At 40.0% G+C, this 144,179-nt stretch overlaps 1 long non-coding RNA gene across 3 annotated transcripts; it reads right to left on the bottom strand.

The window, feature by feature from the left end:
* Positions 1 to 45,072: 45,072 nt before the first annotated feature.
* On the bottom strand, positions 45,073 to 117,584 carry LOC114044191. 3 transcript variants are annotated; one of them, XR_003569186.1, is made up of 5 exons: positions 117,152 to 117,584; positions 111,126 to 111,242; positions 82,630 to 82,708; positions 68,669 to 68,821; positions 45,073 to 45,572 (listed from the first exon to the last, which is right to left on the bottom strand). It is a non-coding gene; the product is annotated as an uncharacterized LOC114044191 (long non-coding RNA). The 3 variants fall into 3 exon arrangements; XR_003569187.1 differs by lacking the exon at positions 82,630 to 82,708; XR_003569188.1 differs by lacking the exons at positions 82,630 to 82,708; positions 111,126 to 111,242 and having other exon boundaries at positions 45,074 to 45,572.
* Between the last annotated feature and the right edge of the window lie 26,595 nt (positions 117,585 to 144,179).

The following is a 144,179-nucleotide window of genomic DNA, read 5'->3' as shown; positions in this document are numbered from 1 at the left end:
GACCAGTGCAGACAAAGTGAAAGGGCTGTAAGTGTGAGTAGTGGTGTGGTAAGGTTGGAAAGATAGGAGGGGCCTGACTGTGCACAGCGCTGGAATCCAATTAACATTTGCTAAAATTTTTAAATGTTTCTTGCCTCCCTACTTTCATTCACGTTTCGCCTTCACCCTGAATCTCTCCCTCCACATCTGTCTGCTCATCCTAACCCTGCTCCTGCCCATGCTTTACGATCCAGCTTGAATCCTCCTTCAGCCATAAGCTTTTGCCAGTAACTCCAGCCTACTTTCTCTCTGGCTTATGTCACTGAATGTCTGTGCCACTTACTACTTTTTTCTAAATTAAAAAACATTCTTTTTTTGTCAACTTAACAATCATCAACAAACACAAACATTTCACTATACAAAGAAGAATAATTGGGGCAGCTAGGTGGCACAGTGGATAGAGCACCAGCCCTGGAGTCAGGAGTTCAAATCTGGCCTCAGACACATAACACTCACTAGCTGTGTGACTCAGGGCAAGTCACTTAACTCCAATTGCCACACACACACAAAAGAATAAGAAAGTGACTTGCATAAAAGTAGTGAACCTCTCTTTTGTAGTTTGTTTTTAAAGGCAAACACACATATGTGTGTATGTATATTATATATATTTATATAATATATGAAATTTAACAAAGTAGTAGCAACAAAACTGCTCCATGTGCCCTTCTGCATTTTTTTGGTTTCCTTCTGCACATTTAAAAAGTATGTTCTCTTGATTTTTGTGTTTGTGTGTCTATCATTACCCACAACCTACCATCCCATCCCATCTAGGAAAAGCTTTCCCATGTAATAAATACATAGTCCAGCAAAACAGAGTCCAGCAAAACATCTCAGTCCATTGGCCGTGCCTAAGAATGCATCTCATTCTGCATGTCATGTCCACTTTCCCTCTCTCAGGAAGTAGAAGCTGTGTTTCACCATTAGTCTTTTGAAATCCCTATTGTTCAATGTTTTGATCTAAATTGTAAGGTCTTCTGAAGTTGTTTCCCTTCTCGTTGTTGCCAGTGTTATTTGTAAATTGTCCTCCTGGTCCTGTTCATTTTGCTCTTCATCACTTTGTGCAAGTCTTACCATGATGTGCTTTAACAAAAAACCAACGTATTTGTCATTTATTTTAGGGTAATAATATTTCATTGCATTCATATGCAATGTTGTCTTGGCATCACCTCTCTCATCAGACTTACAGAATTAGTGGGCTGAGAAAAACGGTCACTAGGATCCTTTTTAAAGCAAGACATCCTATTCTTCTACCAACCCAGAGAACACCCTAGAAAGCCCTAAGCTGTGGAGGCAACACTTAAAAACCCACCCATCAGGAAATGTTTTTCCATCAGGGAGAGAGTCTGCCTTTGATTTCACTTTAGCTCCTGCCTCATCGTCATCTTGGATTCTTCAGTCTTAACCCAGCCTGTCTCCAACAATAAACTTACCCTGTTTTTGTTAAAAAAAAAAGGGGGACAGCTACCCTGTTTTTGTTAAAAAAAAAAAGGGGGGGACAGCTAGGTGGTACAGTGGATAGAGCACCAGTCCTGGAGTCAGGAGGACCTGAGTTCAAATCCGGCCTCAGACACATAACACTCACTAGCTGTGTGACTCTGGGGAAAGTCACTTAACCCCAATTGCCTCACAAAAAAAAAAAAAAAGAAAAAAGTCTGCTCCATCATCCACCCAGCTTTAGTCCCTACCTACCATGTTCCCTGAACCTGACCACTTTGCCTATGGTGGTGGTCTGGGCTTCTGACTGCACTCATCCCACTCACCTTTGTTTTAGACTTTTTTAAATTAAATTTTATTTTTAATTAACAAAATATATTTTCTTTTCTTCCCACTGTTCCCCTCCCACTAAAAATAAAAAAAGAAAATTCTTGTAATAAATATGCATAGTCAAAACAAATTCTATTAGTTATGTTCAAATGCACATGCATATGCAAATGCATATTGTATTCAAATGCATATATGCATACTAATATGCATCTACAAACACATATATGCATGCATGCATACACACATATATATGGACAGAGAAAGAGATAGAGATATCGTGCTGAACCCTAAGTCCATAACCTTTCCTGCAGGAGGCAGATAGCATGCTTCGTTACTGGTCTCCTGAAATGGCCATTGCACTGATCAGAGTTTTTAAGTTTTTCAAAGTTGTCTTCACGAAGTTGTTTTTGTATATATTGTTCTCCTGGCTCTGCTTGCTTCACTCTTCATTAGTTCATATGAAATTTCCAAGGTTTCTCTGAAGTGCTCTATCCACTGAGCCGCCTAGATGCTTCTACATTGTCATTCAGTCATTTCCAGTCACGTCCACTTCTTCATGACTCCATTTGGGATTTCGTTGGCAAAAACGCTGAAGCAGTTTGTCATTTCTTTCTCCAGCTCATTTTACAGATGAGGAAACTGAGGCAAACAGGGTTCAATGACTTGCCCAGGGTCACACAGCTAGTAAGAGTCAGGCCAGATTTGAACTCATAAAGGGGAGTTTTCCTGAACCCAGGCTCTGCACTCTGTCTACTGAGTTGATCTTGGACAAGTACAAAAAGTGCAGATACCCTTGGAGGCCCCCTGGAAGGTGACTATGAGCTGCTTGCAGTTTATCACACTTTACAGATTTTATAACTTACCAATACTTTGTGTTAGAACTATATTTTTCTTGATTATCTAAACCCTGAAAAATAACATTTAATAGTGTTTGGAAGTCATCCACTCAGATGTTTCTAATTAATTAGGCATTTTGTTAAAAAAAAAATTTACACTTTCCAAAATCACATGGAGTCCAAAAAAATTTTGTTAATTAAATATGGTTCTTTTTAGATATTTCAAGGGGACGAGAGTTGTATCATTTGGGCAGTTCATTTACTGGGACTCACTCTCCCTCTATCACTGACCCACCTCTGTTTCTTGTCCTATATTTCCTTGATAATTTCTCTTAAACAACTTCTAAGATACATGGTTGTTGACAGTTCAGTAGAGCCTACTTGGGCCTGTTGCACAGTTTTCATTACCTTTTTATTCTTTTGAGATAGAACCAACTCTAAACTCACACCTCTTTGGTACCCCCTACCACTGGGGCTCCTCCCTCCCTCTTATTGGAAAGGGGGAGGACAAACAACGGAGAATTCCTCCTATATCTTCCATTTAGGGAGGGGGCCCAGGGTTCCATCTGACTGCAGGACTTCAGCATGCCCCAGTGCCTGCTACCATCCCTCACCTCCAACTTCTTTTTTATGTGTTGTCTTCCCTCATTAGATAGTGAGCTCCTTGAAGGAGCAGAGACTGTCTTTTAGCATAGTGCCTGGCACATAGTAGGTGCTTAAATGTTTATTGACTATTGACATGACTGATCTCATTGTTCCATGACTCTTGGCATATGACAACCAGTAGACTATCGGTAGACTTGCTTTCAAACTGTAATATAATTAGCACAGGCAGTATTCCTGAATAAAAAAACATCAGTTTGACTTTCAAAGTGGGGGATATATAAATTAATTGTAATGAATGAATAATTAACTTTTAATTTATTTAAATTATTTTAATTAATTAATGGATCAAATAAACTAAAATTAAATTAAATAATTATAGATAGCATATTTGGAAGAGATCTTATGGAGAAAGCACTGACTCTAGAGGTCAAGGGCTTGGGTTCAGAATTTCTCTCATACTTGCTGCCTGTGTGTCCCTAGGTAACTCATGTACCTTCCCAAGCCTCTGTTTCTTTATCTATAAAATGAGGGAGCTGGACTCAGTGGGGCATTTGAGTCCCTTCTGCTTCTAAATTTATGATCATATGTTCTCCAATAATATTAAGGGAAACTTCACATTAAAGGGATTATAGGGTATCGTCATTTTTTTCATGTTTTAACATGTTCACATTGTGTTGGTCTTTGTTATTTCCTCCTTTTGAAATTTTCTTCAACTTGACTAGGGGAAATCAATTGATCAGGAGTGTCTTAACCAACTCTGAAATGCACACGTGTATATTTCTGTTCATTTCACTTCTTTACTCAAAATCCTTCAATGCTTATACTTAAGTTCAAATTCTTCTCCTTGGCATTCAAGGACTTTTCCAATTTAGAACTATCCTGAATTTCCATATTACTCATATTATTGCCCACCAGGCACATCAACCAAATTGGGCTTTTTTTTGTCTTTTTCAACACACCCTGAAATTTCCTGCCTCTGTGACTTTGTTTATAAAGATACCTGTACCTCTTCTTCATTTTGTCTGTTAAATTCCAACCCATCCTGTGGACCCCAACTCAAATGCTTCCTCCAGGAAGTCTTCCCTAGTCCCTGATGTCAGCATTTAATTTCTTCCTTGAACTTTACCTAATATCTTATTTTGCTCCTCTCTAATAAACATTTATCATGGATTACTCTGTATGGTAGCTATCTCTGTGGGTCTAAACTTCCTACTAGATTGAAAGTTACATATATTGTCCAATAACACAGATTTGTGAACCTTAAAGTGACATATAAATGTCAGCTACTAATTTCTAGTAGAATGTGAACTCTTTTAGGGTATGAACTAACCTGAGCAGACTGTCTTCTTCACTGCTCCCTTCCCTCCTCACATCAACTGACTTTATACCAGGTACAAGTATTTCTAGTAATAGCTCTTATGTCTTCCTTTACGGCTTTGCTCCTGACTCTTTGGACAGCCACACCAGCAAATTTATACCCTAGAGATGTCTCCAGGGTATACTCCAACCACATCAGCAGCAAGGGGATTTAACAGCAACCTGGTTGTTTAAGTGGCTTTTTTTTTTTTTTTTTGCTAGGCAATGGGATGAAGTGACTTGCCAAAGGTCACACAGCTGGTGAGTATTATGTGTTTGAAGCTGGATTGGAACTCAGGTCCTCCTGACTCCAGGGCCAGTGGATACCCTGCGCCACCTAGCTGCCCCTTGAGTAGCCTTTTAAGGACCACACTGCTCACCTCCTGGTGTGAGGAAGGGGCTAGAAAAGGTGCCCTAAAAATTGTTTGCTTTACTCAAATCTGGCCTACTTACCAAGGCAGGCAGGAACCTACCCTGTGGTTGAAACACACACAAAAAAAAAAATGCACAAAAATTGTTGCAAAGTTGATTCCACTCACCATCGGTATGTGGAATGTACACACACACTTACAGAAAACACAAAATCCAGTAGACCTGAAAGACGAACAGCTCTTGTTTTGAGAGAACTCAGCAGGTACCATATACAAACGGTAGTCCTGAGCGAAACAAGGCTGACAAATGAAGGCCAGCTTACTGAAGGCAGCGCTGGATACACGTTTTTCTGGAGTGGCTGCAGTAAAGGGGAATGCCATGAGGCTGGTGTAGGTTTTGCAATCCAAACTAATCTAGTCAGCAAGCTTGTATGCCTACCAAAAGAAGTGAATGACAGGCTCATGCCAATGCAATTCCCGCTTGCAGAAAAACAGCACACCACCATCATCAGTTCATATGCTCCCACCACAAAGAACCCTGATGAGGTCAAAGGAAAAATTTATGAAGACCTGAAGACACTCATCATCAATGTGCCAAAGAAGACAAGCTTATAATTCTGGGTGAGTATAATGCCATAGTAGGCAAAGACTATCAGAAATGGCAGGGAATCCTTGGGAGGAATGGAGTTGGAAATAGCAATAGCAATGGTTACTTAGCTGAAGGCTTATGCATCTCATGACCTTCACATCACCAACACTGTCTTCCACTTACTTAAATGCAATAAAACTTCATGGATGCACCCTCACAGCAAACATTGGCATTTGTCATTGTAAGGAGAAGAGACAGATAGGATGTGAGAGTGATAAAGGTGACATGTGACACAGAGTGCTGGACAACCATAGATGTATCCTCTCCCAGCTAAATATTCACATTCAACAAAAGTGGCAGCCCCAAGGAAAGGTGACTACCAGAAGACTTAAGATCAACAGATTAGAGTGCTTCTCTGAGTGGGAATAGTTTGTTGCTAACTTGGAAAAGCTGAGCCAACACATACTGGCAACAGTGGAGCAGAAAAGGAGTGGGCAGCGCTCAGAGATTGGGTGTACAGCATTTCATTTACTCATCTGGGTCAGAAAACTTGCAAATGTCAAGATTGGTTTGATGAAAATGATGGGGAAATTCAGAAGCTGCTAAACAAAATAAGAACTCCACACAGGCTTTTCCAACAAAATAATTCATTTGTCTCTAAGAAGGCAGCATTTAACTCCATCAAAAGTGAAGTACAAGTGAATGTTAGAGAGATGCAGGATTCTTGGCTCAGTAAGAAGGCATGATATGTATGATATTATACTGACAGTAACAATCCAAAGCAGTTTTATGATGCCCTGAAGGCTTTTTATGGGCCAAAGACCTATGGTGCATCTCAACTACTCAGTGCTGATGGAGCCACATTCATTTGTGATAAGGACCTGATCCTAGAGAGATGGGCTGAACACTTCCATAATGTTTTCAACAGACCAGCATCAATCAATGCTGAAGCCAATGATCGTTTACCTCAGGCTGAAGTCAATCTCTCTCTAGCTGAATTTCCAACTGAAGAAAGGATTTTGAATGCCATTAAGCTCCTCTCATGTGGCAAAGCACCTGTTGCTGATTCTATTCCAGCTGAGATTTACAAGGCAGGAGGTCCACTGCTCCTACAAAAGCTGACTGAAATTTTCCAAGTTGCCATATAGGCAAGAGGAGTCTATCGATAAATGTAAAGGAAATAGGTTGTCCTGTGACAATTATAGGGGAATCTCTCTCTTAGTCATTGCTGGCAAGATTCTTGCCAGAGTCCTCCTTAATAGGCTGATCCTTCACCTAGAAGATGGTCACCTACCTAAGAGCCAGTATGACTTCAGAAAGGGCCAAGAAACAGTTGATATGGTGTTTGATGCCTAATAACTCCAGGAGAAATGTCAGGGGCAGAACAGAGGTCTGTACACAACATTTGTTGATCTCATCAAAGCCTTTGATGTTGGTTGTGAGGACTTGTGGAAAATTATGTCAAAATTAGGTTGCCCAGAGACATTCATCAGTTTTGTACTTCAATTTCACGATGGCGTGCTTCCCCAGCTTCTGGATAATGAATGATACTCTTGCACTTTCCCAGTCACCAATGGAGTGTGGCAGGGCTGTGTATTTGCTCCCATGCTTTTTAGCATGATGTTTTCAACAGTTGTCAGAAGCCTTCAATAAGGACAAACAGGGCATCAAGGTAAGCGACCGCTTGGATGGTAAACTATTTAACTTGAAAAGGCTACAATCCAAGACTAAAGAGGAGGGAGAGTTAACAAGTGATTTTTTTGTTTGCAGATGATTGTGCACTCAATGCAGTCTCTAAGGCTGAGATACAATAAAATATGGATTGATTCTCTAGCACTTTTTTCTCTGCTAATGTTGGCCTGACAACACCAAGAAAACCTAGGTACTCCATCAGCCAGGACCATACCATCCAAATGTGGAATTATCGGTTACAGCAAATGTAGAAATTTTTAATACTGTGGATAAGTTCACTTACCTTGGTGGAATATTTTCAGGGATGTACACATAGATGATGAGGTTGATACACACGTTGCTAGAGATAGCTCAGTGTTTTGGAGGCTCTGAAGGAAAGTGTGGGAGAGAAGAGGTATTAGACTGACTACCAAACTGAAGGTCTACAGAGTTGTGTTAATCTCATTGTTGTATGCCTGTGAAACCTGCACAATCTATCAGTGCCATGCCAGGAAACTGAATTGCTTCCATTTGAATTGTCTTAAGAATATTCTGAAGATCACCTGGCAAGATAAGGTACTGGACAATTGAGCTAAAATGCAGAGTATTCAAGCTCTACTACAGAAAGCGCAACTCCAACGGCCTGGCCACATTGTTCAAATATCAAAAGTATGTTTGCCTAAAAGACAATGGAGTTATGACATTGTTTTTTTAAAAGTTTATGGAGAATCAAGCAAAAAACTACTTGAAATAATAAACAACTTTAGCAAAGTTGCAGGATATAAAATAAACCCACATAAATCATCAGCATTTCTATATATCACCAACAAAACCCAACAGCAAGAGATAGAAAGAGAAATTGCATTTAAACTTACCGTAGACATTATAAAATATTTAGTAGTCTACTTCCCGAAACGAACCCAGGAACTATATGAACACAGTTACAAAACACTTTTCACACAAATAAAGTCAGCTCTAAATAATTGGAAAAACATCAGTTGCTCATGGGTAGGCCGAGCTAATATAATAAAAATGACAATTCTACCTAGGCTAATTTACTTATTCAGTGCCATACCAATCAAACTACCAAAAATTATTTTACAGAGTTAGAAAAAATAATAACAAGATTCGTTTGGAAGAACAAAAGGTCCCAAATATCAAGGAAACTAATGAAAAGAAATGCAGGGGAAGGAGGCCTAGCCATTCCAGATCTTAAATTGTATTATAAAGCAGCAATCATCAAAACTGCTTGGTACTGGCTAAAAAATAGAGTGGTGGATCAGTGGAATAGGTTAAGTATGTGAGACACAGTAGTCAATGACTACAGTAATCTATTATTTGATAAACCCAAAGACCCCAGCTTCTGGGATAAGAACCCACTCTTTGACAAAAACTGCTGGGAAAACTGGAAAAAAAGTATGGTAGAAACTAGGCATAGACCAAAATCTCACACCATATACCAAAATAAAGTCAAAATGGGTCCATGATTTAGATATAAAGGCTGATACTGTAAACAAACTGGGAGAGCAAGGATTAGTTTACCTATCAGATTTATGGAGAACAGAAGAATTCATGACCAAACAGGAGATAGAGAACATTACAAAAAGCAAAATGGATAACTCTGATTACATTAAATTGAAAAGTTTTTGCACAAACAAAGCCAATGCAACCAAGATTAGAAGGAAAGTAAAAAATTGGGAAAGAATTTTTACAACCTGTCTCTTTGATAAGGGCCTCATTTCTAAAATATATAGCCAATTAAGTCAAATTTATAAGAATACAAGTCATTCCCCAATTGATAAATGGTCAAAGGATATGAACAGGTAGTTTTCAAATGAAGAAATTAAAGCCATCTATAGTCATATGAAAAAATGCTCTAAATCACTATTGATTAGAGAAATGCAAATCAAAACAACTCTGAGGTACCACATCACACCTATCAGACTGGCCAACATGACAACACAGGAAAATGATAAATGTTGGAGAAGATGTGAGAAAATTCAAACACTAATGCATTGTTGGTGGAGTTGTGAAATGATCCAACTGTTTTGGAGAGCAATTTGGAACTATACCCAAAGGACATAAAATGTGCATGCGCTTTGATCCAGTAATAGCACTTCTAGGGCTATATCCCAGAGAGATCATACAAATGGGAAAAGGACCCACATGTACAAAAATATTTATAGCAGCTCTTTTTGTGGTGGCAAAGAATTGGAAATTGAGAGGATGCCCATGAATTGGGGAATGGCTGAACAAGTTGTGGTATACAAATGTAATGGAATATTATTGTGCTATCAGAAATGATGAACAGGCAGACTTCAGAAAAACCTGGAAAGACTTGTATGGTCTGATGCTGAGTGAAGTGAGTAGAACCAGGAGAACGTTGTACACAACAACAGCCCCATTGTGCAATGACTAATATTGGTAAACTTAACCCTTCCCAGCAATACAAGGATCTAAGACATCTCCAAAGGCCTCGTCATGGAAAATGCTATCCACATCCAAAGAAAGAACCATGGAGTTTGAAAGCAGATTGAAGCATACTATTTGCTATTTTTTTTTCCTCTGTTGTGTTTTGTTTCCTCTTTCTGGTGGTTCCTCCTATTGGTTCTAATTCTTACTTATAATATCACTAATGTGAAAATATGTTTAATAGGAATGTATATGTATAGCCTATATCAGATTGTGCGCCATCTTGGGGAGGAAGGTGGGGAGGGAGGGGGAGAAAAATTTTAAACTCAAAAGCATGTGGAAGTGATTGTTGATAATTCAAAATAAATTAATAAAAAAAAGTTTACAGAGAACTCACACAAGGCAGGTGCTCACATGGTGGTCAGAAGAAGTGATATAAGACATTCTCAATGTTTCTCTGAAGAACTTTGGAATTGATTGTGAGACATGGGAAACACTGGCACATGACCACCTAGCATGGCAGGCCCACACCAAAGACGATGCTGTACTACATGAGCAAAGCAGAATTGCAGTAGCTCAAAATAAATGTGAGATGCACAAATTTAGAGACATCTCCACTATAAATGGACTATCTGTGCCTGACCTGTGGTAGAGCCTTCCAAGTTCATATTGGTCTGATCAGTACAATTGGACATACTGTACCTTGATTCCAACATAGTGATGTCATTTTGGTCCTCTTCAAGAACGAAGGACAAGAACCAACCAACCAGATCTAAGTGATTCATGAAACCTGACTGTTAAGTTTTCAATGTGAGCACTTACACCTCAAAAATCAGTCAATGCTAGAAAGTAAGGCTTGATGTCTTCTTTTGTTAAATGTCTGGACTTACGAAAGTGATGGAGAAAACATAATAATGTAAATTAAACTATGACTGTGTCACATGTATACTTTTTCTTCTCCAGAGAGCCAATAGTTAGACATTTACCAGCACATAGCTGCCTCCACCCCTCCTCTGCTGGTGAGGTCCTGTCCAAGACCACCATTTCAGGAAGTACCCACACCTTCCATATTCACTCTTTCCTAGCTCCTGTCCTGACTCTCCAGACTTTTTGACCTTGTTCCTAAGTGCCTAAGTACTCTTCCTCTTCTTTACCTCAACTTTCCAACTCCATTTTGGGTGTTGTCTTTTCTGGTTAAAAAGTAAGCTCCTGGAGGACAGGGACTATCTTTTTGCTTGTATTTGCATCATATAGCAAATACTTAAGAAATGAGCTTTCTCTCTCTCTCTTTGTGTATTTCTTTCTTTCTTTCTTTCTTTCTCTCTCTCTCTCTCTCTCTCTCTCTCTCTCTCTCTCTCTCTCACCTCCTTATGGTTTACCTCATAGACTACATAGAAAGGTAGCAAAAAGAAATATGTATGTGTTAGTTATATCCAGTATGTGATTTTCTTTTCTGTTATAAGTATACAAGTCTGATGTACCATTTCTTACTCTATAGCTTTTTAAAAATGCATGATCTATATGAAGACAAGAATGAAACAGTCTCTTCTGTCAAGAAGCAATAGGTGGTAGAATTAGAAAAATGAGAGGAAAACTTATACTTAAGCCATTTCATCTGCTCCTTGACTCCTTAGTCATCCTGATTGTCTTTCTTTTTAATTACGCATATTAAGACCTCCTTTTTCATTTTATGTGCCTAGTTAATCATGGGAACACTCCCAGAATGTAGTCACACATCTGTCATTTTTCCACTTATTTCTCAGAAGTGGAAATTGAAACCTGAAGGGGGTTAAGTGATTTGCCCAGAGCCATTTGGAGAAAGGGCTCTCCATTAAAGCTAGGTCTCCCATCTCCCATAGATTCAGTTGTATTGTCTGTCTCTGCAAAACTCCTTCTCCTGATGCCAGTCAGTGAGAATCAGGATGCCTTTACATCGTTCCCTTCACCAGTGCTGCTGTGAAATGACGCACTGGGCCGTCTCTGTCATGCTTCCATTTGCCGTAAATTTCCTTTAAAAAAAAACACATAGCCACTTACAATCATGTTCAATGGCCCTTGCATTAAAAATGAGAAAAATATGGAAACATGCATTAAAATATTCTGAAATAAATGGCTTTTTTATTACATAAAAGCTCTCGTGTGTCTCAAAGGTACTGAGAATAGAATAATTTATGGTAAATGAGATTATTATTGCTGGGAAAAGGTCTATTTTAATGCCAGTTTTCTCAGGGATAAACCAAACCCGAACAGTCCACTGGGGGTGTTCACAAACGTGGAAGACAAATCCTTAAAAGCTTTAAGGGAATGATAAGTGGGAAAGATGTGCTGAGGCAGCACTGCTGTGATGTACTGAGGAGGAAGGCATTCTGTTTATTCTTATCTCGGGAGGGTTAGCCATAGTGTCCAGAAAGAAATTAAAATAATGACTTATCTGCAACCAAGATGAAGAAGCTCTGTGTTCCAAGGGGTTGAATTTCAGAGCTGGGAACTCAGACTCCCTGCACTCAGTGTCCTGAGGCAGCTACATCGGTCAGTGTCCAGTGTCAGAGTCACATCAGGCCAAACAGACATCAGTTTTTATTGTAGGGACAGAGTTCCCACCAAAATAAAAGCAGCTTCACCAGGAAGCAGGCTATAAGGCTGGAGTTCAGGGAAGTCTCTTCACCACCTGGACCCCTTTGGCCTTTTTTCCTTTCTTCTTATACCTTACATACCTCTACAAGTGCTCAAGGTCCATCCACACTCTTGCTGATTCCCCACATGTGATACTTCATTTCTCGTCCATCCTCACCTTTGTTCTTACTCATCATCATCATGACCGGAAGACTATCTTTCCTCACCTATGCTTCTTAGAATCCTGGACTTCCTTGAAGGAAGGAAAGAAACAAACATTTATTAAGTGCCTACTATGTGCCAGATCCCAGTGGATAGTGTTTTGTTGATTGTTTAGTCTTAAAAAAGTAATAGAGAAAATTTAATAGTGTACAGTATTAATACTATCTATTTATATATTGTTTTGTGGATATTTAGACTTAGGAAAGTGATGGAAAAACAACATAGATTATTAATACTATATGTTTATGTGTTGTTTTGTTCATTGTAGACTTAAGAAAGTGATGAAGCAGCTAGGTGGTGCACTGGATAGAGTGCTGGGCCTGGAGTCAGGAAGACTCATCTTTCTGAGTTCAAATCTAACCTCAGACACTTCCTAGCTATGTGACCCTGGGCAAGTCACTTAACCCTATTTTCTCAGTGCCTCAACTGTCAAATGAGTTGGAGAAGGAAATGGCAAACTACTTCACTATCTTTACCAAGACAACCCCAAATGGAGTCACTGAGAGTCAGACACGACTGAAATGACCGAACAACAAAGCATGTACCAGGCATTGTGCCAAACGCTTTACAAATATTATCTCATTTGATCCTCACAACAACACTGGGAAGTAGGAGTTATTAGTATCTCCATTTTTCAAAGTTGAGGAAACTAAGGCAGCCAGAGGTTGAGTGACTTGCCCAAGGTCACACAACTAGTAAGCCTCTGAGGTCACATTTGAACTCAGCTCAAATGCTACCTTCTGCAAGAGGCTTTCACCATTCTCCTCTGGTGTTTAGTGTCATCCTCTCAGAAATTACTTTCTAGCCATTCCAACTATCTGGTGTTTAGCATAATGCGTGGCAGTAGGTGCTTAATAAATGTTTATTGACTGACTACTTTTTTATTTTGTACAGTATATACATATTTAGGTACATGTTATCTCCCCCACTAGAATGTAAACTCCTTGAGGGCAGGAACTGTCTTTTGCCTTTTTTTGTATCTCCAGTACTTATTACAGGAGCTGGCACATAGTAAGCACTTAATACTTGTTGGTTGATTAAATTCTGTTATGTAACATGGTTGGGGAAGAAGGCATTTAGCATTTACATGTGCCATAGAGGATCGATTTGCAAAGATCAGAGCACAAGAAAATCCCTTTCACATTATTAATATTCTTATTTTATCTTTCTTGAATTACTCAGGAGGCACTTTGTGCTCTTGCAGAGCCTCTGGCGCATCATTATGACCCTCAACTATCACCATGCTTCTTATATCTGTGTGAAAATACTCAGGAATGATGATTTCTGAGGAGGAGAATGCTGGAGAAATCAGCCTCCCTCGCCATAGTGAATAGTCTTGAAAATAAGAATCTGCCTGCTAGCCCAGGATAGACTATATCAGGCAATATTTGGAGGATGTATGGGTATGTGGGAGATCCGTATGTCTGCACAAGTTGCCTAAATATGTCTCCTAAAAACCTCTGGCTCCAGCCCCGCCCCCTTTGCAGGGACACAGAATTGCCTCAACATTCTACTTCGACAATTAGGAGTTGTATCTCCTGAAAATGAAAAAGCAGAGCCAACCCTGCATGCATATTAATGGTTCATGTTCTATAATAACCATTTGCTCAGCACACTGCTGTGAGATAGATTGTACAAGTATGAAGATCATCATTTTACAGACGATGGTGGGCCAGAGTGGTTAAATAACTTACATAAGGTCACCTGATCAAGAAATGAAGAAGCTGAGACTTCAGAGATAGCTGGGTGGTGTATTGGATAGAACACTGGACCTGGAGTCAGGAAGACCTGAGTTCAAATTTGATCTCAGACACTTAATATGTGAGCCTAGGCAAGGCACTTAACTACTCTGCCTCAGTTTCCTAGAATGAGAATAATAATAGCATCTGCCTCCCAGGGTTGGGGTAAGGATTAAATGAGATTAAAGAAGGATTAAATTTGTTAAATAAAAGAGGATTAAATTTGTTAAGTGCTCAGCACTGTGCCTCAAACATAGTAGGTGCTTAATAAATTTTTAATTCCTTCCTGTTGTTGAGTCCTTTCAGTCTTGTCTGATTATCCATGATCCCATTTGGGGTTTTCTTGGCAAAGATACTAGAGTGGCTTTCCATTTCCTTCTGCAGATCATTTTACAGATGAGGAAACTGAGACAAACAGGATTAAGTGTTTTGCCCAGGGTTACACAGTAAGTAAGTATCTCAGTTCAGATTTGAACTCACGAAGATGACTCTTCCCAATTCCAAGTCCTATAGTCTATCCACTGCACCATTAGCTGCCCTTAGTTAACTTGACTTGAAATTATACTACTGATGTAACCTCCAGGCAGAGAAGATGGGCTACTATTTGCTGCATTTACAGATGATTTTTATTACATAATACAATTAACTAACAGAATTTTTCTATCATTAAATTAGCCCCTTCCATTTTCCCATTCTCAGACATACCCTCTGTCCCCCTTTCCTGATCTACCCTTGAAGTTTGAGCCTTGGTCAAGATGTCAGACAGTGGTGGGTCACTATCATTACAAAGAAAAGCTAGTAAAGCTGTTTTTCCATTAAACACAAAAAACATTGAGGAAAGGGGAAAGCAGGATTAATAAGCTGCAGTATTAACATTTTATCCATCACTTTCTTAAGTCTAAACAATTAGCAAAGTAACATACTTTCTGGGCACCAGTGTCTTCATGTGTAAAAATGAGGCTAATAATAATATCTATACTACTTACCTCACAAGGTTATTGGAAAGAAAGTGCTTTGTAATCCTTAAAACATTATGGAGAGGCAGCTGGGTGGTACAGTGGATAGAGAACTGGCCCTGGAGTCAGGAGGACCTGAGTTCAAATTCAGCCTCAGACACATATCACTTACTAGCTGTGTGACTCTGGGCAAGTCACTTAACCCCAATTGCCTTGCCAAAAAAACAAAACAAGACATTCTGGAAATGTGTGTTTGTAGGATCTAGGACTAGAAGAGGCTTAGAAAACACATAGTTCAAATGAAACAAAGACCTGATGACCAGTATGGTATATAGCAGAAAGAACACAGAGTTTGAAGTCAAAATACTGAGTTCAAAGTCTTTCTCCATTACTCACTCCCTGTAAGTACAGACAAAAAAGTTAATTTGGGGGGGCAAAAAATTGGGCAAATATGTTAAATTTTCTGAGCCTCAGTTTTATCATCTGTAAAATGACGGCATTGAAACAGGTAACTTTTTAAAATTTAATTATTTTTTTTGTTACATTTTAAGTTCTGAACTGTCCCCCTCCCTTTCTCCCTACCCTGCACTAGAGAAGGGCTGTATTAGGCACAGATATGTGTGTATGTATATGTATGTGTATTTATGTATGTAGATTGTGTATATATGTATGTATATATCTGTAAAATCATACCATACATCCTTCTATTTATCAGTTCTCTCTCTGGAGGTGGATAACATGTTCCTTCATAGGTTCTCTGTAGTTGATTTGAGTGGTTATAATACTCAGAATAACTTAGTTATTCACAGTTGTTCTTTGAACAATATTGCTATTACTATATGCATCGTTGTCTTGGCTCTGGTCATTTCACTCTTCATTATTTCATGTCTTTCCGTATCTTTCAAAAATCAACCTGTTCATCATTTCTTATAGCACAATAGTATTCCATCACAATCATATACCAAAACTTGTTCAGCCATTCCCCAACTGATGGGCATCCCTGAAATTTCCAGTTCTTTGCCACCACAAAGTGAGCTGTTATAAATATTTTGGAATGTATATGTTCTTTTCCTTTTTCCCTAATCATCTTGTAAACAGACCTAGTAGTGGTATTGCTGGGTCAAAGGGTATAGGCAGTTTTATAAGTCTTTGGGCATAATTCCTGGTTGTTCTCCAACTAGATAACCTTTAAGGTACCTTCCAGGTCTAAATCCTGCGGTTCACAGGGGTGTGCAGAAACCAACTCAAGATAGATTGTAAGAACTAAGCATTAAGTTTTCAGTGTGAGCATTTACACCTCAGACATCACCAACTACAAATCAGGGCTTATTTATTGTTTTGTTGATTGTTTAGATTTACGAAAGTAATGGAAAAAATGTAATAATGTAGATTATTAATATTATATGTTTACGCGTTGTTTTGTTGATTATTTAGACTTAGGAAAGAGATGGGGCAGCAAGGTAGCTGAATGGATAGATCCCTGGACCTGGAGTCAGAAAGACTGTTCTTACAGAGTTCAAATGCAGTATCAGACACTTACTAGCTATGTGACTCTGGGCAAGTCACGTAACCCTGTTTGCCTCAGTTTCTTCATCTGTAAAATGAGCTGGAAAAGAAAGTGACAAACCATTCCAGTATCTTTGCCAAGAAAACCACAAATGGGGTCACAAAGAGTCAGACACCACTAAAAAATGACTGAATAACAAGAAGAAAGTGATGGAGAAACTTTAATAGTACAAATTATTAATACTATGTTTATGTGTTGTTTTGTTGATTTTAGGCTTAAAGCAATGGAGAAAATGTTAATGATGCAGATTATTATCACTATTTAAAAAAAAAACAGCTATGTTTATATGTCTTATCTGTCCTTTACATTCAGAATAGGAGCCCTTCCCAGGTAAGAAATTATGATTTTCACAAAACATGTACCCACATCAAGCTTACAAAAGGTTACAAAAGTCTGTAGACATTTCAGGCATAGTATATGTATGTGTGTATATATGTACATATATACACATAAACATATGTATGCACATATGTATATACATATGTGTGTATGTATGTGTGCGTATATACACATAAATGGTATAGTGAAGGAACCAGAGCAGCGGGAGCCAATACACCTGTGTCCTACCTGCCACTGGACTAGCTGTGTGAACTTGGACAAATCAGTTCACCTTTCTAGGCTCTTCATGACCCCTTTTCATGTTTTCCCAGCAATGATACCGGAGTGGTTTGGCATTTCCTTCTCCAGCTCATTTTATAGATGAGAAAAAGGAAGCAAACAGGGTTAAGTGACTTGCCCAGGATCACACAGCTAGTAAGTGTCTGAGGCTACATTTGAACTCAGGTGTCTTGACTCCGGCCTAGCTCTGTATCCACAGAGGTGCCACCTAGCTGCCCCTGCAGTGGTACAGTCCTAACATTAAAAAAAAAAATCTCCCAAATCCCTGGTGGAAAACAAAGCTCTCATTTACATATTATTTGAATTTATTTGCATGGGACATTTTAGTTGGTTTAGCTTCGAGTTTGAGAAACAAACTGCAAGACTTCAATCCACTCTAAGGGCCACAACATGTTTGATACATGGGTTTTTCAACCAAGTGACCTGAGCATATATCAGGTTAAGAAAAACTAAGAGTACAGATGAACACTGAAGTTCAGCTGCTTTGCCATAGGAATGGAGGAAGGTTCTCTTAGTCTTTAGTATTTATAGCATTTAATATGGTAATTAAGGCTTTCCTTCCTCATTCCTGAGATTTTTGCTGGAAATTTTCAGATGTTTCAAGTGAACGATTATATTGCTGGCCTCACTGATAATGTACAAGCCTGTGACTAATCACAGTGTATGATAAGCAAAACCAAATCTATTTCTTACATTAGTTTTTATCTTTGTGGTATAAGAACTATGAAGCCTGACAAGACATGGTGTGTTAAAAGCATTTTTGTGGATTCCTAAATTAGGGAGGAGGATAGCTTGGCCAACTGGATTAGTCGGAAGCAAAAGATGAATGTCCATTCTTTTTTTTTTTTCACTGCTCCCATTTAGGTCATGTGACACTCAACATGGAAGAATGTGAATCTCATGAAAATATCGAACTAATGTTTTCATCTTCCTTTTTTTTTTTTTTGCACATCTGTCAGTAACACAATAACTACATGTGTGTGGAATGCTAGCTGCTGGGAGAAAATTGGAAGCTGAATAATATCCAGTCCCTGCACTCAAAGAGCTTACATTCTATTGGGGGAAAATAACCTATACTCAAATGAATAGGTACAGAGAAATTTCAAGGAAGGGCATTAGCAGTGGAAGAATAAGGTTTGGTCTTAAGCAGAAAGTGGAACTTGAACTGGGCTTTGAGGAAAGCCAGGGCGTCTATGACACAAAAGTGATGAGGTAGTACATTTCCCAGCATTTGGGAGACTGTGCAAAGGTGTAGAAATGGAAATAGGGAGAAGAGCAAATAACCACTTCGGCTAGAACAAATAGCATGTAAAGGACAGTAATGTTCCATAAAGAGTTTTTTTTTTTTTCCTCAAAGCCCCATGAGAGAAGTAATACGGACATGATTATTAACATTTTTCTTCAGGCAAGGAAACTGAGTCTCAGCATGACAAAGTGACTTGCTAAAGGCAGGGCCATAACTGGGGTAGGGCAATCAAAACTTTGGCCTAGGGTGCTGATTTTAGAGGATGTGACCACACTTGTAGTCCTTTACCAGCGTAGAAAAAACAAAAGTTAGCACCAATTAGCAAGAAGAATTACTAAAAATAGAAAGTTTTCAAACAGTGAGATTTCTCCCGCATTCTACCCTACTGCCCCCAGCAACAGCAGCCTTGCCCAGGATCCCACAGAGCGATTTCTATCTTTATCTCTCTCTCTCTCTCACACACACACACACACATACACGCACACCTATACACACACTCATTCAACTTAGGGGAATGATTCATTGCGCCTGCTTGGATGGGTTTTGTGGTATTTTCCTGGGTGCAAAAAGTTTCTGTTTCAGCTCTGGCCCAAGGTCACACAGCTACCGAGTGGTGAAGCTAGAACTCAGACCCATACTCAAACTCCAAGTCTTCTGACTCCAAATCTGCTTCTCTTTTTTCTCCAGGAAACTTCCTTAAAAATTTACAATGAATCCCAACTGTCTCTTGTTATTGTTATTGTCGTTGTTCAGTCGTGTCTGACTCTTTGTGATCCCATTTGGGGTTTTCTTGGTGAAGATACTGGAGTGGTTTGCCACTTACTTCTTCAGCTCATTTTATAGATGAGGAAAATGAGGCAAACAGGATTAAGTGACTTGCCTAGGGACACACAGCTAGTAAGTGTCTGAGGCCAGATTTGAACTCAGGAAGATGAGTCTTCCTGACTGTAGGCCTGGCACTCTATCCACTGTACCATCTAGATACCCCAGGTGTCTCTTAAATCAATATAAAATGTCTCATAATGGGCCAGAGTCAATTTTCTACCCTTTAGGTGGCTGCTTAGCAATGTTCCAGTGGCCTACATCAATGAGAAACTGAGTTTTGAGATAGGAGAGTTCACATAAATGGCACTTGTGATAGATTATTCTACTTTAATGGAAAACAACATCCATGGAAAAGTCTATCGTTTTAATAGGGAAACAGTATGTTAAGAGTTTAATGGCATTAGCAGCTCTCTACACCTGTTCAGTGGCTCCATTTCTGACCCTCCCAGTGCTCCAGGGCAGTACTTGTGTGGCCCTCTCTTTAAGTGGGGGCCCTCCCTTGGGAGAGATTCTGCCCCTTTCCACAGATAGGAATGCAGCAAGCACCCTGGCTGTGATTCAGTCAAACCATAGTCTCCAGATTGGAAAATAAAGGCAAACCAGAAAAACAATTTCTTCACATTCTTGTGTGTGTCTCTCTCCCTCCCCCTCACACCCTCCCGGGAGTCCCTTCTTCAGTGACCTCGGCAAAAACCTCAGATGCACTGGAAAACATAACAATTTAGCCCATAATGAGAGTTTACGATTTAAAAAGAAAATTCCTGTGAGAGAATCATCACCATCCTCCCACACTTAAAACTAACGAACACTTCCTCTAAAACAGTACAGTGTTTTCTATTTCAAATATAAGAGATACCAAGAAAAAAGGGCTGTGAAATTGGGGGATAGCCCAATAAAGAAAAATCCTCCTCACTTTTCTGGCAACAGGCAGAGGGCTCTTTCAGTCACTTAACAGTAGTTTTATTTTGCTTTGTTTTGTTTTCCCTGAAAAACCTACATAGCAGGGTTAGGGGAAAAAAATGAGAAGTTGTTTTCCTTTCTTTGGTTAACTCATAAGAACACATACCTTCTTCCAAGCTCCCCCATTTCCCCCCACCAGCCCAGTGGCTTTGTATTTTTGTTAAGGAAGATGCCTCTAAGTCACTGAGTTGGGGTGGAGGAATTTAATGGAGGAATTTCACTTTGGATATGTTCAATTCAGTAAGTGGTATGTGGTAGGTTTTGTTTTTTATTTTTTTTAATTTTTTTTCTTCTCGGAACTATAATTAGTGATTTTGGCTCCTGGAAGAGTAGTACAAGATATTCCCTCAACCAAACACTAATTTACTTTGGAAAAGTTGACAAAAGAAGAAATGAAGACAAATTCAGTTGAGCAAGAGAGGGAATTTGTTACTTCAGTGGCTCACAGATTGGTACATCTTGTTGCTTCCTATTTGAATTAGTTATTCTAAGTAAGTGCTAAGCTCAGTTGTTACTAGCAACCAAAAGATTGTTCAGTTTCTTCACCCTCTGAATTTTGTTCAGAGGCAAAGTCCAAGTTGCTGTCCTAGTTATTTAGTTCCTGTCACGGCCTCTGGGAAGGTCTTTGTTCCATCTGCCAGAACTGGAAGAAACAATGTGCATACTCACACACACACTCACCGACACTCGCACTCTCTCTCACACACACACACACACACACACACACTTCAAAATATTTAAAAATTAATTTGGAGGGAAAGAACTAACAGCTGGGGGAATAAGGCAAGACATTGTGTAGGTGGTAGCAACTGAGCTCAATCTTGAAGAGAGCTGGCGATTCCAACAGATGGAGATCAGGAAGGAAAACATTCCAGGTAAAGCAAAGACACAGAAACAGGAGAGGGAATGTCATGTACTGGGAGTGTCAGATCAGTTTGGCTAGGACAGAGAATATGGGGATGGAGGAGGAGAGGGATATGGGATCATCCTGGAAAGGTAATTAGAAACCAGAAGGTGAAGGTCATTAAATGTCAGGCTGAAAATCTTGTGTTTTATCCTAGAGACATTAGGGAGCCACTGAAGTTTCATGAACAAAGAAAGAGACACGATCAGATTTGTGCATTAAGAATATCCATTTGGTAGCGTTATGGAGAATAGCTTAGAGAGAGGGATCAGGAGGCTATAATCCAGGCAAGAGGTGATGAAGGCTTGAATTAGAGTGGTGTATATGTGAGTGGAGAGAAGAGAGTGGATATAAGAATTTGTGACAAAAGGACCCTACGATCAGAGTTAGAGCTGGGAGGAATCATAGTGATCAATCATCTAATAATTCTTGTCTGATAGCCTCGTTCTACAAATGAGGAAACTAAAGTCTTAACTTTAGTCTTAACTGAAGGTTAAATGAGTTGCTCCAGGTCACACAAGTAGTCAGTAGCAGAGCTGGGAACAAAATAAGTCTCCAAAGTCAATGCCTACACTGTCCCCTTCTCTTATTGTTGGCAAGAAATGTTAGCACTTACCAGCATATGTGAAAGTAAGTTTTTCTATGGAAGAATTATAATGATAGGTTCTGGGAAACCACTCCCTATGGAAAGAGGGCATCTGGGGGATGTGTCATCAAAGTAATGGATGGACAAAGCTGGTAACTTGAGCAAGGGAAGACTTAATCAGTCTTAGGCTTAGAATGTATCAGTCTTCCCAGTCTTGCAAAGGAATCCCAGGAAGGAGAAGCCATGAGGAGCACAGGCTCCAAGGGATGATGGCATCTTCCATTCTGGAAGACTTGTCCATGGCTCCCAATGAAGGTAGCCCATACGCTAATCCTAGAACAGTAGGGGAGAGAGCTGAGCCTTACCATGATAGTAAAACCCATGTTAGCAACCATGTTCCTATAGTGCTGATTCATATTTCTGTGATGATTTAAGGTTTATAAAGGCCTTTCTCAAAACAGTGCAAAGAGGTTTGAAAAATTAGGAAAATAAAGGTTGGAGTGAGCAACTTTCTAACTTCATGGAGATAGCAAGCCCCAGATCTAGAATCTGAATTCAAGTCTTCTGACTTTCTGCTGTGGTCCGGCAATCTTTGTACTTTGCCACAAATAGTAATAGCTAACTTTATAGCACTTTATAGATATTATTTCATTTGATCCCCACAACAACCTCGGGGAGTAGGTGATATTATTATATCTATTTTACAGATGAGGCAGACAGAAGTTAAAGTGACTTGCCCAGGGTCACACAGCTAATAAGTATCTGAAGCTGGATTGGAACTCAGGTTTATCCTGACTTTAGGCCTGCACCACCTAGCTGTTACTGAAAATGAACCAGCAACTTTGCTTCAGGTATAGCTGTTTCCCACAAATGCAACATAACTGGGAGAGGGAGTGGTGGAGGTGGAGGAGATTGGTCAAAGGGGAAACTCCCCCAGCTGCATCTAATTTATGCTCAGGTCTCCCTCACCATGACTTGAAAACGTGAGTGGGCCAATAAGAACCTGGGTTGTGAAATGAGTTGAACCATGTGAATTCAAACCCTCTCTGTTTCCCTAGCCTCAAAATATTCTGCTGAGCCCTACTCTGTTCATCCTGATACTGAGCTAATTTTCTCCTATCTTCCCCCTCTCTCTTGCCCTTTATTTCAGTAGTCTCTATCTCTACTTCCTGACTCCCAATTCTGCTTGGCCAACCCTACCTCCCTTCACAGTGCAGAAATCTTCTGACTGTAGCCTTTTCTCAGTTCTGAGCCTGCCATATGCTTGTCCAGGCCTTCATCACCTCATGCCTGGATTATTACAATAGCCTTTGAGTTCCTCTTCTTGTCCCAAGTCTTTCCCCACTCTAGTCCATCCTTTACTCAACTCTGTTCCTAAAGTACAGATCTAAACATGTCATCTCCTTCTTCAATAAATAGTGACTCCCTAACACCTCCAAGATCAAATATAAAATCTTCTCTTTGGCCATCAAAACCCTTTATAACCTGGCTCTTTCCTGTATTTCTAGTCTTATTATATCTTACTTCTGTACCACATAGCTGGCCTCCTTGTTGTTACTCACATGCAATATTTCATCTCTAGACTCTGGGCATTTTTACTGTCTGTCCCCCATGCCTAGAATTCTCTCTCTCTTCATCTATCTCCTGTCCTCCTTGGATAAAATCCCACCTTCTACAAGAAACCTTTCCCGATCTCTCTCAATCCTTGTGCTTTCCCTATGTCGATTTCTCTCCAATTCATTCTTTACCTATCTATCTATCTGTCTGTCTGTCTATCTTATTTGTATATTGTTGTTTGCATGTTGTCTCCCCCGTTAGACAGTGAGCTCCTGAAGAACAGGAACTATTTGTTACCTTTCTTAGTATCCCCAGCACTTAGCACATTATTTGGCACATAGTAGGTGCTTAATAGATGCTTGTTGACTGACTTTCCTGGTTCCCTGGCCCAGAAAGTCCAAGTTGTGGCATGGAAGATGCAACAGAAGTGGAATTGAGTCAGGGTTCAGTTTGAAGACATATATATGTTATATATACATACATTATATGTAACTTTTAAAAATTATAGGTATCAAGGAAGAAAAAAATGAATGTAAAGAAGTTATTTCACCCTGAGGACTCAATCATTTTATTTTATTTATTAAGCCCCTACTGATGGGAAGATGATGTACCTTGTGGGATATAAAAGGACAAATAAGAAACAGTGTCGGACCTCAAAGCACTTATGCTCTAATTAGTCACAATAATACAATTACACAAACAATTTGGATTATCAAATAAGCATGCTTGTCATAAGAAAGGCATGAAATATAAGGGGTGTTCTGCAGAGGAGGGAGTCATGTTCTTGGCAGGGTCTGGGAAGAACATTGTGGTAAGCTTTATAAAGGAAGTTTGATTTGAATTGGGTCTTCCAGAATAGATAAAATTTCAACAGGCAGAGTCAAGTGAACAAGAATTTATTAAGCATCTCCTGGGTTCCAGGCAATATGCTCAACTCAGAGAATTCAAAACAAAGCAAAAGATAGCCCCTGCTATTAAGGAGCTCACTTTTTTAGGGGGGGGCAACATGTAAACAATTACATACAAAAAAGATACATACAGTGTAAAATGGAAATAATCAATTGAGTAAAGACATTAGCTTTAAGGGTAATTGGACAGGGTTTCTTGTAGATGTAATATTTTAACTGAAATAAAGGAAGCTGGGGAACCCAGGAAGCAGAGATGAAAAGGGGGAGCATTCCAGGCATGAGGGGGAGCCAGTGAAAATACCCAGAGTCAGGAGACAAAGGGTCTTGTTTGAAGAACAGCAAGGAGGCCACTGTCACTGGAGGTGGAGGGTAGAGTAAGCCATAAGAAGACTGGGATGGTAGGAGGAGGTCAAGATATGAAGGACTTTAAATGCCAAACAGGGGATTTTCTATTTAATCATGGGAGTAATAGAGAACAGATTGAAAAGAATGAAGGTGGAGTGTATGTGACATGGTCAGATCTGCACTTTGGTAAGATCACTTTGACTTCTGAGTGGAGGATGAACTATAGTGGGGAGAGATTTGAGACAAGAAGACCAATCGTGAACTATTACAATAGCCCAGGTATAAGGTGATGAGGGCCTGAACCAGGGTCGTGGCAATGTAAGAAAAGAGAAGGGGACATGTATGAGATACTATCTTTTACACATAAAGGTAAAGTCAACAGGCTTGTCAAAAGATTGGATGGGGGGTTGGGAAGGGAGTGAGAGAGAGTTAGGAAGCAAGGATGACTGCTAGGTTGTGAGCTTTGGTGATTGGGAGGATGGTGGTGCCCTCAATAATAATAAGAAAGTTGAAAAAAGGGGAGGGCTTGGAGGAAAAGTTGAGTTCTATTTGGGATAGCTATGAGACATCTGGTTTGAGATGTCCAATAGAAAATTAGAGATGCAAGTCTGGAGATTAAGAGAGAAGTTAGGACTGGATAAATGAATCTAATAATGATTATACAGAGTCAAATCAAGTCAACAAGTATTTATTAAGAGAACAGACTTGGAAGAATGAGGCCAAATGTAGGACTTCCAAAGGGCCAGAGCCATTAAGACCTCTCGGGAGGACAAGGAGGCAGCTGTAAGGTCAATTACATAACAGAGCAGGGAAGAAATCTTTGGGACAAAATAGGGAAGTGCCTTCTTTAAGCAAAAGCCCCACACCCAGAGAGAGAAAGGACTAGAAAACAGATTCTACAAGAGCCAGAGACCCCTAGCAGCATTGCCCACTCGAATCCACCCCAGATGGATTCTTGAAAGCCTAATCCAGAAACCAAGTTTAAGAGGAGCTGATTCCAGGACACAACATATAAGAAAAGGTGTCAGGGAAGAAGGGGAGCCATTTCAAGACCTGGCTCTGTTGAAACTTTCATTGAAGATCAGAGTTATAGATACCCTCAAGCTATCAGCCTATATCTCTTCTCCTTTTTGAAGGCAAACTCCTAGGAAAAGTCATCTGAGTTTGATGCCACTTCTCCTTCTGCTCATTTCTCAGCCCCTTTCCCTTCATTTATCTGAAACTGCCTTCTCCAACTTTACCAAAAATCTCTTAATTGACTGACCTGAATGCCTTTTCTTTCCAGTCTTCATTTTTATTGACCTCTCTGACATGGCTGACCAACCCCCTTTTCCAGAATAGTCTCTTCTCTCTCAGCATCTGCACTCCCTCCTTGTTTTGCTCCTACCTATGCCAATCCTGTTTTTCAGGCTTCTTTGATGAGTCATCATTAATGTTCCTAACCAAGGCTTCCTGGGGTTCCTGGCACCTTTTTTTAGGTATTGTATTCTGGAGTCACCTCCTCTTAAACTTGAATGTGCTTCTAGGTTCTGTCCTGGGGCTTCTCTTCTCTCTACTCCCTTTCATGTGATGATCTCATCATCTCCCATCAAATCATGACTCTAAAGATCATCCCCATGCTGACAATTCCTAGCTCCATATGTTGAACTCTAACTTCTCTCCTAAGCTTTGGTCCCAGCTATATGTTACACATTTCCAACTGGGTGTCCCATAGGCACCTCCAACTCTTATCTCCCTGGGTCTCAGTTTTACCTATAAATTGAGAGGAGTGAAACTAGACAGATTCTAAAGTCCCTTCCAGCTCTCTGTGGTCCCACAGTCTACTTCTAAAATGACGTGGTCATTTTTATAATCTTACATTTTTCTTTGGGATTTTTAACTCCCCCCCTTCAATTTACTTGTAACTATTAATGGCAAATACTCTTAGAAAACCTGAAAAGGGGTTATGCATTTATTTTAGGGACTACTAGAAGAACAGACTAGAGCAGAAGTTAGAAAACTCTTTCCTCCCGCTGGAGATCTGGGTAAGTGGGACCCAAGATAAAAGGAAGGATGGTAGAAAGGTTCCCAAAGGGAGATGCTCTGCTGATAACTCAGGGAGGGCCTTGCAGGTGGAAGGAAGTGGGATTTTCAGAGCTGGCCAGGGCTAAGAAGCATCTCTAGGGATTCACTACTGGAAAGACACCAGCCCAGCTGGAGGAAATACTCTAGGATAGACAGAGAATAGTTTGCTCACTTATTTTAGTAGCTTGGCCAGACAGTCAATGAGGCAGTCTAGTGGCTGGGTTGATCAGTGGATTTAGGGCCAGCCTGGAACTTAGGATGACCTCAGTTCAAGACCTACTTGTGAAAGCTCCTAGCTGTGTAACCCTGGGCAAGCCATTTAACCTCTGAATATTCTAGGACAATATAAATTCCATGTGAGCTACCCATATGCATTGGTGAAGGGCGTTTCTACATCAGGAGTTCCCATACTGACAACAATAATTAGCATCAGCATTTATAAAGCTCTTTAAGGTTTCAAAAATACTTTAGACATTTTATCTTAATTCCACTTATATTGTGTCTTTCTTATATAATTCTCAGGAATTATCTTTATTTCAGAAATTCTTGAACATTTTTGACAACATATTTAAGTGGAAATATTGTCTCCTGAGCTTTAGAGTTAAGTGTAATAACAATAAAGCTAATAAAGTCTTATTTGTCTAAAATCTCATTGCTTCATGTTTAAGCCTGTTCTTTTATCCCCCTTCTTTTGTTGGATTATTTTCTTATGAATCCCAGATTTCTTACTCTAGTACAACATTCTATTTCTTAAGGTTCTATACTAATCTAGCAGTAAGAGGACTGTCTTAAATACTTAAATACCAAAAGAAGTCAAATACAAGCCAGTACATGTTCATTCAAGTTGCATATGAGGCCTGATGTTTGATCCTAGATATCTATGTGTCAAGGTCAGAATGAAGATTTACAGAAAAAATACCAAACATCATCCGTGACGTCTTTGACTATCTTTGACTTCTATTACTTGACACTTGACAAGAAGGAGAAAGTGATTGGTAGCGAGCTCTGACATAGCAAGAGACTGAATGAATTGTATTTTTCAACCCTAACTTCAAATGCACTTACTTTTCAAACCCAAGAATTTAATTCTAATGATGAAACATTAACTGTGTTGATTTGGTTTGTTTGTGCCTCTGCATTTGGGAAACTAAAGATTTCCATCCTCACCACTGCCCCACTCAAGAACTGACGTTGGGATTATCTCTGCACATCATTACATTCTAATGGTACAAATAAGAATATCCTAGACATCCTTTATCCTATAGCATTCCTTATAGTTAAGAATTTGCTACATATTCCATTTTCATTGGTAATATTATTGCTAAGAACATGACTATTCATTTTGTATAATAATTTAATGCCTATAGTCTTATAATAATTAACAAGACTATTTTTTTCATCTTATGCTTTTGAGCTAAATTCTAAGCTTTTGTTATTTGTCCAAAGTAAACTAAGTCCTGTGTAATCCTCAAGGGGAAAAGTATTTTTAAAAGAATAATGGAATATATTAGAAAAGTTTCTTAAATAACAGTATCTTTCATTTTGAGATCATGCACAGAACTTCATTAATAACAAGTATGTTTATTTTAAAAACACATGAATTTGAACATCAAAGGATGAAACACTGGTAAATTGAATTTTCTGCAATGCCCTGAAGTGGATGGGTTCTAGGTCATATCAGGGCAGAACCTCAGCTCCTCCAACAACTTCATGTAACAACTTTCATTGAACTTAATAAAATGGGAAAACTACAGTCACCTCCAGGAAGGCACAGCTTTCACACTGGAGCAACCAATCAATATGACCACAGAAACTGGAGGCAGCCGTGTGTTTTCTCTGCCCAAGCTGACCAGAATGGAGCAGGGTACACAGGAAATGCTGAATCATGGGTTCAGAATGATTTGCCCAACTGTTGGCTAGCATTGTGGCACAAAGCCCAAAGGACTTGGTATGCACTTGACTTTTGGCCCCTTCAGATTTTGGTGGACTCTTTTCTGTTTTCTTATATGTTCACTAGTGGATTTTGTCCCTGGAACCATTCAAAAATAGTTTTGAGCATGCATGATTGGACAATATAAAGGTCCGTTGTCTTTTTGGGCATGTATCTGGGACATGACAGGCTACTTCCTAAGAGTTGTAGGAGAGAGTAGGAACTACTACCAATTCCTAGAACAATTATTCAGTCCAGTTGAAGAAACTTAACCTCACAGGTCTTTTTTTTTTATCACTTCTGCTGATTAAAGGTGAGAATTTCAGTTGAAAGACAGATTTGGGAAGCAAAGAGCTAGTTAAGGAAAGGGTATCTGAGAATGAGATTTGGAATTCAGGACCCTGGCTTAAAATGTATATAAGGAACTTATTAGGAGATCTGCTGTTCCATGATCCTATAAATCTTTGTAAGAGGAGAAATTGCCTATCTCAGAAAGGATTTGTATTCATGAAACATTCATAGATGTTCCAGAAGTGAGGATTTTTTTTCTTTCCTTTTTTTAAAGAACAACATTCTAATGATAATGACATTGATAAAACTTATATTTGCTTTATAAATTAACAACAATAAATACCCCCTAATGATAATGACATTTCTAAAACTTATATTTTAAATAGCAATCTTCTAATGATAATAATGTTTGTAAAACTTATATTTGGCTACATCTCTTATTAAAAATGTTATTCTAGTTGATCTTTAAGGAAATCGAGCAATGAACTACATGAATTATCATCCCACAAAATATTCCCCAAAACATATTTTTATTTTCCTTCCAATAACCTGAACAGATATGGAGATAGGTAGATGATAGGGAGAGACAGAGAGAGAGAGAGAGAGAGAGAGAGAGAGAGAGAGAGAGAGAGATGGATAGATAGATCGATAGATGTATGGATGGATGGATGGATGGATGGATGGATGGATGGATGGATGGATGAGTGGATGAGTGGATAGATGATAGAGAAAAGGCAGTGTGACTCAGGTTCTAGAGCTGGGCCTGGAATCAAGAAGACTTGAGTTCAAATCTGTCATCAGACAGATAGGTAGTAAGACAAAATAGACAAAGGTAGTTAGTAACCAGTATGTATAAGAGGCAGAACATGAAGACAAGTCTTCCTGACTCCAAGGGCACTCTCTTTTATGCCATAAATGTCTATGTTAATAATGGCATTGACTTACAATCTCACTTGAATATTTGTGTTTAGATTTAATTTAAAAAATCATGTTCGGTTTAATAAAAAGTTTGTGCTGATTTGTGAGATGTTGATTTGGGCAGCTCTTTACATCTCAAATTAATGTGCATGTAAATTAATGAGACTTTCATGAATGCTACTGCCTAGGGCAACAGATAGGGAAAGGGGACAAACATTTATAAAGCACCTACTATGTGCCAGGCACTATGTTAACCACTTCACAAATATTATCTCATTTGATCCTCACAAAATCCTTTGAGGTAGGTATTATCTTTATGCCCATTTTATAGTTGGAGAACAATCCCCTAAGGTCAGTGTACTCCTGCCAAATGGATGGATCTTTAAGATCCATCGTTTCTTTAAATTATCTCATTTTTATTGTCTCTAACATATGATGCCCTTACTTAATAAGTGCCAATGATTATGTGTGGAACTTTGAATAAATAATTTTACATCTCTGAGCTTTGATTTTCTCACACACAAAAGTAAAGGTGAAAGTTTTCCAAAAGAGTACTGGGGAATAGATGAAAGGGGGAAGAAAATGGCTGCTAGGACAAGGGCACCACTGCCACATCCATCAGCAGGTGTACTCTCCTTGCTCCTGCCATGCCAGATTGAAGACTCTGATGTACTTGAACTCTGGCAGCTCTGTGTAACCCTCACCCTTTCGGTGTCAGGAAGGTTCCAGCTGTGAGCTGCCGGAAGGAGCCAAGGGTTTCCAAGAACAAAAAAGGGGAAGCTTGAGCCGAGACAAGAAGTGCTAGAAGAAGATAGATTTGATGTCCTCTGTGCCTGACTGCTTCATTGAGGGGAAACCACAAAGCTTTCTAAAATGTCCTCCAGTTTTTCTGCCATCGCCCAATTCTGTATTTGTCTCCAGTCTGACTTTCCTAGTAGAGACATGCAAGGAAGTGGAAAGGAGGGGTGTGTTGCAAGGCAGTGATTTTCACTCTGGAAGTATTTCAACCAATGTTCTTCTGGTATTTACTTTGCACATGTTCTAAAAACTGAGAAGAGCAGAACCTGTTAGCCTTGGTGAAAAATAAGCCATCCTTGGTAAAATCCTGGAACGTATTATTAAGGAATGACCAGTGAACCACAAAAAAAAAGGAAGCCAAGAACAGAGTGTGCCAGACTACCCATCTTCCTTCTTTCCTTCCTTCCTTCTTTTCTTTCTTTCTTCCTTTCTTTTCTTTTTTTCTTTATTTTATTCTTTCTTCTTTTTTTCTTCCTTCCTTGTTTGCTTTCTTTCTTTTCCTTTCCTTCTCCCTTCCCCTTTCTTCCTCTCTCTCTCTCTCTCTGTCTGTCTCTCTCTCTGTCTCCCTGTCTGTCTGTCTGTCTGTCTCTCTCTCTGTCTCTCTGTCTCTCTCTCTCTCTCTTTCTTCCTGACAGTGTTACTAGTATAGCAAGGCTGAATGAGCCTATAGAGGCTAGCCCAAGGAGCATGCCCCCAAGGCATCTCTTTGAAACTTTCAGGGACTCAAAGGACAAGGTGATTCATTGCTTGGGCCTTTGGGGATGTTGATCCTCCTGGCTGCTTTTATGGTATCCCAGTGTTGAAAGGACTTTCTCATACTTTAGAGTGATTGTGATAAACCCTGAGTGGTCCCTTGGGGGACCCTCCCATTCCTTGATGGAAGAAAGAAACCAGTATGCTACAGTTCATGAAAAAAGAATCTTCCAGCTGGCAATCTATTTGGCTTAGGCTTCCCAGATGAAAAGATGGGACTTCAAAAAGGTGTGGAGAAGGACTCAAAATAATGATGGTTAAGTCAGTGAACTTTAGTAACACTTCTGGTGTCCACCTGTCATGAATCCTTTCACCTGTGGCTCCAAAAAGCTATAGCATGATCAGTGGCCAGACCCCAGTAAAACTGTCTTGGCAGATGGACTAAAGCAGGTTGGAAGAAACTGAAAGACCTCAGACCCATTGGTGAGTTAGGGGATGTCTACTCCCCGAGCATGTGAAAACCTCCCCCTGTGGAATGGGTGGAGGGGAACAATTTGTCTCAAAGGCCATGAAGGCAGCTGAAGTAGATGCTTCATAGAGTGCATAGAGCTTGGTCAGACATTGAAGATGTGAAGGTCATCCACTGCATCCTGGGCCATCACCAGTCATCTTGACTTTTGTCTTGCCACTGGGCTTTGATGAGTCTGAAAGAGGGAGTGAGGCTGATGACTTTGTGCAACTCTATCTCATTTAAATCCAATTAACTCCCAAGTCAAGACATCACCCTATGATGTCACTGGTCCTCTTCAGAAATGAAGGACAAACAACAAAGTTAAGTCTCTAAGGCTATAAATTGTAAAGAAGGTTCCAACGTGCATTGGTAAAGGGAATTTCCTCATCTGAGAGTTCTCTAATTGACAAAATCACAGGTCCTGTCCCTGTCCCACTCACTGTTGTTTGTTTATTTCTTACAAAGCATGTAGTGGGAACTAGGAACCAGATCTTTTGATTCTAGTTCAATGTCTTTCTGTTATAATGCCCTGACTCTCTAAACCAGGGGTGGGGAACCTGCAGCTTTGAGGTCACATGGGGCCCTCTAGGTCCTTGAGTACAACCTTTTGACTGAGTCCAAGTTTTACAGAACAAATCCTTTTATTAAGGGGATTTGTTCTGTGAAGTTTGGGTTCAGTCAAAGGACATTAGAACCTAGAGGGCCCCATGTGACCTCGAGGCTACAGGTTGTCCATTCCTGCTCTAAACATTGCAATGAATACACTGGGGGCAGGGATCATGGCTGCTTAACTCACTGGCATGATTTTTGCGTCATCATATCTGATTTCTTTTTTTAACTTCTATTGATGTATTTTGCTTTTACATCACATTTATTTCCAAATATGTCCCTCTCACCTTCCCTACTCTTATAACAAAGATTAAAAAACAACAAAGCAGGTGAACAAAATCTATCAACACACCTGTGCTTTTTAAGGTTCCTATACAGCACTGTTTCATAGTATAGCCAAGTAAACAGCATTGATCTTCTTGCCCTACTCTCTTGATTCCAGTGTGGGAGGGGTCAACATCCACAAAAACACAGGCAGAGGAGTCCCATAACTGGGGAAGGAATTAGGAAAATAATTTCCCTCATTCTTTTTTTTAATTAAATTTTTATTGACATCTTTTGTTTTCACATCACCTACTTTTCCCAATGTATCTCTTCCTCCTCTCCCTTCCAAAGAGTTGTCTGTTATAACAAAGAATCAGAAAGAGTAGAAAAACAGTTCAGCAAAATTAATCAACATCTAAAACTCTGACATTATATACAGTATTCCATACCCAAAGTCTCCAACTTCTTTGAAGAAATGGGCCCTTTCCCCATACTTGAGATATCACTTATGATCCCCAAATACACACACACACACACACACACACACACACTGCTTTTTATGTAACCGTTCAGGCCCAGAGTAATACGGCAAAGAAAACAGGAGGTATGATTAACGCATAGCTGCCATAATATAATATTATATTGTGTGGAGGAGTTGTATGCCATTACTTTGGCAATCACTGCTGCTCCCTTCTCTCATGAGTTATCCTGATGTCCTCAGTATTAATAATCCTGGCCTTGGACTACTGCTACCATCTCCTCCTGATACTCCTCTGACCCTGGGATTTGGTTACTCTGTGAATTCTGTCTTGATTAGAATTTTGTTTACTGTCCTGGATTAGGAGTCCCAAGGAGGGTTCTCTCCCTGGGGGACTATTGAACACCTCTAATCACAGAGAGGTATCATCCCTGTACTTCTAATGGGATATGGATCTGAAAGTAGGACAAAAAAAAATTAGATATCAATAATGTAACAAACAGGTCATCTACTGAAAATACTCATTTTACTGTTTGGGAAACTGAGGTCCAATGAAATTATGGAACTTCCCAAGATTACAAAATTAAAAAATGGCAGACTCAAGATCTGAACGAGATCTCTGTCTCCAAATCCAGCATTTTTCCCACCTGTACCATGCTGCTTCCCAGAAACAACAATTCCATTTTCTTTATCATTTCACAGTTTGCAAACTGCTTTCCAGACCCTGTGAGATAAGTAGCAAATGTTACAATTATATCCATTTTACAAATAAAGAAACTAAAGACTCTAAGAGATTAGATGACTTTCTCAAGATTAATTGAATAATAGCCAAGCTGTGATTTGAACTCTTGTCTTCTGAATCTTAAGTCCAATGCATTTTTCTACCACACTTGTTTACCTCTCCCTAAATTAGGCCTAATGCCCTTTGACCCAGCAATAGCATTTTTAGGGCTGTGTCCTAAAAGGATCATACAAATGGGAAAAGGACCCACATGTACAAAAATATTTATAGCAGCTCTTTTTGCAGTGGCAAAGAATTGGAAATTGAGGGGATGCCCATCAATTGGAGAATGGCTGAACAAGTTGTGGTATATGAATGTAAGGGAATACTACAGTGCTATAAGAAATGATGAACAGGCTGACTTCAGAAAAACCTGGAAAGACTTGTATGGACTGATGCTGAGTGAAGTGAGCAGAACCAGGAGAATGTTGTACACTATAACAGCCACATTGTGTGATGACTGACTTTGATAGACTTAGCTCTTCTCAGCAATGCAAGGATCTAAGACATCTCCAAAGGCCTCATGATGGAAAATGCTATCCACATCCAAAGAAAGAACTATGGAGTTTGAATGCAGATCGAAGCATATTATTTGCTATTTTTTTCTTCTGTTGTGTTTTGTTTCCTCTTTCTGGTGGTTCCTCCTATTGGTTCTAATTCTTCCTTACAGTATCACTAATGTGAAAATATGTTTAATAGGAATGTTTATGTATAGCCTATATCAGATTGTGCCCCATCTTGGGGAGGGAGGGGGAGAAAAATGTAAAACTCAAACGCTTAGGAAGTGATTGTTGATAAATCAAAATAAATTAATTTAAAAAAATTAGGCCTAATGCAAAGGCATCAGCCCTGCCCCCAACTTGTGATAGCTTCAGTTTAGACTGTGACTCATGGTGTCACCATTAGTTACATAAGCCTTTAAAGTGCCCCATTTCTCATCCATAATCCAGTGATGATGTAACGACTGTCTCTTGGGACAGTACAAGGACTCATTTTTATCTACAAAGTGCTTAGAAAATTCATGCTTTCTTCTCATCTCTTGGAAGAAAGGTGACAGACTAGAGATGTACAGAATGAGATAGACATTTTCAAACATGACTAGTGTGTCAGTTTGTTTTCTTGATTATACTTTTCTCTTACCAAGGAAAGCTTTTAATAGGTATGTTCAGTTAGTAATAATAATAGCTAACATTTATATAGCTCTTACTATGTGCCAGGCACTGTGCTAAGTACTTTACAATTATCTCATTTGATCCTCACAACAACCCTGGGAGGTGGGTGCTATTATTATCTCCATTTTACAGATGAAGTGACTTGTTTACAATCACACAGTTAATAAGTGAGATTGAATTTGAACTAAGGTCTTTCTTACACCAGACCCAGGGCTCTATCCACTGTACCACTTAATTAGTAGGTAGTGATACATGTACAAGAAAAAAAGAAGGAAAGAAAAGAGCATCATTAAAACATTAAAAAATTCACAGAAGAAAATTCAAAAAGGGACACAAACTGTAATTTTTTGTTGTTGTTCAGTCATTTCAGTCATTTCTCTATCCACTCTTTTAAAGACAAGCTTAAATTTAATATACAATAAAAAAACAAGTTAAATATAACCAAAGTTCACAGTTTTATATACAACCCTTTTTTTGTTCTTTACATATTGGTACATGAATAGAATACTGGGTATGGAGTCAGGAAGACTCATCTTCACGAGTTCAAATCCAGCCTCAGACACTTACTAGCTATGTGACCCTGGATAAGTCACTTAACCCTGTTTGCCTCAGATCCTCATCAGTAAAATGAGCTAGAGAAGGAAATAGCAAACTGCTCCAGTGTCTTTGCCAAGAAAACCCCAAATAGGATCACGAAGAGTCAGACACGAGTGAACAAAAACAAATGCTTAATTTTTTTTAGAAGGCAGCTACCTGACATAGTGGATAGAACACCAGGCCTGAAGTCAGGAAGACCTGAGTTCAAATCAGGCTTCAGACACTTGCTAGTTGTGTGACCCTGGGAAAGTCACTTAACTCTCTTTGCCTCAGTTTCCTTATCTATAAAAAGAGCTGGAGAACAAAATGGCAAACTTCTCTGGTATCTTTGCCAAGAAAATCCCAAATGAGGTCACAAAGAGTCAAGTACAAAAGAAATGACTAAACAACAACAAAAATACTGAAGTTTTCATGTTTGTTGATGATTATGATATTGATGAGAAAAAATCAATGGCAAAGTGCTAAAGGTCAATTCCAGCTATAATCATTACCGTAATCATACAGATTCATTCCATTTCTGGGCAACAAAATATTTTCAAATGCAACTGTTCCCTGATCAGAACCGCTGACAAAAATAAAATACTCTTCTCAGCATATGAACTTACTGTCCCCATTAGAGAGATTAGTAAAGGGCTTGTCTAGGAAGCTCCAGTGCCATGGATATGTACTACAAAATGAAGCAATGAATCCTTGGAGAACCTTCTTCTGATCTAACTTTAGTCTCCTGCAGCTCTTGTCTCCCTAAAGACTCTGGGCAGTGAAGGCCCAGGAGCCAAGGTGCTTTTGTTTGTTTCCATGGGAAGGACTGATTATGTACATCTATGTGTGCTTCTCAGGGCTTGTTTGGAGTTTTAAAGTAATGGAGTACTAGAATACTGGAAGAGCACCTCAGGGGGCAGCTAGGTGGTACAGTGGATAGAGCTCCAGCCTTGGAGTCAGGAGGACCTGAGTTCAAATCTGACCTCAGGCATTTGACACTTACTAGCTGTGTGATCTTGGGCAAGTCACTTAATCCTGATTGCCTCACCAAAAAAAAAGAAGAAGAAAGTCAGGAAGTCAGCTTCTGGAAGAGTCGGGTTGATATGTAATAGAAGTACCGGGGAAAGACTTTGGAGCATGCATAGACATCCTCTAATTGGCTCTACTACCTTCAAGGTTAGAAGAAGGCTGTTTGATTGGCTCCATGGTCAGAAGTGGGAGTACCTTCAAAATTCACCAGCAAGATAGACTTTGACCATTTTTCTCTTCAGCTGCTCTTTCTTGGTTTGACTCCTCCATTGATGGAGTCTAGTAAGAGGCAATGCTGTTAGGAGAGATGCCTTGAGCCTCCTCCTGCCAGAGGCTGATGTTTGGTGATTATACAGCCTCACTCCTCTGTCTCTGAATTTATTCTTTTCCTTTTTAGAAGGGACTGGAGACTATGACCTTGTAGATTTAGAAAAGTCAGGAGAGAGAATTTCCAGATGTGCTGGTCCCAGTTTCTAGGTTTTGCCATCTCCTGAAGGGTGAAGAATGACCTTTGGGACCCACCCCAGTGGTAAATTAGATGAAAATTCATCCATCAGTTAGTTATGTCATAACTGGACACATATGGATGGATGAGAACAATTTGTTCCAATGGCCATGAAGGTGGTTGAAGCAGGTGCTGTGGAGTGCTTAGAGCTTGGTCAGGCAGTGAAGACATCAAGGTCATCAACTGCATCCTGGGTCATTGCCAAGTGTTCTGACTTTTGTCTTGCCGCTGGACATCAATGATTCTAAAAAAGAGAGTAAGGCTGACTACCACACTTAAATGCAATTCATATGGGAATCCAGACATCATCCTGTGATGGCACTGGTCCTTTTTGAAAATAAAAGACAAATAATAACAAGACATTTGGATGTGAACTTGTGGAATCAATGCTATATAGGAATTAAACTAAGTCTAAGCCCAATCTCTCCAGGGATCAAGGTGGGATAAGGAAAGAATGTGCTCTGAGTGGTTGGGAGAATTTTTTTTTTTTGTTATTGCTATCATCAAATTAAATATCTCCTTGTAAAAGTTAATTGATGTGAAGTTGTTAAATAGAATTATGGTCTAGTCATTGGTGACTAACAATGGGGGAAACATAAACTCAAGCCTATGACACCCTCAAAAGACAAACCACCAAACCCCTCATGGTACCTGCTGCAAATCTGTGGAGAAGATGTAGTGGTCTAGCTCTGAGATAGTGGGCTCAGAGTACAGTATACTTTATATGTTAGCTTACAGGGAAGTGTCATCTGAAATGCTGTGATTTTTATCTCCACTCCATGCAACACTTTTTCAACTCCTTTCTTTAGAGCTTTGGGATAATGTCTATGTTGTCTTTCACCCTCTCTCTTCTCTCCAATAGCAGAGGGTCTGAATCTGGGCAGCTAGAGTAAGTATATCCTTCCTCTGTTAATTACAGAGTGGGAGAATTTTAACCTTGTGCATTGTTGTTCCAGATGGTTTCAAGGGTTCAGAAACTGCAGGATGGCCCAGGGTCAAGTTAAACAAATAAACAGCCACTACATTCTAATTAATAGCATCTTTGGCCTACATCAGCCTTACCATGCACCTGAATTTACAACCTTTCAATATACAGCAGCCTTAAATTATAAATGGGCTATATTCCAAATGGTAATTTGTTGAGTTAGTTGGTCTATGTCCATACCACCATAAGTGCATCTGATCTTATCTAAGCTTAGAATCTATTGTTTAGCACCTGGAAAACATTTTCCCATAGAAACAAAATGGAAGATAATTAGAAATGATAGTTAGGTTCCGGGGCTAGGCCACATAATGGAGCCAAAACACTGGTCATTTACAATGAATAATATTAGCAACTATTATTGCAGATCAGTAACTAAAACAAAAACACAATAATATTGAATAAGAAAGAGGTTTTAAAAACTTTATCTGGGGTCTTGATTCATTTTTTTAAAAAAAGAGATTTAAATAAAAATCAAGGAGAATTTAATAGAGATTTTGAAGGCTATTTTGAAGATTTTCGAGCTTTAAAAGGCAATAGCATTGACTCTTTATTCTGACGAATTTTACTTCAAAACATGTATGACTTTTCTTTTCTGATTCAAATAGATTATCCTAATGCTTATCCTAATCCTAATCAACCTGATTAGAGACATGTTTTCATTCACAAATATAGTGGAGAGTATTTCTTTGTTGCAAGGAAAAGATTCAAGGGAGTGGGAAAAGGGGGAGAATGGAAGAGTTGTCTTTTTTTTTTTTTTTGAAGAAATGATTATAACATAAAGACAAAATAGGGGCAGCTAGGTGGCACAGTGGATAGAACACGGGCCCTGAAGTCAGGAGGACCTGAGTTCAAATCCAGCCTCAGACCAAACACTTGACACTTATTAGCTGTGTGACCCTGGGCAAGTCACTTAACCCCAATTGCCTAACAACAAACAAACAAACAAACAAAAAAACCAAGACAAAAGGCATCAATAAAATGTTTTTTTTTCCTTCAGAGTGGAGAAATGGAAAAAGTAAATAAAAATTTTACTAACTATAATTTGACAAGAGCTGAAAAAGACAGAAGGGGTTAATAAGAATTTGTGTTGGTGCAAAAAGAGGTGAAATTAGCTAATCTATTAGCGGTAAAAGAAAGAGAAGGACTCAAAGAAGAGATAATGCAAAGGCACCTAACTATCCTTGACTTCTTAAAAGAAGTGAAGGACTATGGCTATGGAACACTGTATATGTCAGACTTTTCTGATATATTGCTTAGATTTGCTTAACTGCTTTTCCCCTTTCTATTCTTCCATATAATTGCTTCCTCTTAATTGCTCTCATGGGGAATAGAAGGGAGAGGGAAATGTAGGTGTCATAAAAAGAAAAGATATCATTAAAAACTTATTTTTTAAAAGAAAAAGAAGAGATATATGACTTACTGGCTTCAGTTTCCTTACCTATAAAATAAAGGTGTTAGACCATGATCTCTAAGGTTCTTACAAATTTTATATCCTCTGATGTGAGATGTCTACCCCAAGCATGTGAAAACCTCCCCTGCCACAATGAGTAGATGAGAATAATTTGTTCTAATGACCATGTAGGCAGCTAAAGCACTGTGAAGTGCTTAGAGTTTGGTTAAGCATCAAAGACACCAAGGTCATCCACTGCACCCTAGGGCCATCACCAGTCATCTTGACTTTTATCTTGCCACCGGACTTCAGTGACTCTGGAAGGGAGAGTGAGACTGAAGACTTTGTGCAACTCTGCCTCACCTAAATCCAATTCACATTAAAGTCAAGACATCATTCTGTGATGTCATTGGTCCTCTTTGAAAATGAAGAACAAAAAAACAATAACAACATGTGCTCCTGAAAGAAAAGAAAGGAGATGGTAAAGAAGAGACATTGGATTAGACAGATCCCTGCATCAACCATCAGATGAGTGACATTATCTGTCTCACCAATGCTTTGACATTTGAGAGGGGAGAGGTCAGGAGTGTACAACCTTGTGGTGGGAGAGGAGAAGGAAAAGCAGTGTTGCTTACTCAACAAGTGCTCATAGAAGGGAATGCAACTCATTCAATGTAAACCCTCCAGTCAAATAGTTGAATGATGGCATTTATTAGGGATTTACTATGTACTTTGCAGTACACTGGGTACTATGGTGTGATACAAAAGAATGAAAACATATCATTACTTCCCTTAAGGATATTGCACTATAGTGGGGGAGGCAAGGTTCATGAGGATTTAGCAACTGAAGCAGTATAGTTGAGAGAACACAAAACTTGTAATTGAAGATCTGGGTTCTTGCCCTACCTATGTTCCCTTACTGATTGTGCAGCCTTGGATAAGTTCAGGATGATTAGAATTTTCTCTGAAGCTCCTCCATTATCTCATATGCATTGTTGTTCAGTCATTTCAGTCATGTCCAACTCTTTGGTGACCTCATTTGGGATTTTAGTGGCAAAGATACTAGAATGGTTTGCCATCTCTTTCTCCAGTTTATTTCATAGTTGAGGAAACTGAGGCAAACAGGGTTAAGTGATTTTCCCAGGATGACACAGCAGTTAGTAAGTGTCTGAGGCCAGATTTGAACTCATGAAGATGAGTCTTCCTGACTCCAGGCCCAGCACTCTGTTCACTGTGCCATCTAGTTGCCCCTATGTCCTATGTAAGACAGGACTAATAATAATTGTCCTACTCACTTCAAAGCATTATTGTGAAGAGCAATGAGATGATGTATAAGAAAGCACTCTATGACTATCAAGCATGATACAAATGTAAGTTATTAAGAACATCATCATCATTATTGTTCATACCACTGACAGTATAAGGTAAGATATGAGAAAGTGCTAAACTGTGCATTTCTGAATCATAGTGCAATTGAGAGTAGGGAAAGATCATTATAGATGAGGTTTAAGAAGGGGAGAATTAATGGAAGAGACTGAGAGATCCTCATGTTCTAAGGAATCTCAAGAGATCATCTGGCCCAGCACCCCTCCTTTTGGACAGAAAAAGTAATAGAAAGTGGCTCTTGAGGAAGGTATTAAAGGAATGATATGATTTGAATTGATGAAAAAGGGAGGGAGAAGGCACTTCAAGTGGGAGGAAAGCATTAGCAAAGGTGTGTGGAGATAGAATTGTTTATAGTCTTTTTGGACAGTTGGAAGACTAGTCCAACTCTGAGCAGAGGTGGGGTTCACTGGGGTGTAATAATCTCTAAATTGAATAGGTTGGGGGTGGGATTGAGAAAGTGTTAAATGCTGGGATGAAGAGTTTGGATTTAATCCAATAAACAATTGTTATTGTTGTTCATCCTTCATTTTAATAGAGGACTGAGAAACAATAGAGAGATCTTATAAATACTTTTTTTTTCTTTTTTGGAGGCAGTTGTGATGCGGTTTAGGGGTGCTGGGGTGCTGGGACCTCAAAATCACAACACATGGGTCCTGCCTGACAGAATTCAACCCAAATCTTCTTTCAGCCAAAGACAAGGTTTATTAGAACATCCGTCATATTGGGCAGACTCTAAGAGTCTGAACATGAGTAAGCAGTGGCTAGATTATAAAAATCTAAGCAGTGACTAGATTTTAAGAATCAAAGCAGTGGCTAGATTTTAGAAATCAGAGCATCTTAATGGAGACAAGATGGACCTTATATACAGAAAGACTATGGGAGGGATCTAGGAGAGGACAAGTAGTCCATGAGGTAATAGAGTTACCAAGGGTGGGCCTATGTCCTATGTAAGACAGGACTAATAATAATTGTCCTACTCACTTCAAAGCATTATTGTGAAGATCCCTATGGCCTGGGGCCATAGGGAGGCAAGACAATGAAGGGGAGATTGGGTATAGTCACAATGAAAGGCCAGTTGATGGGATTATAGCCTCATGCGAAAGCCAGAGATTTGGCCATGTGGGAAAGTCCTGGGTTTTTCCTTTCTGGGGCCCAGATTCTGACCCCATCATTCCCCCCTCAAACAAATGGGACCCAAATTCTTTTGGAGTAAGGGGCAAAGGTCTCATCTTCTAAAACTGCTTCCTGCTGGCAAGGGCATAGAGCTGTCCCTGGCTCGAGGGGGTCCCAAAGAGGAAGTTGACTGGAACTGAACACAGGCTGCATCCAGGGAACGATGTGGTGACATTGGCTGGTACTCGCTGTTTGCTACCAACTATAGGTGAATGGCCCATAGTCTGGAAGACAGAAAATACTGCAGGGCCCAGATATAAAACAGGAACTTGATTTAGGGCCCAAATGAGAGAATAAAACATCCTTAGCTCTATTTGAATTCAGAGAATTCAGTTTTCCAACCATGCAGTATCAAATCTACCTCATAGCCAGACTCAGGAATAGCCAGGTGGGTAACATTTCTCTTCAAAGGAACATAAGGGGGAAACTGAGCCTGGAGGATCCCATCTTAGACTGAGGCTAAAATTGTCCTCTCAGCTTTTCCCAATGCTGACTTCCCACCAGTACCACCTTCTCTGAGTAGCTTGTGGCATTTCTCTCAGATTATTGATTATCGATGGATTATGACCCATCAGACAACTCAAAATAAAATCCTATGAGCTTTTACCTCAAACAGCAAGTTTTACTAATCACAGCTTAGGAAAAACTTTTCCAGGATTTACATCTCAAACTTAAATTTGTCCTGGTGTAAAAAGCCAATCTTTAGAGACTTTTATATAGTTGCAAATTCTTAGCAAGCCATACATAACCCAAACAAACTTTTAGGCTAGTTTACACATTAAAACAATAACCAACAATAGCTAAATTATTTTAGTGATAACCAAATTATGAAAAGTTGCTTGACATAACTGATACAGAAAGTTCACCAATTTGAAACTTGAAACAAACTCATTACCAATCAGGTGACTTCAGTTTTGTTAAATGCACTTCTAAATTACTTTACACAGAGAATCAACATCTCATTGTTAACAGTTAAAACTACAAATTTAAAAGATCATGCTTACCCAAGTTCAAAAGCCAGCTTCTTTACCTTGAGCAGGATGTGCTGAACCTGGGTGATGCTTCCAGGCAAAGGTTGCCCCAGAGCCCAAGGTCATTGCCAATGGGGCCCAAGCTGTAGCTGCTGCCCCTCCCCCCTCCTTCCTTTTCCCCAGGTGGGGGAGGGCAAAATCAAAAGTGAGGGGTAAAGGGTGAAACTCTCCTCTCCTATGAGAGGGGTTAACAGATATCCTCTTGACTCAAGTGAAGGGAGTGGGAGAAAAGAGTGACCAGGGTTGTAAGAAGTTCTAAACTCTTTAATGATCAATCACAAAACCTCCAAAATCTGCCAAGATATTTTTAGCTATTCTGACTTTCCCTGTAACCTCCATGAAGGAGGATTCAGAGGTGCAGAGGGCAGGGAGTAAGTAAGCCTCAGGGAACCAAAAAGCAACTACAGTTTCTCCCCAATTCCCTAGGGCTGGGGGAATTAACAGATACACTTCTGGATAGGGCATTGGTCCTTGTCCTCTATGCTGCGGAAGGTGTACCCAGGTCCATGGCCTTGAACTGACCCAGTGGACCCAGAGCCTTGAGAACGTCAGGCCCAGTGCTAGATAGCCTCCTAACTGTCTGCCCGAAAAGCACCTCCAAGCCTTGATGTTTGGAGAGTGACCCTAACTGCAGAGCAAGAAAGGAGGTAGGGAGGCTTACATACCTTCCAGTCTTGGCTGGAGAAGAACTTGGGGTTAGGCAGTTTCCCCGTATGGGCCACCAAAATGATGAGGTTTAAGGGTGCTGGGGTGCTGGGATCCCAAAATCACAACACGAGGGTCCTGCCTGAAAGAATTTGACCCAAGCCTTCTTTCAGCCAAAGACAAGGTTTATTAGAACATCCGTCATACTGGGCAGACTCTAAAGGAGTCTGAACATGGGTAAGCAGTGGCTAGATATTAGGAATCTGAGCAGTGGCTAGATTTTAAGAATCTCAGCAGTGGCTACATTTTAAGAATCTCAGCATCTTAATGGAGACAAGATGGACCTTATATACAGAAAGACTATGGGAGGGATTTAGGAGTGGCCAAGTAGTCTATGAGGTAATAGAATTCCAGAGACCTGGACCACATGGCCAAGGGAGAATGGAGAAATGGCCTGGGGTCATAGGGAGGTCCATGATGACCCCATCAGTTGGGGTTAAGTGACTCGCCCAGGGTCACACAACTAGTAAGAGTCAGAGGCTGGATTTGAATTCAGGTTCTCCTGACTCCAGAGCCAGTGCTCTATCCACTGTGCCACCTAACTGCCCCAAGATCTTAGAAATTCTTAAGGTTGAGTGACATGCTGATATTGGTGATTTAGGAAGATTATCTAGTAGTGGTAAAAGGATATATAGGAGAAAGGCAAAAGAAGGAACTAGTCAGGGAAGCTAACTGGGAAACTAGTAATTCAGGTATGAGAAGAGGTCTAGGACAAGGGTAGTAGCAGTAGGAAAGGGGAAGAAGAAACAGATCCAAAAGACATTACAAAGGAAAAAATCATAGGCTTTAGTAAGTGATTAGACAAGGAGAGAAAAAAAGTGAAGATGATATCAAGTGTTGGTGATAAACAACTGGAGAGGTTAGAAAAGCAAGCCAGTTTTAGCTTTTGTGCTTCAAGTGAAAATTGGATATTCGAGAAGAGATAAACTATGACTTGGGGGCCCTTTGTTCAACAATTCCCTCCCTCTTATCATTACCTCCCCAAATCCTACCTATCCCCTCTCTCAAGGCCTACAGAAGTGTATGAATTGCTTAGGACAAAGTAATCAACATACAATAAACCTTACAACATTTTCTGTCATCAAAAAATTTTAATGTGCAATGTCCTCCATTGCTACAAACGCTTGTTTTACAAGATTTAACAAAGAGCTCACAAAATGTTGACTTGATCTTTGATCATCAAACCACACTTTTATCACATTAGATATTAAGCATACCTTTGACACACAATCCATTTGTCCAAATATAGCCTAGATTACAGCTTAAAGGTTTTCAATTAGATTTAATCCAAGAGAATTCTCAAAATGTATTTGTCACTGTATCTTAGAAAACATTTATTAACTTTTCATGACATATAACATGGGACAAGGTTATGTTATCATATTGCATTCCCATTTGCCGATGTCTGTAATTCTAGGATGACTATTTGCTTCTGAGTACATCAATATATTTATCGGAGTCCATCATTGCCTCAAAGCTTTTAGTCCCACTGGAAAATCTCAAACATCTTTGGAGGTAGATGTTTTGCAGTCTGATGAAAATGGGCAAATCTTACAGGCTCACTTGGACTTCTGATGATGGTTTGAGGAATAGCTTTAAAAGAAAACAGTGAGTTCTATCAGTAAAAAAAAAAAAAATGCCTTTTCCAATCTTTAGTACTCCACTCTTTGTATTATCTTGTGCATGACAAACTTTTTTTTTACCTTCATGACAACTGTTAGCAGCTATTTTCTCCCCTGTTCTCTTTATTCTTAGGAATCAATAATAACCCCACCCAGTATCTAGGTGCCTCTGAATGTCTGTGCTTGCTTTCTGAGAATTAGGCTATTTTACATCAATAAATCCTTAGTTCTTATCAATGGTTTTTGTTTTTGTTTTTTGCAACTCAGTAAGATTATTGACCCTGTTTTATTGTGGTCCTAAATGATCTTTGAAATGCTTCATTTCCCCACAGCTGCTACAATATCTCTAATATTCATTGAAACGTTCTCCTTAAGAGCTACTGTAACTTCTGCCCATTTCATTGGAGTGGAACCAATTTTTAGAAACAATAGAATTAAAACCACAACAATTAAACATATGTGTATGGCACTAAATCCAACCCTCAAATGACAAAAATTACCTAAAAGTGGGGAAACCAGCTCAATCTAGTTTCATCTGGTAAATAAGATGTTCTGGGTCACCCTAGTGCAAATTCTTAACCTTTTTTGTGTGACACAAATCCCTTTGGCAGCCTAATGAAGCTTATGAACTCCTTCTAAAAATAATGCTTTTAAATGCATAAAACAAAATCATAGCACTACAAAGGAAACCAAATAAATTATACAGTTACTAAATATTTTTTAAAGTTGAGACTTAAGATTAAGGAGCTCTACCCTTGTGTCAGTAAAAGCACACACATATGACCATTGCTATCACAAAAGCACATCAAAACTGTTGCTTGTCTCAAGTAATTTGCACACCTCTCTGTTGTTTATTTGTGTCTGACTCTTCATGACCCTTTTTGGGGTTTTCTTGGCAAAGATACTGAGCTGTTTGCCATCTTCTTCTCCAGTTCATTTTACTAATGAGGAAACTGAGACAAACAGGGTTAAGTGACTTGCCCAGGGTCACACAGCTAATAAGTGGCTGAGGCCAGATTTGAAATCAGGAAGATGAGTCTTCCAACTCCAGGCCTGACACTCTATCCACTACAACATCTAGCTGCCCACATACTTCCTTAGCTCATATACAACTCCTTCCTGAAGCCTTCCTTGATTACCCCAACTGAAAGTGACTTGTCCCTCTACATATATCTCATAGCGCACAGTATAAACCAACTCTTGTCCTTATCCCATTCTACTATGTATCAAATTTGTGTTCTGTCTTCTCCCATTAAATTATAAACTCCCTAGGGAAAAGAACTCACTTTTTAAAAAAAATCTTTGTATCTAAAATATTTGAACACAGCAGGGTGTGTGTGTGTGTGTGTGTGTGTGTTTGTGTGTGTATACATACACATGCAGGTATGCATGCACACACACACACACACACACACAGACATGCACAGAGGATTGAATGGAATTGAATGTTTTTATAGTCTAGTCCCCACCCCCTTTCCATGCCTCTCTACTGTCTACCACAGAGCATTAAATGTAGCAAATATTCAAATATTTATTAAATGAATCAATGAAGGACTTAAAGGCATTTCAGACAGAGAATGAGTAGTGAATTGAGATTGATGGAAACCTTTCCCAAATCCCCTCTCAGTCACCCTGTCCCTTAATCCAGATGCTTTCTCAATGGTATATACCTTATCCACATCTATCACTGTATATCAAGGTTTGGGGAGAGACAAAGTTTTGGGAAATTCCCACTCCCACCCCTCAGGACAGTTTGGAGATTACTGCTTTTTTTCTGAATAAAGCCCCACATGGTTTCCTGGTGGCCAGGAAGTGAGTGCCCCTCACTCTCAGAGAATGAATCTAAAACACTTGGAAAGGGTTGGCTCAATTAGTGGGATTTACACATCCACAGCTGCCGGCCTGCCTTGAATTTGGGGAAATGTTGTTGGGGATTAGTGAGGGATATAATGAGATCAACGCTCACTCCCTCATCTTGAACATGGCTCAGATTTAGCTGCTTTTCTTCCTCGTGTGAGAAAGCTCGGGCTAAATTCTATAACGCTGCTGGCGTGGTTTCCCATGAAGAGATAAAATGTACTCTGGAATTTTCATTAACATCCTCCAAACCTTCTCTTCCCCTTCACCCCCCACCCCAGGCCACACACACATGCACACACTTCTTATCCTTTTCTATGTTTTGCTGGGTAGGAGAATTTTTCCATAGAGAAGAACTCGGGGAAAGAAACAAGCACAAAAAACATTTGTTTGAGTGACTGTGGAGCAGAAACTAGAATATAAAGGTTTAGAGGTTCACACTAACGGGGTTGGAATCTGGACCCCAGAAAGGAAAAACCCTGGACTTTCCCACATGGCCAAATCTCTGGCATTCCCCTGAGGCTATAATCCCATCAACTGGCCTTTCACTATGGCTACACCCAATCTCCTCTCCATTGTTTTACCTCCCTATGGCCCCTGGCCATTTCCTACCCTCAATCCTAGCTAGGCTCCATTCTCCCTTGGCCACTGAGGTCCAGGTCCCAGGAATTCTGTTCACCCCAGTTTACTAGCCACTCCCATCCAGATCTCCTTAGGCTCTTCCTCCCGTCACCCCAAACTACTTGGCCACCCCTAGATCCCCCCCACAGTCTTTCTGTATATAAGGTCCATCTTGTCTCCATTAAGATGCTCAGATTTTTACAATCTAGCCAATAGCCCATAGAGGCTCAGATTCCTTAAGAGTCTAGCTAATGTGGCAAATTTACAATAAACTTTGTTTTTGGCTACAGGAAAGCTTGGGTTGAATTCTTTTGGGAAGGACCCGGGTATCGTGATTTTGGGGTGCCAGGACCCCTAACCTCTAGACCGCATCAACACGATTTAGAGCTGAGAGAGAACTTAGAAAACATCTAGTACAATTCTTTCATTTACAGCTGAGGAAACTGAGACTCAGGACAAAAAAGTGGCTCCTCACAGGGACTTTTTTTATTTTGAGCGCTTCTGTGAGATAATAAGCTGATCTTATACAACATTGCGCCATATATGCTCCGGGGCTTTCCAATAACTATTGCTTGATGTGATACGATGCACTGACACAAATATAACTGGACTTGGACACCTAAATCTGAATGATGTTAGATGAATATCTTTTCTAACTAAACTGATATGCAAATGTAGCCATTTAGCTCCACATACAACTAAAAGATCTGATCTGATGGTTTCAAGTGGCACTGTACTGTAAACTAGACATCATCACCCCCTTTCACATACACAGTCGCTATTGCAGTCAAACAACCCTAACAGCTGTCGCCCCACTCAGGACAACTCTCCCACCTCAGTGCCTCGGCACACGTTCTCCCTCCTGTTCTGGGAATGCCCTCCTACTCACATCTACCTCAGAGAATGGCTTACTTAAAGCCCAGCTCAGGTGCTACTTCCTCAGTTGGATCTTTTCTCATTCTCTCCTCTTTAAATTGCTTTGTATAGCCTTTGTGCTTATTTGCTTCTGCACAGGCTGAATCCCTCAGGCAGAATGTAAACTCTTTGAGGGAAGACACTTTTGTTTTGTTCCTTGAGTTGATTTGAACTGAACAAATCTGATGGTACTAATCAGTATGAGTATTCCCAAGGAGAGGGACACTTGGAAACAGAAAATTAGAATATTTTGCCTCTAGGGAAGAGAATGTTTATTTGAAAATCCCATTAAGAAACCAGGTGCCACCACCATCAGGCTGGTAGAAGGTGTTTTTTCTCTTCCTCCTGAGTCACGGTAGAGTTAGTAGTCTAAGGGATTCACAGCCAGCACAACCAGCTGTCCCAGTCTCCTTCCCTTTGGCAACAATCACCCTTGTTCCTCAGTCCCCCCGCTCCCTCCCCTTTCCACGCAAATACCACATAGTCAATTGTCTAGAGTCATTTTTCTTCTTTCCTCAACTCAGAACTTCCTCCAGCTCCACTTTGGCTAAGATGTCAACCATCCCATTGGCTGAAGAGCGACATAGCCCTTTCCCTCATACATCAGCCACGTGGAACCCATGCCAGGAGGATGGCAAGGGACAGAAGAGCAGAAAACTTTTCCACGGAGACACCGGCTGCTATGGCAACCCATCATATTTTCCCTTCCCCAAACTGGGCCCAAACCTCGCTGGAGAACTCCAGTGCCTTGAATTATTCATCAGCCTTGCTAAGAGTAAGCTCTTTGACGGTGGATTTGAAAGTTCTTAAAATTCAGGAGTAAAGTTTCTGCTGTTCTCTGGAGGGCCGTAGCTTGAGGTTATCAAATTGCATTTTGCATAAAACAGAAAAGTGTCCTGCTCTGCTTTCCCTTCGGGGTCAGAGTTGCTGAGTCCTCTCCTTGATTCCAGGGCAGGACTGAGTGCACCATCCCAGAGGGTCTGGTTGCAGCTGTGCTTTTGGTATTCGGCTCTGCATTCAGCAAGACTTGCAAACTAGTTGGGAAATAGCTAGCAATTTCCCCTGGTCAGAGTGAGGGAAAAATGGGATGTGTGGTTTATGTGCTTTAGTGGGGAAACAGGTTCCCGGGTGATGGACCCCACTGTCCTTCAGAACCCCTCTGACCCCTCTGATCTTTAAACGCAGGGAGGGGGGGCAGCTAGGTGGCGTAGTGGATAGAGCACCAGCCCTGAAGTCAGGAGGACCTGAGTTCAAATTCGGCCTCAGACCAAACACTTGACACTCACGAGCTGTGTGACCCTGGGCAAGTCACTTAATCCCAATTGCCTAAAAAAAAAAAACCAAAAAAAAAAAAACTCAGGGAGGAAAGATAGCTCAACAATTAGTGATAAAGGATGTGGGTCCAGTGGTCAAAATGTGACCAGAAATCAAAACTTTCTATCTAGCCAACCATGAGTTTACAAACTGAGTCCAAGCAAAGCAAATTCTAAATCACCTGTAGTGTTCTGGGACAATATCCTGGTCTTCTGGGGTAGGCCTACCAACATAGAGGTTCTGGACCTAAACAATTACAGAGGCCGAGTTGGGCCTGAGAATAGCCTCTGCTACCCCTTAGCCCAGACTGGGTAGTTTTCTTTTATTTTCACTTTCCTTTCTTGGCAACCCTATTCTTTTTAAAATTTAATTTAATTTGATTTGATTTTCAGCTCCAGATTCTCTCCCCCCTCCATCCCACCCATTAAGAAGGCAAGAAATACAAAATCCAATACAAATATGAAGTCATACAAAATAAATTCTCCATTAGGCATATTCTGAAGAAAAAAACTGAGAAAAATATACTTCAATCTGCACTCTGAGTCCATCAGTTCTCTATCTGGAGATGGATAGAATTTTTCAGCATGAGTCCTTTGGAATTGTGGTGGGTAATTTGTGTTAATCAGAGTGACTAAGTCTTTTAGAGTTGATTATATTTACAATAATGCTGTCACTGTGCAGATGGTTCTCCCAGTTCTGCTCACTTCATTTTGCATCAAAGTCTTTCCAGGTCTTTCTGAAACTATTCTCTTCATCACTTCTAATAGCATAATAGCATTCCATCACATTCGTATACCATAACCTGTTCAGTTATTCCCCAATAGAGGGCATCTCCTCAGTTTCTTGGACTCTACAAAAAGAGTTACTATAAATATTTTGTACATATGGGTCCTATTCCTTTTATCTCTTTTAAGATACAGACCTAATAGCAGTATTGGTGAGTCAAAGGGTATATACAATTTAATGACTTCTGAATTGCTTTTCAGAATGGTGGCAACTTCTAAATCTTGTGTGATCCTGACTGTGACTGTTTGAATTATTTCTTTTTGCTTACTTTTAGTATTTTCTCCTTGAACTGAAGTTCTGGATTTTGACTATAATATTTCTGGGAGTTTGCATTATGGGATTTCTTTCAGGAGGTGATCAGTGGATCCTTTCCATTTCTACTTTGCCTTCTGGTTCTAAGATAACTAAGCAATTTTCCTTTATAATAATTTTGAAATGTGCTGTCTAGGGTCTTTTTTATTTATGGTTTTCAGGTAGTCCAATAATTCTTAAATTATCTCTTCTCAATCTATTTCCCAGATCAATTTTTTCCCCATGAAATACTTTATATTTTCTTCTATTTTTTTTTAGTTTTTTTAAACTTTGTTTTATTGTTTCCTGATGTCTCATAGAATCATTAGCTTCCATTTGCCTATTCTACTTTTTAAATTTTTTTATTTATTTTATTCTGAACTTAAGAAATAAAACAAGAATTTCCATAACATAGTAAAATAGAAAAAATAATTGCACATGAAACTGCAAATCTATTATTTACAAGTGTGGAAAAACTGAAACACTAATTCACTGTTGGTGGAACTATGAATTATGCCCAAAGAGTTATTAAACTGCCTATACCCTTTGACCCAGAAATATAACTATTAGGTCAGTTTCCAAAGATGATTAGGAAAAATGGAAAAGAACTTATATGTCCTAAAATATATATATCAGCTCTCTTTGTAATGGCAAGGAACTGGAAGTTGCAGAGATGCCCATCATTTGGGGAATGGCTGAACAGGTCGTGGTATATGATCATGGTGGAATATTACTATGCTACAAGAAATGATGACCTTGATGATTTTAGAAAAAAGAGTGAAATGAGTAGAACCAAGAGAATGTTGTATACAGTAACAGCAATATTATTTTAAGAACAACTTTGAGCAACTAAGCCATTTTGACTATTATAAATACCCAAATTAACTTAAAAGGACCTATGAAAGATGATGCTACCTGTGTCTAATTATACTTTATAATGAGTTATTTTCTTCAGTGCTGTTTTGAGTCTCTTTTACCATTTGGTCATTTTTGTTTTTTAAGGAGTTATTTTCCTCAGTATTGTTTTGTGTGTCTTTTACCATTTGGACAATTCTGATTTTTAAGGAGTTATTTTCTTTAATATTTTTGTACTTCTTTTACCAAGCTGCCAATTATTATCTTTCAATATTTTTCTTGTACATCTCTCATTTCTTTTCCCAATTTATCCTCTACTTCTCTACTTGATTTTTAAAATAATTTTTTGTTCTTTTAATTATCTCTTTCTTTAACTCTTCTAAGAATTCTTGTTGAGCTGGTGTCCAAAGTTGCATTTTTATTTGAGATGTTTTCAAGTCATTCTCTTCTTCTGTGTTTGTATCTTGAACTCTGCTGTCACCATTTTGATTTTTTATGGTCAGGTTCTTTTTTTAATTGCTCATTTTCTAGCCTATTTCCTAACTTTGGACTTTATGTTGTATTGGGCCCTACTCATCTCTGGGGGAGATAACTGACTTGAGCCTCTGTCTTTTATGTCCTTCTGCTCTTTTCACGGCTCATTCTGAAGGCCTATAAGTTTTCAGTGCTTCCAAAATGTTGTGATCTGGGAGAAATCTATTCACTGCCCTCTTGGTTTGCTCTTTAAATTTCTGACCCAGGTGGGATCTGTTGACTTGTGTGTGGTCAAGTTTCCATAGACTGCTGCTGGACTCAGTCACAGTTAACTTGCTGGGAGTTTCTAAGGTTCAGTGACTGAACTACTGGCTCCTCTTCATTTTGGTCTCCTACCCTGGTTTATTCCACTGCAGGCTTACCTGTGGGACAAAAGGTTAGAAGTAAGCCCCACTCTATCCTTGGGCTCAGAGCCACACAGCTATGTTTCTGAAATTTGTTCCTTGCTCCTCACAGTAGGACTGAGACCCTTAGACCTCTCTGCCTTGGAACTGTGACCCAGAACTGCATAATGGGTGATAGAACTGTTAGATGGCACCTATTCCTGCTCTCACTGCTAGTACTGAGGTCCTCCAGGATCTCTTTCTGCCCAGGAATTCAGTCCCCTTATTATCCCTGGGTGCTCTGGGCTGCTGCATGCCATTGCCACTGATCCCTGTTGCTTCTGCCTACCACTTCCATGCTGCTGCCGTCTTGCCACTGGACTCAGATGACCCTGGAAGAGAGAGTAGGGCTGATGACTCTGCACAGCTCTGCCTCACTTAAATCCAGTTCACTTTTAAGTCAAGACATCACCCTCTTGATGTCATTGGTCCTCTTTGAGAACAAAGGACAAACAATAACAATGCTGTGTTCTTGACCAGCTACTAACACAGTGTCTACAGACCTCTTTTTCTGTCTTCTTAAGCTTCTCTGGGCTGGAAAAATAACTCATTGTGACTTTTTTCCTTGACCTTCCCACTCAGAATTAGGGTTTGGTGCATTTTCTGGGTATTGTGGAGGGAGTATATAGGGAGATCCTGGTGAAAATTCCAGCTATTATTCCACCATCTTGATTCTGCCCTTACAACGCTATTCTTAACACTTCATTCCTTGAAGGTATGGACTGTTTCTTGCCTCTTTCTGTATGCCCAGAATTTAGCACAGTGCCTGGCACATGCTAGGCACTTAATAAATGTTTATTCATTGTTGACTATGTATCGAGTCAACAAATATTTATTTAATGTCTATTATGAACCACACACTGTGCTTTGTGCTGAGAACACAGAGACCAAAAACTGATATAATCTTTGCCCTAAAGGATTATCTGTATGGTATTCCTTTCTCTTGTGAATAAAACCTAGAAAAAGTACAGAGGTGGTCTAACAACAAGAGGAGAATGAAAAAAAAAAGGACAAGAATGTTAAACTGAGCACCAAGATACTGTGGCAGCAACAGAAGAATGGTGAAAGAGGATCAGAAATCGGGTATGAGAGATCTCTGAACCATACCCAAGGAAGAAAGGAAGGAAAGAAAGGAAATAAGCATTTATTAAGCACCTACTATGTGGCAGGCACTATGATAGGCAATTTACAACTATTTCATTGGATCCTCTGCCCTGTAAAGTATTATTATCCCCACTTTATAGATGAGGAAACTGAGGCAGACAGAGGTTAAGTGACTTGCCCAGGGTCACATAGCTAGTGAGTTCCTGAGGTCAGATTTGAACTCGGGTTTTCCTGCCTCCAGATCCAGTGCTTTTTCCACTATATCACCTTGCTTCTTTCTTAGAAGGAGAAAAGAATTACCCTACACATACTTCTCCCATTCTCCAGGTCATCACTCTTTCTGGTACCCAAAAGGTCAGGCATTTTTGGAGAATATGTCTCAAGGAATATAGCCAATCTTACTAGACAGTATCTTTGGCATTCTCTCTGTGGTTGTACATTTCAGAGTACTAGATTTGGATTCAGGAGACTTGGATTCATATTTTGACTACAATAATCACTCATGTGACTCTAAACAAATTATTTAATTCTCTGAGCCTGAGTTTCTTCATACGGATGTAGTGCAGATGCTGGGCTCACTCTTCCACTCCCTACTTGTGCTGGCAGGCTGGGGCCTAAAGGGCAGCTGCTCACTTCATTCCACAAGATTCTTAAGGTAATTCTGAGAAGTTTGGGTAGGTGGTAAATATTTAACAATTGGCTCTCTGGAAAAAATATACATGACACATTTTAAAGTTTAATCCACATTAACATTTTTCTCATCACTTTCTTAAGTCTAGACAATCAACAAAACAGTAAATCAAACCCTGATTTATAGCATTTGCTGATTTTTGAGGTGTAAATGTTCACACTGAAACAATCTGCCCTCAATTTTGATTAGAGCTTGCTTTTTCTAGCTACTGTAGCTCACAAGTCCCGCCACAGATGGATTCCCCCTTTGATCATCAGTTGTCATCAATGCTCTAACCAGAATTAGTTCTTAGAAACGGATATTTGTTAAGGTAGTATAGTAAGAACAGTTTGCTCAAAATATCCCATCAATCCAAAGGCACAATCTTCTACTAGTACGTAAAGAGTCCAGGGGAGTGGGAGCTTAAGGTTAGAGAGTACATGTGGCAAAGAAGTAATCCACAGCTCCTAATTAGATGGAAGTCTGCTCCTCCCTTTGTGGAGTTCTCATCAAGTTCTACTGAGATATGCATTGCTTTTTGTTGGTTTTCTTATGCAGTCAATTTGTCCTCAGCTCTTCAGTGATGAGATGTTGCCAATAGCCATTGCTGTTGAGGAGCACATCTAGTATGTCCATGGCAAGTACCAGATTTTCCAACCTTTCAAAATTTAGCAGATCTTCCTCTGGTTAATGGAGAAGAGGGTGGAGGAAACCAAGGTTCTCTCCCCATCCTGCCCCACCCCCCAAGCAATTCTCTACTCCTTCCCTACTCTTGAAGCTACTGGATGGAATTCTAGATTCTGAAATGACTGGCCATTTTATTCAAAGGCACGACTGAGTCTTCTTAAGCAATCCCAAGCATTACATCTCATCAATGACTTTCACTTCCTTCAAATTGATTAAGGACTTTGAGACTCTATTCTTATCTGATAAAAGCATTAGAGCTACTGCATCTTGTTAGTCTTGGTAATTGGCATAGGGTGATTGATTCAAACAAGAAGTCCACCACCCTTACATGTAAAATGGGGGATAATCATAAAACAACTTCTCTCCCAGGCTGTAGTGAGAAAAGCACAGGATTAAGGTATTACAGAAATGTGAGATATTGTGATAGAAGAGGACTGAGGAAGTCCCTCCCTGCTTCCTCATCCTTCACCCCAACAAATATCTTCCCCAACACCAGTCATTCAGCAGAGCCTAAAATTCATAGTATTAGAGATTGATTCTTGGAGTTCAAACAATGCTCTCGATTTAAATGCAAATGCCTCTGGGATGGATAACACAAAAACTTTTTTTGTCCTTGAATTTCATTGTGAATGAGTTTATCAACTCCTTCCAGTGACAGCCAGCTGGGAGTAGGTCCCAAGAAGAGGCACACAGTTCTGATTAGAAGCGTGAGAGGAGAGAAGCACTGTCAGAGCCAAAAAAAGGCACAACCATGGTAAGGCTCCCTGGGAGTCAAAGGGCACACAACTAAAGAGGGCACTTGGCATTGGCAGCTATGGTTAATCACACCTTTTCTGGTTGGATGGACATAGACTTGCCCAGGTCTGTAGGCCAACAGTAGCCCCAGGATGTCAGGTTCTCATCATGTAGGTTATGAGTCTGGAAGCAGGGATGTGGCTCTGGGTATTCATACCGACAAGGCCAAGGATGGAACTAGTTGATCACATACATAGCAGGGGCTCAACACATACTATTTCATTAAACGGCCCCTGAATTTACCCTGCCGGCCCTACCCCTGGAACAGAAAATCAAGAAAGAATTCATATGACTAATGTCAGCCCCATCCTCAGGGCCAAGTTTTATAATGTGCTGGGCCATTTTAAAGGAACAGGAAGTCATGGAAATTAAATACTGATTTTTGTAAAACCATACTTGAATTATTCAGTGATTGATTACCTAATGCTTCCATGATCCAGGCTCTTCCAGGCTTGTCACCTCCCTCCTATGGGCAGCTTCCAGCTTTGGGTCCAGTCATTGTCTATTAGGAAACTCTCTCAGAGCACTCGCCCTGGGGGCTAGGCTCTGCACCACATTAAAGGTGTGAAAAGAGAGGAGTGTGAGGAGGCTACAGATGAGCTCAGGATGTGCTGGAGGAAGAAAAAGCTGGGGAGCCTCATGAGAGTGAGTGAACGAGGCCTTTCCCCTCAGCTGCATCTTGCTAATGCCAACTTAGGGGGAGGCATTTCCCTCCGGCAGAGTGTGACTGGAGAGACAGCCAGCAATCCTGTCTCATGGAACTCAGAAAAGAAACAAAAAAAGGCTCAGCTATGTTCCAGAGGTCTCATGCTGAGACTCAGTATCGTCCAGGAATTGAATTTATGATATCCATGTGATGAATTAGTCTTTAACACGCCTTTCCTATTCCCTAGATTACAGAAGTACAGAATTTTGGAGTTGGGAAGGAGCTCACTGGCCACTCAGTTCAACCCATTCCAAAAAAAGGAATTTTTTGTACTATAACATATCAGATAAATGGTCATCCAGACCTCTTGAAGACCTCCCAAGGACAGGGCTCCCAGTACCCCTTGAGGCAGCCCACTTCACTTTCAGGCAGTTCTGATCATTAGGGAGTTTTGTTTTTGTTTTTCCTGACATCAAGTTCAAATTTGTAGTTTTCATTCCCGGGCTAATGAGCCAGAGGAGACGGATGGATTAATCAGCTCTTCAGTCTTGTTCTCTCTTACACTGTTAAGGTGATAAGCCAGCTCACGAAGGGGAGCAAAGTAAAGTGACATCTTCCATCCTTAGAATACTGGAGGAGGATAGCATAGGAACTGGGTGATGTGAGTGTTTGCTGGTAATTGTTACTCTGCTATTATTTACCTTACATTCTCCAAGCTCTCAAATGATACATTCCAAAGTTCTTGGATCCAATCAATAGCTGCCATTTATAGAGCACTCTACATATTCTATCTCATCAAAAATTTAAAGAACAAATGTTAAAAATTGTTTTTACATGTAATTGGATAGGAAATATTACATAGGCTAGCTCATTTGATCCTCAGCAGAGCTATTCTCATGATGTCCATTTTACCCATTTATGCCCAGTCCTAGATAAGGAAACTGAGAAATATGAAATGGTTTGCCCAGGGTCTGTGTCTAAGTCAAGATTTGAACTTAAATCTTCCTGACTACAAATCTAGTGCTTGATCCACGGTGTCCCCTAGCTGCTTCATATAACTCAAATAACCACTTCAGATTTTGTTCCCTGAGCGGGCAAACCAAGGAGACTATTTTACCCTCCAAACAGAAACTGTGCCATCATTTTTTGCCCCATGATGCTGCCTCTCTTCACCTTCTAGGCAGAACCACAGAAAAGCCAGTGTCCAGACTGTCTATACACTCTTCTCCAGCCTCCTCTTTCACTTTGGTGCAAACAGATCATCTAGGTGGGCCCTAAATCATCTCTGCCATCTGCTTTCTCTCTGCCAGCTCAGCCTCAAGTGTAAACCACCTCATACAGACAGGCCTTGTTGGGACCAGGCACACCATATAAATTCTCTGGTGGAGCAGGGGGGTAACTGACCTCTACTGAGACATGGCTTTCTCTTAAATCCACAGCACCTCCATGCCTCCAGGAAGGGCAGGTTTTGCTGGTGCACAGCTTTCTGAGTTTATGCTGCCAGGAGAAAAGGCAAAAGGAGGAGAGGAGAGGGATAAAGGAAGAGGGTGCATATACACTGATAGGTAAGGATGAGATCATGGAAATTGATGATGTATAGTCATGAGAGTCACTCACCACCAAAAGAGTGATTTAGAGGCCAATAGATAACCGGGGCTTGACGAGAGGATGGCCGTAAGTTCTATAATCACTTGATTTCCAAGTGATCTGAGACAATGAGTGATAACTCAATAATCTATATGCTGTACATAATCCTTAATGTGCCTTTTAACATGCCATCTTTTACTTTAAATTACAGCCTTATCCAGATTTTAAGATCTAAGGGAGGCTAATTAGCCACCCCATTGCTGCAACCTGCCCCCACCACTAATTTCTTTTGTAGTAGTGTGACCCTTCAACAGATTGCAAAGGGATGTGCAGTCCTGATCTGTAGCCTCAGAATCTGAGGGCATCTTAGTCGATAATGTAGTAATCCAGCCCTGATGCCCAATTGCCTTGATTGGGTTACATTTTAAAGGTATGCCAAGCATGACAAAAGGAGCACCAAGAGCGTATTCATCGCCATAGAAGCACCTGCTACTACAAGGGCCCTAGGTATAATTCCCAAGAAGGCCAAGTTAACCTCTGAGGTCCTTCTACTGACCCTTAGGTGTCACTATTTCAATCTGATTTTTAAAAAAATAAATAAATAAAAGAAGTTAGAAAGAAGGAAGTGTGGCTGAGGGGAGTCCTCAGTCTCCAGGTGGCTCTGGAAGTATAGCAGCCACCACAGACCCTGGGCCAGGGGTGGGGAACCTGGGGCCTTGAAGACACACCTGGCTCTCTGAGTCCTCAAGTGCCATCCTTTGACTAAGTCTGGATTCAGTCAAAGGGCTGCACTTAAGGACCTAGAGGGCTACACGTGTCCTCCAAGCCGCAGGTTCCCTACCTCTGCCCTGGGCTGTCTCCTTCCTTTTAAAAGAATTAGGGACCAACAGGGAAATCATTCCTTAAAGGATGGACCTAAGCCTATGGATTGAGACTTGTAGGCTTTTCTGACTAGCCCCTCAAAGGACCAAATCTATTTTGTTTACTAGACCTTAAAGTAGCCATAGGGAGATTTTAGGGGCAAATGAAGAAAGCTTCTCTGCCTGTCCCAACCCCAATAGCTCCTCAGCTGCTTATTGATTCTCAAATGCCCTTTGGAGGACAAAGCTTTTCATTCTGCAATTAGAGATAAAGTATTTAAAATGCAAATAGCTGGCCAAGGTGAATAGTGACTCTGTCCCAGTGTCAGTCAGCAAGGGCAGACGACATTCACCTTCCTAGCTCGGGGTGGGGTAGTGGGGGCCCGAGGAGGCTAGAGAACAGGCTGGCTCTGAGACAGAGGGCCTACCACTGAGGGAGCGATGGGGAAAGCTGGGTAGGATTACAGAAACGGAAGGCTGAGGACCCAAAATAAACTTCTACAGCTTCATGCTTTTTCCTGGGGACTAAGCTGTTTACCTTCTACTGTATTCATCCTGCAACTTAGTGGGAGCTCTGCCAAGCCTGATTAGCAAAGACCTCTTTTGAGGTCGCACTTGCTTTGCTCCTAAGGTTGTATATCCCACCACCATATACTGTGATCTATTCTGTCCCTGCAACACACTGATGTAATGTAGGCACCATCTTGGAGTGGCCATTATATTTAATTATTCCATTAGCAGTTTTTCTAAGTAATGTTAAATGCCATTGTAGAAAACTCAATTTGCAAATTATTAATCTGTCTCTGAATTGGTGTTAAAAATCAAAAGCCTTTAACTGTTATGTGCCTGTTCTAATGATAAACTATTAGCGATTGGGTTCCCCCCCACCCCAGATCCGTTATTTCATTAGTCACTTCCTTATAGTATATAATGTAATGTGCCTTTTGGTATGTGATGATGATGATAACGATGCAAAATTTTACACAGCATTTTCAGATTTGCAAAATACTTTGCACAAATTGTCTCATGTGAGCTTCACAACAACTCTGTGAAGTAGGAACTATTTTTATCCCCATTTTACAGATGAGGAAACTGAGCATTAGAGAGCTAGCAACTTGCCAAGGGTCACACAATGGCAAACTCTGAGGGAGGATTTGGCCTCAGGGCAGTCTCACTCTAGATCCATCCGGCTATTTTTCAGGAACTCAGAGTATTAGAGAGTTGCCTGGGGGAACTGAAGGGTGACATCATCATTACCACTAGTATTTATAGAGTGCCTACTATGTGCCAGGGACCATGCTAAGTGCTTTACAAATGCTATCTCTTTTGATCCTCACTACAGCCCAGGGTGGTATCCGCATTTTGCAGTTGAAAAGGCTGAGGCAAACAGCAGTTTAAGTGACTTGACTAAGGTCACATAGCCAGTCTGTGTCAAATGTGGGACTTGAACTCAGGTCTTCCTGATTCTGAGGTCAGACCTCTAGACATTGAACTATACTGCCTCTCAAATTTCAAGCAAGTACTTAATGGATAGGTTTGTGGGAGAGTGGAAGAACATGTTCTGGCTAGAAATTAATAGACAAGATTCTAGTCCCAGTTCCTCCACTGTCATATTGTATGACCTTGGGCAAATCACTTAACTCCTCTCTGCCTCGGTTTCCTCACTTGTAAAATGAAAGGGTTGGACCCAATTTCCTCTTTAAAGTTATTTCCAGGTCTAAATTCTTTGGATTCTATTGTCCAAAATATACCTTTGTGACTTTTAAACACAGTCCCTTAAACTGCACTAACACAGTTCTACTTTGAAGAAATCCTAAGGAACTCAAATTAATGAAGAGATAAGAATGCTTTGCATTTATCGTATTACTTATTTATGTGTAAATGGCACTTCTCCTACTACTTGAAAAGTTGGTTTCCTTAAGTAGTTTACATGTTTCCCCTGAAATCTGGTTAGTTCTCATTAATTGCCCATACCAAGCCATTTTTCTTATAGTGTATAGAGAAACTTTAACCAGGTCTTTGTTCAAATCATCACAAATTCCGAATTCATAGAGTCTGGATCAACAGCATTTCACTGGATTTTTATTACACCATAAAAAGAAATGCTATTTCATGTATGATTCAGAATGGCCATTCTTCACAAAGTTCCCATCAGTGACCTCCAGGGTGCCTGGATGTGAACCAATCCTGCAACCTATGCAAATGAGCATCTTCTAATCGCTTCTGCATCAATTGCTCATTTCCCAGAAAAGCAATGATCTCTCTCACCTCCTGGAGGACATAACTGTGTATTTACCTCCATATCTCGGGTAATCCACACTTTTATAACTAGAGATCATTTAGGATTAGCTGTTAAACACAGGAGAAAACAAACATTTCCTTGGGAAAAGTGCTGGGTTTTGGAGTCAGTTGTTGTTCACTCGTGTCTGACCCTGTTTGGGGTTTTCTTGGCAAAGATACTGAACTGGTTTGCCATTTCCTTCTCCAGCTTAATTTTACAGACAAGGAAACTAAGGCAGACAGGGTTGTCCAGGGCCACACAGCTAATAAAGGTCTGAGATCAGATTTGAACTCATGAAGATGAGTCCTGCTGACTCCAGGTCCAGCGCTCTATGCACTCTCCCACCCAGCTAACCTTTGAGTCAGAGGACCTAGGTTTGAACCCTTGCTGCTGCTTAAATAATATTTATTCTGGACAAGTGTCTGGGTCTCAGTTTCCTCATCTGAAAAAGGAGGAGGGGAGACTGCTAAAATCTTTTCACTTTCTAAAAGCATATTCTTGTGATCACTCTAAAGACTTTTGCTGGGAGACTTGATTTTGGTCCAAAAAAAAATCCTTTTTTAATGTTTTCTCCAGGCTCTTTTCTTCTCTACATATCCCTGTCACTTCCAGTGACATTCCCCTCCCCCTATAGAACTTGCCCTTGTGACGAAAGCACAGTCAAGAAAAACAAATCAACACATGAGCATGAAAATGAACACCTCATTTTGCACCCATAGGCCACCACTTCCTTTTCTGCTGAGAGGTAGGAGACAGGCTGCCCAGGCATCTCTCTGAACTTATGATCATTCGTTGCATTGGCTGGAGTACTGAAGTCTTTAGAAAGATGTTCTTTACATTTTGGGGGTCATGGTCAGATCAATCTTTTGGAAACTAGCAGAAATCCTAATCCATAACTGCCCTAAAATCTTGAAAATTTGAATAGTCTCTATTTTTTCCAACAAAACAAAATAAAAACTGGGGCAGCAAGTTGTGGATAGAACTCCAGGCCTGGAGTCAGGAAGACCTGAGTTTAAATACAGCCTCAGACACTTATTAGCTATATGACCCTGGGCAAGTCACTTGGGCCTCAGTTCCTCCTCTGTAAGATGCAGTGGAGAAGAAAATGGCAAACACTCCAATATCTCTGCCAAGAAAACCCCAAATGTGACTATGAAGATTCAGACACAACTGAAATGACTGAACAACAACAATAACAATAAGAACTAGTTTTGACCTAATATAACTTCAGAAGTACATAATATAGAAAATAATCATGTAAGTAACTAGAATAGGGGAGCAGTGGTCAGAATGGCCTAAGGAGGGGCAGCTAGGTTGCGCAGTGGATAAAGCACTGACCCTGAAGTCAGGAGGACCTGGGTTCAAATATGGCCTCAGACACATGACATTCACTAGCTGTGTGGCTCTGGGCAAGTCACTTAACCCTAATTGCTTCACTTAAAAAAAAAAAACAGAATGGCCCAAGGAAATGCCTCTGTGGGGGACTCAAATGTGGGGAAGGAGGAAGAGACTGCATTGGAAGAGAGAGGACCTGGGTTCAAATCCTTACTATGCTCTTACTATCTGTATAACTTAATTCATCTTCTCTGAGGTTTGGTTTTCTTATCTGTAAAATTAGAGGACTGAATCAGATGACCACTAAGGTTCCTTCCATCCCTAAATTTAGGATCTTATGACTATAGTAAAGGCTTAGTTTGGCTGCCTACAGAACCTAGGCAAGGCATGTGTGTACTCCTACCAAGATTAGAAAAAGATGAACTCTTTCATAACTGGAGACTTTTTACTTTGATTTATTACAAAACAAAAATCTTTTTGCTTTGGCTTATGACCAAATGAAAACCTACAAGACATGAGAGCAGAATTCTCTGGAATTAAAAATGTGCATACATAAGCAAAATATATGCATGTATTTGTACAATATATTACATATATAAATATGTAGCACAGACATATATATTGCATAAATATGTGTTACATATATTACATATGTGAGTATGTGTGCAGGACAGCTAGATGGCCCAGATAGAACATTGCTCTTCGAATCAGGAAGGTTCATCTTACTGAGTTCAAATTCAGCCTCAGATACTTACTAGCTTAGTGTGACCCTGGGAGAGTCACTTAACCATCCTGTGCTTCAATTTGCTCATCTATAACAGAATTGTGAAGATCAAATGAGTTAAAATATAAAAAGTGTTTTGAAAATCTTATAGCATTACATAAATATTAGATATTATTATTGTTGTTATATTAGGTATACATGTTTATGCGTATAGTAGCTAAGTGGCACAGTAGATAAAGTGCCAGGCCAGGAGTCAGGAACACTCATCTTCCTGAGTTCAAATCTGACCTCAGACACTTACAAGCTATGTGACCCTAGGCAAGTCACTTAACCCTGTTGGCCTCAGTTTCCTCATCTGTAAAATGAGCTGGAGAAAGAAACAGCAAACCACTCCAGTATCTTTGCCAAGAAAACCCCAAACTGGATCACAAAGAGTCAGACTAAACAACAACATATACAGTACTTAAAAATTTGCAAAACCTTTTAGGTATATTATATCATTTGAGACTCACAAAAGCCCTGAGAGTTATATATGACAATTACTATTAACTCCGTTTTACAAGTAAGCAAAATTGGTGTTGAGACTTGCCCGGAGTCACATAGCAAGTAAACGTCAGAGGATTTGAACCTAGGTCTTTGTGGACTCCAGGACCAGTATTCTATCCATTGCACCACAAATGAGACTGCATTGCAGTCAGCTGATTCAAGGCATCATTCCTCCTTTGTTTACCATGCGCTGCCAATGTTAAGCATGAATACAGTCCCCACCTATATCCTGGTTTAGTGGAAAGGGCATTAGATTGAGACAGTCGGGCTCTAACCCAGGCCTTGTGACTCAGGAGCTGCCTGGCCTTGGACAAGCAGCTTAAACTCCATGGGCCTCCGTGTCCTTCAGCTATAAAATGAGGGGGCTGGACTCAGTGACCTCCAATATCCTGTCTAATTTTGACAATCTTCAATTCTAAGCTTCAAAAGACAAAAAAATCGGAATAAACCCAACATTGGCAGCCAGAGGAGTACTCTGGGACTTTCCACTACAAGGACTTTGGCTGCTGCCCAAAGGATATTAAAAGATCTCTGAGAACACAAGGATCCCAGGCTCACGGCCTTCGTCACCTTCCCACCCTCCATGGGAGAGAGGCCTTCTTTCCCCCGAAGTTCTATTTTTAAAAGAAGCTAGAGGCTATTCGGATCATTTGGGGCTCAGTACTATTTAGGAATCCTCCCTAGTGATGTGTTTGCTTATTTTTGTGGCCGGATCTGTGAATTTGTTGGAGTAGGAGCCTCCAGGTGAGAAACTCCCTCTAGTGATGAAAATCCTGCAGTTCTGGTCCTTACTTCTACTCTTAAGGTAGAGGACAAGAGTCTGGCCCAGGGTCACTCAGCCTACATCTCATTAGCAGACCTTGACCCCAAGCCTCAGCAATTCCAGCTCTCTACACACCAGGGCACCATGCCACTCTCTACTCTCATAGGACTATAAATTCAGAGCCCAAAGGTCCACTGGGTCCAAACCTCCCATTTTAGAGATGAGGAAACTGAAGCTGAGAGAGGCTAAGTAATTTGCTTAGCAACACACAGCTAGTAACTATCTGAGACAGGATTTGAATTTGGATCTTCCTGACTCAAAACCCTATGCTTTCTCCACTGCTCCAACTTGTTGTTGTTCAATTGTTTCAGTTGCGTCCCTCTCTTTGTGACTCCTTTTGGGGTTTTCTTGGCAAAGGTACTGAAGTTGTTCGTCATTTCCTATTCCAGATACTTTTACAGATGAGGAAACTGAGACAAACAGGGTTAAGTGACTTGCCCAGGGTCACACAGCTTGTAAGTGTCTGAGGCCAGATTTGAACTCAGGAAGCTGAGTCTTCCAGACTTCAGGCCCAGAACGCTATCCACTTCCCCACACAGCTATCCCTAAATCATCATTATCACCATCATCATCATCATCATCACCATCACAGAGCTAGTCAGTGTCAGAGACCATGACTTTTTGCTCTTCTAGAAAAGAAGGTGGGGGTGTAGCGTGGGAAGCTTCCTCCAGGGACCAAATGGTTCAGTTCACCTCCCTGCAAGCTGTGAACCTGCCTATTCTTGAATCACCAGACCAGAAAATTGAATTCAGGTCTTCCTGACTCCAGACGCTGGCACTCTATCCATTGTATTACACAACTACCTCTACTTGTAGTATATCGCTAGGTGGTATGGCACATAGAGCGTTGGGCCTAGAGTCAAGGAAAATCTTCTTCCTGAATTCAAACCTGGCCTTAGACATTTACTAGCCATGTGACCCTGGGCAAGTCACTTAACCCTGGTTGCCTCAGTTTCCCTATCTGTAAAATGAGCTGGAGAAGGAAATGGCAAACCATTCCAGTATCTTTGCCAAGAAAACCTCAAATTGGATCACAAAGACTCGGATGCAACTGAACAACAAATATTGATACTCTTATCATAAACCTGTTTTCAAACACTTTCCAGTACATGAAAGAGCAAATATTTGGAGCTTCAATTGCAACAAGCAAGATGCAAGTCAGATGGGAAGAATAGGTTTCTGTTTGTAGGACAGTGGGCTCTGTGCCTCCAAGACTGAAACTTTTTTCTGTGTGGATCTTTAAGGAATTAAGAGATCTCTCTTGGTCTGGGATTGTTTGGAGTAGAGTTACTTAGCTGGGAGTGTAGAGATTGAGAGGGGGAAGGATGCATATCAAATGCATATCAAGCACTTAGAAGCTCAGGGCCAGGCTCTCTAGATATTGTGGAAGATGCTACCTCTTCCTATTCCAAGTTTGTGATCCTGCTAGGAGCAAAAGATACTTAGGCATTTTGAAAAAAGCTTCAAAAGGCAGTAACCTACTCGGACACTTGACATTTGCTAGCTGTGAGATTCTGGGCGAGTCGCTTAAACCCAATTGCCTCACCAAAAAGGAAAAAAAAAAGGCAGTAGCCTACAAATACCAGTGCCTGTAGACATTGAAACAAAATAATTGCGCTTCTGAATTCTCAATTTTTGATTTTATACTCAGCTACATAGCTCTTCATCACCAATTCTAGGTGAGAGAGGGGTTGTTGTTGTTCAGTGGTATCCAACTCTTTGAGACCTCATTTGGAGTTTTCTTGGCAGAGATACTGAAATGGTTTGCCATTTCCTTTTCCAGCTTTATTTTATAGATGAGGAACTGAGGCAACTAGGGTTAAGTGACTTGCCCAGGGTCATACAGCTGGTAAGTGTCTGAGGCCAGATTTGAACTTAGGAGGATGAGTCTTCCTGACTTCTATTGTACCACCTAGATGCCCTAAGTGGGAAAGGGGAGAGATATTCCAATCTAGTTGTTTTGTTGCTGAAGAAAAAGAAACAAAATCCAGACATCAGTGCCCTACCTATCAATGTCAAGGCAAAACATCATAAAATTTCAGAAATGATGTGAGCATTTCTACAACTCATGCTGGATACATTGGAGAGGATGAGGCCTTTCAAGTCAAAAGGACACGGGCTGAAATCCCAGATCAGCCACTTACTGACTGTGACAGCTTAGACAGGTCCCTTAACTTCTCTGAACCTTAGTCCCTCATCAGTAAAGTAAGTGGATTAGACTAATGCCTTTAAGATCCCTTCCAGCCCTAAATCTCTTCTTGCAGGTGTCATGGCTTCATTTCCCCAAAAACTTGGTAGAAAGTTATGTTGTTCATGGAACCATATAGAAAGATCATTTTCCATGGTTATTTGTAAAAGTAGGATACTTGCCCAGATCTCTGGGATGATTTAAAAGCAGACTCTCTTGCAGAAAGAACTAGATGAACTCAAACGCCCCTTCTAGATTGAGATTTATGAGCCTATGACCTCACATGTCTTCTCACTATCTTTTGCAAAATATGATGCCCACATAACTTCCCAATGCACTTCCCTAGTTAAACCCAGCCCTTGCTCAAAAATTTCTAATGGGTCCCCATTGCTTCACAGCTGGGAATTCTTAGTTCTCAACAACCTGGATACATTATGTCCCATTCTAATGTCACCTGCAGGCACCCTATACTCTAGCCAAATTGGAGAACTCACCTTTCCTATCCAGTCCCTTCCTATCCTCTTCATCTCCATGATTTTGATCATGCTGTCCCCCTGACTTTTTTATCTCTGTCTATTGGGTAGCTAAGTGAGGAAGTGGATAAAGTTGCTGGGTCTGAAGTCAGGAAGACTCATCTCTCTGAGTTCAAATCTGGCCTCAGACACTTCCTAGCTGTGTGACCCTGGGCAAGTCACTTAACCTTGTTTCCCTCAGTTCTTCATCTGTAAAAGGAGCTGAAATAGGAAATGGCAAACCACTGCAGCGTCTTTGCCAGGAAAACCCCAAATGGGGTCACCAAGAGTTGGACATGACTGAACAACAACAACCACAACATTGAAATCTCTCCCTTCCTGCCAGCCTGCCATCATCTGCATCTTGCCCAGATCTCCTATCCTCACACAATGAAGAAAGAGCCTTTTCCATTTGTGAATTCTCCTGCCACCTTAGACTTCTCCTTTGCACTTATCTTATTCTCATTTGTATCACATGTATGTGCATATCTCATTCCCCTTTATTAGCTTAAAGTCTCTTGAAGGCAGAGGTGGTGTTTTATTTCACCTTTGGCACCAAGTACAGCGCATAGTAGGCATTTAATCAATGATTGCTAAATTGCATTGAATTAACCATGTGAAAGCTGGTATAGCAGAATCCTAGATAACACTGCTCTTAGATGCAGTGCTGGTAGGAACTTCAGAAACCACCAATATAAACCTCCTTCTTTTACAGATGAGGAAACTGAGGACAAAAAAGGTGAATTGACTTACCCAAGGTCACAAAAGCAGTAAGTGGCAGAGCACAGTCTAACTCCAGAGCTATTTCTGTCCATGCCAAGCTTCCTCCTTCCTCATAGTTTTCAATTTGCATGTAAATTAGTAGAGACATCCTCTTTTCTCTTAAGTAGATGGGAAGTTCTGTTCCTATAAAAAAAAAATAGGGCACAGGAATTCAATTCTTAGAACTCATAGTTCCACTAAAATGTGAGACATTTACCAATAAATAAATTAAAATGATACTGTCAGGATGTTAGCTCCCAGGGGCCATCAAATATCAAAAATAGAAATTAAATCCCACGATTAAAAAGCAAAACTTTCTAAGAACAGCTAAGGGATGCAGTGGATAGAGTACTGGCCCAGGAGTCAGGAGAAACTGAGTTCAAATCCAGGCTCAAACACTTAGTAACTGTGTGACTCTGGGTAAGTCACTTAATCCAGATTGCCTCAAAAAAAAAAAAAAAGAGAGAAAAAGAAAATAAAGAAAAAGACTTTCTATTTCCCTTCCTAGATATACCAGTATGTATTTTTTGGACCCCCACTGATTATACCTTCAGAGTCAAAAGGCCAAAAATCTGCATAAAAGTCCATTTTAAAAGGCTTCTCCATTTTTGTAGTCTTTTTTTTTCCTTAAAAGGTCTGTATGAGTCAGCATGGCCATAAAACTGTATTACTGAACACTGATACTGACATGATTTTTAATGGGAACAGAACAATGTCATCCATTCCCAGACCAAATATTTCTCATTCAGTCACAGACTTGCCATTTGAGGCCAATGATTGCAACAAGTGCCAAACCCAGCCCAGCCCAGCTTCAGGCCCAAGAGACCTCAGTATATCTGCCTCTCCTTTCTGCCCTTGGCAAAGTTCAGGCAAGGTGATCTCCAGGACACACCGCAGACAAAACTCCTCCTTCTTCTCTCCTCCTGGACTCTCTGCTCAAATTGCTTTGTTCTGAGCTGAGAAGGACCTGAATTTTTCTTGGAAGCTGTGCAATCTTTCCTGGCAGCCCTTGGCATTGACTTTCACACGCTTGGTTTGATGGCCATGCCCTTTACCAGTGTTACCTGCCTGAGTCTACACATGAGCATGGATCCATGCTATAGCAGGAGTGCACGTGATCCTGTAGCTGGGTGAGGCACATTTCTGGTCCTGCCTTGCTCTGACCACCCAGAAACATATTGAAGAGAAAGTTCCATGGTAGAGGAGATGGGCACAATAAATAAGATTATGTATTTGATACTATGACTATTTCATGTAACCTCTTAAATTAAAAAATTATGCCATGCTTTTACAGTTATCCCTTCCACATCTTGATTTTTCCCATCATAGTTTCAATATATGGGGGGGGGGTTGGCATAAAAAATTAAATGGGAATTTTTGAGGAGTTTTGTGGAAGCCACAGATGACACTTGAAGGCCAGTGACAATACAGAAAAAGTTTAGAGATTCAGAAATGCATAAAATATATGTTTTGTATTATATAATATAGCCTATGACCAAATACTTAATCCAAATTTTACAATAAGGTACTATAAACATCCTATAAAAGAAAAAGAAAAAAAATCAGACTTCTTCTCTGGTATGAAGAGAGGGCCAAAAAAATTTACATGGATTTCCAGATCATGGGGGTGCCCCATCCCTAACCCCCCAGATATGGAAAATATAACTGTACCTTTAGGTTAAGGCTCTTAATATGGGATCCATAAACTTGGGTTTTTTTAAAATATTTTAATAACAATTTCAGTATAAATTGTTTATTTCCTAATTCTAGATATTTTATTTGTTGCATTTAAAAAGCATTTTTTTTTCTGAAAAGGGATTCAGCATGCTGCCAAAGGAGTCTATGACACAAAAAAGACTTAAAAACCTTCGCTTTGGGTAATCATACTTTACATTTTTTACCTTTAGATAATATCAGTGATGCTTTGCACTTCATACATCATCCTCTTTGAGCTAACACTAGAAGGTGAGTAATCCTTGTAGTATTTCCTCCACTTTGGAGATAAGGAAACTAAGGTGCTAATAATTAAGTAACTTGCCCAGGAGTGCATATTTAATGTTGGAGCCAGAATTAGGATCCAAGGCTTTTGGCTTCCTGCTCAGTCTTTCTTCTATACAACTTCTTTCATTCTTACTTAAATGTAAGAATACCATATAGTATTTTCTTTGAATTTGACCTTTGGAAACTATTTTATAAATGACAAACTTGCTCACAAGACAGTTTGCATACTCTTAGTGAGAATAAGGAGACCAGGGGCAGCTAGGTGTATACTTACTTGCTGTGTGACCCTGGGCAAGTTACTTAACTCTGTTGCTTAGCCAAAAACAAACAAACAAAAAATGAGAATAAGGAGACCAATGGCTTCTGTGGTATATTTAATAAATTATTTAGAATTTCTCCTTGCCTCAGTTTCCCTATCTGTAAAATGCAGGGAGGATTTCTATCTGACACCAACCTCAAAAGAATACATCTAAATCTGATGATATAACACTGGTTGTGGTAGACAGGGAGAAAGCTGTCATCTCCAGCTCCAATGACCTCACTAATTCAATTTAGGGTCCCCCTTTCACTGGACCAGACCATGAGGAACTGGCTTTTGGGCAAAACGCACTTCAAAGTAGAGGATGGTTTGGCCAAAGATATATAATCCACAGCCCACTATAATCACTCTGGGCCAGGGAATGGGGGAAGCTGACAAAGCATCAGGGAAAGTAGTGGTTCATCTTTCTTCTTCTTCTCTGAAGTCAAGTATCGCTGAAGCCACATTTATGTGACAGCTAGCCAATACTCTGGAGACTTTCCTAATTAAAGTGTAAACCATATTTCCCATATAGAATTTGACTTTGAAGTTGCTTGCCTCAATGTTCTATTGCCATGTATATAAACAGTCTAAAATCTGGAAGTGCCACAGCCAGTTTGTGGAGTGCACTGGGATCTTAGCTGGAATCCATTGGGATCCTTGCATAAAGTGAGTGGACAAAGAGGCTTAATTACTACCCAAGAAGACCCTGAAAAGGAAGAGGATGAACCTGGGGCTCATGACCACAGTTCAGGAAGTCCCAATGGATACTCCTTGTCTGGGTGTCTTTTTGGTGTAGCAGCAAAATGGTTCCTGAAAGTGGGCACTTTAGTGGTCAAGAATGTGGATAAGCTACATATGCACATGGTGCCTTCTCAGGTCCCTGATAAGTGAGGCTCTCTCAAAAACCCAAGGTGATTCCTACCCATTCCTGTTCTAGTCCTCATCCCTACCCCTCTGCTCCTGGGCTGGATTTTTAATTCCCAACACTAATTGTTTCAGTTAATTAACTAAAGTCCAGGATGGCTCATCCTGAGTACCCTCCTCCTCATCCCTCCCTGAATTTTTATTCAGGTGAAATCTTCAAAGATCATTGGGAGGTAGTATGGTATGGTGAAACGAGCCTGGGATATGAGATTAGAATAGTTATACATGGATTCAAATCTTGACTCTAACACCTACATAAGTCACTTCCCTGGGACTCAGTTCCCTCGCTTATTAAACAGAGATATTAATAATTTCCCCACCTACTTCTTAAGGGTAAAATGAGACAAAGCTTTGTGAACCTTATAGAGCTATAAAATGTGAGCTAATCGCTAATTTTGCTTTCCCTTAATAGAATGTTAGTGTAGGAAACAATCAAAGAGAAATGATCAAGAATATCAATAGACTTTTAAAAGGAGAAAATAAATAGGAGGACATTAATTTTAATGCAATAGGATTTATTATGTTTCTGGCACAGTGCCAGGCATAAAATGCTACAGAAAAATCAAACAGTCCCTGTCCTCAAGGAGCTTACCTTCTAAGGGTAACAAGGTTGATTTGTGTCCAAGGAAATCTCTGACAGTTTGAAGAGAGAGCACTAACAAGGGAGAGGTAAGAGATAGCATATAGTCTGAGCCTTAGAGGAAGCTTGGGGATTTTAATGGGCAGAGATAAGAAGAGTGGATTGATGGCACAGTGCACAGCTTGTGGCACAGCAAGGTGATGCAGTGGATACAGCCCTGGACCTAGATTCAGGAAAATCTGAATTCAAATCTTCACTCACACACTTACTAGCTGTATGATCCTGAGCAAGTCACTAAACCTCTATCTGTCTCAATTTCCTCAACTGTAAAATGGGGATAATAATAGCACCTACTTCCCAGGGTTATTGTGAGGCTCTTAAAGCACTTAACACACAGTGCCCGACACGTGGTAGGCTCTTTAATAAATGCTTATTTTCTTCCTTCCTTCTTTCTCTCTTTCCTTCTTTCCTTTTTCCTTCCTTCTCTCCTTTTTTCCTTCCTTCTTTCTTCTTTCCTTCCTTCTTTTCTTCCTTCCTTCTTTTGCAAAAACACAGAGAAAGAATACTAAGTTCAAAGAACATTAAGAAGGGCAATTTGACAGGAATATAGAATAGGTGAAAGTAAACAATATGAAATAAACCTTGAATTGACACAAAAAATACACTTGCACCCAGAAGGGTGTGTCTGGAAAAAGGGAGCCAGCCCGTCAGCTCCTAGTATATTAACTATGTTCAAAATGAAGTAATAAAATAATGATGATGGTTTCCATGAATTGCACCAAATAACCAACTTCCTAGTCATACCCATGTATCAGCCTCAGGTTCTTTTTTTTTTTTTCAAATTGGCAATTGGGGTTAACTGACTTGCCCAGGGTCACACAGCTAGTAAGTGTCAAGTGTTTGGTCTGAGGTCAGATTTGAACTCAGGTCCTCCTGACTTCAGGGCCAGTGCTCTATTCACTGTGCCACCTAGGTGCCCCTTTCAGGTTCTTTTTTAGCACCTTCTTTATCCCTGACGGTGTCACCAGTCATTCCATTTACAGTAATATAGAACTCCAAAGCCCAGAGCTCTGAGTGATTCCCCAATTTGAGCCATCCCTTGAGGATGTCTGTGTAAAAATCTACACAGACAGACATTATAGCTTGAGTTGGTGAAAGTAGGGCAAGAAGTACTTTTATAGAAAAAAAAAAGACTTTCTATTGCATCCACACTTTTCTTGGGAAAGACAGTGGGACTAAAGGTCATTACATACCCTATTAGACATATTTGGGGTGAGTCACTTGGTTTTGCTTACCTGTTGGGTCTTTTCTCCTTGTTTCCTTCTTTGTAACAAGGCAAGGTTCACAGAGAAGTTGGAGGGGGAAGGGAAAGATTTATTGGAAATGACTGAGATGTAAAAACCAAAGCCATCAATAAAACTTTTAAAATAGCATTTCTAGGTATTTAAATATGAGATTGAACTCCAAGGTGAATTCCAGAGGTCAGGCACCGGTTCTGTTCTAGTCAGCCCACCATCCACAGCACTGCACTCACCATGAGGTTTAATCAAGAAATACGAGATGATGGCAGCAGTATTGAAAAAAGACAGACATCTGGAAGCTCTAATTTCCTACCACAGGGCTGAGCTAACGTGAGTATTAATAAGCTTTATTTCTTAGGGTTGGTGTGTGTGTGTGTGTGTGTGTGTGTGTGTGTGTGTGTGTGAGACAGAGGGAGAAAGAGAGAGAGAGAGAGAGAGAGAGAGATAGAGAGAGACAGAGAGAGAGAGAGAGAGTGCACAAGTCAGGAGTTTCAATTCTTCACAAATTTATTAAAAAAAAAAATTGCCTTTGGGGTATAACACAATCCTCCATCTGGTCTTTGTTAGGTATCAAATTCCCACCACTGCCAAGCTTTAGGCGCTTAAGTGCTTATAAAGTCTTTCGAAAAAACGGTTCCAACCTACCTTCCAAGTCTCGCTAAACATTACTCCCCTTTAAGAATCTAGGTCCAGCCAGATTGGCTTCCTTGCTGTTTCTCACATGCGACACTCCATTTGAGGATTCCAAGATGGGTCCTTCTGCTTATGCATAGGCTGTCCCCCATGCCTGGAATACACACTTTCTTCACCTCTGCCTCTTAGAATCCCTGGTTTCTTTCAAAGCACAAGGCAAGCCCCTAATTTACTCCAGCTTATGATGCCTTTGTTAAGTTGAATTGACCCTTGCAAATAGAATCACAGGATTTCAGGGCTGGGAATGATCTGACTTTGGAATCAGAAGTTCTGGGTGGAATTTTGCTAAATTGATTGATTGTTAGTTGATCATTCCATCACTGTTTGAAGGCCTCCTGTGAGGGAGAACCTGTAGAATGTTTCCAGAGCCCTCTCTAATTGTCTGCTACACCAAGCGTAAATCTGCCTCCATGTAGTTTCTACTCATTGCTTCCAGTCCTGCCCTGGGAGGTCCCCTTCATCTCTGTTAAGTAACATCCAACTTCTTCAAAGTCTCTTCCAATTCTAAATGCTAGACTATCATGTGGAAAAAACATTGTTATCACCATTTTATGATCGAGGAAATCAATTTTTTTTTCTGTTCCTTTTAGAAGCAGGCCTACAAGTGAAAGGGATCTCAGGAACCACAAAGTCCAACTACCTCATTTTAAAGATGAGCAAACTGAGGTCTGTGGAGGTTAAGCAACTTACCAAAGACATACAGGTGGTTGTTGTTGTTGAGTAGTTTTTCAGTCATGTTCTATTCTTTGTGACCCCATTTGGGCAAATGACCCTTTTCAATCATGTTTGACCCTTCATGACCCTTTTCTTGGCAAAGATATTGGAGTGGTGTGCCATTACCTTCTCTAGCCCATTTTACAGATGAGGAAACTGAGGCAACCAAGGTTAAGTGACTTGCCCAGGATCACACAGCTAGTAAGTGTTGAGGCCAGATTTGAACTTAGGAAGATGAATCTTTCTGACTCTAGGCCAGGCACTCTATGCACTATGGTGCCACCTAGCTGCCATACAGGTAGTTAGCATCAGAGGTGGGATTTGAACCCAGGTCTTTTGACTTTAAAATCAATGCTCTTTCCTCTGTACTTCAGAGGTGCTACGACTTAGAATATGATTTAGTGCTGAAAGGACAATGGGATCATGGATTAGGAACTGGAAGAGATCTTAGAAGCCATCTAACCCCCTCCTCTTATAAATGAGGAATTGAGAGGCTCATAAAGTTACAAAGGTAATAATTTAGGTCCTGTGAGGGATCATCTAGATATCACAACTCATTAATCGATCAATCAGGAAGTATTTATTAAGTACCTAATATATGCCAGACACCATGCTAGGCACTCAGGTTACCAGTTCAAAGAACAAGACAATCCCTACTCATAAAGAGTCCAAATTCTAATGGGGGGGATGAGTATTCATATAAATATAAACAGCATAAATATAAAGTAAAAAAAAACAAATACATACAAAGTAGTTTGGGAGGGAGGGCACTTGCAGTTGGGGGAATCAGGAGAGACTTCCAACAGAAGTGATTGAAAGTCTGAGGTTCTATCTCATACCTATCAGATTGACATGGCTGTGAATGAAAAAGTGACAAATGTTGGCAGGGCCATGGGAAAATAGGCACATTGATGCACTGTTAGCGGAATTATGAACTGGTCCAACCATTCTGGAAATCTGTTTGGAACTATACCCCCCAAAAGTTACAATACTGTGCATATCCTTTGCCCCATTGCTACCACTAGTAGGCCTATACCCCAAAAAGATCAAAGAAAGAGAAAAAGGTCCTATATGTACAAAAAATATTTGTAGAAGTTCATTTTGTAGTAACAAAAAAACTGGAAACTAAAGAGTTGCCCATCAACTAGGGAGTGACTAGACAAATTATGGTGTGTGAATATAATGGAATTCTATTGCACTTTGTTGTTTGTCCTTCCTTCTCAAAGAGGACCAATGACATCATGAAGGTGATGTCTTGACTTGTGAGTGAATTAGATCTAAGTGAAGCATAGCTGTGCAAAGTCATCAACCTTACTCTCTCCTCCAGAGTCCATTGCACCTTAAGAAATTACAAAAGAGATGATTTTGGAGAAACTTTAGAAGACTTGGATGATGAGAACAATCTATACTATAACAACAGCATTGTAAAAGGAATAACTTTGAGAAACTTAAGAATTCTGATCAATGCAATGATGAGTCATAATTCCAGAGGCCACATGATGAAGAATGATACCCACCTCATGAAAGAGAGGTAATAGAATGTAGAAGGAGACACATCTTTTTTGGCCAATATGGGAACTTGCTTTATTTCACTGTGCATATTTGTTATAAGGGTTTTGATTTTGTCTATTCCAATCCCTTCATTTTAGTTTATTAGGGAAGCTAACTAGTCACCTACCAAGACCTTGAAGAAAGGGACCCAGGGCAGGAAAATTTTGATCAGCAGATGGAAAAGCTCAAAGATTCTGAGAAGTGGGGATAAGGAAGGGTAAGGAGAAAAATAAATTTAGGTAGGGCATCACATGGGAGGCTTTAGACAAGTGAAATACTGGATGGCAAGAAGAGAGTTTGGATAAATATCCATAATGCAGGTGGAAAGGGCCTACCAACAATCTTTATCCATAAACTGTTAGGGCCAACCCTGTCTATGAGTATCACACCCCCAGGGACCATTCATTAGGTCTGCTCCCATCAGTGCCATGAGTTTCCTGAACTACCTGCCTTAGCTTGAGGAACTGTTGCCTAGTTGACCTCATCATTTATCCGACTATCTATTTGCCAGCTCCCAGGCTGTCACCATAGCATAATGGGGGAAACACTGGGCTGAGAGTTAAGAACCCTAGATTCAAGCCCCTCTTTTGCCATTTAATAGCTTTGTACCTTTGGGCAAGAAAATTTTTTCTCTTTGGGCTTCAGTTTCCTCAACTGTAAAATGAAAGGGTCTCATCTCTTCCAGACCTAAAACCCTTCCATTCTAGCACTTTAGAATAGAGACTGTAATGGAAACTGACAGGGTCTGCAGCAGGCAGCATTGGTCTCTCCCTCTGCCCGGAATCCCAGGCTCTAACCAGAAACAGAATGCTGACAAATGAAAAAAAGATGTATTTGCTGGCAGCTGCTCTGTGCAGCACAAAGACAAGCCAAGCCTGGGCTCCCACAGGAAGTTTTGAACCCACTTTCTAATTCTCAGTTTAGCTATCATCAACTCTGCCCTGATCCAATTTTGTGTTTTTACTTTGCTAAGTTTAAATCTGGCTTCTCCTTTTATGCTCTTTGAGTCTGTCCTGAGACTCTCACTGTTTGCTAGGAATTTCATATTTCCCTTGGGGTTCCCAAGTCTTAATTGCTTTCTCTTTGGAAGAGCTCTTTTCAAAGCTGTCAAGCGTTGACTAGCAGCCTGTATGTGATTAGTCTTATCAGTTTTACATTAAATATTTATTATTCTCACTGGAGATCTGAACATACAGATAGTTGGCAGCCATAGGAGACACACCTTAGGGGAAGCCCAGGACTAGGATTAGGAGGGGAACTGCAGATGAAGATCAAAAGAAAGGAGGTGTGTCATTACCGGGAGGGGAAGGGAGAGAGGAATGCACAGCCAGAGGGATGGGGGGGGAGGGAAAAAGAGGGAGGGGGAAAAGGAGAGAGGGGGAAGAGGAGGGAGAAAGGAGAGAAAGAAGGAAGGGGAGAGACACAGAGACAGAGAGAGAGACAGAGAAGAGAGAGGAAGAGAGGAGAGAGGAGAGAGAGAAAGGGAGGGTGGGGAGAGGGAGAAGTCAGAGCAAGAGTAGCCGCTACTCCTACTCCCAATTAGTGTTTGCTGTCCACATAAGACAAAGTGAACTGGGTTGGCTCCAATTATCTGGTTTGCCTGTCTAAAATAATGAAAACTAGATAGCAGGCACACATCCACTTTCATTTCTGCTATATAATAGCACATACTGCACACTCTGGCCAGCCAGTGTGTTTGACATCAACCAGCTGTTCCTTTTTGAAATACCAGCTGCTTAACCATCTGAGATGTGCAGAAACAACATTGGAGCCCATGGTGCTACCCAAATCATTGTACCTCTCTTGCTCTCAGTTTCCTCCTCTGGAACATGAAGATTAGTCACTCTCAAAAATCCCTTCCAGCTTAAGCCTCTGATTCTATGATTTTTCCTCTCTTGGAGGTATGCATGCATGTTCATCAATTAAATAAATACATTTATATATAATTAACCCTATGAAATTATCAGAGTCCAAGCATTCAAAGAATCCATTCCTCACAAGTCATGCCCACAACTTTTGTCTGAAACAACTAAACTACAATTGATTCCATTGGGTATGAGAGGTTGTCTGAATGATTGATTGTGATGCAAAGGTTAGCTTGTCAGGAATCAATCTGATTCTGTTGTTATCATCCTGGCTACCTTAGAGAGTGAATTGGATTACACAGTGATCCAGACAACTTTCTGGCAATTGGCCTGCCAAGGGTTGGGCTGATGGACCACATAGCTTTGGCCTCATTTTAACCACTAGGACAGGACATGAATTTAAACTTCCTGCATTCAAGTATTTTTTTTTTCTTTGCAAGCTGCTATGCATCAAGTGCCATATCTTGGATTATCCTTATTGACTCTAAATATTTAAAATAGTTTATGATGCTATAAACTTTAATTCCCTCAAGCTTAAATATTAAATGCTGTGCAGACTTTTCTTTCTTCAAAAGACATTCCTCCAATGTCCTCTTAGGTTTAACAACTGATTGTTCTTTACCATTAAGAATGAGAACCACTCTGATTCTAAGGATCCAAAATGAAAGTTCTTTACCCAGCCCTGTTTGAGAGAGGCAGAGACACATTTGCTTGGGTGGTATGCTGATATACAACATTTTCACGGTGAAAAGTGGGAATAATGTCCTTAGAGGACATGCAATTCCCATCCCACTGGCCTTCCGGGCTTTCTATCTTTAATCACCTCAGGTAGTTAATTATTATAATAATTATTATTATTAATGATAATGATAGCCAGCATTGATATAGCACTTTAAGTTTTTTACTTTATAAGTATTTCATTTCATCCTACTTCATTTCATCCTTGCAAAAATGCCAGGAGCTAGGTGCTATTATTATCCTTATATTGCAAGTGAGAAAATTGAGCCAAACAGAGATTAAGTGACTTGCCCAAGGTCACACAGTTGAGACATATCTAAGGAAGTATTTGAACTCAGGTCTTCTGGATCTCAAGTTCAGCAGTCTCTCCACTGTACCACCTAGATGTTTTGGAGTTTGACAAACTAGTTTTTTGGAGGCAAGACAACAATTAGGTACGTAGGTACTTGATTATCCTGGGGGAAGCCCATGATTGATGAAGAGTATGTACTGTATGTCAGAATGAATGGCATCATTGTAAGAAAATTCCATCATAGTGAAGAGAAAGACTGTTACCTTGGTTGACTTAGGACTGAGTCCTAAAGGTTCTGCCCTGATGCTCCATTAGCCTGTCAGGTTCCTTCAAGGTTCTATGACCACTGGTCTGGGGGTAATGTACAGAGCACAAGTGTAGCTTTTCCTTTTACTATAGAGGGAGGAGAAAAGGGTTTAGCAGTAGGAGAAGAAGAGGATTCCTTCCTTCAAGATGATCTGGCCATGCAGACCAGGGAGACAGAAGATATCATTCATGATCATTTGACTAAGCAGTCTTCACCTGAATTTACTAATCCTATTGCTAAACCCAGATGAGCATCATGAGAGACATGAGTCTGGGTCATGATAAAACTTTCCGTCTGGGTTCAGTAGACTTGATGGGAATCAGGTATCTATACTTGATTATAGATTATATATTTACAGATGGAAGGAAGTTTAAGGCCGTCTAATTCAGCTCTATTATAATACAGATTAGGAAACTTAGGTCCTGAAAGTTATCAACATTCCTACAGGTAGTAAGTGGCAGAACAGGGTTTTGAACGGGGTCAAATCAACCTGGGGTCAAATCCAGTGCACTTAGACTAGATGGGGAATAGATGTAGAGGCTGGATCTCTGAATAAAAGAATTAGACAGACTTTGAGATGAACAGGGCAAAGTCTCAAACAGCACCAGGGTCTGCAGAATATTTGTACATAGAGGTGCAGCTAGGTGGTGGAGTGAAGAGAGTGCTGGGCCTGGAGTCAGGAGGACTTGAGTTTTCAAATCCAGCCTCAGATATTCACTAGCTATGTGACCTTGGGCAAGTCACTTAACCCCTGTTTGCTTTAGTTTCCTCAGCTGTAAAAAATGAGGATAATAATAGTACCTACCTCCCAGGGATTTTGTGAATCTCCAATGAGATAATATCTGTAAAGCACTTAGCACAGTGTCTGGTACCTAGTGGGCAATATATAAATAATAGCCTGCTGACCATGTGATAATCAGCGATGCCATCTTGAGGAGCACAGATGTGTGCCAATCCACATACCTGGAATTTAGAAAGTCTCTTTCTTTTGAAGAAAGCGATATGTAGTAAAATAAGAGGCGTCTCATTTATCTAGATCTCCCTTAGAGCCATGGAGGGGAAGGGTGGACTTTTGACAAAGAGTTAAATGGTTTTCCCAAAATCATATAGCAGGCCTATAGCAGAAGTAAACCCAGATGTTAAGCATCATATTTGAGTTCTGCTTCCCATTGGTGGCTGTGGTACAGAAGACAGTCCAACCACAGGGACAGGCCCATTGGGAGAAAAGGCAATTCACCCTCTTGGAAATAGAGTCCCCATCTCTGAGTAGGTTGAGAGAGGGTGGGCCTGGCAGAAGGGGCCCATGATGATGGGATGGGTGAAGGGAGCAGGATCTTGCCCGCAGTGCAAGCCAATGGAGGACCAAGAGGTGGTGCCAAGGATGGCAGTTATTATAGGGAGAAAGCATTTCCACCCCACCTCCCAGTGCCCTGGGACAAAAGTCACTTCAAACTGCACTAATTGTGCCTCTGGCATCAATTTTGTCCTTTAGTCCTTATAACAACACAGTGAGATGGCCACACATTGTTCATTTATAGATGAAAAAAGCAAAACTCAGAGGGTCAAGTGACTGACTTGATTAAGTTACTTGATTAAGTCTAGTTCAGTCCAAACCCAGACCTAGAACCCTGGCTCTTTGCCCAGTGTTCTTCTTACTGCACTAAAGCCATAGTTGGTTAAGGTTGAGATTGGGGAGATGGTGGCTGCTGATAGCTTCTCAAGTGGGACACCTGAAGGACTGGACTTTCACCATAGCTGAGACTCAAAGAACCATGAAGAAAAATCAGACATAAACTCCTGAGGTAAAATGGGGGAAATTCCAATTTTAAGGGAGGCACAGATTACCTGATCCTCTTTTTCACAACCCTCTGAAATCAAGGATGTTTGACAGCTTCTTGGAGAGCCAAAATGCAGCAGCTTGAGGATATAGTACTGGGCTTTATGATCCAGCCTTGACTCCAACCCACTGCCACTGAGATGACAGTAAATCCCTGTGACAAAGCACTCGCTATGCCAAAGATTCAGGGAGATTGAGGGTCAGAGTGAATCACAGAGATTTATGGTCCCTAGATAAAATATGCAAAGAGCTATACAAATCTGAAAGCACTACATAAGTGACAGTGATTATTATTGGCATTACTGGCAGCATTCTCCAAATCTGCATCATCTTCATCATTATCAATAGAGTAGATGGAGGACAGTAGAAAGACTCACATTCAAGTTATAACTGCCACACACTAGTTGTGTTCCTTTGGCCAAGTTACTTAACTTCTCAGTGCCCCAGGCAACTCACTGAGACTGTAAGGTGGACATCAATCAATTAACCCAGAATGCCTGCTATGTGGCAGACACTGGGTTAGGTGCTGGAGAAATAAAGACAGGAGAGAAATAGTCTCTGTCCTCAAGAAGCTTACATTCTATAGAAGGAGACAACACATACACATTAAAAATATATTAATATGTGTCTTGAATCTGCACAAGGGAAAGGAGTCCCTCATACCAATAAATTACAGGTATGGATCCTTCCTCCCTCCCCCACCCCAATATTATTACAACAGAAACCTTTTCTTACCATAGATCTGTTACTGTGAGTCCAGTCGTCCTCTTTATGTTCCCCTCCAATCACCACCCCCACCCACCTGTCCCCACCTCATGCTAGAATTATTCTAATGATTTCTACTATACCTGGGCTCCCAGAATTTTTGTTTTCTTTTTTTCACACTGAGGATTTTATAGGTTGGTTCTCCCCAACTTGAGTCCCCAGCTAGAGGAGGAAGGGAGAAAAAAAGCTCTGAGTCAATCCTGTGAATATTGATTAAATGTTCAAAAGCCAAGGAGGAAGCAAAAGATTCTTGGTGACTAAAACTTATGGCTGTCCAAACGGTAAATCTGCACTGCAATTTTTCACTCTGACCCCCCTCCACGCAACTACCAGGGACCAAAGTTTAGGCATCTTTACTATGTCATTAATTTTAGTTATGTCCTTACCACAGAATGACTACTGTCTAAAGGGGCATGGGTGACAGACAATGTTTAGGCAAGTCCGATTAAGTTTCTCCTGTTTGGAGAACCTTAGGAAGATAAATAAATCATCCACGTTTTCATTATGGAAACCATTATTTAGCAATGGAGCTGTATTTCCTAGAAAGGCAGCAATGATTCATGTCAAGGAGAAGAGAATGGGAAGATGCTCATACTCTGCCTGGGGGAGCAATCCTGTTGAGGGGAGTACAGAAATGGGGGTCTTGCCCAAGTGACCGTTGGTACTCCACCCAGCACGATTGTTCTTGCCCTTCCTTCAAGGTCATTTAGTTGAAGTTGTGAATAGAAAAGTTTTCCTCTTTCATTTTTAAAGTATTTTTTTTTCACAGCCTACATTGTTAAAGACTGAAAGATGACCTAGAGTATGGAGATGACTTCCTAGAGCACTGGACCTGGAGTCAGGAAGACTTAAAGTTCAAATCCAACATCAGACACTCACTAATTGTGTGACCCCGGACAAGTCACTTATATCTGTTTGATTCAGTTTACTTAACTATAAAATGGCAATAAAAATAGAACCTACCTCCCAGGATTACTGTGAACAGCAAATGAGATAATAATTGTAAAACACTTAGCACAGCACCTGACACATAGCAGGCACTTAATAAGTCTTTCCTTCCTTCTTCCCTTCCTTCCTAAACTACTTTTTTTCATTTCTTCCTTCCTTCTTTTCTCCCTGTCTTCTTTTCTTCTCTCCCTCATTCCTTTTTTCTTTCCTTCCCTCTTTCTCTCCCTACTTCCTTCTCTTCTCTTTTTCCTTCCTTCCCTCTTTCCTTCCTTCCTTCCCTCCCTCCCTCCCTCCTTCCTTCCTTCTTTCCTTCTCTTCCTCCCTCCCTCCCTCTTTCCTTTCTTCCTTCCTTTCTTCCTTCCTCCCTTCCCTGATAAGAATGGGATAGGTAGGGCTGTGGCCAGTGACTCAGAAGTCTGGCATCTGGGGCCTAGAGCCTCTCTTCCCTCCCCCAGTGACTTCAGAGAAAGTATTATGCTTCTTTCCAGGTCTTGCCTTTCCACCAGGGGGGTCTGTTTATAATGCCACATAGTGAAGAAAACAAAAACACCAAGAGTGGGAATACACAAAATAACTTACATATTTCCTCAGTGTCTGGCAAACATTGAGCCTGACAAGAGGAGAAAGAGAAATTGGGAACATGCTCACTCTGTAGATAGAGGCCATGGCTCTGTGAGACAATGTGGGGGATTAAACATCATGCTGGGTTTTAGAGTCAGATGACCTGAGTTTGAATCCTAACTCTGCTACTTACTATCTCTATGACCTGGGGAAAGCCATCTGATGTCTCCAGGCCTCAGCTTCTCCATCAAATGAAGGTGTTAGACTAGATGGCCCCTGAGGTCTCCTTCCCCTTCCAGCTTCAGATCTATAATCATAACCGACTGTGTGACCCTGGGCAAGTCCCTTCTCCTTTTTTGCCTCAATTTCCTCAACTGTAAAAAGAAGGCAATAAAAGTACCTAACTCCCAGGGTTGCTGAGAGGACAAAATAAGGCAAAATTTGTAAAGCACTTACTACAGTGCTTGGCAAATACCAAGTACTTAATAAATGTTTGTTTCCTTTCCTTTCTTCCACTGTTGAAGTGAGGAATGGGGGAGGAGAGGTGGAAGGGAGGATGGGTAAGAAGGAATGCCCACCATTCTTGACGAATTCGCCACAAGCAAGGCAAGAAGGCATCCAGGATCCTGAGTTCTGAATTATTCCCCTTCACATTGGGATTTGGGGTGATTCTTAAATGGGATTTCATATCCACAGTTCCCATTCACCCTCCTGTTACGTCCTTCCTTCTAAGAATACTTTCCACTTACTTTGTATCTATGTACATAGTTGTCTGCACACCATCTCCTCTATTAGAGTATGAACTCCAAAATGAAAAATTTTGATTACATTAAATTGAAAAGTTTTTGCACAAACAAAGCCAATGTAACCATGATTAGGAGGGAAGCAGAAAACTGGGAAAGAATTTTTACAACCAGTGTCTCTGACACAGTTCTCATTTCTAAAATACATGGAGAACTCAGTCAAATTTGTAAGAGTACAAGTCATTCCCCAAATGATAAATGGTCAAAGGATATGAATAGGCAGTTTTCAGATGAAGAAATTAAAGCTATCTGTAGTCATATGAAGAAATGCTCTAAATCACTATGGATTAGAGAAATGAAAATCAAAACCACTCTGAGGTACCACATCATTCATATCAGATTGGCTAACACAACAAAACAAGAAAATGATAGGTGTTGGAGAAGATGTGGGAAAATTGGAACACTAATGCATTGTTGGTGGAGTTGTGAACTGATCCAACCATTCTAAAGAACAGTTTGGAACTATGCTCATAGGGCTATAAAAATGTGAATACCCTTTGACCCAGCAATACCACTTCTAGGTCTGTATCCCAAAGAGATCACACAAATGGGAAAAGGACCCACACGCACAAAAACATTTATAGCAGCTCTTCTTGTGGTGGCAAAGAATTGGAAATTGAGGGGATGCCCATCGACTAGGGAATGGCTGGACAAGTTGTGGTATATGAATGTAATGGAATACTGTTGGTGCTATAAGAAATGATGAGCAGGCAGATTTCAGAAAAATCTGGGAAGACTTATATGAACTGATGCTAAGTGAAGTGAGCAGAACCAAGAGAACGTTGTACACAGTAACAGCCATGTTGTGCAACAACTAACTTTGATAGACTTAGCTCTTCTCAGCAATGCAAGGATCTAAGACATCTCCAAAGGTCTCATGATGAAAGATGCTATCCACACCCAGAGAAAGAACCATAGAGTTTGAATGCAGATTGAAGCATACTATTTGCTCTTTTTTTTCTTCTGTTTTGTTTTGTTTCTTCTTTCTTGTGGTGCCTCCTATTGGTTATAATTCTTCTTTTCAACATGACTAATGTAAAAATATGTTTAATAGGAATGTATATGTAGAGCCTATATCAGATTGCATGCTGCCTTGAGAAGGGAGGTGGGGAGGGAAGGGGAGAAAATTTAAAACTCAAAATCTTATGGAAGTAAATGTTGAAAATTAAAAATAAATTAATAAAATTTTTTAAAAAATTAGAATTCAGCACCTGGAAGCTAATGACTCTATAAGACATCAAGAAACAATAAAATAAAATCAAAAGAATGGAAAAAAATAGAAGAAAATATTAGCTATCTCATTGGAAAAACAACTGACCTGGAAAACATATCAATGAGAGATAATTTAAGAATTATTGAACTACCTGAAAACCAAAATTTAAAAAAAGACCCTCAACATCATTTTTCAAGAAATTATCAAGGAAAACTATTGTGCTATAGGAGATGATGAGCATGCGGACTTTAGAAAAACCTAGAAAGACTTGTATGGACTGATACTGAGTGAAGTGAACAGAACCAGGAGAACATTGTACACAATAACAGCCACGATGTGTGATGACTTACTTTAATAAACTCATCTCTTCTTAGTAATGCAAGGATCCAAGACAGTTTCAAAGGACTCATAAGGGAAAATGCTGTCCACATCCTGAAAAAGAACTATGGAGTCTGAAGGCAGATCAAAACATATTATTTGCTCTCTCTCTTTTTTTTCCTTTTTTTGTTTGTTTCTTTTCTTGTGGTTTCTCCCACTGGTTCTACTTCTTCTTTCCAACAAGACTAATGTGAAAATAGGTTTAAAATGTACTTACATGTAGAGCCTATATCAAATTGCATGCCACTTGGGGTGGGGGAGAGGAGAGATGGGGAGAAAAATTGGAACTCAAAATCTTATGGAAGTGAATGTTGAAAACTAAAAATAAATTAATTAATTATTTAAAAAAAAATAAGAACATGAGCTCCATGAGAGCAGGGAACATATTTTGGCCTTTGATTATATCTCCAGTACTTAGCACAGTTCTTGGTACATAGTAAGCACTAAATAAATGCTTGTCAGTCAGCAACAACTGACAATACGATCCTCACTGCTGCAAATTGTGCCGCTGACAAATTGCAGGGCACAGGGCCCCCTCCCTGTTCCCCATGCAATGCATAGTCCTCAACCTGTCACATTCCTGGATGGTGAGATCTCCCTTCCCAGATCTGTTCCCTTGGATGGAGAAAGCAAAGATCCACTGGAGAGTGTTGAAGGTTAGTGAAGCTCTTGGAGGTCTGTGGAGGATATTCGAGTTTCCAGGTTCCTTTCAGGAGAAGCATCTTTAAGACTGGACTTAGTCTCAGGTCATGAGTTTCCAAGCTGCATTCTTTTGCCAGGTCTTGGGTTCAGTTAGCCACCGAAGCTTCTGGCTTCCTCAAAGACAAATTGAATGTCCAGACTCTGTTACTGGAACTGCACTTTACTGTCACAAAGGCAGATTATATAATATATATTAACTCCTTTAATCTGTCTTCATATATCACTCCTTCCATTCCTTTAGTCATTTTTATTGCTCTTCTTTGGATGTTCTCCAGTTTTTCTAATGATATAACAAAAGTAGAATACTCTTTTCCCAGGGCATCTTCTCAGAAACATAAAGAAAGGATGATCATTTAGGTGTTGCTGGAAGTGGTCAGTTAGCTTACTTAGTTAGATTTCAGTGCTAGTAAAAGGCCAAGGGTGGGCATTTCATTGCAAGACTGATCAGTTGTCAGCACCTTGGTCAGTGAAACCTTACTGACCAGGTACATTCCCTGATTAGTGGGTTCATAGCCCCACTCTCTTGGAACTTCTGATAATACGGCTATGGGAATTTTTCTGCCCCTCCACCACCAAAAAAAAAATACAAATTGTTTACAGCTGTTTGAATGAAAAAAGGCAGTATAACAAGTTGGTTTCCTCTGCCTTTATATCTGTAAGCAAAGACTGGAAGACCATTTGTGACAGAAGCAGTATCCAGACCCCTGCCCCCATGGAAGTTAGGCCTATTTTTTATTAAAAGCCATTGAAATCATCACTAGACTTAGTTAGTTCAAGAGATCAAAGGCGCATGCATCACTTCTTGGTCTCTTGAATAGAAAACAGCCACAAGGAGTTCTAGGTGTTCTCTAACCTGGTCAGATACATTGGAGAATATCAGAGAATTTATAAAGCCTTAGAAGTCTGTGGAGGCAAGAATGTGCTAAAGCCAGTTTGGAAGAGCCAGTTGTTAAATTTCCACTGTGAGCCTCTATACCTCAGAAATCAGCAAATGCTACAAATCAGGGCTTAATTTATTGTTTTGCTGATTGTCTCAATAAAGTGATGGAAAAAGTATTAATAATGCAAATTAAACTTAAAAGTATGTTTTTTTTAATTTTCTGAGAGCTAGTTGTTAAACATTTACCAGCACACCACTGAGTAAAGGGCATTTGAGTTTCTTGGTTCTTGGCTGGTAGACTATGAAGGGCAACCCAGTCAAGGGAACTTTGCTCACTAGAATCTACTTGGGGTATCTTCAGTGCATATCTTTGTGGAATATCCTTCTGCTATAGCTAAGCAGATCTCCTTTTGTTAATGTTGAATGATATACAACTGTCTCATTTCATTCTGATATTGAAGATAAACTATCAGGGGACTGGCCCAACCCAGGTCCATCCCAGAACTCCATTGGTCAGGGATGCTGCCCAAGGATTCCTCTATTAGATACCATTTGGATCACATGACTGCCAAGGTCCCATCTAACTCAGAGATTCTGTAGTTCTGCAATGATCAGGGTAGGAGACTGGAAAAAAATAGAGAGCTTGAGAATAAAATTTTGCCTCTGTTTCCCCAGCACCAGCCAGACAACATGGATATCTGGTCAATGGAGCAGTAGAGAAGAGTAGCTTAGTAGGCTGTCAAATCTAGAAGAAAATATTTCTTAAGACCATTTGACAACCTTTCCTCTGTTTCCACACTTAACATGTAAACTTTTGATTTTCATTTAGTTTCTTAAATGGGTTTCCCTAAGGAGTGGAGAATGCACAGGCTAGCCAAAGTGAATATCTGGTCCATTTGGCAGTTATAGTTCTCATTGTAAATTAATAAATTGGAATTATGGCTATTAAATCCATTTTCTGTGAGTGTAGTTTAGCATGAATCAAATCTCCAGAGCCTCATCATCCCTAGGTGAAATGATAAAATTGAATTTTGGCAACTCCAGAGCAGATGGAACCATAAAGACTATCATAACCCAACCAGATCAGTGACATAATCAATTAGTCAAAAATAAGCCTTTATTATGTGCCTACTACATGCAAGGAACTATGCCAAGTGCTAGGAATACAAAGACAAAATTGATATAGCTCTTGCCCTCAAGGAGTTTATATTCCACCGAGCTGCTAATTGACATAGTGGATAGAGTGCTGGGCCTGGAGTCAGGAAGACCTGAGTGCAAATCCTGCCTCAGACACTTACTAGTTCTGTGATCCTGGCCTCTGCCTCAGTTTCCTCAACTGTAAAATGAACATAATAATAATAATAACATCTTCTTGCCAAGGATGTTATGAGGATCAAGTGAGATAATAAAGTACTTAGCACAGTACTTGGCATTTAGTAGGTGCTTAATAAATACTTGTTTCCTTCTTTTTCCACACCAAAGTGCAGTAACCCTAGGAGACCTGAGTCTGATCTTTTCTTTACTGCACTTCTCATTTTTAATGCCTAGAATTTATTTGTGATAACTTCAGGACCATTTCCACAAGCAAGCAACATGGTATAGGAAAGGTCACCAGCCTAGGCATGAAGGATACCTGGGTTCTGCCTGTCTACCATTATGTGACAGCTATGGGACCAGCTAGGTAGTATGGTAAATAGAGCACTGAGCTTAGAATCAGGATGACTCATCCTCATGAATTAAAATCCAGCTTGAGACACTGACTAGTTGTGTGATCCTGGGTAAGTCACTTAACTCTGTTTGCCTCAGTTTCCTCATTTGTAAAATGAGCTGGAGAAATTCCAAATGGGGTCATGAAGAGTTGGACATGACTGAAACAACTCAACAACATAGGATCATGGACAAATCATTCTCTGAGCCTCAATTTCCTCATCCCTGAAATGGGGATGATAATAATATCGCTAGTACTTACCTCACAGGTTATAATGAGAATCAAATATGAAAAGCATTAGGTTATATAAATGTCATTTATTCATTGATAAATGAATGAAAAATCATTGATAGCAATTATTATGTGCCAGGTATGGTACTCAATGTTGTGGACACAAATCTCTAGAAAGAAGATGACACATATAGAGGTATGGGTAGCCAAAGAAGTGTGTCACAGAATTACAGGTAAGTGGAGTCATAGGGCAATTTTGAACCAGAACACAAAGTGATTATAGGTCACAGACTCTTTCTTATGCTCATGGACTATTGGAACTGTAAGGAACTTTAGAGGTCATATAGTCAAACCCCCTATTTTACAGGTGAGTAAACTGAGTCATACACTTTGTGTGACCTAGCTGGGCCTCAAACCCAAGGCTTCTTGACTCCAAGTTAAGTTCTGTTTCCACTAAGTTCATTCCAACAACCAAGAGTTTAATAACACTGAAGAATAACGCATTCTACACTTACAGAAATAGAAAACTGAGCTTTTGTCTCCATGTGGAACCTTGTGATGACAATCTTGAGTCATTTCATAACAAGTGCATCCTGAACCACACTAGTGAGAGGCATTGAGAGGGATGTGCTGGAACATTATGAAAACAAAAAATTCTAATTAAGGACTCTGATCAACTTAATTATCAATAGATTATAGAGGACTGTCTATCTCATGACAGGTGGATGATAGACTAATACACAAAATATAAAATGCATTTTTGGAAATGGCCAATGTGGAAATTTGTTTTACGTAACTATGCTTACATATGAAAGTCTTTCCTTCTTTCCTTCCTTCCTTTCTTTTTCCTTCCTTCCATACTTCCTTCCTTCCTCCCTCACTTCCTCCCCTTCTTTGCTTTTTTCCTTCTCTTCCTTTTCTTCCCTTACTTCCTCCCTCCATTCCTTCATTCTTACCTCCCTCCCTTCTTCTCTCCCTGCCTCCTTTCCTTCCTCACTTCCTTCCTTCTATCCTTTCTTCCTTTCTTCCTTCTTTCCTCCTTCCCTTCCTTCCTCCCTCCTCATTTCCTCCTTCCATTTGTTCCTTCCCTCCTTTCCTCTTCACCTTCTCCTTCTGTTCCTTTCTTCCTTTTTTCCTTTCCCCTCCCTCCCTTTCTCCTCTTCCTTTTTCCCTTGCTCCCTTCCTAGTAAGTGTTGTTTAGTTGTTTCAGTCATGTCCAACTCTTTGTGACCCCATTTGGGGTTTTCTTGGCAGAGATACTGGAGTGGTTTGCCATTTCCTTCTGTAGCTCATTTTACAGATGAGGAAACTGACGCAAAGAGGATTAAATGACTTGTGCAGGGTTACACAGCTAGTAAGTGTCTGAGGACAGATTTGAATTCAAAGAGTCTTCCTGACTCCAGGCCTGGCACTCTGTTCACTGTGCTACCTAGCTGCCAGCTCCTAGTAAGAAGGGTGAGGCAAAAAGAAGAAAACAAAATAAATATTTGAAAAATTTTAAATGTATTTTAAAAATAAAAATAAATATTTGTTCAAGGAAAAAAGTACATATAGTGCAAAAAAGCACATGTAGTACATAAAAGGAGACCTGAAATCTAGTCCTGGTTGTACTCCTAACCTGCTATGTGTGCTTGGACAAATAAATCACTATCATTCTGAATCTTGGTTTCCTTCTCTAAAAGATGAAGAATACACTGCTAACATCTCTTCCAGCTTCAACGGCCCATTAGCATTTTTTTATTGGTCAGTTTGTGGTCTTTCACTTACAAATTGGCATCATTATTTCTCAATAAAAAAAGATTGTTACATATCAAAACCACAGCTAGAATTTCTTTTCCTCAACTTCTTCCCAATCACCTGGTTCACATAGGGTGAGAAATAAAGCCAGAACTCAATTTTTCATATGAATGGGTGCCTTAAGACAAAGATAGAAGAGATCCCTAGAGTGTGATCTTAACAGCCTTCTAGTCTACTCTGCCTCTTCCTCACTGAGAAGCTGCCAAACAACAACAACAGTTACTTGAACAGTGATTATACAAAAGAAAGAAATAAAGAGAGAGAGAGACAGAGAAGTAGGGGGAGGGGAGGGAGACAGGAAGGAAGGAAAGAAGGAAGGAAGGAAAGAAGGAAGGGAGGGAGGGAGGAAAGAAAGAAGGAAGGAAGGGAGGGAGGGAGGAAAGAAGGAAGGAAGGAAAGAAAGAAGGAAGAATGAATTCTTGAATTCTTGGGTTTTTCTTAGTTCTGGACAGCAGTCTTCATCTGCATCTGCCAATCCCTCTCACCCACCTAGTGTAAAGAAAGACTCCCTAACATCCCTTGTCACACTTTGCCCTGACCTGAGCAGCTGACTGCTTGGAGAATGACTGTTCAAGTTCTCCAAAAAATCCTCCATCTACTTTGGCTACTGATTCTCCAACTTCCCCTAGAGCTGCACTCAGTTAAAGCTATAGTCCCCTCTATAATCAGCACAATCCTAATGCCTCTTTCATTGGAATAAGTTCTAAGCCAGAGACAATGGAGAAACATGAAGGAGCAAATCCTTGGGTGATAGAGAAGTTTTCACCAGTCTATTCTTCATCCAAAATTCTGAACAGTTTCTTACAATGAGCAAAATTCACCGAATTCTTCATGTATTGTTCCACAATATATCTGGGCCACTGATTCACCTAGTTACCAGAAGCAAAACACAATTTTGAGGGGCTTCTGTTAATCCAACTGGGAATGGGGGGGGTGAGGAAGAGGGGAGTGGGGAAAACCTACTTCTTTAAGGCAAGACTTACTTACAACATGATCCAGCAGAAAGTGGACTGAACAAGCAGCCAGGATACCAGGGATTGAGTTCTAGTTCCAGTTTAGTAGTTTTAAAATAGAATAATTTCATATAAATATTTGTCAGTGTGTGAAGTAGTGTGAGTTCAAGTCTTGACATACTGACTATGTGACCTTGGGCAACTCACTTGACATCTCAGTGCTCTAGGCAACTAAAGCTCTAAGTTGTGATAGAAGGTGCCAGCCTATACTGGTAGAGGGAGTTTCCTCACCAGGAGTTCCTTCCTTCTTACTAAAGAACTCACAGGTCCAGTCCTTACCCCAGTTGGTCAGTATGTACATTGATAGAAGATAGGTAGGTAGATAGATATGTTCCTTTAAGACATTGCATTTAACAGCTACAGTCTATATTCTTGGTCGCCCTATATTTGGATCAATTGTCAAAAAACATTAATTAAGCACCTACTATATGCCAGGTACTGTCCTAAGCCCTGGAGATACAAATAAGAAAAGGAAAGAAAGTCCTTTCCCTCGAGGAGCTTACAAATGAATGGGGAAGAGATCCAGGAAAGGAAACTGAAAGGTTGGGGAGGGGGAGAGGGAATGCCAGCGGGTACCTGGAGCTTGGGGTCATGATGTTTGGCACAGGCATGTGATGTTCATGGAGCAGAAACTGAGCAGAGCAGCTGGTGGAAAATCTACAGCAGTAGACAAGAGCCTATGCTGCTACTTCTTCCAACCAAATTTTGTTCCTTTAACTGAGAATTCCTTATTCTCATTAAGGGTTGAGGACATGAAAAAGGCATTTAAAAGCAACAATAATAGCAAACTTATATCAACAACAATGCGTTTGGGGACTAAAAGAATCAACCCAATCATAATTTATGATTTTTGCAGACTGCAGATCATCCGTTGGAATGATAGCCTATATTTCATACCGTCCACATTGATTCTCCATACAAGCACCAAAATTCTTCTGAAAGCCAGAACCACACCATTCCCAGGTGTCTCCCTGTAACAGAAAACTTCCATTCTATGAATGAGCAAATGAATGAATGAAACAGCACTTACTAAGCACTCACTAAGAGTCAAACATGACTATAAGAGGCCAGCAAGGTGGTTTGGTGAATAGAGTGCTGGAGGCCTGAAGTCAGGAGGACTTATCTTCCTGAGTTCAAAATCTGGCCCCAGACACTCACTAGCTGGGTGACCCTGGGAAAGTCATTTAACCCTGGTTGCCTCAGTTTCTTTACCTATAAAACAAGCTGGAGAAGGAACTGACAAACCACTCCAGTATCTTTGTAAAGAAAACGCCAAATGGAGTCATGAGCAACACCACAACAAAAATAAATGAGTCAAACACTAGGTTAAGTGTTGAGAATATAAATAGAAAAGCAAAGTTGTATATAATAGATTTGTTATTTCATATGCAGTCATCTTTTTTTCTATTCTATATTCCAGAAATATTGTTTTATTTGTTAAGTTCAGAATCAAATAAAATTTTAAAAAATAATAAAACTAATAAAAAATTTAGCCTTAAAAAATTTAAATTCCTTGAATTCTGCCTTTAACCATACTAGTTGTAATCAAACCACTGTGCTTACATCACCCTGGGTAGACTTCCTTGAAAATCTTTCCTCTTATAGCCTATGGGGATGTCTGGGTTTGTTTTTAAGGATGAGAGAAAGCTGGGAACATTGTTATGCAATGGGGTAGGAGCTAGCAAACAGGAGAAATTGAAGACAAGAGAGGAGTAAGGAAGGAGTGAAGGGTCAAGCTCCAGGACAGCACAGGCAGAGGGGTGGTTGGCACTGGGAAAGAGAAGAGTGACTCTTTGACAGGGTCTTGAGCAAAGGAAGAAAGAATAGGGGAGAATGCAGATAATTTTTTGAAGTATGGTGTAAAGGAGAAAAGAGGGAAAGAAAGGAAGTGAATTATTTTCCCCCTCACATTGGGGGTTGGGGCTGGGGAAATAGTGTGGAGAGAAATGTATTTCAAGTTAGAAAAAGTTTCTTTTTTTCTCTTAAGCAAATAAAAACAGGAGCTGGTTGGGAATCTTGGCCCTGCAGCTTTCTGCCTATGTGACCTTGAGCAAAACGCTTCAGCTCTCAGGATCTCTGTTTCCTCATCTGTAAAATGAGGAAATTGGATGAGATCAGAGGTTCTCTCCCTGGGTTCTGTAAACTTGTTAGGTTTCTTTTTTATATTTTGATAACTATATTACAATATAATTGACTTCCTTTGTAATACTAAACATTTTATTCTAAGCATTTAGAAACACGATTCTGAGAAGTGGTTCAGAGGCTTCACCAGACTGCTGGAGGCATCCACGATACAAAAAAAGTCAAGAACATCTGAACATCTGCACAAGGTGATTCTGAAAAGCTTCTTCCTTCTTTAAATCCTATAGTGATTACATCTTTACAAGCCACTCAAAAGCCTTGGCAATTCTATGGAGGGACCCATAGCCAGGACCTTAGAAGCACTGTAAGTTCATTGTCCTTTCTCGAAGAGGACCATGACATCAGGAAGGTGATGTCATGACATGCAAGTGAATTGGATTTAAGTGAGGGAGGGCTGTGCAAAGACACCAGCCTCACTTTTTCCTCCAGAGCTATCTGGGTCTAGTGGCAAGATATAGATCAGGATGACTAGAGATGGTCCTTGATGCATCGGGAGACCTTGGCATTTTTAACCTAAGGTCTTTCCCAGGTCTCAGTTTGACTGAAGCAAAGCCCATTCAGAGATTAAGGATAGGTAAGAAATGAGGCATAGTCAATTTTTTTTTTTACCTAGTCAAAAAAAAAACCCCACAAAAACAAAGAAATAAAATAAATCTGGGAGGGGAAGACCTTCAGGGTTTCTGGCTAAAACAGAAATAATTGCTATTTACAGTCGCTCTGAGCCATCAGAGCCCAAACCATGATCAAGTGAGGCTTAGGCTGGGACCTATTATTGGCCAATCCATGAGAGCCAGAGTGAATTGAGTTTAAGGCATGGTCCTTAAAAAAGAAATCTAGCTTATAAACCCCAAGATATCTTGTGAGATTTCAGTGATCAAAGATCAAAATTTACATTCCTTTGGACAGAGCGTCACCTTTCTAATGTCATGGTCTTCTTCAAGACTGAAGGCCAAACATGATCTGTGAGTAGCAGTAGCTGCCTCCACTGGGGACCCAAGTGGCCAATTCCAGTTGGAGAACTCCAACAGTTCCCTCCAGCTGTTCTCTCCCTCTGTCCCTCTCTCCCTTCTTCCTTCTTTTCCTCCATCCCTCCCTTGCCTCCCTCTTCTCCTTCTGTCTACATAGGGAATCGTATGATAAGTGTAGTCCCAATTCAAATGCTGACAAAGGGCTCTTGAGCCAAATCAAGCTCCCTGGTTTAAAGGGAAATTAGGCCACTTGTCAGTTCAACTCAGGAGATCTGCCCAGCAATGCTGCAGAGAAACATTCACTCAAAATTCCAATAAAGGAAATTCTTCCTCCATTTAGAAATTCCAACCAACCTGTTGTTTTTCAAGGTTCACCTTCATAAAAGGCCAACAGAATGGGTTGGGTTACCCATCAGACCCTTCCCCTTGCACCTTCTACCCTGTGGAAAAGCAGTCCAGCTATCTGACACATGGTCTTCAATCCAATCCTACATCTTACCAAATTTTCCAGCTGGCTTGTCAAGAGCCCCCAGAGGTTAAGTGATTTACCCCAGGTTACAGAGTGAGTCAGTTGCTCAGCTATGTTGTAAAAAGTTGGGTTTATTCTGGTTTCCAGGCTTTCTCTCTAACCATCAGACCACATGGTCTCTTTTCTGCTATAGGATAGGCCTGTCTGCAGAGAAATGAGATTAAGTCATTAAAGAGTGGTTTCTGAAGTCTGCAGAAACAGCAGCAACAATGGCCATTTCTACATTACATTTTGAGAATGCTATTTGTTTTGGCAGCCCAGCCCTTTATTACACATTCCTGCCACTTAATTGTCCTTGCAAAGATAAACATGAAACCTTCCTTAGGAAGGCTGGAAGCTGCCTAAGCAGCAGCCAACTTCTGTCTCAGTGTGGGAGTAAACGCCATACATCCAGCAGCAGGCTGAAAGGCAGTCCCTTCTCCTCCAGGTCATTTGTTTCCTGCACTTCTGCAACCATTCCCTGTGAAACTCCAAAAGGAAAAAGAATCCCACAACTGTTATGAGTCGCTGCCTCCCTTTTCTCCATTTCCTCTGACCTTCAAGAAGATTTGGTTCATGGAGGCTACAGGAACAATATTTTTTCTTCTTCAAAAGTAACACAAAGCTTTCCTTTTTATATTACCATTGCAGTGCTGAACAGGGTCATGGGACCATAGATTTAGAGCTGGAAATCAACCAGTCCAGGGCTCTTAACCCTTTTGTGTATGTGTCATAGACAACTTTGGCAGTCTGATAAAGCCTAGGGAATTATGTTTAGTTGGTTCAATGGATAGAGCGCTGGGCTTGGAGTCTGAAAGACTCATCTTCCTGAGTTCAAATCTGGCCTCAGACACTTCTTAGCTGTGTGACCCTGAGCAAGTCACTTAATCCTGTTTGTCTCAGTTTCCTCATCTATAAAATGAGCTGAAGAAGGAAATGGCAAACCACTCCAGTATCTTTACCAGGAAAACCCCAAATGGGATCACACAAGGTCAGGTATGACTGAAAAACGACTAAATAACAACAATAACAAAGACATAGAATTACAAAGGGAACCAATTACAGTGAAAAAAAGAGAGGTAATTATTTTTATGGACCCCTGAAATCTATCCACGGACTCCTCCTTTCTACTCCTCAGATTAATATCTCATTTAACACTCTCATTTTGCACATGAGGGAACTGGGGATGTGGAGGTAAAGTCACCTGTCCAAGGTAGCAGAATGCAGGATTAAAGCCCAGGTCACTGGACTTCAAAGTCAACGCTTTTCCTGCTGCAATGTAGTTCTGGACTTGACCCAATTTCATCAGTGGACCCAAGTTCACAAACACCTACTAGTCATGGGGATCTGGGAGGTTCTATCACCTTGCTGAACTTCACCTTCCTTACTGTAAAATGAGGATATTAATTAGGGCCCTGAAGTAAATTACCTGGAAACTGTGAACAAAACACTGCAAGCCTCAAAGTGCTTACAATTGAAGGGGTTGGATTAAATGATCTCAAAGATCTCTTCCAACTCTAAATCCTTATAATTATTACAATAGGAAACCATTGTCAATGTTAATAGTGGTTAACATTTATGTAGCACTAACTGTGTGCCAGGCATTTTACTAAGCATTTATAATTTTCTTTTCATTTGATCCTCACAACAACTGGGAGGTAGGTGCTATTATTATCCCCATTTTGCAGATGAGGAAACTAAGGCATGTAGAGAGGTTAAGTGACTTACCCAGAGTCACATAGCTAATAAGTATCTGAGGCAGATTTGAACTTAGGTCTTCCTCACTCCAGACCCTGCACTCTAGCCACTGCACTTAAGTGACTAAACTCCATATAAAATATAAATTCAACATTATACCCCTACTTACCCCCATGGGAAGGGGTAGAGCCAAAGGCACCCAGATTTCATTACTATCAAAAACTGGTCTATAACCCCAGTGGAAAGACAGGGAGTCATTTTTCAGTCAATACCAGCAAGTTGAAAACCATTCCCCAAATGCAAAGTTAATTCAAGGGTTGCTGTTTTTCAAAAAGAACCTCTAAAGTATTCAGCAGACTGTTTTACTATAAGAGGAGATGGTTTAAGCATTGGGCAAACAGGAGAAGAATACTGGAAAGCTGGAAAATACACTGGGAGAGAGCCTGTCAGAAAATCTGGACTGCTCCTGCACAGTCCAGTGGACATGGAAATGATAATGCCCAAGATTCTTTGCTCTGGGGTCACTGAGAGATAGCCCAAGACACAGACCAATGCAGGGACCTCTTCTTCCTAAAAAAGCAGCTTTTCCTCCTCACATTTGGCTGGATGTACTAGATTGTCTATTCTTGATCTATTATTTACATTTAGTATTTACTTGCCATAAACCATTGGCCAACAAAAATGCTAAGATATATGTGTATTTTTATTTAAGACTTAAAATAGAGAGAGGATAGGAAGAGAGTGTTCATTATTTTGAGCAGGGGTTCTTATCCCTGAGGTCCATGAACTTTTAAAAATTATTTTGAGAGTTTCATTTCAATTAATTGGTTTCTTTTGTCCTATGTATTTTATTTTATTTTATTTTAAAAACATGATTCTGAGAAGAGGTCCATAGGGTTCAAATTACTGTAAAAGGGATCCACAACACAAAAAAAAGATGCTGAGAATTCCTGTTCTAGGGAGATAAAACTTTGATCAGTTGGGGCTGATCTGGGGGCTTGAAGCTATTTGGACAAAGTGAGAAAGTGGTTTTAGACTAAACATGCATGACATATGAATTTGGTAATCAAATACTCCTAGAAATAAATTATAAGTTGATAAAAGTAGAGGGCTTCAAAATAAGCAAATGTAGGGTAAGCTTGTTTTCATTTTCAGAACACTAGCCACCATTTTTTACTGACTCAATTTGAAAGGAAGGACACACTTCTGAGAGAGGAGATAGCTTTTAAAAAAAAAAGTTATATTGACAGTAAAGAGGGAATTTTCTCCTCCTCCAAATCATTGTCAGTTTAGCTTGACTTGCTAGCTAGCACCATCTGCTTTCTACAAAGGGTATTTTTCCAAGGAAGAGGGTTGTGAGAAGATCCTATCAGCCATGAGGATTACGAAAGGCTGACATGATGAAAGGAAGAGTCTTTGAAGGAAGATAGGGATTCTAAGACATAAAAGTGAAGAAGGATTATATTCCAGACATGAGGGGACAGCCTGTGCAACCACACATAGAATCACATGTACCAGGGATGGCAAGTAGGCCAAGTTGGCTCCCAGTGAGTATAAAGGAGAGTAATGAGTGTAACAGGACTTTGATGAACGTCTAAATCACCTAAGACAAAGGAATCTACATGGTAGATGCCCAGGACCTGCTTCTGAGAAGGTTCAGAGCCAAAATTCTGACCCAGTTCTTCCAGTTACAAATCCAATGACATTTAAAGCATAATATTAGCTGATTAGCCTATATAGTATAGCAACCATGTTAATCCTATTTCAGGGCTTTTATTAGAGATAAAATGGGCTAACATTTGTAAAGTGTTTTGTAAACCTTCACACACAGTATAAATGCCAGCTCTTATTACTATTTTATTTGACTCAAATTTGCCAAGGGCTATAATTTTCAAGGCAGCTAGATGGCTCACTGAATAGATTGCTGGGCTTGAAGTCAGAAAGACCTGATTTCAAATCTGACCTCATATACTCACTAGCTGTGACCCTGGGTAAGTCACTTAACCTGTTTGCCTTAATCCACTGGAGAAGGAAATGACAAGCCTCTCCACTATCTTTGCCAAGCAAACCCTACCTGCGGTCATGAAGCCAGAGATGACTGAAGAGTCTGACTGGACAAAACAACAAGAATTTCCACATATCTTCAAAAGAAGGGAGAATAGATCTAAATAGCAAATGAGATAACCCTTTCTCTTCTTATGGGAAATATATGCAACAATGTTATTTGTTATTCAATTAATTAGTATAAACAGAGACCATATATATATATATATATAATATATGTATTAGCATTGACTATAGTACTCAATCTACTCAAGTAGCCCTGAAATAGAACAATTATGATATTGAATTTATATCTACCTATTAGCGTACCTGATTTTTAACAAACCTTTTCTGAATGGTGATAATGTCTTTTTGTTGATAAAATTTAAAAATTAATTCCCGTAATCTCCCTGGGAGGAATCAAGCCATGGACTATCTTTAGACATTGGCCTCCTTTTCTCCTTCGAAGATATTGGACCAGATGACCTCTGAAGCTCTAAATCCATGACGCTATGATTAATATTTCTTGTAGATGAAAAAATGGAGGCCCTAGACAGCTAAGGGACTTGTTGAAAGCCAATGGAAAAGCCAATATCACATCCCCAGACTCCCAACTAAAAATTCCATTCCCTTTTCAAAAGAGTGAAATCCTATTTGCCTAACGACCCTCAGCATGGAGAACTGTTTGGGATTTGCCTATAGACCCTCAGGAGGGAGAACTGTTTGGGAATTAATGTGGCTAGAACTCACAAACTGGCCATGACTATGACAGTCAAGCATAAGGCATAGTGGATAGAATGTCTTCATACCTCCTGAGCTCTGCCTTGTGGCAAGGTAATTTTTGAAATCAAACAGAAGTAGCCAAAGTTATGGAGAAGGGGAACCAATTTATTTATTTTTTATTCAAATTTAACCAAATGGTTTTAGACTGTATTTCATACGTTTAATGTTCAAATTCTGAGGCTTGGGTTCAGATTTACTCACCAAAAATGACAAAGAAAGCTGCCCACCAACATATGAGGAGTAGCCAAGCAAAGGTTGTAACCTGATGGACAGAGTTGTGTGCCACCTAGTGCATCCCAATATCTTTGTTCTTTTGAATTTCTACATTGGCTGTGCCATAAGCAAGGAAGTAAGTCCTCCACCCAGGCTTATAATAATAAATAAAAGAAGTCCAAAACAAGGAACAGAGCTGTTTTCCCCCCTGGAGCTTCCCGTGGAAAGACTCAGTGAAACAATATAAGCCTGAGATGTAGGTTGGGATGAGTCCGGAAGTTTTCAACATACCATCTCATTGAATTACTGGGTTTTCAAGGGGGTTTTTGAAAGGGAAATATGAAAGGGCCCTCTAAATGGTGACTGGCAAGCCAAAGAAGGGGTGGAGTCCAAGGACAAAGTGTCCCATTTCTTCCAAGGAGCTTTTGTTCCACAGGATTTTAGTCCTGGAATAATCAACTCATAAAGCCAATGAGGGGGAAAAACCCCAGCCACTCATCCAGATCTGCTTTTATTTTAATGACCTATGCTTTTAGACATTAATCTTCTTCCAACTTTCCGCTTGCTGATTAATTTTCTGATGACTGTCAAGTGACTGAAGATGTTTTGGAACAAGCAGGAGTAGCTATGATGCAAGTGAATCTGAATAACAGGACAGATTCAGTTGGGAACAGGTTACAGTGGCTAGAGCTATAGTGACTCTCCCCTAAATTGGGGCTTGGCCCTCTCCAGAATGAGTTCTTTTGTGAACAGATTTAATATAAACTCACTCTTCTCATTTTATTCAATAGAATATAAGCTCCTTGAGGGCTGGGGATGACTTTGTTTTTTTGTATTTGTATTCCCAGTACCTAACACAGAGCCTGGCATGTACTAGGTGCTTTATAAATGCTTGTTGATTGATTGATGCTCCCTGAGTCCCTCTGAAAGACTATGCAAACCAAGAAGTCATCCAGGGCCAGCCCTAGACAGTTGTAATGTAGGCAAAGATTGTCTTCAACTCACAAGCTCCCCTATCTTTGACATTTCCTCCTATGTTGTTCTTCTTTCCTTTCTCTCCTATTCCCTTTGTCACCACCACCATCCTCTATCAACTTTACATGCCCAGCTTTGCACTCATCACGCCCTTTCCCAAAACTTACTCTAAGGAAAGGATTCTTGTGCCAGCAATTTAACCTTTAAATGTCCATTTAATTTGAGTGCCCTCTCCTATGGGTATTTTAATTTTAAACTGTGATGTATAGTGTAAAGAGCATTGTACTTAAAATCAGGGGACAGGGATGTGTATCCTAGCTCTGATGCTTACTAGATTTGTGACTATGGGTAAGTGTCTTTCTGAGTCTCATCTGTAAAATAGATATAATAATTCTTGTGCTACCACCTCATAGAGTTGCCATGAGGAAAGTTTTGTAAACATTAAAAGACTATACAAATATAAACTAACATTATCATCTCTGAGAGATCATTTGGCATTTCAGAAAAACAAAATTGGAGGAAGAGTTAAGAAACATGGGTTCAGGTCTTAGATGTGCTACTAATTAGCTCTATGACTTTAGGAAAGTCATTTAAATATTCTATACCACAGTTTCCCAAAAAGGTCACTGGACTGTTTGATCTCTAAGGAACAATCTAATTCTAAAATTCCATGATTCTAGTTGTGGAATGCAAAGTGTTGTCACCATTAGATCAGTTTCAGGCATCAGCAGGAACAAGTTACGGGACAGAGGAGTGGGATAGTGTAGAAGGATGTTTTGAATGGGGCGGTGAGGGTGCAAGAGGGATTTCCTGAGCTCCTGAAAACATACCAAGTCATCTGATAAAAGTGCAGCTAGGGGGCTCAGTTGATAGAGTGCCAGACCTGGAGTCAAGAAGACTCATCTTCCTGAATTCAAATCTGGATTCAGATACTTACTAGTTGTGTGACCCTGGGCAAATCACTTAACCTCATTTGCCTCAGTTTCCTCTTCCATAAAATGAGCTGGAGAAGTAAATGGCAAACCACTCTAGTATCTTTGCCAAGAAAACCCCAAATGTGGTCACAAAGTGTTGGACACAACTGAACAACAACAACAAATATATGGTTGATTCATAGAACCATAAATTGTCTGGTCTTAGATTAATTTTGGAGGTCTTCTGGGAACAACATACTAGGAAGGGCACACTGTTTTGCATGCCTAATTTAAGACTTATCAAAATACCAAAATTCTTCTAATTCTAGCTTCCAAAGAACCAAGTCTTCCTGTATGCCCACCCAAGCAGTTCCTAGGATAATGTGAACACTTTACAAATATTAAACAACTAAGAACTTTAAAAACAAACCAACAATGATCCTGAACCATAGCCATGGCTCCTTTCAACAGGTTTTGTACTGTTTCTCCATGCAGCCCTTGAGGCATGGCTCACTTTAGAACATGTGTGGGAGTTCAGAAACATCTGCTGGGAAGTTGCAGGGATCTGCATTTTTCTAATTCTGTGTGGATAGATACACTGCTTCTTCACCTATTCTCCAGTGGATGTACCCTTATTGTACAATGGAATCCCTTCTCTTCAATTAGGATCTCAATTTTCTACTAGTCAATGTAACATGTCACCCTTAGAGGTGATATGTTATAAGCCAGATACATTGCCCACCTTTTCCCTGCCAGGAGGCATTGATCAATCAATGAAAAGTCATTAATTGAATACTAAACTACCTTACTGCTAGATGCTTAAAGGGATAAAAAATAAAGTATTACACGTTTCTTATAGGGACTTTACAAACTAACTGTGCTCTAGAAATTTTTTGTTGTTGTTATTCAGTCATTTTTCAGTTATGTCCAAGTTTTCAAGACCCCATTTTGGGTTTTCTGGGCAAAGATACTGGAGTGGTTTGCCGTTTCCTTCTCTAGCTCATTTTATAGAGGAGGAAACTGAGGCAAACAGGATTAAGTGACTTGCCCAGGGTCGCGTAGCTAGTAAGTGTCTGAGGCCAGATTTGAACTCAGGAAGATGAGTCTTCCTGACTCCAGGCCCTGCACTCTATCCACTGTGATACCTAGCTGCCCCTCTATAGACAAATATTAAAGAGCTCAAGTATGGAGTACTCACTAAGAGATCCTCAGTTAACTCTGCTCATGCTCTAGCTTAGGGGTGGGGAACCTGCAGCCTCAAGGCCACATGTGGTCACACTAGGTCCTCAAGTGCAGCCCTTTGACTGAATCCAAACTTCACAGAACAAATCCCCTTAATAAAAGAATTTGTTCTGTAAAACTTCTAGTCAGTCAAAAAGGCCACACCTAAGGACCTAGAAGGCCACATATGGCCTTGAGGCCTCAGGTTTGCCACTCCTGCTCTAGCCTATCCTCCTTACATTCCTTTTCAAACTACTCTTGGAATTATTTTATGGAACAGTCATTTGTTTTGATGGCATTCATCCATTTATTCAATTCAATTCAACAAATATTGATTAAATCCCAGGAACAGAGAAGTACCCAGCCATCATCTATCTAGAGGTGCAGCCCCTCAGTTACCATCCAGAGAGGCAATCTCGGTAAAGATGAGACTTGGCAAGTGCTCCTGAGATACTGCAGAACCTGCCTCTTCTGCAGTCACAGTGACCAAAAATCCAGACAAAAAGTTCTCTACATCAAAGTCCTTGGGTAAGTACTGAGAGTCATACAAGATTTAAATGAACACAATACCTTTCCCTAGTTTGGGGGCATATGACACACTCTAAGAATAAGAACAATAATTGACATGCATATGAAGGTTTGCAAAGGGCACAGGACATGAGAGCCTCGTCCTTAGAACATGCTCACTGGGCTCTGCCTGATACAATCCCCCTGTGGACTTCAGAGCATGTCCAGGCATGCTGTGACTGTTTCTTGTCTGTATGTTGTGTGGTAGAGAAAATGAACCTTCCACTTAGCTTCTGACCCTGAACTGAGCGTGCTTACAAAAGGCATTAACAAGATCATTTACTCTTTTTGCTGTTTGGGTTCCAAGGAGGAAGATGAAGATGTGCTAAGCCTCTGGGTAGGAAGAGAAGCCTCTAGCCCTATCTTCCTACTCTGGGCACCAACATGTGTTCATAAGCATGGCACTGCTGTTTTTCCGTACCTGTTTTTTTGTTCTTTCAAAAAAGTCAAAGATTCTTTCCTTTGTATAGTACACGAGAGGTACAGTGGTGAAAGTCCATGCCTGAACCCAGCACTGATGTATGAAGAACATCCTGTGGGACCCAGCCCAGCAATGGTCAGCCTGCAGCTGAGTTGCCCCACTGGATCCTACAAGCAAGGATCTTGTTCTGTCCATCACCTATACTTCATTTAGAAGTGAATTTGGTGGGACACGTGTTTTTTCTGGGTATTGGGGAAAATGTTTATACTTCTGTTCTTGCTATATCTTCTCAATAAAAACCCCTTTGTAGAAGCTAATTTGTGTTATTTTGCTAAATGAATCTGGGTACTAATCATTAAAGGGTATTTATGATATAAAGGAGATACTAACTATAATTGGAGATTGATATTGGTAGAAAACATGTTACAATGAGAGCTCAAACTGAAATAGATCTGTTGGGAGAGCGTTAGAGGAAATACTACGGCACCTCAGGGGTACCCTTAGAATCCTGAGAGTGAAATGTACCTAGCTTTTCTTTGGGGAACCTGGATCATCGATATGAGTGGGAGTTTTGATAAGGATGCCCCAGAGTTTATAAAGAATATACATACATTCTTGGTGACAGAGTAAAAATAAAGACAAACAAACAAAAAAACCTGGGTCCAGATTTTGCCTCTAATACTTGTTATATGCCTTTGGGGGATTAGAAAACAAGTCCTTGGCACTGTCAAGTGGTTCAACATCAGAAATGGATATGATTTTATCAGTAGTAATGACATAAAAGAAGAAACATTGCCATCTGCTTTACTGCTATGCCCTAAGGACCAGGAGACCTTTCCATCTGACTTGCAGTTGAAACCTCCTGAATGTTTTGTCTTCTCCCTTAGAATGTGAGCTCCTTGAGACTAGAGGCCATCCTACTTTTCTATTTGTATCCCCAGTGCTTATCACAGGGCTTTGAATATGTCAACTACTTAATAAATGCTTTACCCATTCATTAAAGTAATTAAGCTTCCCTGGGACTCAGTTTCCTCATCTATAGGAGTTGGCTTCTGAGGTCCCTTCCTGCCCTATATCTATGATCCTATGATCTCATTTGGTCTTTACACCAACTCTGTGAGGTAAGTACTACTGATGTCATTTTCCCAATTTTAAGGATGAGGGACTTGAGGCTGAGAGGAGTGAAATGACCCACCCTATTGTGAGAGATCTGAAGAGGAAAAGGTAGACAGAGCCTGGAGGGATCAGAGGCAGTTTCCTTGTGGAAGTGATATTTTCCTATTGGTTGAGTTCTTCCTGGAGCCTCCATTTTGGAGAATGGTCCAGAACAGCCATCCTTTATAATCCGTATTTCGCCACCATGCCTAGGAGCAAGTACTCTCCTTTCTCCCACCCCACCCCCAACACTTTTCGATTCCCTTTTCTGTCTTGCCTTCCATTTGAATATAAACTCCTTGAGAGCAGGAACTATCTTTCTTTTTGCTTGTATTTGTATCCCAAGTGTTTAGCATAGTGCTAGGCACATAGTAAGCACTTAATAAATATTTGTTGAAGATCTTTGAGTTGGGCTGAGGGAGTGCACCACTGGCCATAGTGAACTGCATGGGAAATGGGGAGTTTTGGCCAAAGCATGGAGTATGCAGAGGGAAATATTTTGAGATAAGGCTGGAAATGCACAGCTCTGGGCTAAGTGCTATGTGCTGACTGTGTCTTGTCTTTCCTGTTAACTGGCCAGCAACTTGAGGTCAAGGATAGTGGCTGCTCTGTAGTGGCTAATTCTAAGTGCCAAGTCTAAAGCTATGCTCCCTGTGATCACTCAGCAAATACAGCAAAATCCTGTTTTTATGGAATCAATCAGAAACAAAGTCATTCCAAAAGCTCAAAAAAAAAATTATTTTCTTCCCAAAAGACAAAAGTTGGTCATTTTCTGTAAGAATTTTGTTTTTGAAATTCTATCTTGTTTAGAAGATAAGAGATAAATAATGAGGCATGATATTTCCTTTTTGTCTACTGGAATATATCCTAAATCCCATACAAAGAGCAAAAAAAAAAATCATTAATCTAAAAGGGACCTTAAAGAACATGTAATCTAACATTTCATTTTACCGGTAGACACTGTGGCCCAGAGATAGGCAGTGACTTACCCAAAGTCACACAACATGATCAGAGGCAGAGCCAGGACCAGAACCTAGTTTTTTTTTTTTTGTTTTGTTTGTTTGATGGTTTTTTTGTTTGTTTGTTTTGGGGTGGGGGAGGTAATGGGGCTTAAGTGACTTGCCCAGGGTCACACAGCTAGTAAGTGTCTTAGGCCACATTTGAATTCAGGTCCTCCTGACTCTAGGCCCAGTGCTTTATCTACTGTACCACCTAGCTGCCCCCTAGAACCTGGTTTTCTTGACTCCCAATCAAGTGACCTGTCTTCTATTCTGCATTTCTGACACATAAAAACCGAATTCAAGACCTTGGCTCAATGTTTTCATTTTGTAACCTGTCACCCCCATAAAACAACAACAGTCACCACACAGTCATATACATGTAACATTGCGTACCCTGGCCCCCTGCTGCCTAAAGGCCAGCAATATTGCCTTTCAACCATCCTCCAGGGTTCTCCAGGACCCTTAATGGGGTTTGAGAGATGTTCAGGCTCTCTACCAATTACTTCAGACGCAACTGATGGTGTTTCCCCAAGTGTAAGGGGCAGTCCCTTGCACTTAAGGTCTATTTAACCACCAATAGTCAGATTAGCTTTTGCAAAGGAACATTTACTTCAAATTAGCTGTCATCATCATCACTTACCATGTGCTAGGCACTTTACAATTATTATCACATTTGATCCTCCCAACAACCCTGGAAGGTAGGTGCTATTATTGTCCCCATTTTACAATTGAGGAAACTGAGGCAGGCATTGGTTAACTGACTTGCCCATGGTCACATAGATAATAATTAGTGTCCGTAGCTCAGCCCAGTTTCTATATAGCACAGTCCCAAGTTCCAAGTCCAAAGCCCTTCTTGGGCTCCCATCCCAGGCACTCTGACTTTTCAGAGCTTCCCTGCGGGGTTGACTGAATGCAGCATTCTGTGTGGAATCCTGGCTCCATGATCACCATGGCCTGAGCTCCCTGGTCTGGTAAGGATTGCTGAATGCCCCTGGAAACTGAGAAGTACAAATAATACAGGAGAGAAACAACTACAAGTCCAATTTCTGCGAGCCAGAGAGTAAAAATAAAGAGGGCAAAGAAGGCATCCACCTGTCCAGGTTTGGTTCATGGCATTTGTGCTGTGGGTGAACTATGTGTGATCTTTACCCCCAACCCAACCCAAAAAGAGTACACAGGCAAAAAGAGAGACTGTCCCCATTTGGCAGCTTAAAAGACACAACATGTTCTGGTTGTTGTTTAGTTGTTTTAATCATGTCCAACTCTTTGTGACCATATTTGGTGTTTCCTTGGAAAGATACTGGTTTGTCATTTCCTTCTCCAGCTTATTTTATAGATGAGGAAACTGAGACAAACAGGTTTAAGTGACTTGCCCAGGGTTACACAGCTAGAAAGTGTATGAGACCAGATTAGACTCAAGACTTTCTGACTCCAAGCCCAGTGCTGTATCTATTGAACCATCTAGCTGCCCTTTTCTGCCCATTTCTAGTTATAAAACCAATCAAAGGAAGCTACTCCCTCCTGTGTAGCAGGAGAATACAAGGAAGCAGCCTCCCTATCAGGCAATCTGGGTATATTCCAAGGTCCCCATTAAATATAAATGGGATTTCATGATGCTTGTTGGTTGTCTGAATGACTATGTGTTGACTTACACAGGAGTCTACTTAGAGAGAGGACCTTATCATATAAAGAATATGTAGAACTCTTGTCAGAGAAGCACAGAAACCTAGAGTTGGAAGAGCCTTCAGAAGTCAGCTAGCTCAATCCAGACTTGAGCAAGAATTCCCACTACAACAGCCTTGAGAAGTGGTCATCCAAGCTCCACTTGAAGACCTCCAGTAACAAAGAACTTACTAGTCCCCAACAGAGCATTCACTTTTCCCTTTTATCCAGGAAGATGATAGCCAAATATCCTTCCAAGCACAAAAGGGGGAGATTTTCTGGATAGTCTAGAACAGCTAAAGATGCTTCTGAAAATATCTCAATATAGTGGTTTCCAAGCCCTTGAGATGTACACCATGTTAGTCTTTAAATACAGTTTTGTGATTCCTTCCCTTGCTCCTAAAAGCTTTGGGTTAAATATTTTTTTCATAATTTAGAAATAATTAAAATTAACTTTATTTTGAGTGTTTCAGAACATCTCTTTGATATAACTGGAGGGCAAGACTGGGAAACAGTTCCCCCTGTGACTGGTTTTAGTCATTGAAGCAGGGTTGGCAACCTAAAGCATACGTGCTAGAGATGGCATTCATTCATTCATTCATTCATTTAACAAACACCTATTGCATGACTAACGTACTATTACTGGGCTATGTACTGAAGGGGATACAAAGATGAACAAGACATGGTCCTTCCCTCAAAGGGCTTACTGTTTTAAAGTGAACGTTGATTTTTCTTGTGTCCTATGAACCAATTGCCATAACATGTTACCACTGTCTACTATTGTTGAAAGTCACTAATGACCACCCACCACAGTGAATTTTGGCAACAGGCACGGTCACAGTCTCTGCTCCTTGCCCTCAATCTAAAGCACACAGAAGGAAAGAAATCAGAACCATGGACACATGACTTTCTAAAAGATTGCCAACACCTACAATAGAGTGACTGGTTAAACCATAGTGACTTTCTTAGCTGGAGAGCACAGCTCTAGAAATTCTAAGCAGACATGGTGATTGATTCCTACCCCAATGCTAGTCCTTAGGTATGTGGATACAACATGATCCTGAATTTATATATAGGAACAATGCTATTTCCTATCTTACCCTGCTGTGTAAATCTTATTCCCTCTCCTTCTGTCTCAGGATGGTCAAAGGCTAGCAAATGTAACTTAGTCATTACTGCTATTTTGCCAATTGTGATCAATTCAATTATGTTTAAAAGTTGAGTGGCAACATGATAACTTAAACCTATAACAGACAACAGAAAGAGTGCTGGGACTGGAGTTCAAGGATCTGAGTTCAAACCCTCATCACTAATTGTGTAACTTTGGAAATCAGCTAACCTTTCTGGGACTCAGTTTGTTCAGCTGTAAAACTAGAGTACAAGATTAGATGATCCTTAAGGTCTTTTCCATCTCAAAATTTATGATGCCTTGAAAAGCAATTTAAAACTGTAGATCACAATACTCACTAGTGAATATTGATGCCAAGCAATTATAAATAAAATCTATGCAAGAAAACTCCAGAACTATATCCCCAAAGTAATTCACTATGACCAAGTTAGTATGAATATCATGGATGAAAGGATGGTTTAATAATAAAAAAAACAAACATAAATAATCATATAAATAACAGACATTAAAATAAAACACATGGTTATTTCAAAAGATGAGGGGAAAAACCCGTTTGACAAAATAGTCATTTATGTTAACAACCCTAAAAAGCATCATAGGCCCTTCTTTAATGTGATCAAAAACATATATTTTAAACCAAGAGCTAGTATTGTTCACAACAGACAAACATAAGGTTCCCCAGCGTAAACATGGCTGCTACATACAGTGGTTAGAGGGCTGGACTTGGAGTCAGTTTCCTCCATAATAATGGCATCCACTTTCCAGGATTATTGGGAAGATGAAGCGTGATAAAATGTGTAAAGCACTTTGGAAACCTTAAAATGCTATATAAATGTTAGTTATTATCATTGTTATAATGTAAGTGAAGAAGTCGTTAAAAAGAAGTTGAACTCTGAGTAATAGAAAAATCAGTGAAGGTCCTTGAGAAGAGATCATGAAACATACCTTGGGTACAGGTAGAGTAGGTGAGGTGCAGGTAGGACAAAGTAGTATCTACATTATCAGGTTTGTGTCTCCGGATATTTTTGCTTAATTATTCTTTGTGACACAAGACAGATCCATCTGGAGGGGGATAAGAAATGATTGACTTGAGTCATTTGGACTATTTCATTCTTTGTCTTTGTGTCCTCAGTGCCTAGCACAGTGCCTGGTATATGGTAGATGCTTAAAAAATGTTCAAGGGCAGCTAAGTGGTGCAGTGGATAGAGCTCTGGCCTTGGAATCAGGAGGACCTAAGTTCAAATCTGGCTTCAGATACTTAACACTTATTAGCTGTGTGATTCTGGGCAAGACACTTAACCCCAATTGCCTCACCAAAAAGCAAAAAAAAAAAAAAAAAGCTCATTAATTGATTGACATAAAGAAAAAAAGGCATCAATAAAACCTATTTTTAAGCAGAAAAGCAATTTGGTCATACCTTTAACCAGTGGGAAACTGTAATGGCAAATTCAGAACAATTTCAAGGACTTTTTTAGTGCTACTACAGTGATCTCCCACCCTTCCCCAAACCCCACTTTTGCTTCCCACCCCCTCCAAACCCTGCTTTTGCTTCCCACCCCCACCCCCCATCCTCCCCATTCCCCATCTGAGCCAATCAGAATCTGGGTCAAACCACAAAGTAAACCTGGAGGTCTGGTTCATTGCTTCCTAGGGGATATCAACTTCAGGCTGTTGGCTCACAGATTGTTAGTGCATTTCTAGACCAATCACTTTATTGTTTCAGGCTATCATGTTATTATTTGTTCTCCACCCTTTCTTCCTGTCTCCTTCCCTGTCTTTTTTTTCCTTCTTCTTCCTGTAAATGGGGACCCTATCTTAGGAACATTAATTAGCTATCCTGTTGTTTTATCAGAATTCTAGGGATAAGAATGAATCATAGTGAGACAATTCAAGCACAGTGTTTACTATCTTTGACCGGGCAGATAGGGTCCCTTTGCATGTTTGTTACTTTGTCTGCCCTGTGGTGTGGATTTGCTTCCATCTGTAACCATTCTGAAAAAAAAAAAATAAACATCTGCTCCATTTGTTCCTAAGACTTTATTATAGCAATGAAACTCGTTGAGGCAAGATGGGGGGGGGCTTTCATCTGTGAGAGGTAATTCCTAGTGTGAAAACTCCCCCCATGGATGCAAATTGGCAGTTGATCAGTAATTTTTAGAGTTGCCTCAGGCCACTGGTCATCTATCCATTGTGCCATATATGAGGTAGAAGATATAAAAAGTTGTTATCTTTAAATTAACGATTTAGGAAGAGAGTCTTTATAGTACTGGCTTTAGGACTGAGGACCAAGACTTTGTCTTAGAGGTTGTATTCTCCCTGGCTTTTGCTTTACACATTTGTTAAGTTTAGGAATCAGAGGGAGGAGGAAGGGCAGAATTTTTTCTACAGCAAGATTGTGTGGTGGCTAGAAAGCTGGGCCTGGAGTTAGGAAGACCCGAGTTCAAATCCAGTATCAAACATTAACTGTGTGACTGTGAGCAAGTCATTTAAACTCTGCTTCATAATAATAACAGCCTCTGTCTCACAGGATTGTTTCAAGGAGTATTTATAAAACAACTATTACCTCGCCTGGTGCATAGTAGATGTGTAATAAATGCTTATTCCCCTACCCCAAATCCAGTTAATAATGAGCTATGCTAGCCTCATTCTCTCCCTATATAAATCAGCCATGTAAATTTCAAACCAGAGTCTGAAATGAATTCAAGTCCAAATAAATCAAGCTCTAAATAGGTCATAATTTAATTAAAAATTGAAAAATATGACTCATGGCACTTAAGTTTACTAATGCTTACTGCCAAAAGATGCATCATCTCAATGACAGTGGTAAATTCCTTTTGGGGCGTCTGCAAGATTGGAATAGGTATAGAAATTAACATGTGCATTCAAAGAGTTTCCCGTAATTGCTGAGATTAATACCTTCAGGACAGTGATGGGGATCTCTAAACACATCAACAGAAAAACAGGCAGACAGAATCTTTGGTCATATCTGCCTTCACTTTTCATCTATTGAAAGGGTGACATTTCCTTTATTCTCTTGTTGCCGATTTATTTTATTGGTTAAATGCCCTCTTTTGCTCCCTCTCCCTTCATTCTTTAGCTCTTTAGCTCTCATTCTTACAAGCCATTTGTTTATTCTCATGCATTTTGGATAAATTTGTTCAAGCTTCCCAAGGTTATGAGATCTTCACCCAACACTCAGAAGTCCTTTACTTAACCAATTGGGTGCCTTTCTCTGTCCCCCACTTAAAATGAGGGCATGGCTTTTGTTGAATCTTAAAATGGTTGAAGTAATGCACCCCTATTAAATTATTATTAGCTAATTAATAATAAAAATAATAAATTAATAAAAGTAAAACCGTTATTTCTATAAGTCTTTAAAGTCTTTAGAATATTTTACATAAACTATCTCATTTGATTAATAAAACAACTCTGGACTTTCACCTCACCCAACACATTGGCAAAGAGGACAAAAGATAAAGATATTTAGCAGAAAGCCAGGAATACAAATACACTGCTGGTGGAACTGCAAATTGGTCAAATTATCTTAGAAGTCAATTTGGAATTACCCTAAAAATGTAACTAAAACGTCCATACCACAGATATTCCCACTGCTAGGCTTACATCTCAAATAGGTCAAAGAGAAAAAGGAACGCTCCCAATTATACCAAATATTCAAAATAATACTTTTTGTGGAAATGAAGTATGGGGGCAGGGTGTAGGTGCCTATCTCTTGGGGAATATCTAAACAAGTTGTGGAACATGAATATAATGCAGTATTACTGTGCATAGTGCTTGGCATGTGGTGGTGCTTAAGAAATGTTTATTTCCTTCCTTCTTTCCTATAAGAAACAACAAATATTGAGAATTCAGAGGAACATGGTAGACTTTCATGAACTGATGCAGAGTAAGGTGAGCAGAACCAATGACTACAATAATGTCAATGGAAAGGTGTTTTGTTTTTTTTTTAATGTAACTGAAGACTTTGTAATTATGTAATAACCAAGCTTGGCCTTGGTGAAGAGTGGGAGGGGGAGGGGGAGGGGGAAATGAACCCTGCTTACCTCTTTGTAGAAGTGAGGGAACATTGTGGGGAAATAGCCTGTCACATATGGTTGCCCTTTTTGTTTGGTTTTGTTAACTTTTTTCTCTTTCCTTTTTAATCTTTGTTATAATAGGTGACTTATTGAGGAGGTGAAGGGTAGAATGTATTTAAAAATTGAAGTGATGTGAACACAAAAGATATGAATGGATGAGCAGAAACGCATTTATTCATCTCATTTGAGCCTCACAACCTTGTGGCTCTAGACCTCAAAACTTTGATCTCACGTATACGAAGTCCAATCTTGGGGACCGACCTCAAAATTCACTCGCTCTTTGTCTCCTATCACCCCCATCCAGAGCTTATTCCAGAAAATCTCAGAATATAGCTTGAGTCTAAGTAACAAGGTCCCTAGCTCCTCAAGTGATCATATAAGCACTTACAGTAACAAATGCATTTACCAGGTATAGGACAGTCTTTTCTTCATTCTACAGATAACTCAGAAAAGGTAAAGGACCAATAGGAACCTATAAAAGGAAGCTAGGTGGTTCAGTGGGTAGAGCACTGGGCCTGAAGTCAGGAGAACCAGAGTTTAAATCTGGCCTCAGACACCTACCAGCTACATGACCTTGGCAAGTCACTTAACCTTACCTTAATCCACAGGAGAAGAAATGGCAAACTGCTCCAGTATCTTTGCCAAGAAAACCCCATGGACAGTATGGTCCATGGGGTCACAAAGAGACAGGGCACAACAACAACAACATAAAAAGAATGGAGAAAACACCTAAAAGACTTAGAATAACTTATCAGCAATCAACATAATTCTCTTCCCTTCTCAGTGGGTCCAGGGGCATGCCGAAAATTATTTGACAACCAGCTAAGGGAGTAGGAGAGGATGCACCTCTCCACACACTTATAATTTAATTTGCATTATTAACATTTTCTAGACAATCAACAAAACAATAAATCAAGCCCTGATTTGCAGGGTTTGCCTATTTCTAAGGTGCAAATGCTCACACTGAAGATTCAACATTTGACTCTCCTAAGTCAGTTGGAGCAGGTCCCAGCACACTCCCCAGTAGATACCAATTTTCCACAAGCACCAGCGAGTTGTTTAGATTCCCTTTGTTAGGAACCTGAACTTAAGGTTGCCAGTGAGGCATTCATTTGGCATTCCAGTGAGTCCCTCTTTCCCACAGGGCTACATGTAGTTACCCCCAACCTCATAGCATCACTCTGTGGTTTGGATTCCCTTCAGAAAGGAAACAGACTTTGGGGCTGCTATACAGGCTATACCCTAAGATTTGGTGAGTTCCTTTCTCACTTCACAGTGATCTTCTGAAGGCTTGGATTCACCTGGAAGGGAAATACGTTTAACTGCCAGCTGGGCAATTTATTCCCTTTCTACTGAATTTGTACTATCCAACTAACTGACTGTAAATATATAAGAAAATGTAGAGTGCATGTCTCTTGCTCCTTCAGATTATGGCTTCTGATTCCTTGTTGCTGCTTTGCCCAGAGGCAGGAGCCATGGGAATAGTCCTCTTCCCTTTCCTTGAGGCATATTTCTCAGGAAATTTTCATTTTCTGGATAGAAGACCAGATCCTCAAATTTGAAAACTTGGGGATTACATGTAGAGCTACCTTTTAGCCTAGTGCTGCCCAGGAAATTCCCCTTCTCTAGCTGGAATGCCAGAGTTTGGGATCTGCCTGAGAAATCCATCCCTACCCTGTCCCTACTCCTGCAACTAGGAGGAGGGTTCAAGCTTGACCTTATCCAGGTACTTTCCTCTCAGTCTATGAGTGTAAACACATAACTACTTCTGCCAGGGATCTCTCCAAAGTCACCACTTTGTGTTAGATGGGGAATGCGGTGTGAGAGAGGTACCCATACCGTGACCATGTTCTCAATCTCTCTCCAGAAGAAAGGTGGAAGGGAAAGGGAATGCCAGGGGTATGTTTACTCCTGTATACAAGCTGTTGCAAAAAGATGACTTCTCCCATGAGAGTTTGTCCTCTCAAGAATCTAACCAATCCTTCTTGGTATACCACCTATCATTGAAATTCATCATCTGAGAGGTCCCCAGTAGAGAATCCAAACTAATGAATTCATTTTGGGGTCAGCCCCAGTCATTGAAACTTAATTAGATGCCTTCAGTCTTGTCAACCAAGTGCCAATGTTCTCTAGCTGGAGACTTGATCACAATTTCTGAATAAAGCTTTACCAACTATCATGTAAGCTGGTCAAGAGGTTCTAGAAGATCAAGAACTCTCTTGATCAACTCCCTGCTCTGCCTTTCCCTGAGGATATCTGCTCTCATATGTCAATACAATTGAAGTTATGTGTCCCTCCTTAATTATAATAGTTGGCATTCTGTAAATAAGGAAACTGAGTCTCAGAAGTCCTAGTTAGTATGAATAATGAATCCCTTGAATAGCTGCATGTATTTGAATTGCACTGTTTGAAGTTATAGTTACATAAAATATTTTAATTGGTTCTAGACCAATGGGAATGTGCAGTGCAAATCTGGATAATGTGACACTTCAGATCATTCATTATTTGTATTGATGGGAACTCACCTTTGGTTACCTTTTCCAGTACACCATACTTTTTCTGCTTAGAACTCAAGGCCACTGGCTGCTTAAGTATCTCAACAATAATAACAATGGAAATAATAAAAATAATAATTACTGATATTTAAGGAGGATTTAAGGTTTGCATTATCTCATTTGATCCTCACAGTAACAATGTGAGTGGTGCTGACTGAGTAGGTATTCATTAAGCACCTACTATGTGCCAAACACTCTGGGGATATAAAGATAAGCAAGCAAGACAGTCTTTGCCCACCAAAAACTTACCTTCAAACTGAAGAAGGGCATGTATTATTGAGTCCCATTTTTACTTGAGGCTCAGAAATGTTAAATGACTCACCAGGTTCACAAAATTAATGCATAGCAGAGCAAAATCTTGGTGCTTGGGATGGAGTGGCGATCCTGCATCTGGTCCATGGTTCCAAATAGCAGGGTTGTCAAGGCTGATAGGAAAGCTGTGGGCATGTAAAGACCTACCCTAGGAAAAACCATCAAGTAGGTGATGTTTGTCTCTGATCCTCTTCTCTTCCTGTCTTCCCCTCTTCCTCTCAATCAACAGCACCTCTTTCTCAGTGCCTCCATGCTTTTTTTTTCTTGCTTCCCTGAGCCCATTCCATATTCTTGACTTGTTTTCCCCTGTACTTCTTCCACATCAAGAATATGTTTAATGTATCATCTGTTTCTCAGGCAATATTCACATGGAAAGAGCATTGAAGTTTAGAAGATCTGATTTCAAATCTTAACTCTTACACTCACTGACTGTGTGACCTTGGGCAAATGATTTCCCCTACGTGAGTATCTGTTTCCTCCTCTGTAAAATAAGGTTGGATTAGATGAACTCCAAGGTCCCTTTCAGTTCTTATAATCCATGAATCCAATTTTTAACAAAAGTCACCAATTCTTTTACCCACCACAGCAAATAATCGGGAAGTTCCAGGTGGAGAAATAAATGGTGTTAATCAGGGCAGCCTTTGGCATCTCTTAATGCATCCCTCGTTGGTGAGACTGCTGAAATTTAAGGGTCCTAACAGAGAATTGTATTGGCTGCTTATTCTAGACTCTTCTTTGGGCTGGTAGAGCTGTAGAGCATCCCAAGGAAACAGTGCCAGGGAAGTATTTATAAGCCTCTGGGAGACAGGGGCAAGAGCAGGTTTCTCATTAGGAAGCACAAGAGCTAGAATTTCTTTTTGGCCCCACCCTTACTCAGAGGAGCATCCAATGTGAGCTGTTACAAGGAGAATTATGATAGACTTGGACTTGCCAACCTCTCCCTCCCTCTTTAGGATGATCCTGGGTGTGCTTCTGTCCTAAAATAAGGTGGAAAAAACATAGGTCTTAAAATCCTAAAATGATAGGATTCAGCTTTGATCCTTACTAGCTGTGTGACCCTGGATAAGTCACTAATCTTCTCCAGCCTCAGTTTTCTCATCTTTAAAATGAAAACAATCTACCTATTCCCCACAATGTTGTTACAGAAGAAATTGCTTTGCAAGCCTTAAAATGCTATAGGAATGTGTGTTGTTATGTTTTCCACGGAATGCAAATTTGGCTATGTATCCTGGGCACACCTTAGGGCTTAGGAGAGCTGAAGGGACATCCCCAAACCAGGCTTATGCTGAAAGGGAAATCTCCTTGAGCCATAGTCATAAGGAAGCCTGACACTTGTGACTACATGCCTGAAAGCGGCCACTAATTTCCCTCTAGGATAAAACAGAAAGGCAAAGAGAGCACCCTTTACCTTCAGTGCCAGCTCTGAACTATCTCCAACGGAATCACGGTACCTAATCCCTTAAAGGTACGAGGTGGAGGAAACTCAGTTTCCAAAAATTAGATCTTTTGCCCACAGATTTCGGCTACTGCCGGTTGCTCCAATCAGCCTGTGCAAATCTCTAGGATAGACCAGCTAAAGCACAGGGTGTAGTTCTTGACTTTGTGCATTGGAACCATGAATCCAGTGGAGGTAAGACCGAGTGCTTTGAAGGAAGCCAGTAGGGCAGGCCGATGCATGAGCCTACAGCGCCACCTAGCACAACGAGGTGGGATTTCCTTCCATCATTTTGGATCTTATTTTAACCGAGAAGGGAGTTTCCATTTCATTCACAAAGTTCTGGGAAAGGGAATCTGGCTCAAAACCTTTGTTGTTCATGACTGGAAACAGTTATTCAAGTCGAGGGGAGTTTCAATCCCACTTCTAATGGAAGAATTTGGTCTCGGGTCAGCTCTATCAGAAGCTTTGGGAGTAAGAGGTTAGCTCTCCAAGCTCGAAGTTTTGCCTTCAGTCTTTCTAGTAACATCTGTGGCTTATTCAGTTTGCAGACTCATGTGGGAAGAGCTTACTTCTGACTCAGGACTTAGATGTTAAAATACTCAAAATGGTGAATGGCATCCTCTCCTTACCCTGTAACACTCCATCCTCCTTCCGACTCCCTCCTGCTTTGTCTCTCCCTTTTCTTTCTTCTTCATTTACATTGGCTGCTTATTCTCCTTGCAGCCCTGAGATGCCACTGGAAGTCTTCGAGTTAAATAAAAAAGGGATCAGAAGCTCCCCAGTGGACAGGATCATGCAGATGATACGAAGTCAAAGTCAAGTATTAGAGGCTGCTTCATTGTCCAGAAGATAAGAGTAAGGAAGATCTGAGTTTGAATCCTGCCTCAGATACTTATGACCTTTTACTACCTGGGAAAGTCACTTAACCCGTCTCAGCCTCATTGTCCTCATCTTTAAAACAGGGGAGACAGGAATAATCCCTTCCTCACCAGATCTGTCCTGAGGAGCAAATGAGGTCAACCCATACAAAGTGATCTGTAAACCTCTAAGTGTTTACAGAATCTGCAAGGTCAGACCAGGTCATTAAAGTGCGTGTCGGTGCTTTAATGAATCCCATTAGAGCCATTTTTATGCCTGAGCAAGTAGCACAAAATGGCTTACAGCGAATGGCACTGAGTGTGCCCTCAGCTGCTTTGATGAAGGCTTCAATGGGGTAAGGGGTTGGGGGTGGGGAATGTCAGGCTGAGGAAGAGTCAGCTGGTATGTGGCCATTGGCTGCTCTGCCTTGAAGGAGGCAGCCAGTGGAGGAGGCACTTTCTACTTGATGGCTTCATTTTAAGTAATTATTTTTGGTAAACAGATGCTAAACTCAGCAGTTTCAACCTGCTAAGAGCTGAGTGCTCACAAAATCTCAGTGGCCTGAGGCAAAGCCCTGACTGTCCTACCTTACCTACAGCTCCTCCCTATGTAGCCTGGAAACGAGGATGGGACTTCCCTAGGCATAGATTTAACAGGATCACAAGGAGCTGAAGGCAGAAGTCAGCCTCTGGGTGTATTCAAAGAGCCTATGCTTCCAACATATCATGGTCATTCTCCACTTCATAGCTACAGGGTCCCCTTTTACAAGTAATTTGGTCAGTCTTAGCAGTGGCCCAGAGTTTCCTATCAGAGGAAAGAAAGTCTATTTTCAGACAATAGGAAGAAAAGATAGCCTTCACCTTGGGGGTGGGAGGCTGGGATGGGGTGGGGCATCTATTTCCACAAGAATTTTATAACCTTCTTCCAGAAAAGAGGCAATTGAAGATGAAAACAAGGTTCCATTCCTCCAACTCCCTTAATTGTCTCATTAAACACAAGAAAGCCTTTTTGAAAAGTATATAAATGTGTACCCACATTAGAATTTGCTCATCTTAATAGCTTAATACACCCCAAATATGAAACATTAATCAAAAAAGTCCTGAGTAAATGTTGACTCATTTATTGTATGTTTTAAAGTCTGGAGATTAGTTTAGGACCATTAAGAGTTAAGTCAGATATTTAGGCCAGAAAAAATGGCATCTCTATTCCTTTATTTTGCCATGAAATCTCTCAGGAACCCTCTGGGAAGTGAAGAAAGCTGGTAAAATATCCCTGACACGTGTCAGAGTAAACTTAGCCTATAAAAAGAAGGGGAGCTGGAAAGCATCTTTGGTACTCCTCCTCTCCTATCCCCTCCCCTCCCCTCCCCTCTTCTCTCCTCATGCCAACCACCATAAATTAATCTGATGCAGATTTCCCATCTCAAGTCACCCCCAACCCTCTCCCTGACTTGATCAGCTCTAAAATAAATCTTTCACCACATTGAATTTGGAAACCTAAATTTTGTGGGTGGGCTCTCCTTTTCCTTTCCAATCTTAGACATCAAACTGATTTGCCAAAAAAAAAAATCATTCATTTGAAGAAGCATTTGCTGCTAAATGTAGGAAGCAAAATGAGTGGGAAAACATCAATTTTCCTTTTCATTTTACAGAGAATCTTAGGGACCTAAGCTAGCTCTATTATACTACATAGGGAAAGAGAATACTCTATAGGTTGCTAACCAGGTTAGAAAAAAATAGCACCTGTTGGTCTCCCTCTCTGAGCTCTGCTTCTGAAAAAAGAAAAAAATTAAATGGGAAAGGAAGCAAGCATTTATTAAATATTTTTATTAAATGTTTTTACAAACATTATCTTAATTGATCCTCACAACAGGCCTGAGTCACAGGGCTATTATAATTCTCATTTTACAGTTGAAGAAATTGAGGCAGGCAGAGGTTAAGTGACTTGCCAAGAGTCACACAGCTAGTAAATGTCTGAGGTCAGATCTGAACTCAAGTCTCCATGACTCCAGGCCCAACTCTGTCTGTCCACTGTGCCACCTATGCACATATTTCGGGTTTTGTTTTCCTCCTACCCCAAGTTCTAGATTACCTTTGATGATCTACCACTAACTCATCTGCGGCGATCCCAAGGTTTATCATCATGAAAAGGCATTTCAAGCATCATCATGTACCCCTCCTGCATCCTACTCACATCCTACCTTTCCCCCTCCTTGACAGTCCTAATTTTCAAAGTGTATCAAAAGATAAAATGTTCAAATTTATTTAGCTCTTCTCCCACTAAAGTCCTGCTGTGATGCCTCATCACAATACAGTGATCTCAATACTGGGATCTCAACTGCCATACGAAGAAAACACATGCCTAACAGGTCCTTCCTATTAGAAACAGCTCTGTGGTACAGTGGATAGAGTGCTGGGCCTGGAATCAGGAAGAACTGAGTTCAAATTCAGCTGATACTTACTAGCTCTGTAACTCTAGGCAAGTTACTTAACCTCTGTTTGCCTCAGTTTCCTCATTTATAAAATGAGGGTAATAATAACACCTACCTCCCAGAGTTGTTGTAAGGATCAAATGAAATTTGCAATTTGTAAAGTGCTTAGCATAGTGCCTGGCACACAGGAGGTGCTTAATAAATGCATTTCCTCCCTTCCAAGTTGAAGCCTATGGCAATAAATAAGCACGTGCTGTTCTAAGACTAGCCTCGCTAAATTTAGAGAGTGTTAGAAACTCTGAGTTCCAATCCTGTCTCTGACACTCATTACTTGTGTGACGTTGGACAAGTCACTTCATTTCCCTGGTCCTCAGTCTCCTCCTATGTAAAGGGAGTGAATTAGATTTGAAAGACTTGGATATGCCTTCTAGTTTGACCTCTATAATCCCTGGATTACTAACACGTTGACCACGAGGCACTACATTCCTTCATCCCAGAAATTCACAAAGAACAACTCTTCAGGTTTGAAAAAGGTTGTGATCTGCTAGAAAAAAAAGGCAAAGCCCAAGTACTTGAATATTGAAGCAAATATTAAATTATTATTAACCACAATTAAAGCACTTCGTGTGTATTGCTCTGTGAACACACCTCAGCAACCTTTGTCTCTATTGGCCCTCACCTCAACTTTTGCTACTCTATCTACATTGTGTGTGGGTGTGTGTGTGATTCACTTCTGTGATTTCATTCATGTTGGGACTCTCAGGGAGGAAACCAAGGCAGACTGACACCTACTGTATAGCTTATAACCTCAGAGAGTGTCCCAGAGTCACACAGCCAGGATGTGTCACAGGTGGGACTCTGATCAAGGTGTTTCTATTTCTAAGGCAAGCTCTCTATCTAGATACCCCAGTACCCATCTGGGAATCTGAATAAATCATTTATACAATTCCATTATTTTAAAAGATGCCTAGAGAAAGATTTTATCTTCAGCTATCTTCAGTTATGAGCAAAATTTTCTGCTCCATGTATTTTTCCTCCAAGGTCAAACTTTGGAAAACAAGAAGACAAGCTACATGAAAATCAATGTTTCAGGGCAATTAAATTGGGAGAATGGGGTAGAAACCCTGGGATATAGAAAGACCACTTGGCCTTGGGGGATAGAGTAGAGTTTGTCCAGGATGTGGTACCATCTAGTAGCTTTCGATTTTAATAAATTATTCTTGCTAATTCAATGCCAAGCTCGTTGTTTCTATACTGTTGAATGAATATAAGTGCTACTAGGGCCTTCTGAATTTCAGCACCCTGAAGCAAAGCCCTGGGCACTCTGCCTAGCTATGGCTTTGTTCATCACTCTTTGCCAAGGCTGTTTGCAAGTGAATATTCCTGAAAAAAAAGGGGGGGCAGAGAAAGTGAGTTGTTTCCTTAAAGTATTGGATGGTGATCATAAGGCACCAGCCAAAAGCCATGCTTTCTCAATAAGGCATTTCCTTTAACGAAGGACGAACAGCAGCACTCTGACTTACTTAAAAGTTCATGGCTAATGAGTCTATGAAAATTCACTAGAGGTAGAGGATTTCAAATTCAATCTGTGGTAAGTCTAGAGTAAGCAGGTGGTCTTTCTACAGTAATTGCTTTCAAGAGCCTCAGGAGATGACTCAGAATTGTCCATTGTATATCGTTGGAGAAATATAACAACCACCATATCCTGCCAGACCAAATATGAACTCTTGTCCAAACCTCAGATTTTCTTACTACAGCTCCATGCCAAACCACGTTTCTCTGCTCCTGTAGGACAGATGCTAAAACTAACAATAAAAGAGATCCTTTAAAAATCTATGTTGGGGCAACAGGAGGGGAAAAAATGATAGGATCTCAGGCCCCAGCTTAGAAGGGATGGGGTCATAATAATGGTCAGTGGAGAGAAGGAGGAGTTTCTCAAATCCTATTTTGCTTCTGTTTTCTCTACCAAGGAGGATGAAGTAAGGATTAGTAAGAATAAAATAGAAAAATGGGTAAGAGGTCATTTAAATGCCAAGGCAAGTGAGAAGATGGCAAGAAAGCAATTGGTTGCTCTTAGGGAATTCAAAATGCCTATCCCAGACTTACTATATCCCACATTTGTGAATGTGTTTGTTAAACCACTCCCTGTCAGTAACCTTTTAAAAATCATAGAGGGTGAGAGGGATACCAGAAGATGGTGACTGACCAATGTTGTCCCTATTTTGAAAAAAGAGATTCTTCAGATTAAAAATGAATAAGTTTGACTTCAATTTCTTTTATAATGCTAGTATACATTAATAAATGACTGTTCACTTAAAAAAAGAAACTGTAGTCACTATAAGCCAACTCTAGTACTGGAATAGGCCTTAGAAATCCCACCAAACATCATCATCCATTTCGATAAACAATGATTACCTGTTATATTTGAGGTTCTGTGCTGGGCATTACTCCAGAGACTCTTAACTCCTTTTGTGTCCTGGACCCCCTTGGCAGTCTGGTGAAGCCCATAGACCCCTTCTCAGAATCATACTTTTAAATGCATAAAATAAAATACACAAGACTACAAAAGAAACCAATGTAAAAATTTAAATGTAATTTTTCTCCATACAACTTCACAGAACCCCTGAAGTTTATAAAAGAAAAAAGACACAAGGCAGAGGCCAGTTAGGAATCTATGGCCTAAGCCAGAGGACATAAGGGCCTGAGCTAGGGTGGCAGCAGTATGAGTGGAGAGGAAAGGAATTAGTGCAACAAATAACTAGCAACTATATAGCATATCAAGGTTTGCTAACTACTTTACAAATATCTCATTTTGTCTTCGTGATAACTCATTTTATAGATGAAGAAACTGCGGTAGAGAAGTTGTGACTTGTCTAGTGTCACAGAACTAGTAACTGTCTGAAGCAGGATTTAAGCAGGATCCAGACTCCTACTGCAGCACTGAACCCAAGTCCAGTTGCCTCTAAGGGATGTTGTCAACCTGACTTTCCAACTGGTGCGTTGAGTGGGATGAGTTAGAGAGAAAAGATAAGACTGACTCCAAGGTTGTAAGTCTTGTGACTGGTAGAATGGCGATGGCATTCACAGAAATGCTGATGTCTGGAGGCAGAAGATGTTTAGGGAGGAAGGTGATGAGTTCAGTTTTGAGTATCAGGTGCTGCTGGGACATGTAGATGTTTTGTATGATGATGGACTGTATGTCAGGGGAGTGACTGAGGTCAGATATCTAGACTTGGGAGTCGTCTGCATAGAAGTTATAGTGGGATCTATGGTAATATATAAGATCCCTAAGGGGGACTATGGAAAGAAAAGAGAAGTTAACTAAGGACAGACCTTTGGGGATACTGATGGTGGGAGCAGGAGGAGGAGTGGGAAAACTGAGATCCAAATAAATTAAGTATTTTGTCCAAGGTCACACAGATAGTAAGTAGCAGAACCAGGTTTTGAACCCAACTCTTCTGACTCCATTGATAAGTCATGTTCTTCCTAACTGGGTAGGGATGACAATAGTCTATGAGCCTAGGAAGGCAGAAGTTACTGCCAACAGTCCTAATGAAGGCATTTATCTTTCTTCTACCCAGAGGCTGCCCATTGACAAAAGATATAGGGATGGCAAACCCAGGTATTGAGAATGGTTTTTCTCAATAGGTCCTTATATTATGTCCATATAGTTGGATGTGTTCAAAGTAGAGAAATCAAGGGAGTCTGGGACAGAATGGTACAGCTCTAGGGAGTGTGGGTGGTATCACCAACATGTCTATATTTGAGTTCTCCTAGACTTTGTAAGTAACCCACACAGGACATAGACGGGATCAGTAACATGGGGACTGGTAAATTCCTATGGGGTGGTATTCATTTGAAATATGTTTTGTATCTTCCATACATGAGGGGAAGGGAATAAACATTTATTAAGTGCCTGCTATGTGGCAGGCCCTATGTTAAGCATTTTATAAGTATTATCTCATTTGATTCTCACAGCAACTCTGAGAGGTAGGTGTTATTATGATCCCCATTTTAAAGTTGAAGAAACTGAGGCAGGCAGAGATTAAGTGACTTGCCAAGGGTCACACAGCCAATAAATGTCTGAGGCCAGATTTGAACTCAAGTCTTCCTGAATCATAGGACCAGAGAATCAACTAAAAACCTACTTGAAATAATTAACAACTTTAGCAAAGTTGCAGGATATAAAGTAAACCCACATAAATCATTAGCATTTCTATATATTACCAACAAAGCTCAGCAAGAAGATATAGAAAGAGCAATTTCATTTAAAATAACTGTAAACAGTATAAAATATTTGGGAGTCTACTTGCCAAGACCCAGGAAATATATGAACACAATTACAAAACACTTTTCACACAAATAACATCAGATGTAAACAATTGGAAAAAATATCAATTGATCACGGGTAGGCCAAGCTAATATAATAAAAATGATCATTCTTTCAGACAAACATTGATATTATTTTTTCTAGTTCTATAAAATAATTTTTGGTAGTTTGATTGACATGGCACTGAATAAATAAATTAATTTAGGTAGAAACAGAATGCTATTATCACTACTATTATTCAATATTGTAACAATTGTTTAGATCTGACTATTTGTGTGAAGAGTGTTTTGTAATTTTGTTCATATAGTTCCTGGGTTTGTCTTGGCAAGCAGACTCTCAATTTCTCTTTCTATTCCTTCTCGCTGAACTTTGTTGATAACATATAGAAATGCAGATGATTTATGTGGATTCTCTAAATATACCATCAAATCATCTGCAAAGAGTGACAGCTTTGTTTCCTCCTTGACTACTCTAATTCCTTCAATTTCTTTTTCTTCTCTTATTTCTCAAGCTAACATATCTAGTACAATAGTGAATAATGGTGGTGATAATGGGCATCCTTTTTTCACACCTGATCTTATCGGGAAGGCTTCTAGGTTATCCCCATTACAGATAATGCTTACTGATGAGTTTAAATAGATACTATTTAACATTTTAAAGAAAGCTCCATTTATTCCTATACTCTCTAGTGTTTTTAATAAGAATGGGTGCTATATTTTGTCAAAAGCTTTTTCTGCATCTCAGCAGATAATCATATGATTTCTGTTGGTTTTGTTATTGATATGGTCAATTATGCTAATAGTTTTCCTATTATTGAACCAACCCTGCATTTCTGGTATAAATCCCACCTGGTCATAGTGTATTATCCTCATCACAAATTGCTGTAATCTATTTGCTAATATTTTATTTAAAAATTTTGCATCAACATTCATTAGGGAAATTGGTCTATGATTTTCTCTCTCCATTTTGTCTCTCCCTGGTTTAGGTATCAGCACCATATTTGTGTCATAAAAAGAATATGGTAAGATTTCTTCTTTGCCTATTTTTCCAAATAGTTTATATATTATTTCCATTAATTGTTCTTTAAATGTTTGGTATAATTCATTTGTAAATCCATCTGGTTCTGGAGATTTCTTCTTATGGAATTCAGTGATAGCATGTTTCAATTTATTTTTCTAAAATGGGGTTATTTAAATATTTTATTTCCTCTTTGTTAATTTGGGCAGTTAATATTTTGTAAATATTCATCTATTACACTTAGATTGTCAGATTTATTGACATATAGTTAGGCAAAATAGCTCCTAATTATTGCTTTAATTTTCTCTTCATTTTTGCTTTTGCAAGATCAGGATTGCTATTCCTGCTTTTTTTTTTTTTTACTTCAGCTGAAGCATTATATATTCTGCTCCAGCCTTTTACCTTTACTCTGTGTGTGTCTCTCTGCTTCAAATGTGTTTCTTGTAAACAACATATTGTAAGATTCTGGTTTTTAATCCACTCTGCTATTCATTTTTGTTTTATGGGAGAGTTCATCCCATTCACATTCACAATCATGATTACTAACTGTATATTTCCCTCCAACCTATTTTTCTCCCTTTTATACCTTTCTCTCTCCTTTCACTCTGTCCCTCCTCACCAATGTTTTGTTTCTGACCGCTGCCTTTCCCAATCTGCTCTCCCTTCTATCAGCCCCCCTCCCTTTTTTTCCCCTCCTACTTCTCTATAGGGTAAAATATATTTCTCTACCCAACTGAGTCTGTTATTCCCTCTTTGAGCCAAATCCTCTGAGAGTAGGGTTCAAACAATGCTCACTCCCTCCCTTCTTTTTCTCTATTGTAATATATCTTTCATGCCTCTTTGCATGATATAATTTACACCATTCTGCCTCCCCTTTTCCTGTTCTCCCAATACAATCTTTTTTTCACTCCTTAATTAATTTTTTATCATCACATCAAAGTCAACTTATACTCACACCCTCTGTCTAAGTATATTCCTTCTAACTGACTTAAAAGAGGTACAGTTCTTAAGAGTTACAAGTATCATCTTCCCTCATAGGGATGTAAACTGTTTAACCTTATTGAATACCACGGTTTTTTTTCTTTCCTATTTACCTTTTTATGCTTCTCTTGAGTTTTGTATTTGAAGATCAAATTTTCTGTTCAGCTCTGGTCTTTTTATCAGGAAAGTTTGAAAGGCCCCTATTTCATTGAATTTCCATCTTTTCCCTTGAAAGATTATGCTAAATTTTGCTGGATAGTTGATTCTTGGTTGTAATCATAGGTCTTTTGCCTTCTGGGATATCATATTCCAAGCCCTCTGATCTTTTAATGCAGGAGCTTCTAAGTCCTATGTAATCCTGACTATGGCTCCCTGATATTTGAATTGTTTCTTTCTAGCTACTTGCAATTTTTTCTCCTCGACCTGATAATTCTGGAATCTGGCTACAATATTCCTTGGAGTTTTCATTTTGGGATGTCTTTCAGATAATTGGTAGATTCTTTCAATGATTATTTTACCCTCTGGTTCTAGGATATCAGGGCAGTTTTCCCTGATAACTTTTTTTTATTTTTAGTGAGGCAATTGGGGTTAAGTGACTTGCCTCAGGTCACACATCTATTAAGTGTCAAGTGTTTGATCTGAGGCCAGATTTGAACTCAGGTCCTCCTGACTTCAGGGCCGGTGCTCTATCCACTGCACTACCTAGCTGCCCCGATAATTTATTGAAAGATGCTGTCCAGGCTCTTTTTTGATCACAGCTTTCAAGTAGTCCAATAATTCTAAAATTATCTCTCCTGGATCTGTTTTCCAGCTCAGTTGTTTTTCCAGTGAGGTATTTTACATTTTCTTCTATTTTTTCATTCTCATGATTTTGTTTGGCTGATTTTTGACATCTCATAGAGTCATTAGCTTCCACTTGCCCAATTCTAATTTGTAAGGAATTATTTTTTTCAGTTAGCTTTTGTACCTCCTTTTCCATTTGGCCAATTCTACTCTTAAAGGAGATGTTTTCTTCAGTGGATTTTTTTTCCCATTTGGCCAATTGTATTTTTTTTCAGCCAAAGACAAGGTTTATTAGAACATCCATCATGTTAGACAGACTCTTAAGGAATCTAAGTATTTGTATCACTAATGCTAGTGGGGCAGATCTTAAGAATCTGAACAGTGGCTAGATTTTAAGAATCTGAGCACCTTAATAGAGACAAGATGGACCTTATATACAGAAAGACTGTGGAGGGATCTAGAAGTGGCCAAGTAGTTTGGAGTGACTGGAGGTCAATTCTATTTTTTAAGGAGTTGTTTTCTCAGTCAATTTTTGTGCTTTTTTTTCCAAGCTATCAACTCTTTTTTCATAATTCTCTTGTATAATTCTAATTTCTTTTCCCAATTTCTCTTCTACTTCTCTTACTTGATTTCAAAATCCTTTTGGAGCAGCGATAGCACTTCTAGGGCTATATCCCAAAGAGATCACAGAATGGGAAAAGGACCTACACGTACAAAAATATTCATAGCAGCTCTTTTTGTGGTGGCAAAGAATTGGAAATTGAGAGGATGTCCATCAATTGGGGAATGGCTGAGCAAGTTGTGGTATATGAATGTGATGGAACACTATTGTGCTACAAGAAATGATGAACAGGCTGACTTCAGAAAAACCTGGAAAGACTTGTATGATCTGATGCTGAGTGAAGTGAGCAGAAACAAGAGAATGTTGTACACAATAACAGCCACATTGTGTGATGACTAGTATTGATAAACTTAGCCTTTCCTGGCAATACAAGCATCTAAGACATCTCCAGAGGTCCTATGATGGAAAATACTATCCACATCCAAAGAAAGAACTATGGAAGTTGAATTGCTATTTTTTTCTCTTCTGTTGAGTTTTGTTTCCTCTTTCTGATGGTTCCTCCTATTGGTTTTAATTTTTACTTACAACATCACGAATGTGAAAATATGTTTAATATGAATGTAAATGTATAGCCTATAGCAGATTGTGCGCTGTCTTGGGGAGGGTGGTAGGGAGGAAGGGGAGAAATATTTTAAACTCAAAAGCATATGGAAGTGATTATTGATAAATCAAAATAAATTAACAAAAAAAAGAAAAAAAATCCTTTTGGAGCTCCTCCAAGAAGATTTTTTGGGCTTGAGACCAATTCATATTCCCTTTCAAGGATTCACATGTAGGCATTTTGACAATACTGACGTCTTCTGAGTTTCTGTTTTGATCTTCATCTCCATTGTAGTTTTCTATGGTCAGGGCTCTTTCTAATATTTTGCTCATTTTTATAAGTTGGGTTCTGCTCCTGGGGTATAGGGGTCACTGCCCCAAGCTTCTAGAACTGGGGTCAGGGGCCTGGTCACTGGCTTTTTATGCTGAGGACTTTGGAGCTGAAGCCTTGGCCACTGAGCTGGGGTAGCCTGGACTAGTTGTGTCTGTTATGCCCTTGGATCTGGGGCTGGCAGTTTGCCTGCTGTGCTGGGGCTGGAGGCTTCACAGCTGTCCTACTATGCTACTGGCCTGCTGAGTGAGAACCACAGGGCTTCAGTTGCTGATCTGTGCTATGACTAAGAACCTCCCACTGGCTTGCCTGGACACCACCTGCACTGGGCTATGCTTCCCTTTTACCCAAGTGAGACAGACCTTTCCTGAAGTTCTTCTAAGTTATCTTGGGCTGGAAAATTGTTTCACTTTATCTTTGTGTGGATTCTGTCACTCCAAAATTCTTTTAGAGGTTTGATTTAATGTTGTTTCTGAGGGAAACTAGGGAGACCTCAGGCAATTTCCTAGCTTCTCTCCGCCATCTTGGCTCCACACTTTCCCCCCCTCCCCAGTTAGTTACTTTTTAGAAGAGTTAATAGGCTAAAGAAACCTAGCTGGTTTTCCCAGGCTACAATATAGCATTTCACCATGAATATAATTTCCCCCAGCTCCCAGGTTCAAGTCTAGTCTAGAAGATATATTGTTAAAATGTAAAAATATGAAATCTACTATTTGTATCTTACTTAGCAAGATGACCCTCTCCCATCCCTTAAAGGTATTTGACTTTCCCAAGCCTCTTCCCTCAACACTCATAGATCAGACACTTAGTATGCTGGATCACATATGCCTAACATGAAGTTAAAATGCAAAAGAAATATAAACCCTCTTTGTTACTCCAGGTACTTCCCAGGGTTTTGGTGCAGATAGGAACTCCAAGGACACACACCTCCTAAAGAGGAATGGGTGAAAGGGCATGGCATTTACTCCTCCATCTCAGATTCATAGATTAAAGGAAAGCCAAGACAATTCTATTTCCCCCAGTTCACCAGCCTACTGGCAAACAGGAATCAGAGGAGCAGCTGGGCCCAAGCAAATTCTGGGAGATGCTGCCCAAGGCTGTGTTTCTCACTACCTAGCCCAGGTCCAGGATGCTCTAATATCTGTAGGTGTGCTTCCTGGGCATGCTCTGACTGCCTTTGTCTGCAACCCTGATACTGCCATTTCTGAGGCAGAAATAAAAAGCAGAAGAAAAGAAAGGTTGACAAGATAAAGGAAAACACAAAAACATAGAGAACATCCTTTTATGCTATTGTACTGGCTCTGGTTTCTTTCACAAAAAGAATCATTTTGAATCCCAGAGAAGAAAGGGTTAGCTCTTTTCCTGAGCCAGGATCTCAGAACTTTGTACTGCCTGCTTTTCTGTGAATCAGTTCCTTGTACTCTAAAGATCTTCCCAATGTCTAGAAGGCAGGGAAGATTCTGCTGGGCTATAGGGGGTGTGTGTGTGTGTGTGTGTGTGTGTGTGTGTGTGTGTGTGTGCATGCGTGTGTGTGTGTGTGTGCGCGCGCACATTGGAAAGAATTCTGCACTGGGCTGTGCTATAAACTGCCAAAGCCCTTAGATATATAGCCCACCAAAGGGATGGGTTATGATGACTCTATCCCAAGGTAATCAGCAGCTGAGTCCTCAACAATTTCTGTTGAGTCCTTCCCTATGTCCTAGGGCAAGGCTGTGTCAGAGATCATGCAATCCCAAAGGACTCTGACACATGCTAGACTGAACTTACTTCCTTTTTGACATGGTTACTTAACTGGAATATCAGGAGAAGGCCATTGGCATAGTACACCCAAATTTCAGAAAGGCATTTTATAATCTCATAATATCAGCATAGACAAATGAAGATATATGTATTAGATGAAAATATAGTTCAGAACTGATTGAACAGCTAGACCAAATGAGTGTTGATTAGAGGGCCAATGTCACTGTCAACCTGGAGTGAGATCTCCTGTAGAGTGAATATCATTCAACTCTACTTATCATGCAATTATGGCTCTGTTAAATGCATAAATAGGACATTTATCAAATTTGCAGATGACACAAAACTTTGAGGGCTAGCTAAAAAAAAAAACGATGACAAATTTGGGTCTAAAATTATTTTGACAGGCTAGAATGATGGGATCAAATGTAATCAAATGAAATTCCATAGGTAAAGAGGCTAAGTCTTGAAGCTTGCATCCTAAAATCCAGCTGCCCAAGTACAAGATGGGGAAAGTCTGGCTAAACAACAGTTTGTGTGAAAAGTGCCTGGGGTTTTCATGGACTGTGAGCTCAGGATGTGTTAATAGTGTGACATGGCAGCCCCCAAAAAAGGCTAATACATTATCTATCACATTTGCAGCAATAGGTGCATAATGTGCAAATATAAGAGAGTGTCCATCTGTTAACCTGGCCTGGTCAGGCACACATCTGAGGCACTGTGCTAGTTTGAGGAAGGCACTGACAAACTGGAGCAAGTCTGGAGATGGGTGACCAGGATGTTGTAGCGATTGTTGGGCTGAATTGCATTGAAATGAAACAAATTGACTTTGAAGATGGCTTGAAAGAACTGGACATGTTTAACCTGGAGAAGAGAAATCTTGATGTCTCCAAGAAAATTATCCATCAACTATGTAGGGAGGTGCCATATATCTGAAGGATTTGACTTACTGTACTTGTTCCCAGAATCCAGAACCAGAACCAGTGGGTTGAAGGGCAGACCTTGGGGCAATATAAGGAAAGACATCTTAATCATAACTGTTGGAGCTAAAGTGGAATGGGATGTCTTCTTCCCTTTTGTCTCTTTTTAGAGTTTGCCACGATGCCTCAGTTGCCTGCTGACTCTGAAATTTCCTTCAGGATCCAGGGCCTCCTCATCCTGGAACATCTTCTCACCATACCAGCTCACTTCTCCCATTGGTGAGTTTCTTCCAGGTGGCCTCCATTTTGGGGAAATTTCATTTCCCTCACATCTGTGCTTCTGACCTTCTTCTAACTTCATCACCATGTCCCTTGTGAATACCATTTCCTCTCTGCTACCTCCCAGTTTTTCAGCTCCCTTTTATGTGCTGGCTGCCCCCCCCATTAGAATATAAGCTCCTTGAAGGCAGGAACTGGCTTTCTTTTTACTTGTGTTTGCATTCCTGGCACTTTTCACAATGCCTGGCACAAAGTAGTTGCTTAATAAATGTTTGTCACCTGCCTGCCTCAGAATATAATGAATTGCCCACGATTGGAGGTCTTCAAATTGGGGCTTGTCAGGAATGTTATAAAGGAGATTCATGAGTTGTGCTATGTGGCCATGTGAACCCTACCCATCCTATGGTTCTCTAATCCTGCTCCTTCATGAAACTATCCTAGATTTGGCTCTTCTATCTTCTATCACTACCAACACTTAGTAATCTCTACTACTATAGTTTGTTGTGAATTTTTATGTCTGTATTTCTCTCCTTTAGGATTACAGGTTCTTATTTGTGTTTGGTTCATCTTTCCAATTAGATTTTTTAAATAGAACCACATTCTATTCTTCTAAGCATTCTGTTCTTTATATATAAAGATAATGCTACTGACCAGTTTCAGCTGTTCTTTTGAAACCTTTTGTAGCTTCCCAAAAGAGAGAGAAGGCATTTCTCGCCCTTCTTTGAAGAAGTGAGGAACTATGGGTGTAGAACAGAGATGCCAGACTTTGTCAACATAGTGGTTAGTTTTGCTGAACTGTTGTTTTTTCTTCTTTCTTCTTCTTTGTTACAAGGGATTACTCTCTGGCAGCAGATAGGAGGATGAATACATTGGCAAATGTAGGTTATAGTAAAAATAAAAGATAGCAATAAAAAATTTTTTTAAAAAGAAATCCTTTGTACTTGGTACGATCCTCCTAATAAATGTTGTTGAGTGATTGACTTAAGATCATATATCAAAGAGTTTTAGTGGAAAGGATTTTAGAGGCCATTTAGTCTAAGCCCTTAATTTTACAGAAGAGGAAACTCAAACCCATGGTGTAGTGGCAAGCCTGAGCTCTATTCTGCCTGATTTCAATTACAAGGAACAACACATCCTTCCCAAGAGAAACATCATTTCTATTCTCAGCACTATGCTGCTAACTCAAACATTGAGGGATGCCACCTTCCTCAGCCTCTTTTTCCCTCTCATTGGAGGGCCAGAGGGCAGAGTATCAAATTTCTTCCAATATCTTCCTTTATAAAGGGCAGAGACTAACTCTCAGCTCCTCCACTTTGTATCTGCTAAGTTGCCTGGTTTCAACTCTATGAAACAAGATGTACCTGCTCTGGGTAACCCTTCTTTCTTCCCTTCCCACTTTTCTGCTTCCTTTTGGGTGTTATCCATCCCCCCCATTAAATTGTAAACTATTTGAGAGCAGGAACTATCTTTCTTTTTAGTAATTGTATCCCCAGCACTTAGCACAGTGCCTGACACATGGTAGGCAAATATTTATTGAATTGGATTGGATATCGGTAATAAGTGGTAGAACTGGAATTCAAATCCAGGTCTTTGAACTCCAAATCCAACATTTTTTCCACTCTGCCATGTGGCTGCTTCTCCTATCTACAAAAAAAATTGTTTCTTTCCTTCCAGTTTCTGCCATAAACATTGTCCAATTTGTCAGTACAACTTCTGACTCACTCTTTCCCCTCAATGAATTCTTGAAATAAATGTAATTACATCTAGCCATAGATTTCATACTTGTTTATTTTCTTATTTGGTTGCCAACTCCTTAAGGACTAGGATCATGTCAATCCTTCATTATCTACTCCCAAGCAAAGAGAAACTGCTCTGCATGTTGGAATAGCTAAATACATTGTTGGTGGATTACTGACTTTGCCTTTGGGCAAATAGATACCAATGCAGAGCTTGTTCTGAATCATATCAATGGTATCACTACTATTGCCAAGCATAACATGAGTACAGCTAAGACTTGTGCTATTAACTAGTAGAAACAGGTCCCCATTTTTTGATGAATGTTGGTGTTATGGCTAGACTTCCAGACCTTACCACTGAATCTAATCCATTATTGCCTTGAGTCAATACTCTAGCAGGAGCCCAAGCTGCAACAGTACTAAAAGATTGATTTTTAGGGAGTGGCCAATGAATGTCTGTTCCTGCAGGGCGGGTGTTGGTAAGAAATTACCAGAAGCCCTTTGGAACTTGGTGAGTAATGCCAGTGAGAGAGCATCATTTTCTGTAGAACACATGGAAAAAACATTACATCAGTAGATGAAGACTTTTGAAATCTTATGCAAAGGATGAAATCTTCCAGTTGATGGGGAGTGGAGGCAAGCAGGGAAAGGGTGGTGCAGTTAAACAGGAATAAATCCAGGAAAGAGGATCACAGAATCATAGATTTAGAACTGTAGTCTCTAAGTAGGCAACCTGAAAGATCATGCCATGACCTCAGGGGGGACTGTGGCATGACACCACTCCTGTAGACGATCTACTGGTTAGGAGGGTGGAAAGATGGATCATATCCCACTCTTCCCACTAAAACCACTGTAGGGTTTGTATCTAACACAGCCACCCATTACTGTCCAACATTGTACCCATGCACATCTTCTTACCACTGTACAAATTCTCAAATTCTCCCCCCCAATCAACTTCTGCCCTAGGGGTCAGCCCTTCAAAACAGTTATAACCTGACTTTGACCCTTAGAGAGTAGGCTATTCACCCTGGGACAATGACCAGTAAGACCCCTGCCCCTTTTCTCTTTTTTTTCCCCGATTACAAATAAAACAAATTTTAACATTTGTTTTTCTAAAATTTTGAGTTCTAAATTCTCTCCCCCTTTCATCCTGTCAACCCCTTTTTTCTTTTTTCTTTTCTTTTTCTTTTCTTTTTTTGACTAGGACAAAGTGAGATGTTTAGGATAAGCAGGCATGGATGGTTTTCAATTCATATTATAGATTTCATTATATTAGCTTTTCTTTAAATCCATCCCATTTTAAACTTACTTATTTTTGACAAGAGTACCACCATCCTTCTATCAAAACCTCTCTGAGTCTTCCTTGACTTATCACTTTTATTCACTTCACATAGCCATAGTTCCCAAATCTTATCATTTCTATTTCAACAACTTCTCTCAAATCCATCCCTTTCTTTCCACTTATGCATTCTAATCCAGGTCCTCATTATCTCTGCCCTGGACTATTGTAATAGTTTCCTATTTAGCCTCCCTGTCTCAAGTCCTTCCAATTGCTTTTTGACATACCTGCCAAAGGGATTTCCTAAAGTTCTGGTGTGTCCATGACACTCCCTTACTCAATAAGCTCAAATGCTTCCCTATCACCTCTGGGATCACATAAACTTATCTGGCATTTAAAGCCCTTCACATCCTGGCCCCAACCTAACTTTCTAGACTTATTATACATTACTCCTTTTCTGCATTCTACAATCCATCCAAACTGGTCTTCCTGCTCTTTCTCACACTCATACAAAAAAAAAAAACATAACTAAAATACACAAACATGAATAGGAAATGAAGGTACCATTCATTAGGGAGAAGCATGTAAAGAAAGACAAACGGATTTACAATGAAAATTTTTTGCTATTTTGAAATCAGACACAATTCACTTTTGTTATTATTTTCACATTGTATGTGGCGAATGTCTGTACACAGAGAAATGTGACTACTGATGAAAAGCCTTTATGAGGCAGCTAGGTGAATCATTTCAGACTCTTCATGACCCTATTTGGGGTTTTTTTGGCAAAAATACTGGAGTGGTTTGCCATTTCCTTCTCCAGCTCATTTTACAGATGAGGAAGTAAGACTAACAGGGTTAAGTGACTTGCCCAGGTTCACACAGCTAGTCAGTGTCTGTGGCCCTATTTGAACTCAGGAGGATGAGTCTTCCTGACTTCAGGCTAGACACTTTATCTACTGTGCCACCTCATTGTGGCAAGTAGATAGCACAGATAAAGCACTGGGCTTAGAATCAGGAAGACTCATCCTCAGACACTGACTAACTGTGTGACCCTGGGCAAGGCACTTAACCCTGTTTGTTTCACTTCCTCATCTGTAAAATGAGCTGGAGAAGGAAACGGCAAACCAGTCTCTTTACAAAAACAAAAACAAAACAAAAAACCCAAATGGCTCATGGAGAGTAGAACAAGACTGAAAAACAACTTAATAAAGGTGATGTAGTAGAGAGAATATTGGATCTGGATTCAGGAAGACTTGAATTCAAATCCAGTCTCAGATACTCAATAGCTGTGGAAATATGGACACGCCACATAACCTTTGTCTGCCTTAGTTTCCTCATCTGGAAAAAAGGATAATAATAGCACCTACTTCCTAGGGCTAATACGATAAAATACAGTAATATTTGTAAAGGGTTATATAAATGTTAGCGATTATTGTGCTCATTGGCTCTTATTACCTATCATTTAATTGGTTTGTATCTTTCAATAGAAGTGACTTTTTAAAAAATCACTTGCTTAGCTGACAAATTGATCAAATTAACTGAATAACTAATTATTAACAAGTAATTATTATTTATGTCTTCTCTAACTCACAGGACGTGCACGGGCATTTTTCTAAAATAATGAAATGTAATTCCTCACATGGCTCTCAAAAGCAAAAAAGAGTTTTAAAATCATTAATTAATAAAATGTTTTTGAATTTTAAGTGCTCTTTACTTCTTTAATCTTATCTCATTTTATATTTATCTTATCTTAGGTAGGTGCTGTTATTGTTTTTATTTTGCAGATGGGGAAACTGAAGCAGACAAAGTTTATGTGCCTTGCTCAGGGTCCCACAACTATTGAATGTCTGAGGCTAAATTTGAGCTCAAGTCTTCCTGACTCTCAGTCCAATATTCTATCTATTGTACCACTAGCTGCCTCATAAAAGAATTTTAGCAGAGGTCAGATTTCTCTGTGTATAGACATTCACTATGCACAATTTTAATTTTATTTTGTGTGTGTTTTAAATGTTAGTATAACATTTAAAAGTTAGTATAACAGAACATTTATATAATGTATATTTTAAAATATCCATTTTTATTGGTTTTTTGAGTCATTTCAGAACTGTTCAATAATATTTTACTGGTAGAAGTGAATGATCAAAAAACCTAAAACTGACAGAGATGCTAGAGGTCATTGGGTCCAACCTTCTCATTTTTTCAGATGAGGAAACTGAGACCTAGAGAGAAAAATGAACTTGCCCAAGGTCACAGAGGTAGCAAGTGGCAAAGACAGGATTTGCACTGAGTACATCGGACTCCTAGTCCAGCATTCTGTCCAGGAGTAACATTTTAATTGCTTTAAAATGGGTAAGATTTTGATAGTCAAAGTCAGAAGCGGGAGGTTATTCTTTTTTTTTTTAAGGAATAGAATGGGTGGAGGCAGAGACAGGAGAGTGAATGGTGTTTTTGAAATACAATAAACAGTCCAGTCTGACTATAGTGTTGGACGAATGTCAGAGTGCTAAGAGAAGAGACTGCAGGTGTAGCTTGGGGACTATATTAGGAAGGGCTTTAAAAGCCAGAGGAGTTTGGGCTTTCTGCAGTAAGCCATGGTGAGTCATTGAAAGTTTTTGAACAGGTGAGTGATTTCAGAAGATTAATCTGGCAACAGTTTATATAGAATGTACTGACATGAGGAATACAAGATCATCCAGAAAAGAAGTAAGTTGAGGACAGTCTGACCTTGAGGAGTAGTAGTAGTAGAAATGAATAGGAGAAGACAGATTTGAGAGCTATTGCAAAGGTGGAAGCATCAGGTGTTGGCTCTGGATTTGGGTAGGGAAGGATAGAAGAGGAAGAACCAGAATCTATGCTATTTCCAGGATGAAGTGGGTCCCCAGCCCCCTAACATTTTTTGTAGGTGAGTGTCAAGGACAGCATCAGCCTGGCAACAGAATATTATAGCTCCCAGTCCCAATGCAATGACGTTGTATTCCTTAAATACTACAATGGTTCTGTGGTCTCATAGTCATGGATATTCTCTCCAATGATTCAAATTTCAACCCATCCATTCTTGCCCATCCTTTAAGATTCTTGTCCATTTGGCTCACAGGGTCCACCCAATGTCCTGGGGGCCTTCTTGGCTTCTTTCTGACATTATAAGGATACTAGTGTAGTGCACATCTGTCTACCTGTTACCCCTCACTCTCACCATATAAGTGACCAACCCATCTTTTTCATTTATGTGTTACATATCAGATCTGCCTCATTCCCACCATGCACTTCTCCAGAAATGAACAAGTAGATGAGATTGTGCCTGGATGGCCTTCAGGAAATTACAAAATTCCTTTAATGACCTCAAATTTCTCCCAAAAAATAAAGGCTCATCTTTTTAATACTAGTATTCTACTGGTATTGGTGGATGATTTCAAGTCATGGAACATTACAGTCTCTGGTTAATTAAAGATAAGTATCAATCAAGAAGGTGTTGTTCTATGATATTTTACTTCTAAGCATAACTGTAGTAAAATTCTTATCTTTAAAATTTTACCAATAATGGTTAAAGGTCACATATTTAGCATGTTTCTCACTATTGAAATGCTGATAAACCACAAAATTTTCCAGGTCAGATCATCAATTTCCCTGATTTTCTCCTCATCTGTGACTCCATTTTATCACTATAAATGTTAAATAACAATGAGGCTCTCTGTTCCTTCAATAATTAAACCAATGCCTTTAAACAGAGCCAGAAAATGAAGGGTGACACCCAGAGTTTGCTCTGTGTTGACTTCCAGTTTCACTCCCCATTTAGAGTGTGATACTGTGGAAAGTTCAGGACTTTTTATTTCTTGTCCATGAATGTATGAGGGGCTGCAGAGGATTGTTCTTTGCCTCCTGGTGGTTCTGAAAGGTTTGAGAGTTAGAGTTTTAGAGTCAGGTCATGAAAGTGGGGAAGATAAGGGGTGAAGGGGGGATTTAAGGTGATGCTTCTTGGAACACCCTGAATCCTAATGGAAACACATCCTCCTTCACACTTTGAATTCCACACACCCAAAGATGAAATTTGGGGTTCATGTCTTTGTGTTAGGGATTCTGCTTCAAATATGGTAGCTCTTGACATCTGAGCTTGGTTCCTTCAAGTGGTGCCTGAACTTAGAGATGCAGAGACTTATCTGGTGGCACTTTGGCTCCCCTCACCTTCCAGTATTCCCTAGTCACTGCTTCCTGTCCACCCTTGGGATCCACATGGAATTCTATGACCTTGATTTTAACTCTTTTATCAGGGAATAGAGACAAGCAGCTCTATAGGGAGGCAAACTGAGGGAGAGCAGACTCTAGTAAGAGATAAGGAAAATGGAGCCTTGGAAACATGAAGCAAGCTGGGAGGTTTGGTCTCTGTTGTAGTAGAGAGATTGCTGTACAATGAATTCCTTCCCCAGCTCAGAGCCTCATTTCTCCAACAACTCTTTCTAGACTGGAGCTGGATCACTTCAGGATTCAAAATCATAGAATATTAGAGCAGGAAGAGACCTTAGAGATCACTTAGTGAAGTCCTTGGGTTCTTAATAATAACCTATCATGCCTGTGATGTCCTCAAGGAGGGAGTAGGAGGGATGAGACAACCAAAGAAGGATTGGAATCATAGAATGTGAAAACTGCAAGGGAATTTAGAGGTCATCCAGTCCAACCCCTTCATTTTACAGAAGAGGAAAGTGAGGTTAAACAGACTGGTGAGTTAAGAAAACCTCTGAGTTTGAGTCTTGTGAAAAAAATTTTAGTTGTGTGACATGGACCCCTTTTTTCTAGAGTCTGATGAAGTCTATGGTGCCCTTCTTGAAATAACATTTTTAAATGCAATAAAACATGTAAGATTACAAAGGAAACCAGTTTTAATTAAATATACTTGCTAAGTGTATTTCAAATCACTTATCAAAATATAAATTTTTAAGTTCATTGACTCTAGGTTAAGAACTCCTGAATTTTCTCATATAATAGTCTGCAAGGCCTCCTTGAGGACATCACAACCAAGTTCCAAAAAATGAAGGAACTTGACCAAGGTCAGTCAGGTATTAAGTGGCAGGTCTGGAATCAGTATCCAGGTAATTGTCAATGAATGGCTAAAGCTAATAAGGTGAGTTTCTATTGATCCCTGTGAATGGGGAAGTGATGGCAGCCATGGGATTCCACTTTTTTTCCTTGACATGGTGCTGAAGGTAAGGTTTGATCAGAACTCAGTTTTCCTTTAAAAACACCGTCCCAGAAATTGCTACAGGAGTTAAGGGCTGCTGTGATGCTCAAGTGAGATAATGAATGTAAAGCGTTGTGCAAACCTTAAAGTATTATCCAAATGGCAGTTACCATCACCATCACCATCACCATCACCATCACCATCATCATCATCCTCATCATCACCATTATCATCATCACCATCATCATCACCATCATCATTACCATAATCATCCACCAGTGACTCTGCTTGATTTAGTCTCCTTAGAACATCATGCCTTCCCCAAGATAAGCTGATTCCCTAAAATGTCATCATCATGCAGATTGACTCAGCTTTTGATACCCAACACCTCCTCAGCATCCTCAGTTGCCTCTCTCCTCTGATTGGAGGGCTGGAGGCTGAAGGAATAAATTTCTTCCCCAGGCCCTCCTTTACAGAAGGCTCAGAATTTTTCAGGTAAACTCTTTATTTTCCAACAGCAGCTCTGCTTGGTTTTGACTCCAGGGAACATCATACCCCTGTGCCTAGCTCCCCTTGGTAGACCCCTTCTTCTCAGCTTCCTTTTGTATATTGTCTTCCCCCATCAGATTGTAATCTTCTTGAGGTCAGGGACTGTCTTTAATTTTTTATTTATATCCCCAGTCTTTAGCATAGTGCCCGGCACATAGTAGGCACTTAATAAATGTTTATTGAATTATTATTTTTACTATGCCTGTTATTATTATTATTCTTATTTGCCTACAGTCCCCAGGACTCCAGTCTGTTAATGACTTCATTCCTTGAGCCTCCTACTGCACTCCTGCTGAGTTCAAGCAATGTTTATAGAGCAATACAGGGGTGTGCTGGTCAATGTTTTACAACTGGGATCTCCCCTCCCCCCCCCAAAAAAACCCTAGGTGCACACACTTTTAAATTTAATCTACATCATTAACACATTCTTAAGTCTAGACAATTAACCAAACAAATTGAGTCCTGATTTGTAGTGATTACTGACTTCTAAGGTGTAAATGCACACACTAAAAATTTAACAATCATCTCTCATACACACTAGATAAAGCTGGCTCCAGTGCAACCCTGTGGCAGAGTCTCTTCTGACTCTGTAGCGATGTCTCGAGAACCTCGGTGTTGAAAGGAACCTCAGAGACCCTGATTCAGCTCATACCTGAATAAAAGCCCTCTGTACGACATCTATCCCTAAGTGCTCACATAGCCTTTGCGTGAAGACTTCTAACAGGGAACTCAGTACTTCCTGAGAAAGCCTAATCCACTTTGGAATAGCTCTCATCAGTGGTGTGCTATAGCCAGCTCATACCAGCCATTAGAGCCGCTTTGTTAAATTTTCGGTGTGAACATTTAAAACCTAAGAAATCAGAAGCAGGGCTTGATTTATTTTGTTGATTGTCTAGACTTAAGAAAGTGATGGAGAAAATCTTGATAATGAAGATTAAACAAGTGTGAAGTGGGCATTTTTTTTAGAACAAGTTGTTAACATTTACCAGCACATTCCTGGCTCTAATTATTAGCAATTTTTTTTTCCTATAACCAAGCCTAGATCTGCCTCCCTGCAACTTCCACCCATTTACCCTACTGCAAGAATATAATGTACAGCCTTGTATGGAGAGCTCAGGTCTCCTCCAACTTTGGAGTTTTGGTGGTAGAAAGGGGTTGAGATATCCCAGGTTCTAGGTCACCCTGTTGATTTTGCAGGCAGCAGCTTTGCTACATCTCATTTACTTTCCCTTGTCATGACAGTAAAGACAGAATTCCTGATGTTATACAAAATCTGACCTGATGATGGAGAAATATGTCCTGGGCAACACAGGCAAGTCACTTGTATTCTGAAATAGATGAGATCTCCTCAGGAAGGGAGTAAGGAATGAGACAATCAAAGAAGGGAAAGAATCATAGATTGTGAGAACTGCAAGCAACCTTAGAGGTCATCCAGTCCAATCCCCTCATTTTATTTTTTAATTTAAATTTTAATTTATGGAATAAAACAAGCATTTCCATAACATAGTGCAATAAAAAAGATGATTGCACATGAAACTGTAAATCTATTATGTACAATTTGCTATTCCTTTTAAAAACAAAATAAAATTTTCACATACATTTCTTTTTTTTCTTCCCTCCCTCTCCTCCCACCCTAGAGATGGCTACCATTAGACACAAATAGGTTTGTGTGTATGTATATATATATATATATATATATAAAATTATTAATAGAATTAATAAGAATATAAATTATTCTATACATACTTCTATTTATCATTTCCTTCTCTGGATGCAGATAGCGTCTTTCTTCATATGTCCTTTATAGTTAATTTGGGTATTTATAATAGTTAAAATGACTTATTCACTCAAAGTCATTCTTAAAACAATATTGCTGTTACTATACACAATGTTCTCTTGGTTCTGCTCATTTTGCTCTTCATTATTTTGTGCAAGTCTTTCCATGTTTTTGTTAAATCGTTGCGTTCATAATTTCTTACAGCACAATAGTATTCCATCACAATCATATACCACAACCTGTTCAGCCATTCCCCAATT

This window comes from Vombatus ursinus, unplaced genomic scaffold, assembly GCF_900497805.2.
Source record: "Vombatus ursinus unplaced genomic scaffold, bare-nosed wombat genome assembly UNPS02014772.1, whole genome shotgun sequence".
Taxonomy (NCBI): Eukaryota; Metazoa; Chordata; class Mammalia; order Diprotodontia; family Vombatidae; genus Vombatus; species Vombatus ursinus.
This window is presented reverse-complemented; position numbering and strand designations above follow the sequence as displayed.